This window comes from Myodes glareolus, chromosome 25 (assembly GCF_982192425.1).
Source record: "Myodes glareolus chromosome 25, mMyoGla1.1, whole genome shotgun sequence".
In the NCBI taxonomy this organism is placed as follows: Eukaryota; Metazoa; Chordata; class Mammalia; order Rodentia; family Cricetidae; genus Myodes; species Myodes glareolus.
Window position 1 is genome coordinate 27,256,085 of NC_142050.1, and position 144,179 is coordinate 27,400,263.

At 43.2% G+C, this 144,179-nt stretch overlaps 2 protein-coding genes and 3 pseudogenes across 5 annotated transcripts; 1 reads left to right on the plus strand and 4 right to left on the minus strand.

Annotated features, from left to right (window-relative positions):
• Window positions 1-15,773: 15,773 nt before the first annotated feature.
• Window positions 15,774-25,680, plus strand: Irf5 (interferon regulatory factor 5). Of its 3 annotated transcripts, none has more exons than XM_048451056.3 (9): window positions 15,774-15,893; window positions 19,906-20,111; window positions 22,157-22,346; window positions 22,882-22,940; window positions 23,437-23,470; window positions 23,654-23,911; window positions 24,116-24,508; window positions 24,575-24,713; window positions 24,908-25,680. In XM_048451056.3, exons 2-9 carry the CDS (start codon window positions 19,917-19,919, stop codon window positions 25,263-25,265), a joined length of 1,626 nt encoding a protein of 541 aa, XP_048307013.2. In that variant the 5' UTR covers window positions 15,774-15,893; window positions 19,906-19,916; the 3' UTR covers window positions 25,266-25,680. The 3 variants fall into 3 exon arrangements, with proteins under 3 accessions (XP_048307013.2, XP_048307014.2, XP_048307015.1); XM_048451057.3 differs by lacking the exon at window positions 15,774-15,893 and adding an exon at window positions 17,331-17,350; XM_048451058.3 differs by lacking the exon at window positions 15,774-15,893 and having other exon boundaries at window positions 24,595-24,713.
• Window positions 25,681-27,961: 2,281 nt separating this feature from the next.
• On the minus strand, window positions 27,962-103,570 carry Tnpo3 (transportin 3). Of its 2 annotated transcripts, XM_048451054.3 has the most exons (24): window positions 103,075-103,569; window positions 91,253-91,411; window positions 79,489-79,689; window positions 78,019-78,092; window positions 75,926-76,082; window positions 71,755-71,898; window positions 68,684-68,859; window positions 67,791-67,929; window positions 65,157-65,303; window positions 61,836-61,943; window positions 59,994-60,085; window positions 57,889-58,028; window positions 54,406-54,597; window positions 53,871-53,962; window positions 51,529-51,605; window positions 50,175-50,235; window positions 48,919-49,059; window positions 47,110-47,226; window positions 45,099-45,193; window positions 43,103-43,259; window positions 42,745-42,912; window positions 39,738-39,850; window positions 30,724-30,821; window positions 27,962-29,032 (listed from the first exon to the last, which is right to left on the minus strand). In XM_048451054.3, the coding sequence occupies exons 3-23, from the start codon at window positions 79,609-79,611 to the stop codon at window positions 30,761-30,763; spliced, it is 2,574 nt and encodes an 857-aa protein (XP_048307011.1). In that variant the 5' UTR covers window positions 79,612-79,689; window positions 91,253-91,411; window positions 103,075-103,569; the 3' UTR covers window positions 27,962-29,032; window positions 30,724-30,760. The 2 variants fall into 2 exon arrangements, with proteins under 2 accessions (XP_048307011.1, XP_048307009.1); XM_048451052.3 differs by lacking the exon at window positions 91,253-91,411 and having other exon boundaries at window positions 103,075-103,570.
• Window positions 84,287-85,153, minus strand: LOC125411143 (calcium load-activated calcium channel pseudogene; annotated as a pseudogene).
• LOC148117856 (obg-like ATPase 1 pseudogene) lies at window positions 85,276-85,999 on the minus strand (annotated as a pseudogene).
• A 12,019-nt stretch (window positions 103,571-115,589) lies between the features above and the next one.
• Window positions 115,590-115,970, minus strand: LOC125411082 (large ribosomal subunit protein eL31 pseudogene; annotated as a pseudogene).
• Window positions 115,971-144,179: the final 28,209 nt, after the last annotated feature.

Here is a 144,179-nt window from a genome sequence, read left to right on the forward strand (position 1 = left end):
CATCTTTCATCCCATCCCCTCATATAACTTAATCTTTCTGTAACTTGGCTTTAAGGTTTTTGGTTTTCTTTTTATCTTTCCTTTTCCATTTTAAAAAAACTTCAGTTATTTTGTATTTTACTATACGAAATATTTTCTACTCTAAACTTTTCTCTTTCCCCACCTTTTCTAAAAAGTATAGCCTCATATTATCTCCCTCTCAACCTCTCTTTCTCTACACACACACACACACACACACACACACCACACACACACCACACACACACACACACACAACACACACACACACACAACACACACACCTATGCACTGTTTCTTTGTTATAATTAATTTTGAGATTTACTTACTTTTATTTTGTGTGTAGGGGTGTTTTAACTGCACTTAATGTCTGTACACTATGTGTGCGCCCTGTGATCTCAAAGGCCAGAAGGGGGTGCTGAAACCCTTGGAACTAGAGTTACAGATGCTTGTGGGCTGCCTTATGGGTGTTGGGAATGGAAGAGCAGCCAGTTCTAACGGATGAGCCATCTCTCCAGCCTCTACTGTTTCTTTCTTACTTCATTTCTCAAAGCAAGAGCTGAATCCAAGTTGCACACGTGGTGGCCCATTGTGGCATATTAAGAGCACCTGCCCATTCGCATTATTAAGTTACCAAACTTTTTTTTTTCCCTGATGCAAGTCGTGGGCAAGTCTCCTTATTGCTTGGATTTTTACAGCACCCCCCTTTTTCTTGTCTCCCCCGTGATCTCACAGCATCTGATATACAGAGGACGTTCTACATTCTAGCAAGAGCCTGTGACGATATCAGTGACCTTGATCAGGGAACAGTCTTTGCAAGCAAGAAAAAGCAGAAAAGACAGTGCACAAAGATCCCCAAATCTCTACACATTAACCAGTAGCTGCAGAACTGCAGGCGCACGGGCACAGATTCCCATGTCATCCCAGCTGTTGACGGGTAGGCGCCCGGGTGTCATGGGTACCATTACTCCCTCCTCCTCCAGTGTTGCCGTCGTCCTATAAGTCCCCTTTCATTTCTCATAAGAATCGGTCCTTCAAAACAAATATGGCCTCTCATGGAGCCTACTTACGCCCATTATGTGCTGTGCAGTTCGAGAAATGTTCTAGAATGGCCATCTTTTCATTTCGAATGAATGAATTTATTAAGTATACAGATTGATAGACCAATGGATAGAAAACGCACAGTGGAAATCAGCCAGGGAAGTCCCGTTGAGGCAGTCAGTTGGAGTTCCCAATAGAAAGGGCCCTGGGCAGAGCAGAATGTCCCCTCGGGAACAGAGTGTCCCTTCAGGTGAGGCTCCCAACTGAAACAACAAAGGACAGCAGAATGGCACCGGCTACTCAGACACATCCCAAGGAAACCGCTGGAGAATTTGAGGCCGTCAGCTGACTTTTCTCTTTTGGATGAGCTTCCCATGGCTGAACTATCCTCTTCCCTCCCCAGTCCAGGCTTCGGGGCCACCGGCTTGGACTCTAGGAGCACTGCCAAGCTTCAGGATGTCTGCTGAAGCAGGAAAATCGATCCGCGCCCCTGCAGGTCACTGCTTACAGGACAGTACAGTTAGGACTGTTCCTCTTTATCTCCTAGAACCTGTTGGGATTAGAAGTGTGGTGGGTTTCTGCTTTGTTTTACTTTTGTGAAGTAAAGTGAGGTTATGCTGAAACTCACCTTACAGCCAGCCCTGGTGAGTGGGCACAAACCCTGGGTTCTGAAGCCAGGTCAGTCAGCGGAATGCCTATCCCCAACCAGGGCTTCTGTCTGTCTGTCTGTCATCTCCTCTTTTTAAATAGTTGTCCATTGGTTGGTCGGGACAGGTGTGTACCACAGCATGCACACAGACGTCAGAGAACAACTCCTGGAAATCAGTTCCCTCCTCCCGTCATGTGGGTCTTGGGAATTAAACTCGGGTTGTCAGGCTTGGTGGCGAGTATCCATCTCGCTGTGTTCCCAGTCTCTTCTGACTTGCTTTTCCCAGGGACTGGGAAATCCTGGCCCTGGAGATCCATTGGAGTTTAGATCGTTAACGACTAAGACATGGCTGCCTGTAGAGGTCCTTTTCCCTCCCTCCACTCTCTTCTTCTATTGGCTCAGGCCCTCCGCCTTCTGCATTGCCTCCTAGGGTGGGGGCAGGAGAACTTTTGGTGCTAGGAGATACGACCTGTGTCTGGGCCGTGCAATAGTGCGGCCATGTGACACTTTGGAGTGCCCTTGATAGGCTACCATGCCAAGGGTCTCTATCTTACACTATTATTAAGTTATGACAAATAAATAGCCATATTCATCTAGTGGCACGTATTTTCACCACAAGGCAACTTGTGTGCATTCATAAAATTATCAGGGTAGTTTACAACCTTGGCTTTGCCGCTGTGACTCTCCCCAGCTCTCCAACACCACTTATCTCTGTTGGAGATTTTGGCTCACCCTCTGGCAGTGAGCTGGGTGAACTCCTTAAAGGTCTTTGCCCCTCTGCTCCTCCCTGGATGGGGCCTTTCCTCTCATTGCCCCTAAGCCCAAAGATGAAGTTGGGGACCCTGAAACTCAGTGGTTCCGCTGGTCCCTAACCCGGAGTGACTGGTTGGAGCCTCAGAAGTCAGACCCGAAGGAAGACACGCTCACTGGGGTTTAACAGACTTTTCCAAATAAGTGTAAGTAGTTAGTTGTCTTAGCATTGGCCATATGTTATTAATTGACTCTCAAGTTACATCTCAAATGGTTGCTAAGCCATTTTTCCCCTTCTCCTTCTCTTTTGATGAGAGACACATGAGGAGACTCTAGAGATGCCTTGAGGGAATTATGACCTGATAAAGTAAAGGCAGAAGTCACATGAGTTGTTTGAGGGATTTTGGATATGTCTTTTCCTTGTAAATGAGAGTTTTTGGTGAGGTTCCTAAAGCAATGTAGGCTCTTGAGTGGGAAGGGAGACAACCTCAAGTAGCTGCCAACTGTGTTGGAATTCTTCCGTGCTGCTGGCAGAGACTTCGCCTGGATTGCAGGTTGGGAGTCTTCTTGCCCCTTCTCATTTCCTCCAGGGTTTTCCTAGGCTTCCTATCCTGTCTCATAAACAGTTAGCAGTTCCAGATTCTTTAATGTTTTGTACTTTATACAGATACAGTTGCGTCATCCACAGGCAAGGACAGCTTTCTTTTCCTTCCTGGTTTGTGTGTGTTTTAAGCCCTTTCCTCGTCTTGCCACATTAACCAAGACTTCTAGAACAGAGCTGACAGGAAGTGGAGAAAGTCGACTTCATTGACATCTTAGCAAGAGCTTTTAACTTTCTTAATGAGCTCACTATGGAGACCAGGCTAGACCCTAACTTGCCTCCAGCCTCCTGCCTCTGCCCCCTGAGTTCTAGGGTTATAGCCCTGTACCACCATGACTGCTGGGATTATAGCTTACACCACCATGAATGCTGGGGTTATAGCCTGCACCACCATGAGTGCTGGGGTAGCCTGCACCACCATGCTGGGGTTATAGCCTGCACCACCATGAATGCTGAGGTTATAGCCTGCACCACCATGAATGCTCAGATTATAGGCCTGCTCCACCATGCTGGTGAGTGGAAGGCACTGTGGTCCTGACATGCATAGCCTCAAACCCCTACTTTCTCCAGCTCAAGCCTTGCCCCACCTCTCCACACTGTTCCCTGGAGACCAAGCCTGAAGCATACGTGCTCTGGGGGCACATTTGAGATCCAAGCATATCGGTTATTTTTTCAGTGATCTCCTCAGTGTCTACCCATGGACAGAGCACTATGCTACATTCCTGTCCCCTCTAGGCAAGCTGTCCATAGAGCATACCTAAGGAAGGATGGCCTTGGACCAAAGGGCCCCAGGAAGTGGGACTGAGACACTGAGATGCTCAGGTTAGTACCGCGGGAGCTGTAGCTTTGAGGAGATTTCACAGAGCTTTACAGCTCTAGGATCGTGTGAGTAAGAACAGTGTCAATGCCTTAGAAATACGTGTGTCGGTATCAGCAACGTTACCTGCTCTCCTGTGCCTCAACATGAGCCAGAATGGGCTCCTGAACTGTCCAACAAGGGCCTTAGCACCAACAAGGTTATCTAAGCAGGGCACCTCCTTTCCTGAGCATTTAAAACCCAGTACCTTAGCTGGGACATGCTGAAGGACAGGTGGGGATTGATGGGTAGACCATGGCGTCCCAACATGGGGAACATTGGGATGATGGGGCTCTTGAAGGATCTTAAGGGGTTCTGACTTCTTTATTCATCACGGTCTGTCCTCTAACCCTTACCCAAGCCCCCATCCCTCATTTCAGCAATGCTTGGCTTCCTGGCTTGCTAAATCCAGTAATAAGAGTTGCTACCTGCCAAGGTCTGCTTCAAGGCAGAGGAAGAGGACCCTGAGGAGGAGATCAGACATGGACTGGCCTCCCATTCCATTCCTCACCTCCCTCCCAGTCAGAGGGCTGTCCCTCAGACCTCAAAGTTTTGACACCTTCTGTAGTGAGTCTAGAAGTGTGGCTCGCAAGCTGAGCAGGACGGTGGCCATGTGAAAGGCAGAGAATACTCCTGTACACCTCTGCAGGTGCCTATGGCTCTGCCAGGCCATCTCTGGCCTGCCAGGAGGCAGGAGGCAAGTGTGCCCCACCAACTGCCACAAGCCCTGCCTCCGCGGCAGCCTGAAAATATGTGTGGCCATTCTCGGCTCCTCCCACCAGGAGGCGTGCATGGAGGAATTCAACAGCTGCCTTGCAGATGTGCGCCGTGTGCTAACCACAGACCCTAGTCCTGCGCACAGCTGTCTCTCCCATCTCCTGAGGAACAGACACCTAACTGAGTCCCAGAAAGCCAGCCTGTGTCCCCGAGCAGGCCATATGGAGAAGGCAGTTTTCAGGGACCCATGTCTTGGGGAGGTGTCCGGGAAGGGCTTGCAGGTTCCCCAGAGCCTGGCCGGGGTACCGTGATGGCCCGTCTTCATTGTTAACTTGGCTGGGCTTTGAATCACCAGGAAATATACCTCTGGGTGTTCTTACGGAGGTGTTTTCAGAAAGTCTTAACTAGAGAGGGAAGATCTGTCTCCAGTACGGGCGGCTTCATCCTGTGTGCAGGGATAAATAAAAAGGAGGAGATGGGGTGCTACGTCCTGCCTGTGGATGCCGTGAGATTTCAGCCACTTTGCAGTCTTACCACTACGCCCTCCCCATTGTGGTGCATGAACCCCAAACCATCACATGTTTGGTGATAGCAGCTAAAAAGCAACTAACGCAGACATCTGATCCCACCCAGCCTGACCCCTTCTCGCGTCCACAATATATGTAAGGCCCAGAGTGAGGTCTCAGAAAATTGTCCCTAATATCCCGGAAGGATGGGAGCCCTGGGAAGTTGCTCACTCAGACCCTCCTCACACACCTGCTGCATTTCCATCCACGAGTTCATCATCCACTCAGGACTCCCAGCTGCCCAAAGCTGGCATCTTTGGCTGTTCCTGGGGTGAAGGTTGGGGCAACAATGGGTCCTCAAGTGTTCTCCCCGTGTGGCTTCGGTCTTCCTATCTGCCATCCTGCCCCGTGCCATCCTGCTCTTTTTTCCTGGCTTACTCCTACCCAGACAGAATCTGGCCTACAGTGCCAGATTCCCTGTAGGCTCTGGGTCTGGCTCGTAAGAGACATTTGCTATAGTCAAGAACGTAAGAGAGCAGATCAAATAGAATTTCTTTTCTCTGACCCCATCTGTTGTACCCAACTTCTGAGAGCAGCTTTTCTGAGGGAGGCCTGGCTTTCCACGGATGGGACTTCCAAAATGCCTTTTGTTTCCCTGGCTAAGCCTTGATGGATGTTCCCTTCACAAAACCACCTCTGTTCAACATCACCCATGTCCTTCTGGGACCTCAACTCCCGTGCCTGTGAGCTAAAGCTACTACATGAGGGAAGCTACATGACCTGGGGCTCTGGAGTATCCAGGAGTCCTGTGAATCCTTGGGTGTAGACAAAGCTGACCTTGAACTACTGATCATTTTGTCTTTATCTCACAAATGCTGGGATTACAAGAGTGTGCCATATGGCCTGACAAATTTCTTAATTTTTGTTTTAAGCATTGTAGTTTAGTTGCCATATTTGCCCAGCATGCATGATGACCTAGGATTGATCCCCAGAACCAGGTATGGTGGCACATATCTGTGACGTCAGCACGCACAAGGCAGGTGTTTGAGGCCAGCCTGGTCTACATGGAACCCTGTTTCAATACGTGAACAAGTTTTAGTTCACTTGTAGTCGAATTCACCCTTTGTCGATTACAGTTCTGAGGATTTTTGTTGTTGCTTTTTCAAGACAGGGTTTCTCTGTGTAGCCCTGGCTGTCCTGGAACTCTCTCTGTAGACCAGGCTGGCCTTGAACTCATAGAGATCTACCTGCTTCTCCCTCCTGAGTGCTGAGATTAAAGGTATGCGCCACCACCTGAGCTTTTGTTCTTGGTTTTTTTTTTTTTGTTTTTTTTGTTTTGTTTTGTTTTTTTGCAACAGCACAGCTATGTTAAGACATTGGAACCTGCTGGGCAGTGTTGGTGCACGCCTTTAATCCCATCGCATGGGAGGCAGAGACAGGGTTCTTAGTGAGTTTGAAGCCAGCATGGTCTACAAAGTGAGTTCCAGGACAGCCAGGACTGTTACACAGAGAAACCCTGTCTCAAACGAACAAGACACAGGAACCACGCCCGTCACTTTGGACTCTCCCCTTGAAACCAACCGATCCCATATTCCCTGGGTTTCTTTTTGTTTCTGTGGTTTCTCAAGGGTCTCTTTCTAGCTAAGGCCACTCACTCTCCTGCTTTCCACAGCATCTCAAGGGCTCAAAGCCACCGCTGATGCACAGACCATATTGGATCCCAAATATGGGGAAGGAGGCTCCCTTCCCTCTGCCCTCTCTCTTGCTATATCTGGCTCAGGGAAGGGAAAGGAGAGCAAAAGTTGGGGGCATGTCTCTGGGGCAGCCTGTCATGGGGATCAGGAAGCTCCAGGCTGTCAGAGTGTGGGGAATCCCCTTGGTTTCACCTCCTCTAAGGATATAACCAGTGTGGTAGTTTGAATGAAAATGGTCCCATAGGCCCATGGCGAGTAGCACTATTAGGAGGTGTGGCCTTGTTGGAGGATGTGTGTCACTGGGGGTGGGCTTTGGGGTTTTGGATGCCCAAACCAGGCCCAGTGTTATTTTCTCTTCTCGTTGCCTACTGATCCAGGTGTAGCGCTCTTGGCTCCTTCTCCAGCACTATGTCTGCCTGCATGTGGCCATGCTGCCTGTCCTGAAGACAATGAACTAAACCTCCGAACTGTAAGTCAGCCCCAATCAATTAAAGGTTTTCCTTTATGAGTTGCCATGGCCACAGTGTCCTTTCACAGCAGTAAAACCCATACTAAGGTAGCCAGGATGGGCAGTCCCTAAAGCAGCTGAGAAGCAACGGAATGTAGGACGTGCCCTATGGTGCAGCCGCTCTTCTGTTTATTCCTGTCCCCTGCACCCTGGGCCTGCCTCATCATCGTCCCGAGGGGTGCATTTGGTTGCTGACAGTGTATCGAGTCCACTTTACCAAGGAAAACACTGAGACGGAGAGAGACTGCACGGGAAGCTAAGGCCAAGCATCGCCTGTCTGCCTGGCAGAAGACACGGTGCAGCTGGCGTCAGGTCCCAGTGTCTCGTCCTGTTGCTATTTGCCTTCGGGTAGACCACTTCCTCTTGCTGAGTCTCAGCATCTTCAGGTGAGGAGCAAGCAGGCCCTGCTCGGTGCGTGCGAATGAACTCTGTGGGAACTGCTCTCACAGGCTGAGTTGTACCCCCTTTCCCTGCATCTGGATATCGAAGTTCTACCGTCTAGAGCTTCAGCATGGGACCGTCTCTGAAGCAAGGTCACTGCACATGGAGTTAGTTAAGTTGAAGTCAGTAGAGGCTCCTTACTCCACGACAACGGGCACCTCTATGGAAGGGTACATTTTGGGGGTTGAGGGTTAGCTCAGTGGTGCAGCCCTTGCCTATCATGCACAGCACCTATGTGAGCCCAAGTACTGCAAAGGGGGGCACACTTAGGTGCAGAGGCCTGTCCACAGAGCGGATGCCTTGACGTTGAAGATGAAGGTAAAGGTCTGGGTAACATTCCTACCAACAGTGGGTCATCAGAGACAGTAGTGAGAACACACAGGATGTGGTGGGGGCTTTAGCTCAGCTGTGTAGAGCAAGTCCAGGTCCTGGGTTTTTGTTCCCCAAACTATTTTTAAAAAAGGATAGAAAGTGATGTCAGTAGGTACAAATAATTGCTTGCGTAAGCATGAGGACCTGAAATAGAAATCCCAGCACACACACCTGGGGAGTAAGCCCGAGGACCGGAGTGGGGTGCCTGGAAGTCAGGCTGGAAGGAGAGAACGAGATTCTGAAATAGGTCCTACAAGAGCACCGCATCATGCACTTCCCCGTGTCCACAGCACACACTCACACACTTACACACACATTCATACGTGTACTCACAGACACTCACTCACATACACACTCACACACACTTATACATATTCATATGCATACTCACACACACTCACACCCTTACACACTCACACACACGTACACACATTCATATGCATACTCACACACACTCACACCCTTACACACTCACACACACGTACACACATTCATATGCATACTCACACACTCACTTACACATACGCACATGTTCACATACACATGTTCAACACACGTAACAATAATAGTAAACTTTCAAAATTATTTTAGCTGGGTGCATGCCTTTAATCCCAGCACGAGGGAGACAGAAGCAGGTAAATCTGTGAGTTTGAGACCAGCCTGTTCTACAGAGCAAGTTCCAGGACAGCCAGGGATACACAGAAAAACCCTGTCTCAAAATAAATAAATAAATACATAAATAAATAGTTTTTGTTTTTATTTCTGTTTTGTTTTTCTAGACAAAGTTTCTTTGTATAGCCTTGGCTGTCCTAGAACTTACTCTGTAGAACAGGCTGACCTCAAGCTCACAGAGATCCTCTTGCCTCTGCCTCCTTAGTATTAAAAGTGTGTACCACCACCACTGGGCAATAAAATTTAACCCCCACTCCATACAGAGAGAAGTAAGTTGAGGAGGGTTCCAAAATTCGTGAAGCTAATAGCAAGGAAGGAACTCAGCTCATGGTAAATGGAGGCATAAATAGCATCCACTGTCTAGTGACTGCCTGCAATTAAACAATTAAGATGTCAGCAGGGCTTAACCTATGTAGGGCGTATGTTAAGATCTCATTAGTGTAATCTTATATCTGTCTGACTCCAAAGGGTTAAATGTCACTTGTGGTTTAGTTGACTTCAAACCCAGCATCTGATGTCAGCAGTAGTCCTCGCTCCCCCGGTGAGGATATGGTTGGGAGGAGAGGGGAGGTGGTAGGGTCATCCCTGCTTCCGTGTGGTTTACGATAGGCTGCTGTCCAAAGAGCCCCACTTCCATCCCGTTTCTGGACTCACCCTGAACCTCAGAACTGCATCAGACACCTAGGATCGAGCAAACTCGTCAAGACCCATGGGGATTCGGGATGTTTGCCCTTGCTTCCGTGCCTAGTCTGGGTTCCCCTATAATCTGCCCTCTTGCAGCAAAGCTCTGTAGACTTGGGGAGCTGGTACAGAGGAAGAGGCCTGAGCAGGGGCCTCTTTTCCCCTCCCGTCCTGCATCTCCATCTCCCAGCAATGGTTCCTGGTCAAACCACCCAGGCATGTCAGCACCTCTGTGTCTTTGAAAGAGCTGGTGAGGAAAAGGAGGCGGGACAAACAGGGAAGGAGCCGACCACGTGGGCTGAGGACCTCCCTACTCCCTAGGCCCTTCAGTTCCTTCATGGTCCAGTGTGCCCAGCACCATGGTTTGGCTGGGCATCAGGGTCTTGACTTAGAAAACTGCAAAAAACCCTGAGGAGACAAGACACCAACCGGCCTTCAAAGAGTTCAACTCTAGGTCCACTCTGGTGAGAACTGGACCCTCCTCTTTCCTGTAAGCACCAAAGAAAGGAGAGGGCCCTGACCTGCAAGCTCCCCAGAGCTGTCAGCTCCCAGGTTCCTACTTTCTTCACTCTGAGGAGGTCCTCAGCTGGTTCTGTGGGGCCCACCCATGCTCACTGCAGGAGTCTCAGAAGGCCGACCTCCTCCCTCCCTTTTCCTCCTTGCCAGGTACCTGCTTCATGAGGACATGGTGTGTCCTCTAGACGGGCGGCAACGGGGCGGCCCTGTCCCTTCAATGACAGAGTCCAGCGATGGGGAGGGAAGTTGTTTGGGGCAATGCTTATGCTGAGTTTAGCAGATTCTAAGCCCGAAGTACAGGGAGTCTGGGAGGGGTGGCCATCTAACCCAGTAGAGTCTGGGTGCCTTTCTAAACAGGCCAGAGGTGATGAGGGTGATAACACTTAGTAACCCCAGGAAGAGCAACGGGAGAGAAGTCCCAGAGAAAAATGGCGCCTTTGCCGCAGCCGTTAAACGGAATACTGAGAAGCCCCTGGCTTTAAATAAGAGGTCAGGAAATGCTGGAGCTGGGAAGGGAGCCTTCCTGAAGGCTTAGGGTGGATTTGAGTTGGTAAGCCCAAGGCCCAAGGGATAAAGTCAAAATGGAGTTCATTCAGGACATCAGAGAGAGAAGTGACCAGCAAGGGACAGAAAGGGAAGTACCATTTCTTTTTTTAGTGAGACAGAGGAGCAAAGAGCCAGCCCCTGCCTTGAAGTGGTGCCGGCACAGCTTCCTAGGCCCCAGGTTGTGGAAGAGAGACTGGGTGCGGGTTGGCAAAGGTGAGGACCTAAGGTCTGGAGGGACCCACGTGACAGTTTTGACTGAATGGGGGACTTCCAAGTCACACCTCAGAAGGCTCGGAGGAGGCGGCAGTTAGTAAAAACAGAGAGGAACCTCTGACAGCAATGTCCATAGCACAAGTCGTAAAACCATTGGAAAATTCCAAGCCAGACAGCTGGATTACATCTGCTGCAGCTCTGGGTTCTCCACTGACCCCAAGCAAAGCCACCTCTGTGGTGGCCTTTATCGTTCACCCCAGTCGTCCGACCCAACAGGGGTTGAGTCTAATTGTCTCAGCCCATAGATTAGAAGAAGCTCCCAGACAGAATAGATTTGTTTGCCACTCTATCCCGGCACGAGCAAGGCGCTTGATTGGCAACCTGGCATCCTCTATCTGTGACAGGGATGGAGAGGGGCTTCCAGCAGACGAAGTGTGTCATACAATTCCTGGAGAGTAGATCTAGGATTGGATTCCAGTTGGACTCGGTCTGATGTCTAGTTCACTTTTAGAGGTGTGGTGTGTCTGACAACCAGGCCAGTCTGGAGATCCTGCAAAGCCTAGGCCAGAGAAAATGGGGTCCTGTACAGGAGGTGTTGGGCAGCAAAGGCAGCGGGCACCTCTGAGGCCCTACCTAAAGTGGGCTGCCCTGCAGGTGCTGGACTCCGCTTAGCTTCTCCTTGTGCGTCTGTCTGCCTTCTGTCATTCACACTGTGTTTCTTTCGGTTCCCTCTGGTGGCACGGCTTCCTCTAACCCCCTTGTGCCTCTCCTCATACCACAGCTTTGCCCAAAGCAGACTAACGCACCTCTTCTCACATGCTCAGAGGAAGTGAGTGGTAGGGTCGTGTCACTGGTGGGGAGTCGCCAGGGCGCTTGATAAGCCCCTGGGACTGCAAAGGCCAAGACTCTCTGCACCCTCCTGGGCCCCTGGCTGCACAAAGGGAACTGAGATTAGTTTCAAGCAGAAGATTGGGGCCTCACTTCCCCTTAGCTTGTGATGGTGCAAGAAATCTAGAGGACCCTTCGTCCTTGGAAGAGCTGGAGTTCTGTTCACCGAACAAGCAGCACTACCCTTCCTTCCGACACACATCTCTGGATAGGGGAAGTTTTTGGCTAAGGAGCTCCTTGACAAGAGAAGACAGGAGCTGAATGGAGCAGAGTCTGTTCAGGGCCCTGTTTATCCTCTGGCCTGCTGCCCGTGCTGCGAGACCAGAAAAATCATCTTCCCTTGTGAAGACAAGCAGATGAGACACACCGTGGTGCCTCTGCCACACAGCCCCTGCTGGTTATTGGTGAAATTCAAAAGCTCTAGGGGTGGGGCCTCTGCTGAGAAAAAGAGAGAGTGGATGTGAACTGGATACGGATTGCCTGGAATCTCATGGCCCCCAGGATTGTTTGTGTGTTGGGAACATTTGACAATAAAAAGGCTTTTCTTGGCCATTACCCCAGATACAATTCTAAACCAACAGAATAGTTTTCTATTAAATATAACAGACCAGGGAGGTGGGATACATACAGCCCAGTGGTAGAGCATTTGCCTAGCATGCAGAAAGCCCTGAGTTCCATCCCTACCACAGCAAAATGTAACTGACCTCCAGTAAAAGCAATTCTTATTTTGTGGAGGACATTGTTCAATTCTGTAGAAGTTTCTCTGTCTCTGGACTCTCGGCCATTCTCTTGCTTCAGTCCTCTGTGTACTGGGATTTAAGATAAGTGCCCACCCAGGAAGCCAGCAGTTGGTTTGGTTTTGAGGCAAGGTCTCGTGTAGTTTAAGCTGGCCACCAACTCACTACATAGTCAGGGATGGCGGTGAGCTTCTGACACCCTGTTTCATATTGGGATTACAGGTATAGATCCACCCGCCTGCTAAGACGTTCTCTGGTTCTCTGTTTTATGAAATAAGACCGATGTGGTGGCACCTCTAATCCTAGCATTCTTGAGGCTGAAAAAAGGGGATTGCAAGTTCAACTTGGATTTGGGCTACATTGTAACTCTCTCATTAGGATGAAAGAGGAGGAGCAGTGATCAGAGGAGGCGGGAAGAGGTGGTGTGGTAGGTGGAGAGATGGTTCAGCAGGAAAGCATACTGCTGACCAGACCAAGCCTGACACCTTGATTTTGATCTCTTGGGCCCACATGATGGAAGGAGAGAACCAATTCCTGACAGCTGTCCTCCAACCTCCAACGGTTATGCTGTGGCATTCATGCTTGTGTGCATACACAAATACACACATGAGCATATAAATAAATGCAATAGGGGGCTGGAGAGATGGCTCAGAGGTTAAGAGGACTGACTGCTGTTCCAGAGGTCCTGAGTTCAATTCCCAGCAACCACACGATGACTCACTCCCAACTGTAATGAGATCTGGTGCCCAGAACACCATATACAAAATAAATAAATTTAAATAAATAAATAAATGCAATAAAAGAAAATTTGAAAGAGTGAAATAAAAAAGAAAGAAAACCAACCGTCCACACACACCCCTTTCCGCTATTTATTTACCTCTTGAGAAAAGCTCTCTCTGCAGTCTCTATGCAGACTTGGAACTGGATGTGCGCAGGCCTTCGCTGCCCCAGTGCTGGGTATGTGCCACCACGAATGGATCCACACGTGCTTTAAATTTAAAAATATGAAACAGAAGAAGGTGTGGCTCATTGGTAGAGTGCCTAGCATATGTAAGACAGTGATGTATTCAGCAGATACAAATAATATATATTTCCATTTTATCTTTTTAATTATTTTTATTTTATGCACATTGGTGTTTTTCAACAGGAAATGGGAAGTCACAGAGAATCGTGAGCCTCCATGTGGGTGCTGGGGATAGAACCCAGGTCCTCTGAAATGACAGCAAGTGCTCTTAACCGCTGAGCCATCTCTCCAGCCCCTAGGTTTCCATTTCATATCCAGGCCACAGTGAGATAGATATACAAAGAGAAGGAAAAGCAAAGTGAAGCTACAGGATTCTTTTTTTTTTTTAATGTTTATTTGTTATGTATACATAAGTCTGTTCCTGTGTATGCCTGAAGGCCAGAAGAGGGCACCAGACCTCATTACAGATGGTTGTGAGCCACCATGTGGTTGCTGGGAATTGAACTCAGGACCTTTGGAAGAGCAGGCAATGCTCTTAACTACTGAGCCATCTCTCCACCCCAGCTACAGGATTCTTTTCACTCATTGAAGTTCAATCCAGATATTCCTGAAAGGCAGCAGAGGTGGACAAAGAAGCCAGAATTCTAATTCATCTAAATAACAACACCACTGTGTCTGTTAGCGACCCCAGGCTCTAAATGGAAAGAATAAACAGCGTGTCTAGAATGCATATGTTTTATTTGCAATCTAAAAGTGAATAACGGGGTGGAGGGAGAGGAGTAGCAAGATGGTTAGGTAGGCAAAAGTGATTGCTGACAAGTTTGACAACCTTTGTTCAATCCCTGGGCTCCACATGGTGAAGGAGAGAGCTGACTGACACCCCCCCACACCCCCATACGCCCCACCCCACCCCCCCGCAAGCTGTGCTCTCACCTACTAATGCTCATGCGTACCCACAGATAAGCACACAAAAGAAATTCAGGAACAATTTTAACTTAATAATTAATACAGAGCATTTCTTAATTAATAATATCTTTAGAAAAAAATATCTTTAGAGCAGGAGAGGTGGCTCAGTGTTTAAAAGCCCTTGCTGCTCTTGCAAAGGACCTGGGTTCAGTTCCCATCACCCACTGCTCACAACCGTTGGTCACGCCAGGTTCAGAGGTCCAACTCTGTTTTCTGGGTCTCTGCAGACGCTGCATGTTCATGATGCACATACATGCAGGCAAAATACTCATATATATGCATATATGCATAAAGTAAAAATAAATAAATCATTAAAAAGAATTAAGATGGATACTACACCTGAAAGCTCAGCTACTTCAGGAATCTGAGTCAGGAAGATTGTTTGATTCTAGACCAGCATAGGCAGCAAATCTTTTCCCTAAAAAAAAAAAAACAAAAAAAAAAACACGATAGAGCAGGGCAGGTAGACACTTGCCCAGCATGTGCAAGGTCCAGTATCAGTAACAAACACAAAAATAAAAATTACTATAGATCATGAATGATGCAAGACAGGACTGGTCCCCAATAAGCTGAATTTCACGGAAAATCAGACATTAACATCACAAACCGCGACCTGTGAAATGGATCATCGATTGGATAAAGACACTTGCCAGAGCTAGACAACCTGTGTTCAGTCCCCAGGACCCTGAGAAGCTGTCCCTTGATTTACCCGCTCCAACGGAACAAGTCAACAAATAACACCAAACACAACAAACCAGAAGCTGACTCAAAGAGTAGACCCTTCCGGGAAAACCACCTAGACTCCCAGAATATGCGATGCTGACCCGAAAGTTGAAAAGCAGGAGTCAGCGAGTGAAGAATGTTCCTACACAGAACAGGATGTGTGGAAGTTGAGGCCGGCATCAGCAGGTAGGTCGGTTTATGGAACCGAAAAAAAAAAAAAAAAAGCTCAAATGGCAAACCCACTGTGAAGGTAGGAGAGAAAGAAGAGGCGGGATTGCAGCCACAGAGTGAGTCGGGGTCGGCGAGTAGGTGTATGTATGTTAAGGCTGAAAGGCTGAAGCTAGACAGCGGCCCAGGGTATGTTGAAAGTTGGGTCCCGGTGGGAAGCAGAGGACCAGGGGATTCTCAGTCGCTCGAAATGCCCTGGAGTGTGGCTCCAATGACGCCTGTGCACAGCGGATCTCCAGCTCCAGGCGGGCGCGGACTGGGTGGAGACCGGCTACGGGGTGTCTGGGGACCGGGTGATGGATGACTCTGATTCTCCGGATTCCCGAAGAAGCCGGAGTCTTCGGTGCGGGCCGCCGAGCTGTGTGCGATGTCGGCGAGGCCCTGGGCCTGGCGCCTCGCTCCTCGCGGTGGGCGGTGGCCGGGTCGGTGCAGGGGACCCGGGGTGGTTGCGTGGGACGGGGCGGGGCGCTGCCCGAGGCGGGGGCGGCACGATGCGGAAGTGCGGGGCGGACTAGGCGACCCGCGGGAGGCGCAGCTCGGGGAGGGCTCAGACGGCCGCAGCGCCCGGCCGGGGCTCCTGGCTCCCCGCGGGCGCACCGCAGACAGGTAGGTCCAGGAGCTGTGGGCTGTTCTGGGTCTCGAGCCTGGAGGGTGGTGGGTACCGTCCCCGGCTACTACCAAGTCAACTGCTTCGTCCCACGGCTGCCTGCGCCCCTGGGGACTCCTGCCCAAGAGGGCCGGCGGGGTCTCGATCCCGCTCCTCTGCGGTGGGCGCTCATCGCAGGTAGCGCCCGGCCGACGCCAACGTCTCCAAGGCGCCCCACACCCGGCCAGCTCGGAGTGTTGGGCTCCGGCCGCCATCGTCCCACAGGCGCCGGGAAAGCCCCGACAGGCGAGGGACGAGGAACGAATGACGAGTGAGCATCCTCCTCGCACCTCGCCAGGGTCAAGGATGCCAAGCGCCCTCGCGCGGGGCCGCAGTTTGGCGCCGAGGATCCTTTCCACGCACAGCCCCGTCCTTCCTCCCCGGCCACGCCTCACCTTTTCGAGTAAGAGACTGTTTCAAACAGTCACCCTTCCCAAGGATCTTAAAGCCAAGGACAGGAATTTGTGGAAATACAGTTTGGGGGGGAGATGATGTCAAATAGTGGCTCCGCCCCTTGACTCGTGGCTCAAAAAGGACGCCGATTTTCTTAGCAGTCAAGAAGAATGCGGGGAGCAATGCTTGGTCTGGTTTCTTGACGGCCTGCTCCTAAACTTAAGAGGAAATAATTTAGAATCTGAAAGTGGAGGGAAAGTGTTAGCAGTATGGCCGCAGCGCAGGCCAGGCAGGGAGATGCCCTGGGCTGGCATCCAACCTCTGTGCAAGTGTCTCCCAGAGCCGGTACCTAGGAGCCGGGTTGGAAGTGGAGGCTTTCCTGGCCTCCACTTGGCGAAGCAGAGCGGGGCGTCCCCAGACAGAGGAGTGGTCCAGGAACGGATACTAAACCCAGAACTTTGCGGTGACTTCTGGGGCCCGAACCAGAGAGGGGACCCAGTGTGGGGATAAGTGAACTGGACCAGAAAGGACGTGGGCTGGGCTGACTGAGGAGGCTGGAGAAGCTGGGGGTGGGGCGGCCCAGGTGAGGAGTATCCGTCCCTACTCCTTAAGCTCCTGGTTTAGGACTAGGAAAGAGGTAGGAAACCACCCCTTTTAACTAAAAGCGCTGCTTCGGGGCTTTCCCTTGCACTCTGGCCTTCCCCCAACCTGCCCCTGGGAGGAAGCTGAGAAAAGGTTCTTCCTGCCGCACCTGCTGCCCCAGAAAGTCAGCCTGTCTGCACTCCGAAGGGGCGGGGCCCCGGGTGTGTGGCTCACCTGGAGAGGGCGGGACTTAGGCTCCTGCCTGATTCAGGTAACCCCTTGCAGGTTCCTTGAACTGGGTGTGGGGCTTAGAGCCAGACAGGAGGGGTTTGAAGTTCTGTCTCCTTTACTTCCGTTATGGCAGCATCTCCCCCACCAGCCCTCGTAGCTCTCAGTGATCTGACGACCTAGGTGACCTCTCCTGGGACTTCAGGACCCTGGGGTGAGCTGTGGGAACTCTCCATTGCAGCTGGGATTCACGGACTGCTTCTCAAGACGCTTCTGTGCCTAATTTTATGTGGGATGTTTCCTCGGGTTTTTAGCAGTCTATACCCATTTTGACATTTCTGTGGTTTCTCCTTTACCGGGCTGATAGTCACAGATCTCAGTCTGGGTGTTTCATCCATTTTACTCCAAACCTCCAGACCCAGGAGAAGGCAGTCATGTTTAGACACTGGAATTGGGAACTGGCAGACCCAGGGTCAGACTCAGAGCTCAGCCTTCTCTTGGGGAGAAGGTAGCTTTTGGGGGAGTGGATGCTGAACTTGGTCCTGCTCAAGGGAAAGATCCTGTGGGATCACCTAGCTGCGGGTGAAACCCTCAGTGGCTAAGTGAATATACCCTCTCTTGGCCCTGGTGGTCCAGCTTGCTGTGGGGCTCTTTTCTCTGTCCCTACTCCATGCTTCAGGGTCTGCCATGTCCTAACACCAAGGTCAGAGTAACAATTTCAAAGCCTTTCTCTGAATTAAACATCAGATTGGGACAGAAAGCGGCACTGGTCCCTGGAGCGTGGAGAGAGTCCTGGTCTTCCTTTCAGAGCACCCTGGGCCAGCTACAGGCTGACTGTGTGGGGTCTTCAGGGTAACTCGCCTGTCCTTGTGTCCGCTTTCCTATGAGCAGAAGTGCCGGCTGCTCTAGGATCAAAGCTTCTTGAGAGCTACAAAGAAAGATGCAGGTGGTGGTCAGTAGGTCTGAGAGGAAGGGAATGATCTAGAGGCTGGGGGTTGCAGACTCTCATGATTTTTCTCTATGCCCCCTCCCTCCATCAGCCCACAAGTCAGCCCAATGAGTCAGATTTCTGAGTTGTCCCATCAGGGCAACTTTCATTTCCCTTAGGTCAGGGTGGAGGCTGATGTAGAAAGAGGAACTAAGCCTCTGTCTTCTTAAGCTTGGGGGCAGGGCTGGGAGCCTCTCCACCCTCCCTGTCCAACGCTGGCGCTGGCGTTCCTGTTCACGGGTCACTGACAGCTGAGCTAGGCTCTGCCCTGCAGTCTGCAGAGTGACAGTCTGCTAGTCTGGATGTGGCATGGAGCAGCCACAGCCCAAAAGATACTGGGGTCAATTGCAGGGGAAACGGAGGCTCCATGCTACAAAAGGCAAGCAAGCCTGCTCATTTTGTCCCTTAACTTGCCGAATAAGTGACTCCTTTCTAAGGAGCTGGTGGCACAGTGGCCTCCCTCTTTCCTGCCTCTGCCTCTGGGTCCAAGAGTTCAAGACCGAGGGCGTGGCCAAAGGAAGGAGAGAACTTCCCAGAGTGAGGATGGCTAAGAGGGAGCGTTAGACTGCTGTACATTTCCAGTTCTTTTTAGAGGAGAGTGAGCAGGGAGAGGGGAGGGCACCAGGGTCTCGTGCATCCTGTCACCTGCCTCCAGTGGGGAGCTGTTAGATCTTGGCCTGTACTTCCTGCCACCGTGTGTGTGTGTGTGTGTGTGTGTGTGTGTGTGTGTGTGTGTGTGTGTGTGACACAGGTCTGTAAACACTAGAGAAGTATTTCTCAACCTGTGGGTTATGACCCCTTTGGGGATCAAATGACCCTTTCATAGGGGTCATATATCTGCGTGGCAGATAATTACCTGATAATTTGTAACAGTTGCAAAAGTGTAGTCATGAAGTAGCAACAAAAGTAATTTTATGGTTTGGGGGGGTCACCACCATAGGAAGGGTCCTGGCTTTGGGAAGGTTGAGAACCACTGCCTGAGAGGCTTCCTAGGCACTGAATGAATGCGAGAAAAGGGGTGGGAACTGAAAGCTAGGACCTGATGGCTTCAGAGTGGTGCCATCGAAGTTGGCTGCCCAGTGTCATTTAAGTGGACTCATGGGATTCCTATACAGAGGACAAGGCGGATGAAAGCATCACCCCTGAGAGAAACGGAGGAGGAATAGCAAGCAGTGCAACACGTGATCTTAGCCAAAAGGCCAGAAAGTGACAGAGCCCTGTGGGCTGGGGATGAACTCACCCCACCCCCTCCACATGGTCTGCTTCTGTCTAAAGCTGGCCTCTGTTGGAAGCCTGAGGTTGGATCCTGGTTTAGAGGATTTGGTGGAGACAGGAAGGGCAGTTCAGGGGACGGAGCTGGAGTAAACTGCAGAGGGAAAGGCTGAGCAGGGATGGGAGGGATAAGGCAGGGTGCCAATAGCCAACCCCAGAGAAGCGCCTGTCACCCCTTAGCCTACCTCCATGTAAGGGAGCCAGCTTTGGCTGCAGTGCGACTCTAGTGATGGATGTCCTGACCAGGGACACTGGGACAGTTCTCCACTGAAGCAGCAGCTGGGTACTGAGTGCACCCTCGAAAATGAATGGTCTGTTAGGAAGGGGCCCACAGCACCCACTAGCACAGAAACCACAGGGTGAGCAAGCCTGCGACAAGAAAGCCAAGGAGGCTGGGAAAACAGGCTTGACCTTAGCCTGCACTGAGCCATATCCGCAAGGCTCCACCCACGGCCTTCACGGAGCATCTAGTGTGAATCTGCTGAGGTCTGCTTTGCTTGCTTCTGCAGAGCCCTTTGCCATGAACCAGCCAGCCCCGGGGGTTCCCCCACCACCCCGCCGTGTGAGGCTGAAGCCCTGGTTGGTGGCCCAGGTGAACAGCTGCCAGTACCCAGGACTTCAGTGGGTCAATGGGGAAAGGAAACTCTTCTATATCCCCTGGCGTCATGCCACAAGGCATGGGCCCAGCCAGGATGGGGACAACACCATCTTCAAGGTAAGCCTTAGATAGATAAGGTGCTGTCTAGACCTCTGGGGCAGCCCCTCCCCAGTAGAGATCCACGATCATCTCCTGGAGGTGGTCCGCTCTGCACCTACAGTGCTCAGGGGACCCCATGCCTAGACTCGGGGACACAGGATCACTTCTAAACTGTAGCCTAGAGCAAGGTGGACAAGAAAGGTCTCTGGGAGGCCCCCCTGTAAGTCCTTGTAATGCTTCTAGCTCTTGTCACACAGGAGTCCACATTGAGTACACATGTGCACTAAATGAAGCCAATGACTCAGCGTTCAAACACCACATCTTTTCGTTTTGGTCTGGTTTTTGAGTCAGGGTCTCTCTATATAATACCCAGGTGGCCAGACTCTCAGTTGTAGTCAAGGCTGGCCTTGATCTTGTCCTCCTGCTACCTCAGCCTCCCAGGTGCTGGGTTTATAAGCATGTACCACGAGTCCAACCATCTCTAACCCTGGCGCCGGGCAGGCTCTCCTACAGTAGTTTTACACTAGGCCACGCACTGCAGCGTCTTAAGGCTTCGGTACGGGTAGATAATAGGCAAGATTGGAATCTAGTCACATTTTTAAAATGTTATGATGTGTTTTATTTTGAGATAGGGTCTCATTATGTCGTCTTGGTTGGCCTGGAACTCATTCTGTAGATTAGACTGGACTTAAACGTGTGACAATCCCCCTGCCTCTGCCTCCAGAGTGTTGGGATTACAAGCTTGTATCATAATGCCTAGTTGACTCGTCAAAGAAAGCTTTATGCTGGGGATCAAGACCCGTCTTGCTGACGCTGTGCTCGCTGTCTGCCACTCGGGATAGCCCGCCTCCCCGCCACCATGCGTTATTTATTATTTTACATGTCTTGAAATGCTCTTTACATAGCTCAGGCTGGCCTCAAACTTGCAATGGAGCTGACTCTGGCCTTCTGCCCTCCCCTCTGCAGTGCCCAGATGACAGATGTGTGTCAAAACGGTCAACCCAGACATATGCTTTCATTTTTGCTTATTTGTTTACTTATTTGTGGGGAGTGTGTAGTTACCACAGCGTGTGTGTGGAGGTCAGAGGTCGACTTGCAAGAGCTGACTCTCTCCTTCCAGTGTGGGTCCAGGGATCAGACTCAGTAGTCAGGCGTGACAAACGCAGTGGCAAATGCCTCTCTGTGTGGAACCATTTTGCTGGATAAAGTCATGCTGGTTTATAACCTGCATCTTTTCGCCCAACATCAGGATTAGCTTTCCTTTCCAGCGCACATCTGCCTCACTTCTTGTGACCACTGAGTAGCCGCTGGAAGGATTCTGTATACTGCACCTATACTCAGTGTTTGGACATTTCAGACCGTATTAGGAAGAAAACACAATTCCTCCTGGATTCTACCCTTTGTTATAATGGTCGGTTTAGGTCTGGAGTTCAGAGTTAAAAATTGTTAGACCAAAGAAGAACTGATTGTAAAAACTTTAAAATTATATACATGTATGTATGTATGTATGTATGTATATATATATATATATATATATATATATATATATATATACATCTTAGCTTTTATACTTGATTCTTACCACAATCTGTGTGGATATTTCTATATTCTATATAAGTCTATCAAAACTGTTAGTTTAAAGAGAAGAAACACCTATAATCCCGATGTTACCGGATTGCCATGCAAAATAAGATCGGTTGCAGGTTGAGGGTCAGTGGTAGTGAGAATGGGTTTAGTAAGTGTGAGGGTCTGTGTTCCATCTTTAACACGACAATGACAACGACGGTGATAACTTGGCTGCTGATATAGTGACATGTTCCTTTTAGAGTGTACCTGTTGGCCTTCCTAGCAGCGGCGGATAGCACATAGACTTCACTGAGCTTGTTCCAACTCCAAGGGCTGGACAAGGCTTAGTCCTATTCACCTAACGCAGACAAAGCCTTAGCAAGGCTTAGCCTGGTAGCCAAATTCTCAGCAGTGAAGTCTGTAGGACAAGAGACGTGCTGGGGTCTCAGTGACAGGTACAGTTCCCTGTTATCTGCAGTCTTCTTTTCCTTCCATAGGCCTGGGCTCAAGAGACGGGGAAGTACACGGAGGGGGTGGATGAGGCTGACCCAGCCAAGTGGAAGGCCAACCTGCGCTGTGCCCTTAACAAAAGCCGTGACTTCCGTCTGTACTACGATGGCCCTCGAGACATGCCACCTCAGCCCTTCAAGATCTATGAGGTCTGCTCCAATGGCCCCGCTCCTGCAGGTAGGATGCTTGGCCCTGTGTGACACCGGGAAAGCTGTGACTTCTGAGTACAAGAAAGCCCGAGGACCTTCCAGCCAAGTGCTCCAGTGTGTACCTGTGTGGGCCGTGCCAGGTCATAATCCCAGGGCTCCTACCAGTATCTGGGGAGTGGGGCAAGGGCTCCTGCTGCTTCCTTACCACTGCCCTTGTTATGAGCTCTTGGCTTCAGGGGAGGCCTTGCTCTGTTGCGTCTTGATGCTGGGTCCTTTGACTCAACGACATTTGGCCAGCTTTGTGAATCATGGAACCCCAGAGAATTTTGTTCTTTTAAGAAAGGGCCTCATGTAGCCCAGGCTAGCTGGCAAACTTCCTAACTAGCTGAGGATGACCTTGAACTCTGGATCCACCTGTCTCTACCTCCCAAGTGCTGGTGTCTTAGGCCTGAATCACCAGCCAAACAGCCAACTTCTCTGGTTGTTCAGATGGAGCCACAGCCTGGCCTGGTTCCTGTTTTGTTCCTGACTCCCTGTCTTGCTCTGTCTCCCTCAACATGCAGAGTCCCAGCCCACTGATGATTACACTTTTGGAGAAGAGGAGGAGGAAGAAGAGGAAGAGGTGTGTGGGGTTGAGTGGTGGGCAGAGGGGCTGTACTCACTGGGCTCCTGACAAAGCTGATGAGGCTGGCCCGGGTGGGATCCCTGCTGCCCTGCCCCACTTTAGAATTGAGTGTGGTCCCTTCCTCTGGTGTCCACTCTCCTCCACAGCTCTTCTTTGGGCTGTCCTTTGATGATTCTGAAGGAGAACAGAGTGCCCATCTTGCCCCTCCTACGGCTTTGTTGCTATACAGTGGGTCACATGTTGTTTGCTCAACCTCTACAACAGTTAGGCTTGGTGGGTACTACTGCCTGCAGAATGCACATTTGGAAACGGGGAAACCGATAGTTTTCATGACCTACCGAAGATGGCAGATCTGGGGCCAGCAGCGGGGTCTGGCTGCCACTGGACTGAAACTGGGGGACTGCCCTGTTTGTTGAGCACCATTTTTTGGCATCATACCAATTTAATAACCTGTCCTGCCTTCCTTCCTCCCTTGCCCGTGTCTTCCCTTCAGCTCCAGAGAATGTTGCCGGGCCTGAGCATCACAGGTGGGGGTGGAAGATGGTGTGGTGGTGGTGGGGTTGTCTAGCGTTAAGAAGTGACAAGTGTCCTAGGTAATTGGGAGGGTGCTGAGGAAGGCTGGGGGAAGCAAAGCTGGGGGGTCAGGCCTGGGAGAGTTCTTAGAGGTGGCGAGGTGGCATTCACAGCCATGTTCACCTTATCCTCTACAGAACCCGTGCTACCCGGGCCTCCCATAGCACCCTACTCCTTACCCAAAGACGGCGTCAAGTGGCCACCTGCTCTCCAACCATCTGTAGGGCTGGGTCCCCCTGCCCCAGATCCAAATCTCCTGGTCCCTCCCTCCGGAAATCCTGCAGACTTCCGGCAGCTTCTCCCTGAGGACCTGGATCCTGGACCGCTGGCTCCCAGTCAGCCCCCTACAGAACAGCTGTTACCTGACCTGCTGGTCAGCCCCCACATGCTGCCTTGTAAGGGACTCCTGGTGGGCTGGGCAGAGCAGTAGCAGGGGCGGGGTAGGGTTGACTCAGAAGGAGGACAACGAAGAAAAGCTTTCAGGCCAGTCTTCCTGGGTCAGGGATAAACTGGGGAGGCTGGGGAGGGTGGGCCTACACCTGGCTGACTCAAGATCCATGGGGCTCACAGCCTGGTTGGCATGATGCTCTGTCCTACAGTGACTGACCTGGAGATCAAGTTCCAGTACCGCGGTCGTCCACCCCGTGCCCTCACCATCAGCAACCCCCAGGGCTGTAGGCTCTTCTACAGCCAGCTAGAGGCTACTCAGGAGCAAGTGGAACTCTTCGGCCCTGTGAGCCTGGAGCAAGTGCGCTTCCCTAGCCCAGAGGACATCCCTAGTGACAAGCAGCGTTTCTACACAAACAAGCTGCTAGATGTCCTGGACCGTGGGCTCATCCTCCAGCTGCAGGGCCAGGACCTGTACGCCATCCGTCTGTGTCAGTGCAAAGTGTTCTGGAGTGGGCCCTGTGCCTTAGCCCATGACTCACGCCCCAACCCCATCCAGCGGGAGGTCAAGACAAAGCTCTTTAGCCTGGAGCAGTTTCTCAACGGTGAGGTCCATTCCATGCTCCTCCTGGACGTCCCTCATTCAGGATAGGGTTCTAACCTCTAACTAGAGGCCTTAATCTTGATGCAGAACTCATCCTGTTCCAGAAGGGCCAGACCAACACCCCGCCACCTTTTGAGATCTTCTTCTGCTTTGGAGAAGAATGGCCTGACCTCAAACCCCGAGAGAAGAAGCTCATTACTGTACAGGTGCGCCCCTGGCCAGCTCTGCGTGGGGCTGGACCCTTGACCCAGGATAGAAGTGGGACCCTCTGGGCTATGAGGACTTGGTGGCTAGGGCTGGACCAGATAGTCCACCATCTGCCTCTGGATGTCTTCATGCCCAGCTAGATTGAACAGTCCTGGCACAATTCTCCATGCCCTGTCTTTCCTTTGTTCCCCAGGTGGTACCCGTTGCAGCCCGGTTGCTGCTGGAGATGTTCTCAGGGGAGCTCTCCTGGTCGGCGGACAGCATCCGGCTGCAGATCTCAAACCCAGATCTCAAAGATCACATGGTGGAGCAGTTCAAAGAGCTCCATCACATCTGGCAGTCCCAGCAGCGGATGCAGCCCATGGTCCAGGCCCCTCCTGTGGCAGGCCTTGGTGCTGGCCAAGGGCCCTGGCCCATGCATCATCCAGTTGGCATGCAGTAACAAGACTACAGATAGTGGCTGGCCTGGGTTTCCTGGGGCAACTGTGGAGATTGGCATGGCAATGAAGTGGCCCCAGCAGGCCTGGCTGGCTGCAGGGTTCTACTTCTGAGTCTGTTAAGAAAGAGAGGCCTCAGGTCACAGTCTCCCTAAAATTCTTCCATTTGAGCATTGTCTCCCAGAGATCTGTAATGTTTGGCTCTGAAGAAATGTAGCCAGCAGCTCAGTAGGAGGGAAGGAACATCACTAGCCCGGGACCTAGATACATGGGTCCAGTTATCCCAGGGTAGCCAACTTTTATGGTTACCCCGATTCCTCTAGCAAAAAGTACCAAGGAGTGTTTGTGGCGCTTCTGCAGAGAATGGGCCTGATTTAGGGATTCCCTAGCTTGAGCCTTTCTCATCTGCCTTCTGACAAGAAGGTCACTAGACGCTTGGGGCTGACAGCTGCCTTCCTTCAGAGTCTAAGAAGCTGGGGTACAAAGTAGAATTTAATATATTTTTGGATTAATAAATGTTAAAAGCAGATCTACTCATTCCTTGACCGTTCCCAGGCCCAGAAACTCCTCTGTTCTACTAGACTGTTCAGTTGTCAGCCAACCTTGCCTCAGTGGGGGTGGGGTGCCTGGCACAGGTTGGGGAGACCCTGTCTTCCCGTCAGGAAGTCAGCTGGGCCTTCACAGACATTTACCTGGCTGGCTCTGCTTCAAGGAGAAAGCAGACTGAGGCAGATGTGGAATTTTGAATGTGTGCCATCTTAAAAACTGTCCAAACCTTTCCAAAAGAGTGAAGGAAAAAAAAAAAAAGAAAGAATAATTGGGTGCTAGTCCCCTTCAGACTGTTAGAATCTGGGATCCTTTTCTTTTTCTAATAGCAGGCTGGCCTTAAACTTGTGGTATTAACCAAAGCTGTCTTTGAACCCCTGACCCTGTATCCTTACCTCTATCTCCTAAGTGCTGGAGTAATCTATGAGCTTATCAGCCAGGGATGTAGCTCAGTGGTTGAGTGTTTGCTCAGCAATGCACAAGGCCATGCTTGATTCCTTGTAACACACGTTCAAAATAAAAAAGGCTGACTGGGTGGTGGTGGCGTACGCCTTTAATCCCAGCACTTGGCAGGCAGAGGCAGACAGATCTCTGTGAGTTAGATGTTGGCCTGGTCTACAAGAGGTAGTTCCAGGTCAGGCTACAAAACTACAGAGAAACTCAGTCTTGAAACCCCCCCCCCAAAAAAAAAAGGCCTAGCTGTATAAAAAACCCTTACCGAGCCTGCACTACAGGACCATTTGTGAGTCGGGCAAGGGCCTGGCGATTTAAACACACAAAGACACACAGATAGAGACATAGGTCATCCTTGAAACAGAAATGCCCCAAGAATGCCCCCTTTATTGTGTACCAGAGCCGTTTATATAGGGTTCCTTAACTGATAACCACGCCCCAGTCTAACCCACCAGAAACCACTCTCCTGCCATCAGGAACTCCTGAGGGTCTTGTGCTCAGGGCAGCTGCAGTCTGTCTCACAGCAGAGGAAAACAAGTTGTTTACAAGAAATTCAGGATCTGGGGGTTCACTGCTCCCAACAGCTGGGTGTGGTGCTTATGCCTGTAACCCCAGTTCTGAGGTGAGGTGAAGACAGGAAGCTCAGTAGTTCAAAGTCAGTCTGGGACAGCGTGCCTACAAGAGTGGAATGTGACTAAAAAATAAGTCTTGTTTTCAAGCATGTGCTAATATTAGGATATTACATGTAAACTGGTGGTTAATCACTGGAACCTGGCTCACAGGAATATTATGTAGCCCGCACAATTTTTTTTCATTTCTCATTCCAACTCCCATTTGGTTTCCTACTGTTATTTTGAAGTAAATACAAGAAATAATAGTATAAATATCTAGTGTATTCCAAAGACATTTAGGGGGCACTAAGGATGTGACCTGTCACTGAGCAAGATCTCCAGCTATTAAAGAAAAACATGTGTGCCCTCCACTTCAGACATACACAATTTGAAAAATAAGAACCAAGGCTGGGGATGCAAGCTCGGCTACGGGTATGTGCTTTCCATGGGAGCCTCGAGTGCCAAGAAGTCAAAGCCTTCATTCTCCCCACCAACACTTTAATTCTTTCCTACCCTTTTGGTTTTAGGATGCCACCCAAGATACTGCATTTGGTTGTTAATTTTTTACCTCGGTAGGCCTGTGAGGTTTTTTGTTGCTGTTGTTGAGACAGGCTTTCACTGTGTATCCCTGGCTGTCCTTGAACTCACTCTGTAGACCAGGCTGGCCAGATCTGCCTGCCTTTGTGTGCCTCTCAAGTGCTGGGATTAAAGATGTGTGCCACCACCGCCCAGCCCTATGAGGTTTTGATATCAGTGATTTTAAGTACAGACGGCCACAGAAATGTCCCTCCTCTGGCCTCCATGATGTGTGCCCTCTTCCCATGTACACATATACATATATCACATACACACTAATATGTTCACCATCTTATTAGCTATGGCATAACTTCATAGGTGTATCATGTCAAAGGTGTTTTTAAGCTTCTGGCACGCGTAAGCACAGTTCATGTGTTTGTGACTATATGACATGAACATAGTTCACTCTCACTGAGGCTGCGTGAAAGGTGAGAAGCAGCAGGAGAAGCCACAGGAAGGAAGAACCAGCAGTTTCTTGAAGGGCCTGACTCCGAGGGTGGAACCTGCCTTTTTAAACTCTGCTCAGATGCCCACTAGGCTCCACAAAGGCTGATTGTACAGGTGGACGAGCCAGATTCACTTTGAAGCAGTGAGTTAGTGAATAGAAACAAAAACAAAGACGGGTAAAATTTTAAAAATTGGGTTTTTATTTTTTTTTCTGTCTTTTTTTCTTTCTATTTTTTTTTGGGGGGGTGCTGTTGATTCATCTTGAGATGGCTACACCACAGGACAGAACAGTGCCCCTGTAATCTAATGGCAACACAAGACCACACTCCCTCATTAAGGTCTGTTCTGGGTTTCCCACTTCAGCCCCATGTCCCAAGAAGTCAATTAATTTTCACACTTTTTAAGCAAAATACAAGTAGTCTTGTAAATACATTTCCTCCACAGCCTTTTTTGTTCTTGCCCCTCCTATGTCTGGATGAGTAATTCACTAAGAAAAAGAAATATTTAACACACATTTATATCCCTTCCACCCGCCTCAATTTTGGTTTTTCCCACCAAGGCTGATGACTTAGCTTGTGAACTGGCATGGACTCAGCAACTCAACAGATCAGGGTTGGGCTCTACAGGAATAGCAACTTTGGCCCTGGCTAGTTCTGACTCTCATCCCTGACAGTGACAAAAAGCAGAACAGGCTCCTTGTCTGGGCGTCTCTAAAGGTGGAACGGCTGGGGGTGTGCATGTGATCCTTCTACTCACGTTTAAAGGAAGGACAACAGAGGAGACATGAATGACTCTTTAATTCCAAGTGTAGCCATGTTTCTCATTTGACTTCCACATTTCCCTTAGGGAACGTGCCTGTCTCACTGTTATGTTTCTGTATGTGCACTGCATGCTGGTGTATGTCTATTGTGTGTGCGTCACCTGCTACCAGGTGAATGGTACAGTTCTGCTTTCATCCCAGCTTCCAGGGTTTATTTTTCTTTTTTTTTAATTTCCTTGAATTATTTTTCCTTTTAGAAGTTCACCAGGAACTAGTTCCCTCCCACCACGCCGGACAGGCTGCGGCCACCTTTAAAAACCGTGCTGTTTCTCCCTCACACCCCACACAGGAACTCCTCAGGATGCCTTGGGAGATCGAAGCTTCTCCCTGTCTGGCGGCAGTGAAGATCCCTCTGCCACAACGGAGGTTTCTGATTGTGGAACACAGTCTGGGTTGTTTTCTTCCTGTCTTCTAATAAAAAGACATTCCTGACGAAAGAGAAGAGACAGCTGAGAGCTGGGCTCCAGAAGACAGTGAGCAGGAAGAAGGCCACCGTGAGGCAGCACTGCGCGTTTGCTCAGGCACTCTCTGTGGGCTCTGATACAGAACTCCAGTTAACACGCACGCAAAACCAAAAGTTTGGCTTTTCTCAGCTTGCAATTAATTTCATGGCAACATCAACTTCCCTAAACCACTGCCTGCAGCATGTCTCCAGTGCTGAGCTGCAGGCACTAAGGATGATGTAAAGGTTGGGAGGAAGCCAACAGAATTGAGCCTTCCATGGTAAACCACCAGAAAAGCTCCACTTTGGTCTGTTAAATTTGGGTTTTCATGCAAGATTAGTTTTGAAAGAGGGCTTTGTTTACTAACAATGATTTAAACTCTAAGGCAAGACTGCTGAACAGATGTGCCATCTATTATAATGGCTAAAGTGAGGGCTCTGGTACCAGAATCCTACTCCTGAACTCTGCCTCCCCCAGCTTCTAACTGTAACATTTAGCAAACTGTTAAACATCTTTGACTTTCAATTTTCTTCTTTGTAAAATGAGTACAGTAGCAGAAACCCATAGGAAGATTCTTTTGGCTAATATATTCAACACACAGGAATGGTAGCTGACACTTAGTAAGGGTTTGAGGAAGGTAAGCAGAGAACATCTACAGCTAGCTGCCTACCAGCAACCTTTTGAGGTCTATCAATGCATTGACAACCTCAGACAATGTTATTACTTACTAAAGAACCAACCTTTAGAATAATTTATGGTGTGGTAAGATACTACTGAACATCACTTTGACCTATTAATGCATTCATTACAGAAACAACAAGTAAGTACCAGATTCAAAATATTGCCTATTGGATGGGACAGTAAATGTTCCTTTTTTAAAAAAATATTTATTTATTTATTTATTTATTTATTTATTTATTTATTTATTATGTATACAATATTCTGCCTGCATGTATGCCCGAAGGCCAGAAGAGGGCACCAGACCTCATTACAGATGGTTGTGAGGCACCATGTGGTTGCTGGGAATTGAACTCAGGACCTTTGGAAGAGCAGTCAGTGCTCTTAACCTCTGAGCCATCTCTCCAGCCCCAGTAAATGTTCCTTATGATGTCAAAGTGCGGGCTTACAGAACTGCCTTGCTTAGGTAATGAACTGCTAAGTAAATTTTACCACCTAGTCATTCCTTCCCTTACCCGAGCTTCTCACACATAGAGAAAGTCGACCATCAGGAGATATCTAGAGACTGCTGCTTTCCTACAGCTCCTTGGCATATTTCAATCATAGAAACAATAAGAATAAGCTGCTCACACATTAATTCTGGCAAGCCTGCCTTAGAAGATTGGTGCCAGGAATTACGGTCACCACTGTTCTCAACAAAGGTTAAAAAGTACCAACTTGATTGTTACCACACACTTATTAGGCTAGAAATAGCTATGAGGGAAAAATGTTTTCGGGTGCATCCTGCAATAGTTCCCCTCTATGGAATGGAAAATGGCATCCAGATACACAGTCAATCTGCCTGCTCTGGTTCAAGACAATCAAGGTCCTGAAAAGTCCCAGGCACTGAGATAACTGTACACTAAGTTCTTTCTTGATTTCAGTGTGAGCCTTAAATGTAACTCCATTCTCAAGCCTCCCCACCAGTCCAGAAAGAACCCGAAGCATATACAACTCACCTGGATGACAGGCACAGTGCAGGAGTCTGAGCTTGAGCTACCGAAACAACCTGGTGAAGTCTCGCAAGGCCCAGCAAACTTGCTTACATTCCTCAGCACTAGAAGAGAAAGGGTGGGTGGGTGGGGCTTGACTGCAGACAAGAGAGCCAACAGGCTGGGGAGGAGTGTAATGCCAAGGCACACTGGAGAGGGTTCCAACTCTGCTAGAAGTGACTTCCATCGACTCATGACTGAGATCTTCCCAGTACTCAGGTAAAAATGAACTTCCATAAATGAAGATAATTATAAGCTTGGTGGTTCTCAAGGAATGAACTTTGGAGACAAACTATTTAGGGCTGATTCCTGGCTCTTGTGTTCATGGGCAAGACACCCACCTTTCCCTTGGTTTCCTCATCTATTACTTCATGTTGCTCAGAGAATCAAATTCATTCTTATAAGACATTTATGACAATAGAGCAGCGAGCAAAACCAACTCAATATATGTGAGTTTCTATGACAATACTTGAAGTTCCTGACACAAGGAACCCAGAAATCCTCAAAGGAAGACAGCCAACAGGTTCCCACAAGGCTGGGAGAATTTTAACTCTATGAGCTCTGCTCACGTAGGTCTCCCTTCCCTGTTCTCACTCAAAGACAGATGCTGTTTACAAGGCCTTGTCCAGTAACTAGGACTATGGACTATCAGCCACCGATTATCTTGTGAACAGAATGCTCAGGATTTCCTCTTGGAAGGAGGGGGAGAAAGGAAAGGGTTAATACATGCAGAAAAGGAGAACAGGACTTGGTTCTTGGCAAATGATGAGATGCTCCAGCATTATTATAATATATAAGTCCAATATTCATCTGACTCTTCCCTTTGTCTGACACCCATCTAGAAACCAGCTGAGGCAAATCTCATTCTTCTAGCTATCTCCCCAACAGCTTTGCTAACCGAACCTGGGGCTAAGTCAGAGCAAGGAAAAGGAAGCACTTCCTAACACATCCTCCTGAAGCCCTCTCCTGACTAAGAAACTCAGGCACAGGGATATAGCCTAGAATTCAAGAAGACCTGCCATCCTGTGCTGGTTAAATACCAGAGGAAGTAACTGCTAAGAGCTAGCAACAGAAAAGGTATCAAACACCGATCTACAGGTTCCTTCACCAAGTATAAAGGTCCAAAATAATGATGAAAAAGCTTGATTCAGACTCCAGGAGTTGACAACAGAGTATTTCAGAAATTTTCTTCTGGTTTTTCTCCGGCATAGGCATGTAATGGATCAACAATACCCTATCTGGCATAGTGGGAGATTGAACCCAGGGTCTTCTGCATGCTATGCAAGCAACCTACCACTAAGCTATATCTACATCCCTAACACTTCTACTGATTTAACAAGCTTTACTAACAAAATTTTATTTTTTGGTCTATTTAAAAATCAACAGCATATGCTAAGGAAGCAGCCAAGTGCATGCAAGCTCATGTTATTCATGTCTCCAATATCAGGAGGGAAGGTAAGTAACCTACTAGAGGCTGCTGTGTGTGTTACAACAAACCACTAAAAGAGAGGATACACAAGGACCCCCAAAGTGCTGGAGATTCAAGATTCTTTTATTATCCCATTATCCTATATGTTTAAAACTTTACCCAGTTTTCAATGGAGATCTTTCAATTTAACCCAGACGGAGAAATACCTCTATTTTTAGCTCCTTTTTTGAAAGTGAGAAAAAAGAGCATTAAAATTGAGTGCTGATGGGGCTGGAGAGATGGCTCAGTGGTTAAGAGCATTGCCTGCTCTTCCAAAGGTTCTAAGTTCAATTCCTGGCAACCACATGGGGGCTCACAACCATCTGTAATGAGGTCTGGTGCCCTCTTCTGACCTGTAGGTATACACACAGACAGAATATTGTATACATAATAAATAAGTATTTTAAAAAATTTTTAAAAAAAGAAATTGAGTACTGAGCATGGTGGGTTCCCTTAATCCAGCACTTGCAAGGCAGAGACAGGAGGATCTCTGTGAGTTCCAGACTAACTTGGTTTACAGAGTAAGTCCTAGGCAAGCTATGGCTACATAAGGAGACCTTGTCTCAAAAAACCAAACCAAATTAACTAACCAATCAAATAAACTCCAAATAAATAATGTTTAAAGGCAAGAGAACTGTGGTGAATAGCAAAGTAAGTATGGTGATTTGAGTAAGGCTGGACCCCATAGACTCATATATTTCAATGCTTAGTTACCAGTGAATAGAACTGTTTGAAAGGATTAGAAGGATTAGGAGGCAGGCCTTGTTGGAGCAAGTGTGTCACTGGGGTTTCAAAAGCCTATGTCAGGCCCAGGCCCTTTCTCCCTGCTGCCCGTGGATTAGGGTGTAAAGCTCCCAGCCACAGGGCCATGCTCCCAATGGTGGTTTGATAAGAATGACCCCCACAGGCTCATATATTTGAATGCTTAGTCACCAGGCAGTGGAACTCTTTGAAAGGATGAGAAAAATTAAGAGGTATGGGCTTGTTGGAGGAAATGTGTCACTTGGGGTAGGGTTTTAGGAGTTTTGAAAAGCCCATGCCAAGCCCAGAGCCCATCTGTTTCTCTCTCTGCTTAAGAACCAGGACGCAGACCTCGTGGCTACTTCTCCAGCACCATGTCTGCCTACATGCCATCATGCTCCCCACCAAGATAATCATGGACTGACCTCTAAAACTGTGAGCAAGCCCACAATCAAATGCTTTATTTTTGTAAGAATTGTCTTGACCGTGGTGTCTCTTCACATCAGTACAATAGTGAATAAGAGAGAAGCTGGAGCCAGGTGGTGGTGGCGCACGCCTCTAATCCCAGCACTCTGTGAGTTCGAGGCCAGCCTGGTCTACAAGAGTTAGTTCCAGGACAGGTTCCAAAGCTACAGAGAAACCTTGTATCAAAACAACAACAACAAAAACAAAAAAGACACTTTAAGCAGGGCTTAATGGGCCATCTTGGTAGAAGCATGGAACTGATGATTGCTTATCATGTTTTTTCTTTCTTTCTTTCTTTCTTTCTTTCTTTCTTTAAATATTTATTCATTTATTATGCATACAATATCTGCCTACATGTGTGCCTGCAGCCCAGAGAGGGCACCAGATCTCATTACAGATGGTTGTGAGCAACCATATGGTTACTGGGAATTGAACTCAAGACCTTTGGAAGAGCAGGCAATGTTCTTAACCACTGAGCCATCTCTCCAGCGCCTCCCCTTTTTAAAAAATATTTTTATTAATTAATTAATTTATTTATTATGTATATGCCTGCCGGCCAGAAGAAATCACCAGACCTCATTACAGATGGTTGTGAGCCACCATGTGGTTGCTGGGAATTGAACTCAGGACCTCTGGAAGAACAATCAGTGCTCTTAACCTCTGAGCCATCTCTCTAGCCCTCATGGTTTTTTTTTTTTTCTTCAGGAAAAAAAAAAAGATGTATTCTAGGATGATAAAGTTTAGCTTTCTTCAACTTGACCAAATAAGAAAGTTGGAGAATTCATCACCAATACCATTTGCAGAGCAGGCCAGGACTTGCTACAATGAAGCTGAACCAGTTCACCCTCCCTGCTAGGAGAGCAAACAAAACAGCATGTTGAGGCAAGAGTTAGAGGACCTTAAAACCAAAAGGGAGACTGAGTCATGCACAGGTTCAAGAACAACACACACTAGAGAATTACTAAGAGAAGGTGAGCAATCTCAAACCCCTTTTTAGCTCAAGACCACACACACACACACACACACACACACACACACACACACACACACACGCACGCACGCATCTGCCCCAGCCTGCTCTGAGAGCTGCAGAACTTGCTCAGCAATGAAGGTCAAGGCCACTTGGTTCAGTTGCCTTCTCACTGAGCAAGGACCAAGGATATGGTTATCCACAATACTGCTTTACTGAGAGCCTTTTCTCTAGCCCTTTCACAAACTAGAATGATGTCTGTGACCTTGATCTTAGACTTATTCATTATTCTATCCATTATATATTAGCCCCATCAAAAGCATATGGGCCTGTAGAGACATATTCCAGAATGTGTGGGTGGCTGCAGTAAAGCCGGCAGGAGACATGCCCCAGCTAGTTTTGTAAATAGGCAATGACAGTCTGGCAGTTTCTTTTCCAAACAAAAAGGAGTTAAACTTCATGGACCATCTATTATGTGTGGGAGATTCGGGGTTCCATTTGGCATCTCTTAATGACCTTATAGGGTAGAACTAACCTTATTTAAAGATGAATTAACCAAAATGAAAATAACAGCATAATGACAACAGTCTCTGGAGGATTTCCCCTAGGCTTCCATTTGCTTCAAGGAAATTAGAGCCAACAAATCATGGTTTCTGTTGACCAGCAAGATGGAACAAACAGAAGCAGGGAGAAGCAACTTTCTCCTGAGACCACAGTCATGTGAAATACCACCCGTACTATAAAGTCACAATGAAAGGAAATCAAATCATTTCACAGGGTCACCCCAGGCTATATATGCTTACCTGGTACAAGGGAATCCCTATTTTGGAGAAATGTATCATCAAGACCAGTTACTGTGCTAATTTTCAGCCATGCATATCAGCTGATAGGAACTTAAAATATCAGTTCTAGGGCATAACCTTTAAACACTTAGTAAGCTACAAAATAACAGTTCTCCCCACCCCCTCCAACATTTAGCTAAGACATATAGTTTCAGGTACAGGGTGACCTGAAACTATATAGTTCAGGTTGGCTTTGAACTTACAATGATCCTCCTGCCTCAATGTCCCTATCCCCTTTTAAGACAGTTTCATGTAGCTTAGATTGGCCCTGAACTCCTTATGTGGCTGGGGGTTTATTTTAAATTTAAATTTATCACCTTTGCACTTCCATCTTTCCAGTGCTTGGGCTAGGATTACAGACCTAAGCCACCACACCCAGCTCAGAGACTGAATACTGCTGTCACATCAGCAACCGCCAAAGAAGTTTACAAAACTGCAACAACATTGCAGAAACTCCCATGGAATCTCAAATACTCCAAATGCCCAAGACAGTCTTGAAAAGAGGCAGCAAAATTGGAGGTCTCATAATCCCTGATTTCAAAATTCATGATATCGTTACAGTAATCAAAACAGCATGACCAGCAGTGAGATAGACAGCCTAGAAGCAAATCCTCATGTATATGGTCAAGTATTTCTTGACAAAGGAGCTAAGACCATTAAAAGAGAAGGAATAGTCATTTGAATAAACGTTGTTACAAAAACTGAATAGTTACTAGCAAAAGAAAGACATGCCCTAATATTATATGAAATAAATAAGCTAAATGAAGGAAAGAGGGAGAGAAAGGGGGAGGGACAGAAGGAAGACAGATGAAGTATTATAATTCTTCACAGAAAACCTAGGGGAATTTTTACAATGTTGGATCTGACAATTCTTGGCTAGGATAAGAACACAACAAACAAAAATAAAAATGAATAAATTGAACTACAGTAATATTAAAACCTTTAAGAAATTGGCAAAACAGCTCAACAACAGAATGCTTGTAAGGCGCTCTATCCTTAGCACTGCAAAAAAAAAAAAAAAAAAAAAAAAAAAAAAAAAAAAAAAAAAAAAAAAGCATGTCCTAACTGAACATCAAAGGATACAACCAACAGAGCTAAAAAGCAGCCACAAGATGGGAGAAAAAAAACCTACAAATCATGTATCTAGTAGGGAATTAACAGGCCCAACAGTAGCTAGGAAGATGCCTCCCACTATGATCCTAGCACCAGAGAGGCCAAGATGGGAAGCTCACCATGGGCAGTAAGCTCCATCCAGCCTGTGCTATACAGTAGGGCCTTGTCTCAAGAAAGAAAAAACAAAACAAAACAACAAAACCACCCAAACAAACAAAAATCCCCAAACACAAAAAGGTCATGGGACTTAAAGACTTTTTTCTTTTTAAAAGATACAAATATCCAAAAAGGATACTAGGCTTAAATTGCTAAAGTAGCTGGAGTAAGAGCTGGGAGACAAAGAGAAAAAGAAACCCTGTCCTCAAAAACCATAAACAAACAAACAAACAAATAAATAAAAAATAAAGAGTCCACAATAAAACATTTTGCCAAGTGGTGGTGGCACATACCTTTAGTCCCAGCACTCTGGAGGCAAAGGCAGGCAGATTTCTTAAGTTCCAGACCAGCTTAGGCTACAGAGTGTGTTCCAGGATAGCCAGGGCTACAAAGAGAAACCCTGTCTCAAAAAACAAAGCCAAAAATTCCCCCAAACCAACCCAACAAAATAGCCTGGAGGAGTAGAGGGACAGAAAACTGTAATTAAGACATTACTATGCGATAGGAGAAATCTATTTTCAATAAAAGAAAAAAATACTGGGGGGAGGGGGAGAGCCACTTTGTTATTTAGAACAAGCACTGCATCAGTCCATTAAAAATTAAACAAAAAAACCTTGAAGTCCACTAGCACCTCCAATATCAAAAAGGTTGATAAGGATGTGGAGAAACTGAAACGCTGTACACACCTAGAGGAAATATAAATGATGAAGGTACTCTGGAAAATAATGTGGCTGTTCAAAAAAATTCTTTTTCCTTTCTTTTTTTCCCCCAAGTACAATAGTTTCCAGTCTAGCAATTTCACTGCTGGACATAAACGCAAAAGGAATGAAAGCAAAGTCTCAAAGAGTGTTTGCATATCCATGTTTTAATTTGTTTAATTTATTATTTTTCCAATCGGGCATGGTGGCACATGCCTTTAATAGCATAGGCAGAGGCAGGTAGATAGATCTCTGAGTTCCAGGACAGCCTGGTCTACAGTGAGTTCCAGGATAGCAAAGAGCTACACAGAGAAATCCTGCTCAAAAAATAAAACAAGACTTATTTTTAATATTTGTGTCTGTGTGTGTCTGTCCGTTTATCCAGCGGCCAGAAGAAGGTGCTGGATCCCTTGTGACCAGAGTGATTTTAAGCTGCACAACATGGGTGCTGGGCACTGATCTTGGGTCCTCTACAAGAGCAGCAAGCACTCTGAACTGCTGAACATTCTCTCTTTAGCCCCCAAATTTATCTTTAAATTAATTTATTTGTAGGTGTATGTGATTAGAGGACAACTTGCCTGGAGTTGGTTCTCTCTTTCTACCATGTAGATCCTGGGGATTGAAGTTAGGCTGCTGGGCCCAGACACAAGCCATTTTTCTCTTGTTTTTTTGAGTGAGGGATCACTATGTAGCCCTGGCTGGTCTCAAACATGCTATGTAGACCAGGCTCACAGAGATCCTCCTGTTTCTGGCTTGTGGATACTGGGATTAAAGGTTTGTATCACCATATTGGGCTCACAAATCCATGTTTTAAGAGCTATGTGTAATAACAGTATCCATGTGTGTAAAGGAGTTTCTAAACTGCGTTAACTGAGGAGGGAAAATCCACTCTAAATGTGACTGAGTACAAGAGAAATCCAGCTAACTACTGATCACAAATGAGATGTGCCTCCCGAGCTCCCACACCTTAACTCCCCCCTCCCAGATCCTCCAGAGCTAGAATTACAGATGGGTTGTGAGCTGCCTCTGAAGGATCTGAACTTGCCAGACTCCCAGCACCCATGTATCTTGTCCTGATACTCTTCTGTCTGCCTCTGCTTCCTGGCTACCATAAAACGAGCAGCTTTGCTCTATGTTCTTCCAACATGACATTCCTTTCTCATTATGGCCAAAAATTTTATAAAGTAAAAGCATGTGTCACCATGTCTGACTTGTACGATTTTCATCTATCACATGTACTTCTGTTTTTAGTGACTATTTACTAATGCAGACATATAATGAATTATTTAACCATTCTCTATTGATGGATAATTTTATTTCCAGGTTGTTTTTTTCTTCTGACATTATCAACCTTGCAACAACACTCATTCTTTGGTTTACAAATCATCCCACAAGTGTATGAATAAAAGCCTGTTCTTAATATTTAGCCAAATTTTAAAGGTTCTTCCTATCAGTTACAAAATCCAAATCAAGTTACTGCCATGAATACTATGTAGAGACCATAATGTCTCACAGACTTTGAATCAAGGTTACATTTAGAAAACAACACTGAATTTTAATTTTGAGATTTTAATACTGAAAAACTGAATACCCATTTCCTAACAGGAGCAATAAAAGGGATGAGTACACTTTAATGCCTGTAAGACAGTAACTAGGAACACAGTCACATTACATTTAAATTAAGATATAATGCATTGTAAATGACCCAGGAGCCTAAAACATCTCAGAAATGTTTTATTTCATTTGCACAGTATTAAAACTTTAAAATTTCAAAAGAATCTGAGTGTTTTTAGGTTTGGGCACTGTGGTATTTTGAAAGTAATTGACCCCCATAAGCTCAGAGAGTGACACTCTTAGAAGGTGTGGCTTTGTTGGAGTAGATGTTACCTTGATTAGAAATTATGTCACTGTGGAGGTGAGCTTTGAGGTCTTATATGCCCAAGCCATGCTCACTGTCTCAGTCTACTTCTTGTTGCCTTCTGATCAAGATGAACCCAGCACCATGTCTGCGTGCGCCTCCATGCTCCCCTCCATGATGATAACATGAAGTATAAGCAAGCCAGCCCTAATTAAATGCTTTTCCTCTCTAGGAGTTGCTGTGACCATGTGTCTTTACAGCACTAGAAACCCTAACTAAACAGGCACTCTAGTTGATTAACTGAAGGTCACATCACTCGTACACCATGGTGAAGTTGCCACCCACTGACTTTTATTTATTATTATTATTATTATTATTATTATTATTATTATTATTATTATGTATACAGTGTTCTGTTTGTCTGTATGCTTGGTGGCCAGAAGAGGGCACCAGATCTCATTACAGATGGCTGTGAGTCGCCATGTGGTTGCTGGGAATTGAACTCAGGACCTCTGGAAGAACAGTCAGTGCTCTTAACCTTTGAGCCATCTCTCCAGCCCCCCCACCCACTGACTTTTTATGTCGATTTGTGAAAAGCAAATCTAAGTAGTTATTTTTTTCTACATAACCCAGCCACTCTCTTCCTTTCACAAGGCCCAGCAGCACTCACCTAGTGACTTGTTTGTGGAAATCTGTAAGCTGCTTATGTGTCACTGTGACAGCTCCCACAGTCGTCTCCTTTGGCAAACCTTTCAAGGAATTCTCTAGCCACCGACAGAAGGTCTGTAGAGAGAAATTAGATGCAAGTTTTAAAAGGAATAAGATCACTTATCTGGCACCTACAGATGCTAACCAACCCCAGAGGAGTTCCCTTGAGTCGGGCCAAATAAGATTAACAAAATACTCTATCCTAGGCCTTCAAATGTTCTGGGTTGAACAAAACAAAAGCAGGTCTATCTTCTCTTCAGAGGGACAGAGGGCAGCCATCCTTGTAAGTGAAGTCTCTTCTGGATGAGATTCTTGGTATGTTCCTACCATTAATATATTTATTTTGAAAAATTACTAGGTGTCAGAAAACTCTTAAGATCAAATAACTTAAAGATCAAAATCAATTTAAAATAAACATCTGGAAATCAGAAAGACCAAGGAAGGTGTTGCTAGCATGTTCCTACAGTCTAACTTTGAGAAGACAGAAGCTCAGAAAAGATCAAATCAAATGATGAAGAAATGAAGGAACACCTATAGATATTACAGACAAGCAAGGTATAATTGAAAATATTGATAATGACTGTCCCAAAACAGCTTAATTTTTTATTTTATTTTATTGTATGTGTATGTGGGGTGAGTATACTGCCTGCATAAATATCTGTGTATCACATAGTACAGTGCCTGTGTGTGGGGCCAGAAGAGGGTGCTAACTCTCCTAGAACTGGAATTGCAGATGGTTGAGAGTCACCATGTGGGTAGTGGGAATCAAACCCAGGGCAGGTGAAAAATTAGCCAGTTTTCTTAACTGCTGAGCCATCTCTCCAGTCCACAATGTGTGGCTTACATAGTCAGGTATGGAGACACATGCCTTTAACCCAAGCACTGGGAGATGGATGCAGGTGGACTGAGAATTTCTGACCAGTCTGGAATACGTAGGGAATTCCAGACTAGCTTAGACTATACAGTCAGATCCTGTCTTAATAAAAATAAAAAACAAATCAAACATCAACAAGACATAGACACACACCCTCTCTGTACACACTCACACTGTCTCTTTTTGCTTTGTTTCTGTAATATGAACTAAACACAAACCCTCAGCTAACCTAAAATTCACTATGTAACTAACTAGGCTTGCATCAAACCTGTGGTGATCCTCCTGTCTCTAGCTCCCAAGTGCTGAGATCAGCTGGGATCACAGTGTGTGTCATTATGTTCCTGTATTTTTAAAGTAATAAAGCAGATAGAAAAATAAGGAACTCAGAATTGAGCAAATGAGAATTTTCTTCTTTATAAGTTTTCAAAATAGTACCATGGCCTAAATGGACTTCCTACTCTAGGTATCTATATAAAATTTTTTACTATAATTATGAATTGTGATACTTAATTAGGAACATGCTCAAATTGCAGTTAACTAAACCTGAGTTGCTTAAACCATGTATTTTAAAGGTTCCTTTAAACAATTATCAAACTGGCGGTGATCAAACAAAAACACTTCTTTTTTAACACACACACACACACACACACACACTCGGCACACACAAATGCATGCATCCTTTTTATAATTGTACTGTTATTTCTTGGGGAAAAAGTCAGGAATGTATGGTTTCTGGCTGGGTTGGGTGATACAGAAACCATATCAGAAAGCCTCGAGAATCAGGATTGTAAAATCATCCCGCCCAGGGACTGTATTCAGTTTCCTTGTAATATCTACCTGTGAACTAAACAAATAAATAACTGAACTATAGTACCATTATGCATTTTTACTATTTATTTATTGGTTCTGGAAGATAGTTCATTTAGGCCCTGCTGTGTATTTTCATAACTGGCTTATAAATTAACATTAAAAATTAAAAATCATATTTTTCAAAATAATTTATAGGGTATTATACTATGTCACTATGCTCAAAGTTCTGACATGGTGGTTGGAGCTATGACTCTGATTAAGAATTTGCTTCTCTTGCAGAGGACTATGGTTTGGTTCCCAGCACTCAAGTGACAGCTCACAACTGTCTATTCCTCTAGTTCTAAGAGAAGCAATGCCCTCTTCTGGCCCCTGCAGGTACTAGGCACATGTGTTGTAAACATATACAACAGGCATTCATACACACATAAAATAAAAAATCTTCTATTTCTATATAGTAGGCATACTATCACTTATGATTCCATAGCTAGCACTAAAACCACTCGAGGAAGTGAGGGTCATCTGACTGCAGTACCTGTCACCACTGAGCATGAGGGTCGAAATAACCTGTGCATTATTACACAGCCTTAGAAAATTTCCAAGGCTGTGGTACAGACGAGTTGTGTACCACACCCTTAGCATGGATGAGCATCCCTCCATTCCACGTTGAATGGAAAAAGGACCCAGTCAAATCTAGGTGTATATACCATGGTTTACTTCTAAAACTTGCATCCCTACAGAAGCTCTGGTTAATTTAGCACCAAGGATCAATGTCATCCAGTATAGAGTCCAGAGTGATTGTACATTTCTTGAATAATCTGCATCTGGATATAACTAATATATAAGTATCTCTGCCAGGCAGTGTTGATGGACACATGCCTTTAATTACAGCACTCAGGAGGTAGAGACAGGCCGATCTCTGTGAGTTCAAGGCCAGCCTGGTGTACAATTTCCAGGACAGGCTCCAAAGCTACAGAGAAACCCTGTCTCAAACACCCCCTCCCCAAAAGTATCTCTCATAAATGAATAGATTTCCCATGGACTAGACACAAGCGAATCCAAAGCTTAGTACACACTTCTGATGATATCACAAACCTCAAGAATCCAATAAGGAATTACTAGCTTTCAATGGGCCCCTTTACTTACAAATTAAGCTTAGTGATGTGTCTAAATTTGGTTTCAAGGACATATACAATACAGCTGGTTCAAACTTAGGGCCAGTTTCAAGAAACCAAAGCTTATTAGGTTTGGGGACTGTGAGAACCGGCACCTTACCAAAGAAACTTACCGGTCTGTCAACCTGCATGATCTCCCAGAGCACCTCAGCCACATCTGGTAAGGTGTAAGGGGGCAGACAGAAGCAGCATGTGTGGAGCAGCTGGCTTACAAGCTGCTGTCCAAGCTGGTTCATCACCTGTCCAATCAGTTCCTTACGCAATTCAAAATCCTCTTCATGCTGTAAGACAACAGGAGCAGACACTAGGAACAAGGGTTGTGCAGTATGCAGCACTTAGCACAGACAGCTCACATCTGGAGGTTAGTAACTTGGTCAGTGACTGATCCCCTATGGCACAGGTCAATTAAAACAAACCAAGTACACAAAAGAGACAGAAAAAAACCGCCAAAAAAGGCATGTTTATACTCACATCATTTGCTACTCCTGTGTGGATGAGGTCTCGTAGGAACCTCATGACACTGCAGTTGGCATCTCGGTGGTCCAAGGTGGTGGACGCAATGGCCCACTGTAAGATGGGGATGACTACTTGGCTTCTCAGTAAGGTGACAGGGCTACGTTGAATAAATCTGGTATGTGAGGAGAAGTTAGGTATTAACAAAATTAGGCTACAAAAGCAGCCAAGATAAAGGATAAAAACCATGGAAACAGTAAAGGCCACTGGGTGCTAGGAACTCTAGGGAGGAGGGTTAATACAGAGCACAGAAGACTCCTAGTAAGATCACAGCGGTGACCACTCCTTAGACCTTCTCAGAACCCAGAGTGCACAAATATCAGAAATGAATCCTAATGTCCACTCTAGAGTCTGTGTTTCAAAAACAAATAAGTGTAGGAGAATGGATTTTAGTAAATGGATCATTCTGGAGGAGAACGTTGATAAAAGGGGAGGCGTGTATGCATGCGCACGTGGGGGCAAAAAAGGAACAGGGAAACCATACTTTTCACAAAATTTTGCTGGGAACTTGAAGTTATTCTTTCTTTCCGTTTTTTCTTTCTATTCTTTTCTTTTTTTTTTTTTAAAGAACCTTGGAGACCTTCTGCGGATATGGGCACTGCCCGGCGTGAGAGCTCACTGGATGGCACCCAACGGTGGAACCTCTCTCCAAGTGAACCCATTCCAAGGAGCCCTGCCCTTGAAGTTATTCCTTAAAAACTCTTTATACATACATACATATGTACGTATATAAAAGGGGGAGACCAGTGAACCAGCTATTCTCAATTTCAACTAAAGGAGATCTGGAATTACCTGGGAGACAGGCGTCTGGGAAGGCCTGTGGGGTTATCCTGATAAGGGTAACTGAGGTGGGAAGGCCCACTTGTTTTGGGTTGAGATCTTAAGCTGCATAAAAAGGAAAGTCAGCCTAGCACAGCTGCTTAAGCTCCCACTGCTGTGACTTCCCCACGGTGACGGACTAAAGTATCAGACCATAAGCAAAAGGAAAACCTTTCTTCCTTAAGCTGCCTGACAGGATATTTCATCACAGAAAGAGGAAAATTAATTAGCAGTCAGACGAAGCTGGACATGGTGGTGCACATCTTTAATTCCAGCAGGCAGATTTCAGCCAGGCTAGTCTACATAGTGAGCTTTCAGGACAGTCAGGGACATGAAGGGAGACTCTGTCTATAAAATAAACAAAAACTAGGACTCACTGGTTCTATCTTAAGGATGTTCAGTTGCTTCAAGAAGTGGAGTGAAGCAGAAAACAGCGAGAGCAGCATGAGACAGTAACTCTACTGGGGATCACCTGTGTGTGCTGGTAGTTCATGTCAATTTGGAACAAGCTACAGCCTTCTGAGAAGAGGGAGTCTCAGCTGAGAAAACGCCTCCATAAGATCAGGCTCTAGGCAAGCCCGTAAAGCCTTTTCTTAATTAGTGATTGATATGGGAGGGCCCAGCCTATTGTGGGTGGGTTCTATAGGAAAGCAGGCCGAGCAAGCTAGTAAGCACCCTCCATGGCCTCTACATCAGCCTCCAGGTTCCTGCCCTCACTGCTTTAGATAATAACTGTTATATGGAACTGTGAATGAAATAAACCTTTTCCTCCCAAAGTTGCTTTTGGTCAGTGTTTCATCACAGCAACAGTGACCACAAAGACACTGGGTAAGCACTATTTTTTTTTTTTTTTCATTTGATAGTGGGCACTGAGCTCGGAGTCTCCACTTAGACACATTCCTAGCCTGCCTAAGTACATTTTTATCTTGTGCATATTCCTTCCATGTTCCCACCTAATACCCCCTCACCTCTGCATATGGGGCAGCTCACAAAAAGGCTATGAATCATTAAGCTACTCTTCCTGATGACCTCATTTTATAGAGAAGGAAATAATAAAATGTCAGATGGCAAAATTAAGCAGTGACAAGAGATGAGCAATTAACATTAAAAAGTCTTGTTCTTCAGAAGGACTTACCGGGTGGCTAACCTGAATAGGTCATCTACAGTGTCAGGGTGATTTTGGAGGCCATTCTGCTGTTCTAGGAGCTGAAAAGTGGGAATGCATAGTGCCTAGAACAAAACAGTAATTTTAAAACAAAAGGTTAAACCTAAGTGTCAATATTTAGACTTGCCAAACATCATAGCAAATACAAGTAGAGGAAGCACGTAGGAAATGACAAGATTGTGATAGGCAGAATAGAAAAAGAGAACTCTTGATCAATTCAAAGAACAAGCTTATATGTTTGAGAGAGAGAGAGAGAGAGAAAGAGAGAAGAAGAAGAGGAGGAGGAAGAGGAGGAGGAGGAGGAGGAGGAGGAGAAGGAGAAGAAGAAGAAAAGACCAAAGATCAAAAAGTCACCTATTAGAGACTGAGGAAGGAGTCAGCTCAGTAGGGAAGAACATCTGATATGCTAGTGTGAGGAACTGAGTTTGGATCTCCAGTGCCTGCATAAAGAGCTCGATATGCCTGTAACCTCAGTTTTTTTCCTTTTTTTTGGGGGGGGGGGGGTGGTTAGACAGGCAGATGCTAAAAGCTTACTAGCTAGCTGGTCTTGTGGAAAAAGCTTTGGCTTCAGTGAGAGACCCTATCTCAAGGTAATAGGCAGAAAGCAGGAGAAAGACACCTGGTGCTCTATTCTTGTCTCCAAATGTATACACACACACCTATACACTGATGTGCATATCATACATGCAATACACATAACACACACACAGAAGACATTTAAGGGACAAAAGTACAGAGTTCAGTTGATGCGACGAATTGATTATGTCTCATCCCCACTTAAAATCTATTTACTTTGGAAGATAGTGTCATAGAGCTCCTGAAACTGGGGTCACAGTATACCAAGGTCGGTCTCAAACTCATAGTAATCCTCTTGCTTCAGATTCCTGAATAATGAGAATATAGGCATGCACCATTATATTTGAATTTTTCATGGAATGTTTAAAAACTTATTTGTGTGTTTATGAATGTGGAGGTCAGATGACAACCCTAGATATGGATCCTTTGTTGTTTTTCTGTTCATGTGCCATCCAGGTCTGAGAGCTTCAATTTCCACAGGAACCATGAGATTATAGATGCTTACACTACTGTATCTGATAGGAATTACGGGTTCTGAGAATTCAAACTCAAGTCCCTATGTTTTTGAAGAAAGCACTTTACCTAGTGAGCTTATTCTTCAGCTTCTTGTTGATTTTAGGCCAGGCTGGCCTCGAACTCAAGAGGTCCGCATGTCTCTGGAGTGATGGGATTAAAGGCGTGCACCATCACCACCTGACTCTACTCTTTATATATTTTTGAGATAAGATTTGGTTATGTAGCTCAGACTGGCTTTCAACTCACAAAATACCTATAGTCACAAGATACCATACTTGGCACGGAATTAGAAATTTAAAAACAAATTTTCTTTAAGGACTGTTTTATGTGTAGGAGGAATATTTTGCCTATGTGTTACGTATGTACACCATCTGCATGCCTGGTGTCTTTGGAGGTCAGAGGTGGTATCAGACCCCCTGGAACTGGAGCAATGGAGCTGAAAGACATGGGTGCTGAGAACCAAACCCAGGTCCTCTGCAAGAGCAGCAAGCGCCTAGTCCAGCATTAGAGAAGAATGTTGGACGAGATGCGGTCTAGTCATCAAACCTGGTATCTGAGTTTCATCTTCTGGGCCCACATGATGGAAGGAAAGAATCAACTCCCTAGCTGTCCTCTGACTTCCACACTCTGTGATATGTGTACCCCACACCCCAACAAATGCAGTAAAGAAATTAAAATGCCAGGCATAGTGGTATAAGCTTGTAACCTCAGGACTTGGAAGGTAGAGGCAGGCAGATCTCTGTGAATTTGAGACCAACCTGGTCTACATAGTGAGTTCCAGAGCACATAGTGAGACCCTGTCTAAAATAAATAAATAGAAAAAAAGAAAGACAAAACAAAGGGCCCCAGGCCCATAAAGCCTGGCATATTCTCTCCAGGAAAAACACACCTGGAGCATGTCTAATAATCCCTGCCGACAGCCTTCTTCCATGCCGTACTCATCCACAAGGATACTGCCAAGGTACAGGAAACAGGAATGCTGATGTACACGGTACACATTCACCATCTGCAAGAAGAAACTACCCAGTCAACTCATCCCTCATCCCTCAGAAAGTATCTGGAGTATCAACAATCTATCTGCAGGATGAAAATCAGATGGGTCTTCTCTTTCTTTTTTAAAAGATTTGTTTATTTACTATGTATACAGTATTCTGCCTGCATGTATGCCTGCAAGTCATAGAGGGTGCCAGATCTCATTATAAATGTCTGTGAATCACCATGCAATTGCGGGTGGATTGAACTCAGGAACTCTGGAACAGCTGCCAGTATTCTGAACCTCTGAGCCATCTCTCCAGCCCCTGGGGCTTTTCTCTTTAAGGCAAAGTTTTACAGTGTATTGGCAATACTTTCTGAAACACAAGGCTCAACTTAATTTTAAAGTTTTCTTTTTTTTAAATCTCTCTTAAAGATTTATTTATTTATTGTTACAACAGTGTTCTGTCCTCATGTATACCTGCTGCATGCCAGAAGAGGGCACCAGATCTCATTACTGATGGTTGTGAGCCACCGTGTGGTTGCTGGGAATTGAACTCAGGACCTTTGAAGAGCAACCAGTGCTCTTAACCTGAGTCATCTCTCCAGCCCGCACATTTTCTTTTTAAAGAGTTCTTTCATGCCTTTGACTGGTTTCCTTCTGAAGACAATGTTGAAAGAACTGTCAAATAGTTCGAATTACAAGCAATTTAGTACTTGGGGTAGTATTTCCAAAATATAGTCTCACTGTCTAGGATTAAAGGTCTGCACCACTATGCCCAACCCTCATTTTTCTTTTATTTTGGTTAAGGGACACACAGTAAAAGTGTAGTCTCGTTGGCATAGTCAATATTTTAATTCTAATTTGACAGCATAGCACAAAAATACTCCCCAATATCCCCAAAGTTTAAATGTGCTCTACTGACACAGTAGGCTAACATCAACACAAATTACTTAATGATCTAAGGATAAGTGTTTCATATCTAAATGCTACTACTTCAAATCACACCATCACAATTACCAGTATCAATGATTAAAAGAAAAAAAATTGGGCCCAGGAAGGTGATTCGTGGATGAAAGCACAAGCATTAGGACCAGAGTTCAGATCCCCAGTAGCCATGTAAAAGTTGGGCAGGTACGATGGACACTTGCAATCTGAATACGTGGGAGGCAGACAAGACACACCTAGAGCAAGTTTGCTACCTCGTTAGAACAGCCAGATCTCTAGGTTCAGGGAGAGATCTCACCTCAACAAGAAATTTAGAGTTTAACTGAGGAAGACACTCTGTTAACTCTGGACAGCACTGTCCCTAAACACATGCATGTATACTACCACTTGGGGGAAAAGAAGAGAATCACATTTATTTTTGACAAATAAAAAAGACCTGTGTGAAAAGCAAAATATAGTCAAGATAGAACAAAATCTCTTTGGTTCAAGAAACAGCAAGTTTGACTTGTTTCCTTGTCCCCAAAGACATTAAAAAATGTTTACTGCTGGCACATAAAGGCTGATTACGAGCTCTTCTCTTCACGGGATTTTAGCCAGTCTATTCAGAGTGTTGCCACACAAGCTCTTTCTCTATGGACAACATACTTACTTCATATACTTATTTATTAAAATATATTTTCCTTTCCAAATCAAATCAAAACGGTTTCATTTCATCAACAAAGCTTTTGCGCTGAAGTTATAGTTCTGTCCACAGCATGTCCCTCAAGGAAAACTCACCTGTGTGACTAGTGGCTGTAGAAGGGCTGCAGACCCTTTGCCTACACAACGAACAGCGAAGCGCAGGCACCTGCAACAACGTTCTACAATCCGATTGTCAGCTCGGTGTTTATTTAGAGTCTCAGACAAAACTGGCCAAATCTGAATCAAAAGTTAAAATATGAGAAAGAAAGCATAGCAACTAATAGCTGAGAAAATAATCCTAAATTGGTAATATCTGATTTGTTTTAAACTAAGTAATTATTATTAGCCTTACACCATAGCCCAGATTGGCCTTCAGCTTACTATGTGGCCCAGGCTAGCTTCAAAACTATGCCAATCTTCCTGCATCAGCCACCCGAGTTACTGGGACTACTGCATACATTATTACACCTGTCTGATTTGGATTGGATTTTCTTTATAGTAGTACACACGACCTGATTCAGTCAGTATGTATACAGACGTGCACAGGTTCACATATTACATATTACTAAAACTCAATTTGCTTCTTGAGAGAAAAACAGTGACTCGTTAGAACAAGACCACCAACTCTATAAAAATCAGATACACATGTTCCTAAATTTCAGAATTCCTCAGTGAGAATAAAAAAGAATTACAGAGGAAAAAAATATTTAAAGGTAGTTTTAGGAAAGCAGAAAACACACAAAAGAACTGGGGATATAAAAAGTTATCTGCTACCCTGAAAAATTAAGGATATCTAGTATTTATATAACCTCCAAAGTTTGCAATACACTTTTAGAAACCATGACTTTGGCTGTAGAGATGATTCATCAGTAAAGGCACTTGCCACCAAAACTTATGACCTGAATTAAATCCCTGGGCAACACAGAGTACAAAGAGAGAACCAACTCCTGCAGGTTGTGCTCTGACCTATGTGCCATGCGAGTGCATGTGCACAAATACACAACTTATAAAATAAACAAGAAACTAACAAACAAAAACCCCATATCTCTTGATCCTCATATTATTCTGAGTGGACAAAGTACAAGGGAGTATTATACTAAGGGAAAGCTAATGTCACTTACTTTGTCATAATATTAGGCTAGGACTGATTAAGCCCCTTAGCAATCAGTTAATCTTAGAATTTCTACCTCTTTGAATTTTCAATGCGTTTCCCAACTATTTTATTATCATCAAGTCTAAACCTAAAATCAAACCATGCCAACAAATTAAATCTCACTATGAACATGTGAAAGACAGTGTCTCCTCAACACAACTCCTCAAAGGGGGGGAAAAAAGCATCCATTAGTACTTACTTCCTGTATGACTTTTTGGCACGGATGAGTCTGTCCGTTTTCTACAATAGGATTGGTGTGCCTGGGAAAAGATAAGAGCCCCAAACAGTGAGAGATAAATCTAACTAAGGACCCAGACCTCGCTCTGCTCATAAAATCAGATGGTAGAGTCACTTACTTACACCAACACAGTTTTCTTCTAGCCCATTTCAAGTAAAACAAACATACTTTAAGCCACCTCCCATATGCAAACATCAAACTGCCACTAAGGCAGGTCTACTACATCAAGGAAATTTCATGAGACTCTGGTTATATGGGCTGCAGGGAAGGCTCTATTACTTTATTATTTCTCCTTATAAACCTAAATGTGTTTATTTCCAAATTAATCAAAATACATACAACCTACCCTGAGCATTAGAACACAGAAAGTTCAGTCAGGTGTCATGATTCACACCTTTGGTCCCAGCACTTGGGAGACAGAGGTAGGCAGATCTCTGAGTTCAAGGCCAGCCTGGTCTACAGAGTGAGTTCCAGGACAGCCAGGGCTATATAAAGAAACTCTGCCTTGGTGAAGGGGGGGGGGAGGAGCTATTGTTAGCAGGCCCTCACAGTTATTGAAGGGAAAGTGTTGCATCAAGTCACTCGACAGTAATAGCTAATAAGCAAAAACAATGCCTGGCATTGTTCTAAGCAACTATGCAACTATTACTCTGATATTCTAGTTGCCCATGAGTCTAATGAACTTATAAGCTATACAATTCAGGCAGGATCAAGTTTTGGTCACCATTACTCAAATGTCTTTTTAATCATGGCTCCTCTTGAACGAAAAGGACTTATTTCATCCAGCATTGAAGAGACTCTTAATTTTGTATATATGATATATACCAATGATCCCAAAGAGTACTGTCTCTGTAACAGCAGGAAGAAACAACAGTATCACTTAAGAACTTATGAGAAATGTCAACTGTTTACATCTTACTAAAGATCCAATGAATCAAGATACCTTGGTGGACGGGACCTAACAAACTGTTCTGAAAGAGTTTCGAGGTGATTCTGGTACACACTAAAGCTTGAGAACCACCAAAATAATGACAAAGCGATGGTGATGATGATGGTGGTGGTGTAGCTGATCTATGTGTGTGTGTGTGTGTGTATGTAGCAAGGTAGGGTCAGAGACAGGATCTTCTTATGTAGCCTAGGCTGGCCTCAGCTTGCTGTGTGCATTGTAAGCATGACCTTCAACTTCTTATCTCCCAGCCTCCACCTCCCTAGAACTGGGATTACAGGTTTGTATCATCACTATGGGCTTGCTCATTTTGGTGTTTCATTTGTGCTTTTATTTTAACTCTAGAGGAGACCAGACCTCCCTTCTTACCTAAATATTACTGCCAGGCGATCTAAGAACACAGTGGGATCTGAAGATATGCCATTGCTGGGCTCCTGAGACAACAGCTGAAGAAAAAGACATTAACACACATAGACCTTTAGTGAATACTGCAGTAGACATTCTTTGCCTCAACTTCTGCTTATCTCTTTAAAAAGAGCTGAAAAACTACTCAAACTTTTCTTATTTGCAAACTACTTTCCTCCATCTTGTTGTGTCCTGGATTAGACTGCATATTAGTGTATTTACTATGTAATCACTTGAGAGGATAAAATATCATTTGATTTTTTTCTCTATTAATTTATGATTAAGATGTCTATAATAGAAATTGCACATTGTTATTTTATACTTAATATATATAACATTTATATTTAGTTAAAAAATATTTAAGTTTGAGTAAATATGTGTGTATACTGTGTATAAGCCTGGTGCCCAAGAAGGCCAGAAGGGGGTGCTAAGAACTGAACCCAGGTCTTCTATTAGAACACCAAGTGCTCTTAACTTCTGAGCTATCTCTCCAGTTCTTATATGCAGCTTTTAAAAAAACATTTGCCAGGCAGTGGTGGCACGCGCCTTTAATCCCAGCACTCAGGAGGCAGGAGGCAGGGGCAGGCAGATCTCTGTGAGTTTGAGGCGAGCCTGGACTACAAGAGCTAGTTCCAAGACAGGGGCCGAAGTTACAGAGAAACCCTGTCTCAAAAAACAAACTTAAGTTTGGGGTGGGGAGAGTGTCAAGTGGAGGTCCAGAACAAGAAGTTAGAATCAGTTCTCTGCTTCTACCGTGTGGGTCCTAGGGATCAAATTTAGATCCTCAAGCTTGGTGGCTAGCACCCTGACCCACTGAACCCTCTTCCTAGGTCACTTTTGTTTTAAGTTTTAGACAAAGTCGTCCTATGTATATGTAGCCCAGGTTAGCTTCTGCCTCGGTACTTGACTACTGGGATTATAGGCATGTGTCACCATACCCAACTTATATTTAGTTTTATATGAGATAAAGTGTTAAGATTATTACTTCTTTAAAGATGTTTTAAAAGCAAACAGTCTCCCATTCTCTTTCCTAAAATTCCTTAAATACTGCTAGCAGTATAGATCATTACAGATGAACTTCAGGACCATTATAGCAAGTTCTAAAACTTCCATTAGTAAGTCTATCATTATTGCACTAGAAATACAACTGGAGAAGAGCTGACAGCTTTAAAGTGTTCTTCAACAATATATGGTAGACTAGAGATTTTCTGTTCCTCAAACAGTCTCACTACATAGCTGAGGCTGGCCTTGAACTCAGGATCCTCTCGTCTCAATCTTCCCTACCCAGAGTTGGAATTAAAAGTGTGTGCCAATACTCCTGGTTTCTAGGTTTCTAGAATATGGTTGCTTTTACTTCCTGGACCTGGTTTTCACACTGGACCTTCTAAACTGTTATCACCAATATTGAGAATATACTGTCTCCCACCCACAAAGGGGTTCTCTGTGTATTTGTTGGGACAACAAAGGGTTGTCCTGGAATTTGCTCAGTAAACCAGGTTGGCATTGAACTCAAAGAACCACCTGTCTCTACCTCCTGAGTGCTGGGATTAAAGGCATGAGTCACCATCACCCTGAGAATCTACTAATTTTTAAATAATCATGTGACACACAAACAATGTTTTGGTCAATGAGAGACCACGTGTATAAAGTCACTTTACAAGATTATAATGGATCTGAAAACTTAACACTGATTTCCCAGCTACTCAAGCAGCAGTGTGCAATGTTTACTCCTATATTTATGATGCTTACTATACTATTACTGCTACTTTGGCTTTGTTGGTTTGTTGGTTTGTTTGTTTGTTTGAAGAGTGTGTCACTATTTAGTCTGGGATGCCTGAAATTCACTACATGGCCCAGCTAGTCTCAAAGTCCTGATCTTATTGAATCGGCTTCTCAAGTGCAAGGGATACTATGTCTGGTCTTACCATTATTTTAAAGTGTACACATACTCAGGAAAAAGAAATTGCTATGGTAGCAGCAGCCCTTATATGCCCAGTGTTTGCTATATTTCTTGACTTGCATCAAGAAGTCATTTTAAATGACTGATCTTCTGGGTTTGTTTAATAGTCAAATGTTTAAATACCTACAAAATGCCTAACAATGCTTTTCTCAGACTGTTTCCTTGATGTAAATTAATGTCCAACTGCATATTTTCTAGGATGCAAATATAATTACTAATTTTAATGAATTTTAGTTAATTATCTTGCCTTTAAAACATATGGTAACTAACTTGTAAACAGGAATTGTACTTTCTATTTCTGAACATATGTAAGTATCTATTTGTTTAATTCCTTATTTGGGCTCACCTTTTTCAGTGCCATAACCTGAACAGAACACAGCTCACTAAGACATTCAGTAATCTTATCCAAAGGGAGTCTTGCTAAGACAAGAGCTGTTCCTGAAAAACAAACATGACTCAAATGAAGAGCATAAAGGCTGAATTGAGGTAATTAAATTAGTTGATCTACATTACAAAGATAAACAGAATTCTTTTTAAAAGATCAGTACTGTTTTTAAAATTAAAGCTTTCTTGTGTGTTTGTTTAGAAGAATTCAGACTGATTTTCACATTGATATAACACATCATTCATTTCTTGTTAGCAGCAAACATGGATGTGTTGTCTCTACCCCAAATCTATAACTACACTATACATACTGCAAAGCAGTATGAATTAATTTGATAGGCTTAAGTTTTGCTAAGAAAAGAATGTATGAACACATACTGAAAATTTCCCCTGAACAGAAAATCAACTTTTGCCATCACTAAGAACATTATAACTAAAAAACATCAAAAAAAAATTTAGATACCCCAAGTAAGAGTTGAGAGGAGACTGTTACTAACCTTTTAGCAAACCCACAGCAGCTTCGGGAGACAACATGAAAGAATCAAGGGAGTGGGCAATTTCTAGGAGTCCATTAAAGTGCTGAGCCATATGATCCCGACAAACTGAACAAATGTTATGAATGGCTTTGGCTGCAGCAGAAGCCAGAGGCTTTTCACACAGGCCTTTCATCAAATAGCCCAATACAGGGTCTAAGAAATAAAAGCCAAATACAGATTATACATCATAATCAAGAAAAGTTGTTGCAACAAAGGTTGGTATATTTTTCAAAAGTAACCCATAAATGAAATATAAGTTACCCTTAATCGAAAAAAAAAAATTCAGCAGGTGGTGACACACACCTTTAATCCTAGCACTTGGGAGGCAGAGGCAGGCTGATCTCTGTGAGTGTGAAGCCAGTCTGGAATATGTAACGAATTCCAGACCAGCCAGGGCTACATAGCTCATGAGATCTTGTCTCAAAAAAATCAACAAGGGGGGGCTGGGGAGATGGCTCAGTGGTTAAGAGCACTGACTGCTCTTCCAGAGGACCCGGGTTCAATTCCCAGTCACCACGTGGCAGCTCACAACTGTCTGTAATTCTACTTCCAGGATTCCAGGAGACCCAACACTCATGGCAAAACACCAACGTACATAAAAAATAAATATTTAAAAAAAATCAACAAGGGGCTGGAGATATGCCTAAGTAGTTAAGAGCACTGGCTGCTCTTCCTGAGGACCCAGGTTCAATTCCCAGACAGCTGTAGAACTGTTCAGTTCAAGGGTATCCAATAACCTCACATAGACAAACATAGAAGCAAAATATCAATGCAAATAAAATAAAAGTGTTAAAAGAACCAATAAAACAAAACAACCCACAGATCTGGAGGTGATCTCACTGATGCTGTGTCAGGAAGTCCTGAGTTCTATTCACTTCAGCTTTCAATTTTTCTTCATTGTAGTTAACTGTTCCTTCGAACCCCACAGAATCAGGCAGCAGTTTGAAAACCACTGACTGTGAGCCCAAGGGATGGCTTAGCCATTAGGAGTGTGCACTACTCTTCAAGACCTCAGTTCAGTTTCAGACACCTAGAGTGGCTTACAACTGCCTGTAACTCCAGCTCCAGACGGATCTGATGCCTCTGACCTCCAGACACCTGCACTCCTATGCACACATCCCCACTGTTGCATATACTTTAAAAGAACAACATTTAAATACAACTGTGTATGTGTGCACATGTGTATGAATGTTCACACGTAGCTCCACAGTTGGTGTTAGGTGTTCCTCTATCACTCTCTACTTCATTGATAGAGGCAGGGGCTTGCTGACTGCTGTACTAGCCAGCCTGCCCTGGACACCGTCTCTGTCTCACTAATGCTGGGATTTGTGTAGCCCATTTTACCTGTCCAGTTTCTAAGTGGGCTGAAGGGACCTAGACTCCTGTCCTCAAGCTTGCAGGGCAAGTGCTTTATTCACTAAACCATGTCCCAGATCCCATCGGTAGCACTTCTAAATGAAATAATTGACTACTATGACTTTACTTTACCAAATGTGACTGCTCCAACAACCTTACTGCAAAAGTTATTTCTAGAGTTAATGCTACTCTTCTTATTCCTTTCTTTATAAAATCAGATTTTTTTAAAAGAAAGGAAATATTAAATGTGCTATATGATAAGATCATTTTTATGGTTACCATGAAAAAACAAACAAAACTTAAAGGAATCAAAAGGATACTGTGTCAAAAACCAATTAAAAGAGTTATCTTGAAGTGAGAATGTGGCTCAGTGGTATAATGCTTAGCTAGTATAAATGCCGCCCTGGAATTGATCCTCAGTACTATAAAACTAATTTCTAACACAATCTACCATAGTCTATCCTCTTCCCCAAAGGCCCCAAGACCATTTAGTTAAGATACTCAGAAGATAAAGAACTGGAAATAATAGCCCAAACAACTCCAACATTGTAGGCTTTGACTCTCAAATGACATCAGCAGTTGATTATTTTCAATACAGCAATTTGTTTACTGCTGATGTACAAATCTGAATGAAATACTGCAAGCAGGTATTGACTGAACTTTGCTGATTATTGGACACGACAAACAATGACCCCAGTTTTCTTCCTGGTAGAAGGGTGCACACACCATAGGAATTTTGAAAATATTATGGAATGGCATGCTCCGCTTGCTAAGTAGCTTGGTAATAACTGAGCACACCTATCATAGGATCCACACACAAAAGTGAGAAAAAGAAACATGTACTTATTTTGGTCTGTGTGTGTGTTTGTGTGGATTTTCAAAGCAGGGTTTCTCTGTGTAACAGCCTTGGCTGTCCTGGAACTCTCTCTGTAGATCAGGCTGGCCTTGAACTCAGAGCCCTGCTTGCTTGCCACTGCCTCCCAAATGCTGAGATTAGTGTTCACCACCACACTTAGCTACTGGTTTACTTTTGTGGCAAGTATTTTAGTCATTAAAATCAGATTATTTGCAAACATTCACAAAGTTGGGAATACAAAATTCTCAGAATGAATCGTTTTTAAATATCAGGAATTTGATTACATATTTCTTTGAACAATTCCCCCCCCCCATCTCAGTGCATTCATTTGCAAAATAAGGGTGTTGGGATAAATGATTCCAACTTTAACTCCAACTCTCAAGATTCATTTTATTTTATTTTTTAGGTTTTTCAAGACAGGGTTCAGCATAAGGTTTTGTTTTTGTTTTGAGACAGGCTTTGGAGCCTGTTCTGGAACTAGCTCTTTTTATGTACACAGTATTCTCAGCATTCTGTCTGCATGTATGCCTGCAGGCCAGAAGAGGGCACCAGATTTGATTACAGATGGAAATTGAACTCAGGGCCTCTGGAAGAACAGGCAGAGCCATCTTGCCATCCCTGGAACTAGCTCTTGTAGACCTTTTGAACTCACAGAGATCAGCCTGTCTGTGCCTCCCGAGTGCTGGAATGAAGGCGTGCACCATCATTGCCCGGCTCATTTTAATTTATTTTTATTTTGAATTTAGTTTAGATTAAAAAAAAAACCTACTTATGGGGCTGGAGAGATGGCTCAGTGGTTAAGAGCACTGCCTGCTCTTCCAGAGGCCCTGAGTTCAATTCCCAGCACTCACATGGTGGCTCGCAACCATCTGTAATGAGGTCTGGTGCCCTCTTCTGGACTGCAAGCCAGATAGAACACTGTATACATAATAAATAAATCTTTAAAAAAAATCTTCTTAACAGATAAAACCCCTTTCTTTCCTTTAGTTGGTGTTAGAAGGACAGTCTGATTAGCTCACACATGTCCCAAAGACTATCAGAGACAGAAATGTCTGTGCTTATTAAGAAAAGTATGAAGTAATCCAACCCTCTGAAAGTCTAACAAATTCCAACTAAGCAACTTAACTTAAGCACTCTCATAGTGCTTACTCTATGAGAAGAAAGTAAGTAAACAAGTGCAAAAGAAAAGAGACAGTTCAAGTGATGGCAGCAGAGGCAGAACTCACACTCACCCAGGAACTGAGGGTTTCGGTCAACCACTTCACTCATTTCACCAACCAGCTCAATGCTGGTGTACCGCACAGCCATATGGACAGTCTCTGGGAGACGGACAACTCCCTCTAGTACCTCCACAAGTGTAGGATTGTTCTCCCTGAGGATAGAAAGCAAGTACTTACAGTTATTGTCTATGGGGGCACTATTCTGGCCAAGCAACAGGCAGCAGTGAAACTTCACATTGTAAAGTGAAGACACCAAGTAAATAATAACTATTCAAATAAAAGTGCAGAACATTTTCAAACAAGGACTTTGGTTTCTTGCTTTCTCGAGGTGCTAAGAATGTGCTACCACTGAGGCACATTCTCCAGTCCTGAACATTTCCTAATACTTCAAAAAGTGACAAAAGATAGAAATTAAAGATAACAATATTCCAGAAGAAGTGCACTGCTCCTTCTGAATGACATGAAATTATCTAGATAGAAGCTATAAAGGAATTTGCAATTGGAAAGGCAGCTATCAGCTGATGGTGACAGTCATCTTTTAAAGAACCTAGTTCATTTAGTCCCCTATCTGCAGCACCTAGAACAGTGCCTGGCACATAGTGGGCACTCAGGAATACTGGTTACTACTTAAATGAATGAATGAACAACAATCATAGGCCACTTCTATTAGCTGTTATCCTCCAAAAGATTTCTCATGGCTGGATACTGGAAACTTTGAAAAGAAAGTACAGGTGGACCAGTTCACTAAGTGAAAGAATCCAAGAAAACAGGCTGCAGGGGCCATTAGGATGCTTTGATTTGGAACACGAGGGGAAATTTAAATCAATCAATCACTTTCCAACAGTTCTGTGAATTTACCACCCTCATCCTCCTACTAAACTGGATTTAAAACACAGAATGGAAGATGTTCCCAGTTACAATTTAATCCAGAAATGAAGATGTTTAAAATGAAGGTATCTAGGATTATAGCATGAATATCACCTTCCAATTACTAGGCTTATCACATCCTTTAAATGGACTAAAAAAAAAAAAAAAACGAAACGAAACGAAAAACTGTAATCACATGTTGGCTTGAAGAGAAGATAAACAAGTAATTATTCTCTCACTGATACTTTAGACTGGACACTCTACCAGTTAAGGGAGACTACCTATCCTTTTCCAAATCAATACCTATTGGGTATAATAAGGATTTAAGTAACCCTCAGACCATCAGAGAAGGCTCTAAAAGACACCAAATGGTTTAAGAGCAAATGCTATAGTAAGCAATTAAGAAGCAGAACTTCTATTAGAAAAAAGAAAAATAGGCCTAATCATTTCCTTAAGCATTTCTTAGGTTGAAAACATATCGACGAGCTCGCAGACGAGGCCCAGAAAGGCAGCTAAGAGAAGCACTGCGCCTTTAACAGGCGCCCCTCGATCTGCCTCGGCCGCCTTCCAATCAGTCCTAATAGAGCCAGAGTGTAAGTGCTGATCAAAGTCCCACGTAACTGGACAAAATTATTATATCAGTGTATAAACTCAGGACACAAGCAAACTCTGCTTAAGAACCCTTCCATAAATTTAATTTTCATGCTAAGTAATTAGCAATTGCAACTCAAATTCAAATAATTTAAAATTTTCAATGGCAATAGCAAAAGTAACAACTGTCCTTTAGATTACCTATTCTAAGTAAAATGGTACCAATGCTCTGCCTCTGACACCCATAGATTCCCTAAGACTGAGAAAGAACAATGTAATTAAACAGCTTACCTAAGATCACAAAAACAGGAGACCCAAATTAATGCCTATCCCATTGTTTTTAAGGAAATACCAAACAATGTAACACTCTAACAAACAAACTCCTTGACACATTATCACAAAGGAGCCACTGAAGGGGAAAAAAAAAAAATCAGCATTCTATCCCTAGGATCAATAGTAAAATAAGTTTAACTCTAGGAAATATATTAAAATATGGCATCAGCAATGCAGGTCATCCCGCACTAGATTAAAGCTGTAAGACTAGACAGCAGCATAGAAGTTGTAAGACTTTCCAATAATATACCATACAGAAACATGGTGTAAATCTCCTTTCTTTTGATATTTAAGAGTTCCCAGCAAAAGACTTATTAGACACTCACGGATCAACACTCTTTGCTATAGCAGCCATGATAAAGAGAACCGCTTCTGTCACCTCCCAGGGTGGGTTGCCTTCTTTCAGAGTAGAATACAACTAGAGAAGAAGAGGTGGATTATGGAGCCATTAAAAGAAAACAGAATTCCAAACACAAACAAAACAAAAAATGTTAGTTCAAAGAAATCCGGCTCTTTTTTTTTAAACCCAATTATTCTCAGAGCCGCCCAAGAACAGTACTTCCATATTCAGATCCTCACTGTTTAAAAGAAACTACAATTTTAGTGCCTAAAATAAACAAATTTAGAACCCCAAGAGTTTCCAGAAAAATGAGTATCATGGGGAAAATGTTAAACATTAATCAGTGTCTGGTGGTCTAGACAGCACATCAATAGGTAAACGTTCTTAAAGCACATTCTGCATGTGCATCTGCTTTATACTTTAGTTACTGGCTGCACCAACAGTAGTACAAGGTAAAGTGCTGGAAGGAAACTGCTCAGAAGGCTCTATACAATAGCATATCCAAGCACTTATTTTTTTTTTCTTTTGGTTTTTAAAGCAGGGTTTCTTTGTGGCAGTGTTGGAACTTGCTCTGTAGACCAGGCTGGTCTCTAACTCAGAGATCTACCTGCCTCTGCCTTTTGAGTGCTGGGATTAAAGGTGTGTGCCACCATCATCTGTCAAAAAAAACCACATCTTTTTAAGAAGGCAAGCCTACCAGAATACTTAGTGATGTTCTGGTTCTTAATTTACCAGATCATATATATGTATGGAACATGACTTGCTATTAGGCCAAGTAAAATGTTTACATTCAAAAATAAATAAACAAATCAAATTTCTACAGTCAAAAGAGACACTACCAAGGAAAGCAAAACAAAACAAAAAACCTCTTTCCTTTCATTTTTGCCAAAGAAAGTTTTCTGTACCTGGTGCTCCACAGAACATATCTTGGCAACACTGATAATTTATATAATTTTTAAGCTTAAATCAAAGACAAGAGCCAGTGAGAAGAGTTGAAATCTGAGTATAGGTCATCTGCCCACTAAATCTGCTTCCTAAGAATCTCCAAATCTGTATAGTAGATTCAAAATAATGCTTTGTAATGAAAAGTTGTAATTTACTGAACATTTCCTGGGCAAAATTATATAAAAGTTTAATATACAAAATGGGTGTCAAGCCCTCCTCTCCTCATTTTTTTTTCCTTTGTTGTTGTTAGTTTGGTATTGCTATAACACAGCATCCAAACTGTCACATCAGGGCTCATTAAAGTATGATCCAGCAATACTAACAACACTTGAAACTATCCTATTAAGTGATGTGGAATGATGATAATGATTGCAATCTTACACGGTAAAATGTCACTCAATGATCGCCAGGAAACACAGGACTATGACTTCTTCTACTCAAGTCTATCTACCTCTGGGATAAAGCTGCACAAGAATCTAAATAACTGTGGACCAAGAAAATATGACATAACTATTTAAATAGTTGTTAGGATTAAAGCAGGAAAACCTGCCCTTTTTCCCAGTGGGGTTCAAATCCCTGTAAGTTTCCTGGAGACTTCCATATTTATCAGCTGTACACTGGGAATGGCTCTCATTAGTAAGAATAACAGAGGAAATCATAACTGAATTTATCTATCCACTACAACCGGTTTATCAGACCCTAAATGAACATTGCTACTATATGCCAGGCAATGTGCTAGGCACCTACATTATCTACTATCTCATTTGGCCACCAAGCTTGGGGGAGGGGGGAGATGGAACATTTACAGAAGATATAGAAGCAAGATAAAAACACAATCAATGCAATCAGTAAAACTGACTCAAGAATCTCCAAATGGACTTACCTGGGCAAAACATTCCATAGATCCAATCAAGAAAATCAGGTCCTTTACCAAGTCCGACACTCTCATTCGAAACTCCCCAAAGTCATCAGTCTCTTCAGGAACTCCCTCCTGAAATTCAAAGCCACGTATCATCTGTTTAAAACTCACTGGCTCATCATGCACAAAACTCAAGTCCAAATGGATCAGAGACCTCAACATAAAGGCAGACACACTAAACCTTATAGAAGAGAAAGTACACTATGGCACAGCAGACCACTTCCTAAATATAACCCCAGTAGCACAGACACTGAGAGAAACAATTCATAAATAGGACCTCCTAAAACTGAAAAGATTCTGTAAAGCAAAGGACACGGCCAACAAGACAAAACAACAGCCTACAGAATGGGAAAAGATCTTCACTAACCCCACATCAGACAGAGGTCTGATCTCCAAAATATACAAATCACTCAAAAAATTGGACAGCAAAAGAACACATAATCCAATAAAAAAAAAAAAATTGAGTACAGACCTAAACAGAGAACTCTCAACAGAGGAATCTAAAATGGCTGAAATATTCAACATCCTTAGTCAGAGAAATGCAAATCAAAACAGTTCTGAGATTCCATCTTACACCTGTAAGAATGGCCAAGATCAAAAACACTGATGACAACTTATGCTGGAGAGGTTGTGAGGAAAAGGGAACACTTCTACATTGCTGGTAGGAATGCAAGCTGATACAACCCCTTTGGATGTCAGTGTGGCGATTTCTCAGAAAATTAGGAAACAACCTTCCTCAAGACCCAGTAATACCACTTTTGGGTATATATCCAAAGGATGCTCAATCGTGCCACAAGGACATGTGCTCAACTATGTTCATAGCAGCTTTGTTTGTCATAGCCAGAACCTGGAAACAACCTTAATGCCCCTCGACTGAAGAATGGATAAGGAAAATGTGCTACATTTACACAATGGAGTACTACACAGCAGAAAAACATAACGACAGATTGAATTTTGCAGGAAAATGGATGGAGCTAGAAAACATTATTTTGAGTGAGGTAACCTAGACACAGAAGGACAATTATTACATGTATTCACTCATAGGTGGTTTTTAAACATAAAGCAAAGAAAATCAGCCTACAAACCACAATCCCAAAGAACTTAGACAACAATGAGGACACTAAGAGAGACTTACATAGATTTAATCTACATGGGAAGTAGAAAGTAGAAAAAGACAAGATCTCCTGAGTAAATTGGGGACCTTGGGGGAGGGTTGAAGGGAGGAGGAGAAAGGCAGGGAGGGGAGCAGAGAAAAACATAGAACTCAATAAAAATCAATTTAAAAAAAAAAAACACCTTATACATTCAAATGCCAATGAGCCAAAGTGCGAAATCACAACACTGTGTTACCAGAATAGAAGGTCTCCTCAAGAGCTAGGTATGCTTGAGTCAACACAGTTTATTCTCCACTTTACTATAAGAAACTCTTCTGTTTATGTATGTGACTATGTATGTACCTTTATTTCGTATTTTTAATTAAACATCTTGCTTGTTTACAAGAAAATCACGGGGTGAGAAGTGACTGGAAAGAAGCTGTACAAGGTGCCTATCAAGAGGTCAGCTCTTTATAATACTGAACAAATCTGAGGCTTTCTTTTTCAAAATATTAAACAAAACAAAAAACAACCATCATTACAATAACTTCACAAAGAAAAGTTTAGACTTTAAATCCTTTCTATCCCAGAGCTGGAGAGATGGTTCAGCAGTTAAGAGCACTGACTGCTCTTCCAGAGGTTGAGTTTCAAGCCCCAGCAACCACTATCTGTAATGAGATCTGGTGCCCTCTTTTGGCCTACAGGCAGGATACCGCGTAAGTAAGTAGGTAAATAAATAAATCTTTTTTTTATTTTAAATCCTTCCTATCCCAATGCATTTCTTCAAATAAATGAGTTATCAACTAATTTTGAGAGGTAAAAGGCGCCTTTGAAAACTTTGGGCTATGAACATCATAGAAACACCCTTTAGTACCACCAATAATTGCTCATCTAGTTCAGTCTCCTTGTTTTAGGATAAAGAAACTAAAAAGGAGAAATAATGAGGAAGTGATGGCTTTCCAGATGAAGTAACGTGTAAAACCCTAAAGCACTATAAACTTTCAGGTGTAAAGAACATTTGCAGGGGAAATGATACCACAGAACTGGCACAGAGCACAGAATTCACTGACCAGAACAGCTCATGTGTGGTTACACTTAGGGATCAATCTTCAGTTTAGGAGAATTCAAAGATGAGCATGTCAGATTAATTAAATGTCCTTCAGGGCCTAGACTTAAGCCACCCAACAACCACCCAGAAGGTAAAAAAAAACTGTGGCATAATATGCAAAGACATTAAGCAAAGAAGGCAGTGAAAGAGCTTGCCAATGAAATATTCATGTATCTAGTATATTTTCTTCTAAGCAAATGTATGCATTTTCTGTTAAATTATCAAATGATTATAAGTGATATAAAGAAAATGTAGACACATGTGGAGAGAAATCAAAATTCTCAACTTCCTTAAACAGTTTTTTCACCTTTTTGTATTAATTTTTACCTAACCATATGTCCTACACTATTAAAAACACAGTATAAACCCAATGTGGTGGTGTAAACATGCAATCCCAGCAATCAGGAGGCTGACATAGATGAATTAAGAATTCAAAACTGATCCCAACTACATATCAAAACACTGTCTCAAAAACACCAATAAGGCTAGGTGTGGTGGCACATGCCTTTAATCTCAGCGCTTCAAAGGCAGAGGCAGGTGGACCTCAAGTTGGGGTCAGCCTGGTCTAGATAGTAAGCTCTAGGCTAGCCAGCATATACAGTGGACCCTGTCTCAAAGCAAAGCAAAAAAACCAAACAAGCCACCAAGGAAATGGAATGGAGCTCGGCATGAGCAGTTGCTTAGAATGGTCAAGGCCCTAGATTTGGCCTCTGGCATTACAAGAAAACAAAAAAAGCCCAAACAAACAGTATAGAATTCAACATTTTGATTTCTATCACTTATACTGATAACTATTGCAGAAATTCTCATTTTTAATTGCTACATAGAGGTTCAACAAGCTTCTGAACATAGTCAAACATTTTACACACATAGACGCACAATGCTTTGCACAAAAAAATAGCTTCCTTCTTCTATAACATCATTTAAAGCAAATTCCCACATACTCGATTACTGGCTCAGCAAAAACAATGTGCCTATATAGGTCTAATTTTTAAGCTAAAGTAAAAAAAAAAAAAAACTTGAAGACTGTTAGATCAAGTCAGAACCAAACGGTGGAGAAGATAAGTAGAGAAGGGTACTCACATGGTCTGGTTCCAACTGGCAGTGTCGAGCCAAGGCATGAAGCAGCCTCTGAATGTATGCTTTGAATATGCTGTGTATGACCTCATCGTTGGTTTTATACAAATGTTCTCCTAGTCGGTACCAAAAGTTAAAGGAAATTTCTACTACCTGTTAGATAAGAAAGTTTATTTGTGCATGAAAAGAACAGAGGAAAAAATTAGTTTTTTTCAATACTTACCATAAAGTAAAGAAGACACACTATTCCATATGTATATGCAGTTAGGAAACCACCCTTTCTTTCTGTGGTACGGGTTTGTTGTTACCTCCTAAATATCTTCCCAAATTACACCTCAGTGGTTACTTAGATGACTAGCTTTACACTCTCTATTTATAATTGAGAAAACTTTCCTAAATCACATTAGATTCTATAGAAAACAAAGACATGTAAGTCTTGAAAAGCATAGTTTTAACCAAACTCTGGACCATTTAATCATGCCAACATCACATGTCTTCCAGTAGAGCTAATTGTTATTCCCTTAATACAGATGATTTTTAAACTCACTAAGTAGCTGAGGATGACTCTAAATTTCCTATTCTCCTGCCTCCACCTCCCAAGTCTGGGATTATAGGGATACACAACCATGTCCAGCTCCATTTAGTTGTTTTCATGACCAGGAAGGACAGCAGAAACAGACTGGAACTTCAGGCACAGCTAACCTTCCATGCAATGCTATTTCTGAAGTGACTATCATTGCAAAGGACCATACTGCTCTGGATTTTACCACATCTAGAAATCCTCAGGCGCTCCGTAGACAAGTAAACAGCACTTTTTGTGATAAAGACAAGGTGCTGAGGACACAGGAGTGAGAGTGAGCACAGAAGAGGGCTTGCTGCTCCTTTCCATTAAGGACTCAAAGGAGAGCTGTTCAAAACAATCCCCAACCCAAGAACACTTTTTCTTTAATTTTTTCTTTTAACGTAAACATAACTTACAGATTATTTTTATTATGTTAAGTTGTAGGGGGTGGGGAGAGATATCAGATTCGACTGGAGCTGGAGCTCCAGATGGCTGTAACCCACCACACGTTGAGTGCTAGAAAATGAACTCAGGTCTCTGGAAGAGCAGTATGCTCTCTTAACCACCGAGACATCTCTTCAGTCCCCTTTATATTTCTTTCTTTTTTTTTTTCCAATATTCTTGTTTTATTTTAATAGCTTGTCCATAGGGATATTTTCAATTATTTCTGTGACTTTTAAGTTTTAGCTTTCTTAATTTCAGCTTTTATATTATACTAACATAAAAATCTGATTTAATCTTTTTTTTATTTATTAAAAATTTCCACCTCTTCCCCGTCTCCCTTTTTCCTCTCACTCCTCCCTCTCCCTCCCCCCTTTATATTTCTTAAGAGATAAATAGGAGGTATAATTTCTTAAATAGATGAACTTTCTAACAATCTAGGAAAAACCTAAACTTTTTACTTATCTTTCTATGAATGGGTGTCTATCTACATGTCTGCGCACATGTGAGTGTAGTGCCCACAGAGGTCAGAAAGGGTCTTGGATCGCTTGGGACTGGTTCTAGTAATTTGGGTCTTTGGGAAGAGCAGCCACTTCTCTTAACTACTGAGCATCTCTCCACCCTCTAAAATCTAGGAAATGTATTAGTGGGTATAGTAACAGATGGCTATTGTCTGAACAATGGTGCTACTGAGGGGAAGTGACCATTATGAGGCTGGGTTTAGAAGGAAGTGGGTCACTGGGAAACTTCCCAGGCGGAGTTTTGGGACCTAGACTCTCACTGTTGCCTTTCTGCCTATGTAGCCAGATTGAGGTAAACAGGCTTCCTCTTTAACTGCACTCTTCAAGGCCTGGGTTCAATGGACAAAGACAAAAACATCCAAACATTCAAAACTGTCTGTGAGCTTGGAAAAAACAAAAAACAAATGTATTCTCTCTTTGAGCTGGTTATGTCTGGTACTCAGAAATTTGACGATATGATGTGGGTTTTCATTGTTGCTTTTAGTTGTAAAGTTCTAAAAAAATAAGTGGTACTAGAAAGGAGGCACAGTGGGAGGTAACAGGTTTTCTTCCTGACAGATGCTCTAAGTTGCCTACAACAGTCAACCTTAACAACAGATTAGAAAATAGAAAAGAATGCAAAATGGAAACCCAAACACAGTTCTTTTTTTTTGTTTTGTTTTTCGTGACAGGGTTTCTCTGTAGCTCTTGGAGCCTGTCCTGGAACTAGCTGTTGTAGACCAGGCTGGCCTCAAACTCACAGAGGATTCGCCTGCCTCTGCCTCCCAAGTGCTGGGATTAAAGGCGTGCGCTACCACCGCCCGGCCCCAAACACAATCCTTAAAAGTATCCCAAGTATAGGCCATGTAAGTATGGGCCACTGGTAAGGTACTTGCTGAGCAAGGATGTTCAATTGCTGGAGCCTACATAAAAGTGGGAGGAGAGAACTGTCTGTACTACACCGCTTTGCCTCACACGCACACTACAGTATGTGGACAGCAAACCCCACCCTCATATGCAAATAATGAAATTGAAAAAAAATTGCAACCAGACACAATTTCTAGACCACATTAATAAAATACAAGATTGCAAGTTCTCAACTGGAGAGTAAAAGCCTTACTACAGTATAGATACTACCTCATACTGAGGGTGGCCTGCACAAATAAGAAGCAGTTCCAAAGTTCGAAGATCTCCCAGACCTTGGCCTGGAGTACAAACAATTTTTTCCAGGAAAGTTTCACATAGTTCAGTGAAGATACGGCAGTAATTCAGAACTCTGCAGAAGCGGAATAAGAATACCAAGTCAAGAATCAGGACTTTACATACACAGATACGAGTCAAATGAACAAAAAGTCTCTTTGCCTGAGGGCCATTCAAGTGAATACTCATGATGGGCATCATAACCTCTGTGGCAAAAGCCTTTAACTTAGGTTGCTCACATCTATACAGATAAGCATATGATGGTAAGTCAATTCATATTCTCTATTACAAATCTTTGAATAAAAACTCCAAATTAGGGTGCTGGAGTAATGGCTCATTTGTTGAGAGCACTTGCTTGCTAGAGAGCTTGAGTTCCATTAAACCATGTATCTCTGTCTGGGTGTTTGCATGTGTGAATGCAAGTGCTCATGGAATACAGAAGACAACATAGGATTCCCTGGAGTTGGAGTTACAGGCAGGAGTGAGGGGTCAGACATGGATGCTAAGAACCAAAGTCAGGTCCTATGCAAGAGAAGAGCCCATTCTTAGCTGTTGAGCCATCTCCACAGCTCCTAAACTATGCATTTTAATGTTTATCCCTATTTCTTCAAGTCTTCTCTTTAGTGTAAAACACTAGAACAACCAAGAACTGGTAGTAATCCTCTTTGCTAGATCCAAATTGCTATTCCAGAGGCAGGTACATATCAACTATAGCACATAGTTCACATTTGCAAAGTCATATAGAATCAAAAAACGATGGATGAATAATAAAAATGAGAAAAACTCCAGATTGTAGGTAACCCAGGGCTACTACTTCAATAGTTACTCACTTGTCTAAATCTTCTCGTGCCACAGACATATGATAAGCGGTCTCCAATGTCAGGACCCCCTGAAAAAGTTGCATTGCCAATGGCAAGTTAGTCTCCACATTTTCAATAGCATAGAGAGCTGAGCATACACAGTCTGAAGCAGCTTCATGGAGGTTAGATGAGGTTTTATCCTGCTGCTGAAAGACACAAGCAGAAATCAGGATCATTGTACTCCAGGGAAAACAATTACAACCTTCTTCAGAAAATTGTTTTGTTTGTTGTATGAAACAGGTGTCATGTAATATACATTGGCCTTAAAGTCACTGTGTGGCAGAAACTAGCTCCCTGTTCTTCCTTCCTCTGCCTCCATGTTCTAGGATTACAGAAATGTGCTTCTCTATCTGCCTATCATAGAGTACACTATGAAGAGCCCCTGAGCTGTAGACCTTGCCAAGACAACATCCTCCTTACCCTACTTCTCCAGGCATGCCAAAAAAAAAAAATGAGCTTCTTTATCCATCAGTCAGACTTACATGAACTTTTTTCATTTTATTTACTTTTGTTTCTTTTTCTTTCTTTCTTTCTTTCTTTCTTTCTTTCTTTTGGAGAAAGGGTCTCACTGTGTAGCCTTGGCTGTCTTAAAACTCACTATATAGACGAAGCTGGCCTCAAACTCACAGAGATCAAAGTATCCCTATATAGACCAAGCTGGCCTCAAACTCACAGAGATCAAAGTATTGGGATGAAGGGGGCTATACTTCCACACCAGGTTTCTTCTGTTAGCTTTCTTGGAAACACAGCATTCTGTCTGTCTCAGCCTCCAGAGTTCTGGGATCAGGTGTGAGCCATCACATCTGGCAGTTACCAGATTATCCCCATGTTTCTCTTTATACTATTTCTTCCATAAGAAATGCCATATTTCTGAATGGCATTGAATGGATTTTGAAATCCATTCTCTTTTTAAATACTACTTAAAATGAAAAAGTTTAGCAACACCAAAAGGCTAATTACATACCAAAGTTAAGCAGAGGTTCTTAAAACTTTTGGGGTGGAGAAGCGAGTTAACACAGAAATGGCAAATTCTCCCAATTTCTCATTCACAGTAATACATGCTAGTATATGAGAACACAGACTAAAACTATAGCTACTCAATGTATCAATCAAAAATAAAAACAATATTATTTCTTGCTAGGTATCATACAATACACTTATAATTCAAACACTTTGGGAGGATGAGGCAAGAGGATTACTACAATTCAAGATCAACATGAGATAGACTGAGTTCCAAGGTAGCTTTGACTATAAACCTATAAAACCTTGGTTTAAAAAAGAATTTTTGGAGCTGGTAAAATGGTTCTGTAAGTAAAGGCACTTGTCAAGCTTAGCAACTTGAATTTGATCCCCAAGACCCACATACACAACTCCTCTGTAAATTGTCCTCAGACATTCACACACACATAATAAATTTTTTAAAATGTATTTTAAAAGTTGTGGTGCTTTTAATCCTAGGTCTTGGGAATGAATGGAGGCCAAGGATCAGGAGTACAAGTTCATCCTGGGGTACACAGGGAGTTCAAAGACAAACCGTCTTGAAAAAACAACAAGAACAAAATATTTCTGAGACATTCAAAAACCTTTGAAAGTTTATTCTCTTCATAAATTTTCTTTGGAAAGTACTTGAGTATGTTCAAAAAATAATCGACCCCAAAAAGCAAAGTAAAGGGAAATCTAAGCATCATAACTGGGGAATAAATCAAAAGAACAACTTATAAGAAAGAATAAGAACTTATCAGAGGGCCAACAGTGGAGCCGACATGGTAGCACAAGTTACAATGTCAGCACCCAGTGGTGAGAGCAAAAGGATCTTGAATTTGAAGATAACCTGGGTCACATGGGCAGGTAGCTATGAGCCAGCCTGTTACTTAGTTGAAACTGCCTCAAAACAGTAACAAAAGTACAAGGAGGGAGACTGGAGGCTCTTATTCACTGACGCAGTTAAGAACGTCTGTAAATTCAGTGACGCTGTCACTGCTAAGTCCTTCTCTAATAACAACAATGATAATGATAACAGACACTTAGAATCTCTCTATTAAGGATAAGAGCTATTTACGCTAGGAGAGCTAACAGATGCAAATCATCCCATTGGGTTCTTACCTCTTTTTAAAATATTTTCTTTCTTTATTTGGTTTTTTGAGGCAGAGCTTCTTTGTAACAGTACTGGCTAACCTGAATTCATTCTGTAGACCAGGCTGGCCTTGAATTCACAGAGATTCACCTGCCTCTACCTCTTAAGTGCTGGGATTAAAGGCATGTGCCACCACTGCCCAGCTTTTTGTTCTCCATCCCTGTTTTTTAAAGGAGCAATCCTGGAGACACTTTATTAGCAAAAGGGGGCGGGACAGGTAAATGATTCAGTGTCTGCCACACAAGCCTGAGAAGCTAAATTCAGATCCCCCAGAACTATACAGGAGTACTCTTCTGACAAGATGGGAAAGTCAGACACAGGAGAATCCACAAGAACCTTTCAGGTCAGCTATCCTAGAGAATGCAATACAGCAATAAACAAGGGGAGAGATGATGCCTGAAACTAGATGGAAGGTAAGGACCTATACAGAGGGCTCCAACATCCACATGGGTGCGGTGGCATGTGCATATCTTCATACAGAAAGCACACATATACACAAAATAGATGAATTTTTTTTTTAATTCTTTCAAAAAGAAGTATGCAGGTTTGGGATAAATGTAAGACGTCCAACGGTGTCCATGCCCAGCAGACTGAAACTCCTGCGTTTATGGGTCATCTGAAGGGCAGCACGTGCTCCATTACATGTCAGCCTCAGTGGGCTTTTATCTTCCCCTAAGATAGGGTGCTATTTAGCTCAGATTTGCTTCAAATTTGCTATTTGGCTAAGAGTGAACTTGAATTTCTAATCCTCTGGCCTTTACTAAGATCACAGGTGTGCGCCATCAAGCTCAACGCCTTCTTATGCTATTCTTAAAACTCAGATAAAATTTTTCTCTCAAAACAAACACTGAACTGTCCCAAAAGGTTGGTTATTAAAAGCGGGAATGGCAGTTATAGGTTTACTTACCAAAACCTCAAAAAGCAGCGCTAATAACTTATTATTAGCCATGAAGTTACTGTCCAAAACTCCCAAGTTAAACCAGCTTCCCAAACAGCGGAAAACCTTCATAAGCATCTTCTCATCAGTTCCTGCTTTTTCTACACATGTCATCTAAGTAGAAAATATAGTTTAAGAAAAAAAAATCAACCTTTATACTTTAGTCACTATTATATACTGTCTATAGTGACATTAGCAGCAATCCGTCACGAATGTTTTGTAAGTACCACTGTTCTAAATCCTATTACCACATAATTTCCAGCAAAATACTACAGTACCTATTATCTTCTTTTTAGTGGGGAAACTGAGATACAAAGAGGTGAAACTTACATACTTATGTTTTTATAAGTGCCCTCCAAGCAGGACTAGACTGGTTGTAAAGATGAGAAGTGAAAGTTTAGTATGTCACTATATACCACTTCATTCCCATGGAACGATATTGAAAGAGTAAGGTTTTTTTTGTTTGAGAATAGTATCTTGTTATTTGGCCCAAGCTGGACTCAAACTCATTATCCTCTGCTTTAGCCTCCTGGGATTACAGGTGTGTGCTGTAATCACAAGCAAACACATCCATTTTAAAATCATTTTTTTCCTCTAATATGACAAACAGGAGACAGAAAGGCTAATACAAGTATATAAATGGGTTTGCTTCTATTTTTTAATTTCTCCATGGGTACTGCATTTTAGTCAAAGAAGTAACATATAACTAACAAGTAAGTGACCAGCCATCACATGTACTGAACCCTAGTATGTGCTAAACATGATTTTAATAGCTTTAAATGCATTAATTCAGTCTCCACAAAATGAAATAAGCACTATTACTCTCATATACAGATGATGAAACTGAGACAGAAGAGTTAATTATCTTGTTTAATATGGAGAGCAAAGACTCAAATGTCACAAGTCTTGCTTCAGGACCTATGATCCAGGTTGGAGAGAACTAGCTGTTCTTCCAGGACCCTGGTTATACTCCCAGCACCCAAACAAGCAGCTCACAACTGTCTATAACTCCAGTTCCAGAGATACACAGTGAGATCCTCTCTCAAAAATAAATATATTTTTTTAAAAATTGGATTTTCCTAAAATAAGCTACCTTCACACAAATTACCCTGCAAAAAAAGAAAGCACGCTAAGCACGGAGGAACCCGACTGTCATCACCCTAATCCAGAGGACAATCCTAACACTAAGTACCAATCAGACATTATAATACTGCATAAGATATAACTCTGAGATGGGCAGGATCTAAAACTTAAAAAACCTTTTCTTAAATCCATCAAGTCTCTTACTTTACCTCTAATCAGCATGCTGAAGGAAAATAAATTAAACCCAAAGAAAAGGATCCAAGTGACTACTTTCTCAATTATCCTAAGGATGGAATGTAAGTAGTAACATTATTAATACAGTAGAGAATTTATTACATGCAATGGATACCCTAAGGTATTAGGCTTAATTTTTTTTTAAAAAAAGGTTTATTTATTTATTATGTACACAGTATTCAGCCTCCATGTATGCCCACACAAGAAGAAGGCACCAGATCTCATTACAGATGGTTGTGAGCCACCATGTGGTTGCTGGGAATTGAACTCAGGACCTCTGGAAGAGCAGTCAGTGCTCTTAACCTCTGAGCCATCTCTCCAGCCCCTAGGCTTAATTTCTTTTGAGGAGTCCGACTCAGTAGGGCCGACTCAGATAGACCTTCCAATTAGAAGAAATAAGGAGATTACAAAAACAATCTGAAAAAACAAAGAACGTAATCATAAATGCTAAAGACATTCTCTAAGACAAATGCTCTCTGTGGAAAGACAAAGAGCAAGGGGACTGTGATTGCTAGCCTAAAACAAGACAGGGCTGCAAAGTGGATACTGTTGGTGAACTCTGCTTTCAAGTATTTTAGAACCAACTGGGAGAATGTGAATGTGCTCTAAAAACATGGCATTACATAGGAAATGTTCTAAATGAAAACATAAAGCTAGATGACTGAAACAGGAAACTGTAATCACAGATACATTCACAGGATACATGTTGAAGGGTCAGCGGCAGTCAGTCCAGTGTGCCCAGTCTCAACTACTCAGGAAGCTAACGCAGGAAACTACTTGAGTCCATGCTCTATAAAACCACATCTCACAAACTAAAAGGCTGGAGGGCTGAAGAAAATGCTCAAGCCTGAGGTTAAGAGCACCTGCTGCTCTCCCAAAGAACCAGAGTGCAGACACCAGAGCTCACATCGAGTGGCCTAGGAACTCTAGTTGCAAGAGAACTGAGGTCATCTTCTGACTTCCACTAGCACCTGCATACACATGGCAGACACTGGCACAAAAACATAAAGAAAAATAAAAAAAACTTTAAAAAAAAATTGAGGGACGGGGCTGGAGACATGGCTCAGAGGTTAGGAGCACTGGTTGTTCTTCCAAAGGTCAAGTGTCAGCAACCACATGGTGACTCATAACCATCTTATAATGAGATCTTGTGACCTCTTCTGGAGTGCAGGCACACACGCAGGCAAAACATTGCATACATTATAAATAAATAAATCTTAAAAAATATTGAGGGACAACAGTGGTAGTACACAACTATAATACTGCATTTAGGAGACAGAGTCGGGTGGAAGAGAAAGGGAATCAGGGAATTAAAGGTGCAGGTCATCATCAGCTATGAGGCTGTGAACAAGTTTCATTCATATGAAGCTATAAAACCAGTTTGAAGCCAACTTAGGATGCATGAGACCCTTTTAAAAAATGGCTTGCTCGGTCAGGCAGTGGTGGCACACACCTTTAATCCCAGCACGTGGGAGGCAGAGGGAGGTGGATCTCTGTGAGTTCGAGGTCAGTCTGGTCTACAAGAGCTAGTTCCAGGACTGGCTTCAAAGCTACAGAGAAACCCTGTCTCGAAAAATAAAACAAAACAAAACAACAACAACAACAAATGGCTTGATCTGTGTCTTAAAGATGCATGCTAAGCTGGGTGGCAGTGGTGCACACCTTTAATCCCATCACTTGGGAGGCAGAGGCAGATGGATCTCTCTGAGTTCAAGGCCAGCCTAGTCTACAAAGCAACTTACAGGACAGCCATAGCTACACAGAAAAAGAAAAAAACAAACAAAAAAGATGCATGCTAGAAGACCGATGGCCTGATCCCCGGGACACCCACATGGTAGAAGAAGAAAACCAGTTTGGACAAACTGTCCTCTGACCTCTACACACATCCTAGGATACACAGGTATGTGTGCTCCCCTCCCCACAAAAAATACATGTAATTTTAAAAAATTAAAGCCTAAACATACAAAGAGCACTTCTAGTATTCTAGTATGCATGAGGCCCTCAGTTCAACCTCCAGTACCCCAAATTAAGACAGACACAGAATATGATTTCCAAGTTACTTGAATATAATTGCTTCATTTTTTTCTAATGTTCTACAATACTATCTTCTTTAAAAATAAATGGCCAAAAAAATTTAAACAATGGTCAATTAAAAAAATAAAGATATTTACTTTCCAAATAGGTTTTTAACACCAAATTGAATGTAATTATAATTATACTATTGTTCAATGGCCAAGTAAAATCTTCTATTATCTCTTTATCAAAATGCTAATCTGTCTTTACTTTTTCCTAAAGTTTATATGCACTTCCTTTAGTGTGGTCCTTTATCAGGAAGCAAGAGCTTTTATATATCATAAGAATTGAGTTCGGGGCTGGAGAGATGGCTCAGAGGTTAAGAGCACTGATTGCTCTTCCAGAGGTCCTGAGTTCAATTCCCAGCAACCACATAGTGGCTCAGAGCCATCTGTAATGAGATCTGGTGCCCTCTTCTGGCCAGTAAGCATACAGACAGACAGAACACTGTATACATAATAAATAAATAAATCTTTAAAAAAAAAATTGAGTTCAAATTCCAAGTTAAGAACCAAATATCAGTAAGCCCATTCACATTCACAAGAGATATTACCCTCAAAGCATTACAAAGAAGCTCAAGAAATACAAGTTTTAAAAGTATTTTGTATTATTAAAAACTTCTGTATAAATGCCAAAGCAGTATCAATGCCACATTTGCAAAGAAAACTGCTTCATACCATTGTGACCAGATCACAAAATAATCACTCCACGGTCTCTGTCTTTTATCAACAAATGAATATTTCAAACTTACCAATAAAGATACCACTGTACTAGAATAGAAGGCCAAGTCTTCTATAATTTCTGTGCGCCTATTGGCTCCAATTCGCAAGGAACGACTGTGTACCTCTTCAGGTAACACTGTAAGGATCTCCAGCAAAAAAGGCAAAGAAGTTACATCACTGCTATATCTGGAAAAGAAAGGAGGGAGGATGGATCACGAGTCACTGAGAGGCAGCAAATACAGAATCACAACGCCATCCATCAAAATAGACCACAACAACAGCAGCACTCTCAATAGTAAGAGGAAAAGAGCCAGGAGGTGGTGGCAGATCTCTAGAAGTTCAACGTCAGTCCTGGTCCACAGAGAGAGTTCCAGGACAGTCAGGGCTCTGTCACACAGAAAAACCCTATCTCAAAAAAACCTTAAAAAGAAAACAGAAAAAAGAAAAGAAAAGAAAATGTAATCTTTGATTTATTTATTTGTTTTCAAGACAGCGTTTCTCTGTAGTTTTGTAGACGAATGAAATCTTGTTTTATTGAGATAAGGTTTTATGCATTCCATGCTGGTTTCCAACTAGTTATATAGCTGTAGAAAAAAAAAAAAGGAAAAGGGAAGAAGGAAGGGAGAGTAAATATGGCAATAGAAAGGAAGGTAAGTTAGTTTTAGTTAGATTTATTTTTTTGTAGCCATGCAGTGGTGGAACACGCCTTTAATCTCAGTACTCGGGAGGCAAGAGGCCAGACAGATCTCTGTGTAAGCCTGGTCTACAGAGTAAATTCCAGGACACCCAGGGCTGTTGCACAGGAAAAACCCTGTCTTGAAAGAAAAAAAAATGTATTTTTATTATGTGTGCAGGGGGAGGGGTATGTGCACCTAAATCCAAGTAAGTGTCCACAGATCCCCCTGGAGCTGGTGTTACAAACAGTTGTAAATTGCCTGATCCCGTGCTAGGAATTGAACTCAGGTCCCAGGAAGAGCAGTATGTGCTCTTAACCATCGAGCCACCTTTCCAGTTCCCAGTTTTAGTTAATTTTAAAAATTTACACGCACATACACATATGATGGAATATTTTACTAACTTGGCTAAGTTCTGTATTATCATAGCCTCCAGTTTTCAACACCAGTATCCTCCTGACTTTGCAGGTATAGCCAAGCAATCTTAATGCCTCAATTTTGAAGATAATCAGCAATTTCATGACTCCTATGTCATATATGATTCATAAGTTTATACTATAGAGTATTATTATTATTGCACATATATTTATTTAGAGATAATGTAGCCTTGACAAGCCTGGAGCTCAATATGCAGATCAGGCTAACCTTGAATTCATAGAGATTTGCCTGCCTCTGTCTCCTGACTATTGGGATTAAAGGTATACAACAACCATGCCCAGCCCCCAAATTTACTTTAACAAGAAAGTTAAAAATATAAAATTCAGGGGCCGGTAATACTGCAGTGTATAAAAGTGCTTGTCACCAAGCCTGATGACCTGAGTTCAATACACCCCACATGGTAGCGAGAACCAACTCCTTCAAGCTGTCCCCTGAACTTGACATAAGTGATATGGCAAGCACACCTCCAATAAACAAAAATAATTTTTGAAGAGAAATAAAAATTACATCATTTGGGAATGGAGAAATAGATGGGTCCGTGGTTAAGACCACTCGCTGTTCTTCCAGAGGACCCAAATTCAATTCCCGCAACCCGATCAGGCATCTCACAATCATCTACAACTCCAGGTCCAGAGGAGATTTACCTGGACTCTGTGGGCATTTGCACCCATGTACTTGTGTATCCACAAGTAGATACACATACCTATACATAATTAATTTTTTAAAAAATATTTTTTAAGCCTTTGGTGGTGGCCCACACCTTTAATTCCAGTACTGGGGAGGAAGAGAAAAGCAGATCTATGATTTCAAGGCCAGCCTGGCCTACACAGTGAGTTTCAGGATAGCCAGAACTGTTACAGAAAAACCCTGTTTCAATAGAACAAAAGAAAACTACAACAAAATGTAATTTTACGCCCACAATTTAGAAAACAATCAAATATCTAGTTACTATGACAGATTTCTCTGTGTGACTAATGGAAATCCAAATACTATCAATAAAAATTACTTACTTTTCTACCAATGTTTGTACGCATCCCTTCCAAGAAGGCATCTGTAGGGCAAGGTCTGCTATTGCTAAAGCCAGCTGAATGGGAAGAGAGATAAATAAATGAATAGACCAGATAAACAGAAACCATCAATGCTAACAGAAAAAAAGACCATAATTCTTTCAAACACTATGACAGTGACAGTGAAGACTAGTATCCCCTTTCCTCCTTCCCCATGAATGTATACCTATCCATTCATCTACTTAGCCACAAATTGCTTGGATTTAAAGATCAACCTTAAAAATTAAAGACAAAAAAAAAATCAACAAAACACACTTGAGAGATAGGATACATTTTTTTTTTCCATCGTTGTTTCTGAGACAGCATTTTATCTAGCTCAGACTGGTCTCAAACCCACTAGGTAGCAAAGCTGACCTTGAACTCCTGATTCTCCTTTCTCTACCTCACAAGTGCTACAAAATTAGAGGTTTTTTGTTTTGGTTTGGTTTGGTTTTGGTTTTGGAGACAGGGTTTCTCTGTAGCTTTGGAGCCTGTCCTGGAACTAGCTCTTGTAGATCAGGCTGGCCTAGAACTCAGAGATCCACCTGCCTCTGCCTTCCTGTGCTGGGATTAAAGGCATGTGCCACTACCGCCCGCTTGCAATTACAGGTTTAAACCACTATATTCAATTTAAAAACATCAAAATATGTTTTAAAATATAGATACTTAAGACAGGTTTTCTCTGTGTAACAGCCCTTGTTGTCCTGGAAATCTCTTTGAGGACCAGGCTGGCCCCAAACTCAGAGATCTGCCTGCCTCTGCCTCCTGAGTGCTGGGATTATAGGTGAGTGCCACCACTGTCCAGCCAATACTTACTTTTATTTGGCAATACAATACCATAGAACTTCAGAGACTGATAAATTACAGTTTGTCAAAAGACCAAAGCTACTGACAAAGTTAAGACTTTGGTTCTGTCCTCAGATAACGGTTTGCCATTTCCCTGCTCTTTCCATTTCTCATCTTGAAGCCTCCTCTTCAAGAGCATGTCCACGTCTGGCAAACACATGCATGTACTTTACTTTCTAATGTATTTCCCTGGCTACAAGGAAAGACATTTGCTGTTTCATTTATAAGACTTTTACTGCCAGTCCTTCCAGAAAAGAGTTTATAAATTAATAAAAAGTTACTGCATAGACTTCTAACTCAGAACATTTTATTAGTCATCTGCAATTTTAACATAATCATCTACAATTAACAGTAGGGGAGCACATGCTAGAGAAAACATACATTTACTTCCCCAATTTCAATATTTAATGTCTGAAGCCTAATGAACTCAAAGATTAATACAAATGATTAAACTTTTTATTCTGCTACAGTTGTGAAAATATAGCAACAAAATTAACATTACCTTACACAGCCTACCAATAAAAACCAAAATGAATCATGACGTATCCAAATGACCTTACAAGTTTCCTTAGTGAGTAAAGGATTTACCTGTGTTACAATGACAGGTGACAAATCTTTCAAGTTCTGAATATGAGTTAGCAACGAATCCCTTAAAGAAGCATGAGAGTCTGTGGGGAGCTCATAAAACGAAGTCTGAATCTTCATTTTCATGGTCTGGGCAGCAAAATAGCATGATTCCACATCCTGTCGGATCTGTAACAATTGATCAGAAATCTCCCAGGCATGAACCTGAAAGTAAATAAAAGATATCATAAAGTATATTATTTTTATAAATAATTTTAAAGTTTTATAACTTCAACATATATAGTTAGAATAAATATAATGGAAGAAAGAATTGACAAATTAACTTCAGTTTGTAGGGCCTATTCAACAAAAGTACTCCCTAAGACTTTGTGATTTACTCTAGTAAGACCTAATGGCCAGATCAACTGAATCAAAAGACAGAATCTGAAAGACTAGAATAACCAATTCTATACAGTGGTTATAAAAAAAAAAGTCCCAGAAATTTCTACTAAAACTAAAACATTATTATAAAGTTTCTAATCCTATTTTTAAGTTGAATGTTTCTTCTCTTATTTAAATGTTTTGTTCATTCTGAGACTTAAGTCTGGAAACTTTTCAATATATCTATGAATATGAAAAACATTTCATATTGGTCTAATTGGACATAAAGTTTAAAGTTTAGTACCTCATAAACAACAGGAAATATATCTTGGTCCAAGTGAAATTTTCACATCATTTATTTTCTGATATGCTCTGAAATATGACAGAGTTTAACAATATGACTAAATCGTTTTTTAAAAAATTAACCTGTCTAGGGGGCTGGAGAGATGGCTCAGTGCTCTTCCAAAGGTCCTGAGTTCAATTCCCAGCAAACACATGGTGGCTCACCATCTGTAATGAGGTCTGGTGCCCTTTTCTGGCCTTTGGGCATACACACAGACAGACTATTGTATACATAAATTAACCTGTTTATAGAAATAATAAAAAAGAATAAAATACAACAAATCTGATCACAAATAACTAGCCATAATAAGAGGGAGTCCTATTTTAAAGAGAACTCTTGAAGAAAAAGCATGCAGCACACAGTAGACAACTGATTAATGATTGACAAATTCTAATCCAGCTATGCAAGCTGTCTCTTAACAAACTGGTAATAATACAATGAGAAAAAAAGGATCAGTCTCAATTTTGAGACAGTGTCAATTTCAGAGATTTTTCTTGAGACAGACACATGCATCCGAAGTTATGTAGTGGAGGATCCTGATCCTCCTGTCCCTGGCTCCTGAGAGCTGAAAGTACAGGTATGCAACACCTTTCCCAGTTTAAGTAGTGCTAGAGATTGAAGAGGGCCCTGGGCATGCTAGGCAAGCACTCCAAAAATGAACATCTCCAGCACCATATAAATTGTTCTCATCAATTTCTTCTCTTTTCCTTTTTTTTTTCCCCTTTTCCATCTCTTCTTTGCCATTTCTTCTTTCTTTTCATTTCCTGAAAGGCTGTCTACACAGCCCAGGATAGCCTGAAACTCATTATCTTTCTCCTTCAGGCACATGCCACAGACCCAACCCTCAAATCCATGGCTTTTGTTTGTTTGTTTTTGTTTTGTTTTGGGAGACAGGGCTTGCGGCTTTGGGGCTAGTCCTGGAACTAGCTCTTGTAGACCAGGCTGGCTTCGAACCCACAGATACAGATATCTGCCTGCCTCCGCTCCCGATTGCTGGTACCAAAGGCATGCATCACCAACTCCCAGCAAGTCCATGGCTTCTTAAACTGTGCATCACCCAAGTGAACATGAAGATCCCAAGAAAGACATCGGCAACAATAAAAGGTTTCTGAACACACAGTGACCAAAAATTAATTTAAAACCAAACAATTGGTGAGTCCAAGGTGTTTCGGGTGTGTTGACAAAGACAACTTTACTGCAGCCTTTGTTCTGAGCACAGTGTGCACACAACACTAAGCACACCTTCCCGCCACCCAGTGCCAATGATTGCTGCCTAAAACACCTCAGAGTTCAATGTCCAGGATCCACAATGATAGAGAACCATTTCCACAAGCTGTACTGAACTCCAAATGGTGGTGGTATGGCCCACACTCACACCCATGAACATACATGCAAATTAATTAACTTTAAAAGCCAAGCTTCACATAACAAAATAATAAGAGAGTGAGGCTTCAACATCGGTGGGTAGTCAAAAGAGCAAACAAACATTCAAAGGAAGAAAAGTGGTATGTAACACTCACATTGTCTGACAGTCTGCAGTCTAGCCATCCAAGAATGAGGAAGAAAATAGAGAACATAGAAAAATAAACTTAAATGGGTTATAGGGTTGTGGGTGTGTATCAGAAATGGCAGCCTTATATTTCCTGTGCAAGAGCCTGGATTTGTTTCTCGATCCTCTAAGTAATAACCATAGCTGTCCTCATGTGCATTGACAGTAGTAGCATTGGTACTATTAGTCTAAGGCTATTAAAAGTTAACATAGGATAACAACTGAAAATGGACTATTTTAATTCTACTACCCTCTATGTCTTGTCAACCTAAAATTTAGAACAGAATAAAATACAGATGTAATACAGAACTTCAAATAAAAACCAGGAGTGTAGTTCAGTGGTGAGTATTCAACCCCCAGCACCCTCCTGCCACCAAACAAAAGAGAGGAAAAGAAATATAGATGGCCTAGGGAGATGGCGCTGTCAGTAAAGTGAAGCATGAGGACCAGAGTTCTGTCCCCAGCATCAGGGTCAAAGTTGGGTGTGATGGCACATAGGGAAGCAGAGACGAAAGGATCCCTTCAGAGAAGTATTCTAGCAACTAAAATTTTTAAATGCATATCAGAACAATGGATTTAGCACTGACTTGGCAACATAGTACATTACCAAAAATGAATGGGGAATGCCATTCAAGCCTTTAATCCCAGCACTTGAGAGGCAGAGGCAGGTTAATTTGTGTGAGTTCAGGACAGCCTGGTTTACAAGACAGTCAGGACTGTTACACAGAGAACTCTGTCTCAAAAAAAAAACAAGCAAATGGATGGTGAAAAGAGAACTGTAATTCAATGCTATTTCTAGATTAAAGATCAAATCTATTTTCCCTCTCCTTTAATATGATCTGGCCTTGAGTATTTTGTGTACCTGACAGAACACATCAGGACTGGTGTGGGACTTCAAAAGTTGGGTCAGAGGCAGCTTCAAAATTTCTGCCACCTTTCTCAGCATTATTCTGAGAACCAATTGCCACATGGGAATTCTCAACAACTCTCTTGGTGGGGAAACTCGGAAAGGCCCTGAGACTATACAAAGAACAAGGGGGCCCGGCTAAGTCTAACTTTCTAGCCCTTTCTACATGTGTCTCAAAACTTCCAAACTAGCCCAATGACTAAGTGGACAATTTAGTGAGCATGATTATAAGCCAAGGGGTCCTGCAACAATTCCTGTCTACCAAGTATAAGATACAATAAACTAGGTAACCAGAACAGACAACCAGATATCATGTGCCTCTGGAAGAGCTACACGACCAAAACGACAAAGAGACCAAAATTATTTTTTCTTTTCTATTATCATCATCATCATCATCATCATCATTATTATTTGGTGTTTTCAAGACAAGGTTTCTCTGTAATAGTTCTAGGTGTCCTAGAACTATTTCTGTAGGGCCAGCTGCCTTGAACTCAGAGATCTACCTGCCTTTGCCTCCCAAGTCTGGGATTAATGCTTTGAGTCTAGTCATCTGGACTACTGTAAAACATGCATTATCTATAGATTCAATAAGGAACAAGCAACATAGTCTTCACTATCAAATGTGTCCGGCATGGTGGTATGCATGATGAAGATTAATAAAGTATCATGAAAGTATAATGAAGTATCATGAAACATGGCTATTGAAAAGCTTCTAAAATTTGGAGTAGGATCATAATCATGTGAAAAACAAAGCTGTTCATGTATAGTAACTCAACTTCATTGAAGGTACAAACTATTTTGTAATTTTAAAACAAAAATGTTTGTAGAAGATTCCCATGCCAAACTTTGTCCATTCCATTTTAAGAAACCTTAATTTAAAATAATAATAAAAAAAAAACATTTGCTTTCTGGAAGTTGTATGTTTATCTGAGCAATAACTAAAATGTATTTCTTTTTTGGTTGCTGAGATGTATTAAATTTAAAGAAGATATTTCTAACAGTATAATTTCTGCCTTGTCTTTATTTTACTGCAACCTCGACTGCATTTTTAGAACCTTCCTCTGTTTTCTTTATTTTTGGTAAAAGAACACATGACAAAATTTTATTTTAGCTCTTTAGGATCAATGCTTATCCTTATGTTCAGATTACAGAAAATGTTTTTAAATGTGCACAAAAATCAAACATCTCTGTAAACGAAACAGTTAAAATTATTGAACATAAGGGGCATATGTGGCTTTTTTTAAAAAAAAAAACAACAACAAGTAACTCCAATTAAGTTTTGTTATACAAACTGTTTTTCAACCACTTGCTAAGGCTCATAGACAGTTTGCTTCTATGGTACATGGTACACAACAGGCTTGATCATCAGTCCCATAAAAACACTTAAGTAAAACAAGAAAGATGATATTTGGGGTTACATAAAAATCATCCAAATTTAACAAACAAGTTCACTTAAAAAGTCATCGCCAGGCAGTGGTGGCACACGCCTTTAATCCCAGCAGTCGGGAGGCCAGCCTGGTCTACAAGAGCTAGTTCTAGGATAGGCTCCAAAGCTACAGAGAAACCCTGTCTTAAAAAACAAAACAACAACAAAAACAAAAACAAAAAAAGTCATTGACGACCATAAGCACTATTCCATTAGTTAGATGCCGTTCTCATTCTGATCATAGCCAAAGAGCAGAGAAATAACTCAAAACTAGACTGTAGCCAGATACCTTGCCAGTCTAATGCGGTATCTAAAAAAGTAGGACAGAAAATAAAGAATTCTGTTTTCTCTAAAACTTGCCTCGCTGAAAAAGGTACCGAGCCATGTGGCTAACATATGCTAGAATAATGGGCAAATATAAGTTATAAGAGCTAATACGAAGCCTGAGTTAATGGCTAAATCAGTTTATAACTAAAAAATAAAAATAAAAGGAAACTTTCCAGAAGGAGATTGAGGCATGGGGAGCAAGAATTCCATCAGCCTGGCTGGTGGCAGCTTGTGAAGGGGCAAGGACTACAATCTTCTGGATGTTCTGTCAAATTGACAGTGCAGAGAATACACAGGAAGACCAAAGTGCCATCTCCCAGCAGGTTTTGATGAGACAATCCTTGGATGTAAGAAAAGTAGGGTGAAGGGGAACTTTGCTACGGCTCTATCATCAAATAGTTCCATACATTTTTTGCTATGGCTCTACCATCAAATATTTATACATTTTCATTAAGGCAGCAAAAGCCAACCGCAAACATGGCTTTCATTCCTACCATTGACAGATTTCTATTGTTTAGTTCCTCCTCCTTTCTTCTCTCTCTCTCTCTCTCTCTCTCTCTCTCTCTCTCTCTCTCTGTGTGTGTGTGTGTGTGTGATTGATCAGCAAATTCTGCTAAAGTTTCCTTTTCTAATTTTTTGTTTTTCTGCCTTCAATCTCTCATATTTGCCTACCCTGTAAACCGGGATGCCTCAGTGAGCAACGGTACACATGGAGATAAAAACAATAAGCAGCATGTCTGTAAACATGGTACCCATTCACTGGCCCATCCCTGCACTCCCACCCATCATGAAGGAAGCACTCAGGAGCTAGACAGAGATCTGGATGAGGCTTTACAGGACTGACCCCAGGGGAACACTCATAAACTCCCTTTTTAAAGTCAGGGTACTACTTCCGCTATAATGAACCCCTTTTCAAAACCTGTGTGTATCTTTCCTGCAGCCTGAGAAGCCTTCATTGTTTTCCTGATGGTCCATGCATACATTGCATCTGGGCCTGCAGTAAAAAAAAAGTACTCTAGCTGGCGTGCTGATCTTTGGCAAAGCAGATTGTGTCCTGTTTACTTTCCCACTTCCAGCTACTTGTGTCTCTCCTCGGCAGTCAATTTTTGCAATGTGAGTGTCAAGACCCCACTAAGGAATGAACATAGCAACTGGGTCATGCTTGTCTTGAACTTTATCCTTTATCAACTGTTTTCCTTTTCAACAGTCTTTTTCAGAAAAATTAACCAAGTGGACTATTGATTTTGAAGTAAAAAAATAAGTGTTTATTCAACACTCCAATCTAATCTGTCATTCCAAACATAAAAGAAGCAAACATACTTCTTTTGATCTATAACCCAGAATTTGACTTTGCATATCATATCATCTTCAGGATTCAGTTTTTCTTTTTTCTTTTTTCTAGAGACGGGGTTTCTCTGTGTAACCTTGACTGTCCTGGAACTTGCCCTGAAGACCAGGCTGGTCTCCAGCTCAGAGATCTGACTGCCACTGCCTCTGAGCGCTGGCATTAAAGACATGAGTTACCACTGCCTGACTGAGCTTCAGTTTCTTATCTCCTCTCACAGCCACCTTTTCTAGTTTATCTATAATGGGTTCAATCATTTCCCCATCTTTCAGCAGAAGCTCTTCATGTATTATTTCTGCCTCTCAAGTGGGATCTACACTTCCTTCAACACGCAGAATATCATCCATCATCTTCAAAAGTATGTTAGATTAAATTCCATCACAGGCACTAATACGAGATTAAAAAAAAAAAAAGCATTTACTACGTCCTGCCCATTGTGAGCTCCTTTCACAAGGCCAGCAATATCCACCACATTTAGAAAAGCAGTAATCTTTGCTGGTTTGTGATACTGGTAAAGTGGAACCTTTCATCTGGCACAGGAACTCTACTCTCATTGGAGTGGATGGTACAGAATGGGAAGTTGTCTGCTGAAACCTGACTACTGCTTAGATATTGAAAAAGGTATACTTCCCAACATTTGGCAATTCAACAATACCCACTTTCAGTGAGGTTCCAAATCTTCCGATGATTGGGGATGGTTTAATTCCATCTCCTCTCTTTTATAGCGCATCATGCTGAGGGTGGACAATTGCACGGGGGTCCCAGGATACAGAGACTGATGTCACTGGCAGCTGGAGGTAGGGAGGAAGGTGGGCTGATTTTTGTTTGCTTGTTTGTTTGTTTTTGCTTTTTTGAGCTTGGGCTTGTCTTGAACTCATGGAAATCGATCTGCCTTAGGTGTATAAGCTACTGCATTCAGCTTAATTATATATATTTCTGATTTAACTATCTACTTCTTTAAAAGTAGATATTTAAAAAATATGGTAGTTAAAAGCACTGACTGCTCTTCTAGAGAACCTGGGATTGATTTCTAGCACCCACAATGAAGTTCTGCTGTACTCCAGTCTTGGAAGATCTGATGCCTTCAGGCCTCTGCAGGTACCAGGCACACATGTGATGCAGACATGCAAGCAAGCAAAATACCTATACATAAATTAGCAAACTAAGAGACTGAGGCAAGAGAATGAAACATTCAAGATGGCCTGACAACTTAGTAAGACCTTGTATCAAAATGTAATTTAATAAAGAAAAATCTGAGATCACTTACTAGAATCCACATCAAGACAGAGAACTAACCTTACAAAATTGTCATCTGGTTTCCATACATGCACTGTGTGTGACACACAAATGCATTCACATTCTACACACACACACACACACACACACACACACACAAATAATAAATAAATTAAAAAATAATAAGTGAGATAAAGAGCCCCAGCCTTAATTTTTACAAAATAACAGCAGAAAAGCTCTTTCTAACTAGCATAATAAGTTCTTTTATTTGTACCCTTGACTCTCATGGCTCAACTGTGACCCTCCACACTGGGATTATTCTAACAGGTCATAGCTATCTTCAAAACACAAAAGCAACCTTAATTATCTCTGCATTTCCTCAATGCATAGAGAAATCCTTAGGTCACAATAAGCTTTGTATAAAGTACACATTACATTGTTAGGTATGACAAAAAAAAATCATCTCTTCTGTCTTTTTGTTTTTATTTTTGTTTTTTAAGACAGAGTTCCTCTGTCTAACAGCCCTAGCTGTCCTGGAACTCACTCTATAGACCAGGCTGGCCTCAAACTTACAGAGATCTACCTGCCTCTGCTTCCCAAGTCTAAGATTAAAAGCACGCACAGCTACACCTAGCTTCTATGATACTTCTTAGTTTTCTCAAACATGCAGCACATGCTTTCCTAGATGTGCGAGACACTTATACATTAAGGATAACTATGACACCAGAGTTTAAAACATGCAAATAGAGAAAGGGCAACAGAGCACCAGAAGATGAGAAATTCTTTTCAATCTGATGTGTGTGTGTGTTCATGACTGCAGTGCAGCAGTGCTTTGGTGCCTCTGTGGAAGTCACAGGACTTCAGGTGTGCTCTTCATCTTCTAGGTTGAGACAGGGTTTCTTGCTCATCACTGCACAGCCCAGGCTAGCTGAACCACAAGCTTTGGGGATTCTTGTCTTCACTTCCCATGATGTCACAGAGTTCATTGACTACAGAAGCACACACTGCTTCCAGATCTATGTGGTGCTGGGAATGCAAACTCAGGTCCTCACTCTTGCACACACTTCACCCACTGAGCTGTCCCCAGCCTAGGAGACCCCTATTCTCAGCTGTAGAACTGCAGACTTTGCCGGAATGGATCCTGAATTTTGTTTGATTTTTAGTGATAAGAAGCTTGATATTTTCTCTAGCTAAAATCTCAAAATTTATATGTTTTGTTTCATATACTGAGATACACATCTGTAATTTTAACACCTAGGAGACAGGAACAGGAGGATCAACAGTTCCAAAAATAAAGGGTTTCAAAAAATTTCAGAGACAAGAAGTTTGGAAGAAAAAAAAAATCAAGTGTTCTAAAAGGAGCTTATTTCAAAATATTTTCAGTATTTCTGAAATGTAATAAAAGAAGCAGTATATTCAGATCCAGGCAACTAAAGCAAATAGAAAATCTGTATCTTTTGGCACTTTAATGATGCAGTTGGGAGAATGCTTGCTAAGCATGAATGAGACCCTGGGTTCCAACAGCGCTACAGCAAATACTAGGGACTAGGGGTAGGAGTGTAACACATTCCTAGGAAAATCTTAGCAGCCAGGAAAGAGGCAGAAGGAACAGAAGTTCAGGACATCCTCAGCTACACAGTGAGTTTGAGGCCAGCCTGGGCTACATTAGACCCTCTGAGATGGTGATTCTTCATTGTCAATTTGGTGATTAAGAATCACCATGGAAACAAATCTCTGGGCATGCCTATGAGGAATTATCTAAAGGAGGTTAAATGAGGTGGGAAGACAAACCTAAATGTGAACAGTATTTATCATTCCATGAACTGCAATTCTGGGCTGAATAAAAAGAAAGCAAGCTAAACAGAAATATCGGTAGCTCTCTGCTCCCTGACTGTGGACATGTGATCAGCTGCCTCCTGCTTCTGCTAGCCTAATGTTTCTACCATGACAGCCTATGTTCCCTGGAACTATGGTCAAAACAAACCTTTCCTTTCTTTGTCAGGTATTGCTTTGTCAGGTATTTTGTTATAGCAACAAGATAAATAACTAATATACCCTGTTTCATAAAGAAAAAAAGGGAAATTTGCATCTAATGATTGTGTGATCTAAATGGAGGTTATAGCTTAGAACTGAAAAGTCTCCAAAATTTGTTTGTTGAAGTCACCAATTCATCAATATTTAAAAATGGCATCATTGGTAGGTGATAAGACCATGAAGGTTTTAAATTTCATAAACGGGTTTAATCCACAAATGAATTCAGAACTTAATGTCGGAGTCATTAAGATGACTCATTATGTAAAGGTGCTTACTTACCTCAAACCTCATGACCTGAGAAGACCAACATGGTGGAAACAGAATGACTCCTCTGACCTCTACACATATGGCATACACGTGCCCCTACCTCCACAAAATAAAGAAAATGTAATTTTCAAAAAACATAATGGACTATTGGGAAATAATAGAAATTTTTGGAGGTGGTGCCTGGTTGAAGGAAGCAGAAGGGCAAAGCACACATACTTGAAGGGAATACTTAATCCTAAGGCCCTGTCTTTGCTTCTTCCTATTTCCCAGTGACTATGACATGAGCAGCTTTTTCCACAATTACTACACAGCATGATACTCTGCCTCATCACAATCTGGGAACCACAAACTATGAGACCATGGACAGAAAACTCTGAAATCATGAGTCCAAATAAATTTGGATTCTTTTTGTTTATCTCAAGTATTTGTCACAGATGGTATAAAACTGACTTAGGAAAAAGGATTTGCTTTTTAATTAAACTATAGAGAGCAGCTATAAACATTTCCTAAGACAATTCTATGGGTAAATGACCTTGGGAAATAACCTCCCAGGAGTAAAAGTATTTTACTCCTGTAAAAATACTTGGGAGACAATGGCAGATGGAACTCTGAGTTTGGGGTCAGCCTGATCTATAGAGCAAATTCCAGGACAGTCAGGACAGAAGAGAGAAACTATCTCTAAAAACCAAAAACAAACAAACAAACAAAAAATTCAGGGCAAAACCAAAGGAAAAGATCTATTTTCTAGTTTCAAGTACCTTTTTACTTAATTTTTAAGACACAGAAAGTGTCTCACTTAATAGCCCAGGCTGATCTTAGGCTCCTGATTATCTCCCTGCCTTAGGCTTAGTGCTGGGATTTCAGGTGTAAGCCACCATGCCCATCTAGCATTTAAGTCTTAAAGTTGCTTTGTATACTACTCGACTGTACCTCTCCTTCCTAGTATCTGTCTTTTGGAATAAAACTAATATGAGAATCACATGCAAAATACCTAAGGAAAGTGACAATCAAAGTTACTAACTGCCAAGAATGGTGGTGCATTCCCATACTCCCAGCGCTGAGTAGACAAAAGTAGGGAAGAGAAACAAGATCTTAAGGTCATCCTGGGCTACATAGGAAGTCAGCCTACTCTATGGAGACCATTTCAAAAAACCAAAACACTACTGAGTAAATAGTTAGTTTAAAACAATAAGCCTTCTTGGGCTATACAGAGGCTTTTAAATCTAGCCTGGACAATTTTGAAAGTCTGTCTCAAACTACAAAGTAAGAAAAGATCTGGGGCCCAGTGGTGGTGGTGGTGATGCACGCCTTTAATCCCAGCACTTGGGAGGCAGAGGCAGGTGGATCTCTGTGAGTTCAAGGCCATCCTAATCTAAATAGTGAGTTCCAGGACTGCCAGGGTTACACAGAGAAACCTTGTCTCGAAAAACTAAAAGGAAGAAAAAAAGATCTGGGGATATAGCTCAGTGGTAGAGTTACTTGCCTATGCATGAGGTCCAAGGTTCAATCCCCAGTGCTGGGGTTGGGTAGATGTTAGGGATACAGCTCAGTTGTAGAGCATTTGTCCAGCATGTGTGTATAAGGTCCTGAGTTCAGACTCAGCATCTGGGGCTCGAAAGGTGGCTCAGGGGTTAAGAGTACTGTTCTTCCAGAGGTCCTAAATTCAATTCCCAGCAACCAATGGTGGCTTAAACCCAGCATCTAATCCCTCTCCCCTCAAAACTGCCAACACTAAATGTTAAGAGGCAATAAGTTATCATTTCACTCTTTGCTTCTGCATTTTTGTGGCTGGGAGGGGTTAGGAGCTGTAGCTTTAAAACATTAACAAGTTATCTTGTTTGGGTCACCAAGCCAACCAAATTCTGACTCCATGGATGCTAGAGTACATGGCTCATCATCCCTCCTGTTATGCTGCAGAAAGAAAGATAAAGGAGGATAGAGGACTCTTTACAAGGAGAGAATAAAGCACTTACACTTCAAGGACTTTCTAGCCACAGATGCCAGGTGCTACCCACTGAAATCCAGGCTTGGACTAAGCTCCACATTCTCAAAGGGCCATCTCAACCGAAGCCTGGGGCTCAGAGTCAGCAGGAGGAAGCTGCAGCTCCCACTAGCAGCACATTTCAAAGAGACTGCAACAAGAGAACATGTTCCATTTAAGGTCTAATTCCAATCTCCCTCTTCACACAGCAGCAGCAGAGCAGACCTTTACAGTCTTTTCTTTCAAAGGCTATTTCCATGACTCTGTGACGAATGTGGGGCGGGCTATGGCTCAGCAATCCTTTCACTAGCATGCACCAAGTCCTTCATTAGACTTCACAGCATATCTGCACAGTACTTGTCTCTTTTCTTCTTTATTGTGCACTGCTGTTCCAGGACTCACTGGTATACCAACAGCTCTAAAACTGCCAGATCAACCAAAATCACTCAGCAGGCCTCAACAATGCCAGCACACACCCAGACAGGAGCTAAAGGAGTCATTAGCTGCCACGATTTAGACTCAAATCAGGGCTGTTAATTAATCTTGCACAAAAACAACTTAAACAGAACTACTTGAAATCCTTCAGAGAACCCAAGAGCTCTGACAAACAGAAAATGAGTTTCTGGAAATAAGATATTCAATGAGACACGAAAAGTAACATAAAAGTGTCTGGTTGCTGCATTTTAAAGGAAAACCAATCAATGAATGATAGAATTATTAAATGAGAGTTGCCAGGGAATACAGACCAGATAGTTTAAGCAATCTCAACTTCCTATAATTATTAAGGTCAAAAGAGCTGGGCTAGAAGGAAAGCTCAACAGTCGCGACCACTTGCTGTTCTTCAGAGACTGTCAAGGTAGAAGGAACCATTTGTTGAGAGCATAGTCCAGGGAAGAAGACTTCCTGAAAGCCAAAATATAGAAAACCTATTTACTTTCATTCCTGCCAACCAATGAAATGTATAATAATTCAAATATTAGATGAAACTTTAAAATTTTTATCACATTTTTAATTATTATATGTGTTTACATGCATGTGTGCCATGACACCTGAGTGGAGATCAGAGGTTAACTGGCTGGAATCAGTTTCTTCTTCCTTTAGATCAGGTTCCAGGGATTGAACTCAGGTTATCAGACTTGGCAGCAGGCACATCTCATTAGCAGGAGGGGTTTTTTTTATTTTTTTGAGACCGAATTCCATTGTAGCCCCTAGTATCCGGAACTCACAGCAGAGCCAAAGACTTTGAATTTCTTTCAGAACTTCTTGCCTCCATATACCCAGTGCTGTCACTACACCACATTCGCCTCTACACCTGGTTTCACGTACTGGGATGTAAGCCAGGGCTTCTTTGTGCATGCTAGGCAAGCACTTCATAACTGAGTTATCCCTCCTGCTGAACTCATAAAAGTTTACTTTGCATATTAACCATAATAACAAAATTGAAAATCAAAAATTTTAAACTTATAAAAATAAATGTTGAGGGCATTTCCCACACACCTTCAATTCCAGCACTCAGGAGGCAGAGACAGGCAGATAGATTCCTGTGAGTTCGTGGCCAGCTTGATCTACAGAGTGAGTTCCAGGACAGCTAGGGCTACACAGAGAAACTCAGTCTTGAAAAGCCAAAAATAAATAAAAATGTTTTTAAAATGCGAGATGTGATATTAGGGCACTATTTATGAAATTACTGTGTCTAAAAAGATCTGGGCCCTGCCTGGTAGGATCTTTACTTCCATCACTCAGGAAGCAGGAGCAGGTAGATCTCTGTGAGTTCAAGACTAGCTTTGTCTACATAGCCAGGTCCAGACCAGAAGGAGCTACATAGTGAGATTTTGTCTTAAAATAAATAAATAAATAAGGCTCTGAATTTTCAAAAATGTTTATTTTCAAATTCTCTCATATACTCTCTTGTTTTGGGGATGACTGTTCAAATGTCATTACACTATGAATGAGCACGAGGAATGAGCAGAAAGCACGAGGAAACGATGCGCACACTGAGAACAAGGAGCTGTGCTGCAGGACCAAGGGAGAAAAATAAGTAAGAAACATAAATTCTGCTACCAAAAATCTCATCAAAAGAAAAAGAAAGATTTGTTTCCTAATAGTATACCAGGTGGGAAAAATGTGTAGTGTCTAAAGGGATTCCTGCTGCTACAAACTTGCCCCGTGTAACAGAAATGTGACTTCCCAATAAAGACAAACGAAGTTTCTGTCTGGGCTTCCCCTGGACAACCACAAAGCACTGGTGACTGTCCAGCACTGTGGTGCAAGCTTTGGAAGACGGCAACAAAGTCTGAGTAATGATGTATCAAAACTTCCTATACTGTTATTAAACTCAATTAGAACCAAAGATTCTAAAAACCTAAGATAGTTATCGGGATTAAAAACAAAAACTCATGTGATTTAGCAATTCTACTTCTGAACATATATCCCAAAAGACATAAGCAGGAACTTCATGCATAAGCTCTGAGAACACTATGCTACGTGAGAAATGTCTGTAACACCACAAAATTGTTGATTCCAGACAGCAATTGGTTTCAAAGACATTAGATTGCTGTGGAAAAGGGGAACAGGGACTAGTTCTAATGAACATATCTTAGTTATTTTAGGAAAAATTCTAGAGATGTATGGTAGCAACAGTAACAAAATGTCAGTATACTTAATATCACTGAACTACATACTTAAAAATGACGACAAGGTGGGCTAAGGAGATAGCCCATGTAGGAACGCTTGATGCTCTTCTAAGAACCCAAGTTGGATTCCTAGCACCACAGTGGACAGCAGCTCACAACTGCCTGTAATTTCAGCTCCAGGGAGCTGATGTCCTCTCTGGCCTTTGCAGGTGCCCACATACACACAATTTTGTTTTTTTTTTTTAAACCAGGCAAAAGCCTGTAGTCTAGCAATGGTGGGGCTGAGGAAGAAAGAACATGAATTCAAAGGCAGTCTTTTGCTCCATAGTGGGATTTTGTCCCAAAGCAAAACAACAAAAATAGCTAAAATGGCAAATTATTGTTTTGAATTTTTCCTCACACACACAAAAATATCCACAGTGCTGCATGACTTTAATCTTAGCACTTGGTAGACAGAGAGGAGGATCTCTGTACATTTGGGTCAACCTGATCTACATAGCAACTTTCAGGTCAACCAGATCTACACAGTGAGAGACTGTCTCAAAAAAAAAAAAAACCAAGATAAAATGATGGCTCAATGGTTTAAGACCAAATACTACTCTTATGGAAGTCCAGAATACAGTTCCTAGCAATCATATCTGGTGCTCACAATCACTTGTGAATCTAACACCATCTCCTGGCATCTGTGGGCACCTAAATTCACATGTACCACTCACACAGAAACCCATACAAATAATAAAAGTAAAATAAATATATTTTTTGAGTCAAGGTCTCTTTATGTAGCCTTGGCTGTCCTGGAACCCACTGTGTAGACCAGGCTAATCTCAAATTCTCTGCCTGCCTCTGCCTCCTGAGTGTTGGGATTAAAGGCGTGCACCACCACATCTGGCATAAACAAACATCTAAAAATCCACAAGAGCTCGTCAACCAGACAGTTCAGTGGGTAAGAGCACCGGCTGCACAAGCCTGGCCAGCTAAGTTCTAACTCCCAGTCCATTTAAGGTAAAAACACAGACTCCCAAAAGATGTACACAGACCTATTTGCGTGCCCATACATGCACAATAATAAATATTTTTAAACCCATAAAATACACTTTTCATTTTCCTCATAAACATCAACACAATAAAAGCTGGATAAATACCTGGAAAAGTCTTGAAAAACCTGTGTTGTAATTAGAAAATGTAGCAGTGCTCTGACGATTTTAAGTTCTAGATCAAACTATCAACTGGTCCAAGACCAGGTGGACCGGAAATGAACGAATCCGGGTAAAAATGAATAGTACCAGAAAACAGACAACCACATCCACAAAAACACCATCACAAATTCACACATAGTCCCTAATACTCCAAAACCATGTATACCCTGTCCAATTAATGTAATGGATTTATTTCAGCTTTCACTTCACTTTAAATAGCCATGCCTGGTTAGTGGCTTCCATATGGAATGATCCAGGTAGATCAGTGAGGTAGCCTTTTTCTCTCAGTCTCTTCCAATGAGCATACAATATTCATTCCTATATTCATCATGCTAACTGACCCTCAGAAGTTATATAGAAACAGCTTTCTTTTTTAAAAGGGCTTCATTTCAAAATCAAGTTATGTTTTAAAGGTCACATCACTAGAAGTTACAAACATAAGCACAAAAATAAACACGTAAAAGATAAACTAAATTAGTGACTACAACTGCTAGAACAAACCAAAGGTCTAGGTATGAGAACTAAGTGGAAGAGTCAAAGAATTTCAGGTGGCTTCCTTGTTTGGCTGTGGGGAAATCATCATTCATGTGGGGTGAAGACTTTGCAGGACAGCTGCTTTGGAGTCATCCATAACTCTACAAGGAAACCAAGGCAGAGGAAGCCTAAGGAACGTGGAGAGTGAGTCACATATTTAGTAAGCGGTGAGACTGGGACATGAATCTAGATCATCTGTCTCTGATCTGGTACGTACTCAGTATGATGAGAAGAATTCCTGGAAGAAACACAGCGGGCTAACAAAGGAAAATGAACCATCCAGGGACCTAAAGAAAGAGATTCTGAAAACGTCTGTGTGTGACTGTGCAGGTGACACAGGGCTACTCCACGTATGCAGAAAGACTTGCTTCTTACTATTTTTCCTCCTAAATAAAGTTCCAGAGGGAAAAGCACTGGAAAAGAAACCAGAAGCTGAGAGCCATGTTCCATAACCTTTCTGACACGCTATGGGAGAAAATTTCCACTGACATGTGACAAATCATACACAAAAATACCAAGCGAGTCCATTATGGCATGACTTTGACTTTACTTCATTTTTTAAAATATGCTTTTCATCATCTACTCAGTTTCCAGATAAGAACACAGAGCATACCTTCTCTGGCTTTTGTTTTGTTTTGGTTTGAGATAGGATTTCTCTGTGTAGCCCTGTCTGTCATGGAACTCTCTGTAGACCAGGCTGACTTGAACTCAGAGGGATCTGCCTGCCTCTACCAACCAAGTGCTGGGATTAAAGGTGTGAGTCACCATCACACAGTTGTCTCTGACATTTTTAAGATAGGGTCTCATGCCCAGGCTGCCCTCAAACTCAGTATGTGGCTGTTTTCTCGTCCCCACCTCCTAAGCAGTTAGCATTACAGGCATGACTCACCACACCTGGTTTATGCAGAGCTGTGGATCAAACCCAAGGCTTCATGCATTCTAGAAAAGCACTCCACCAACTGGGCCACATCCTCAGCCTCAACTAGAACTTCAAGATAACTTCTAGCACACAGATTATCTCTGTAAAAGAACCAACTTAAAACAGCTAAGCAGCATAATTACTAGCCCTAGAAAGAGACAGTCTGTGTTCCCCAGAGCTTTTGAAATTGTCTACTTATTCTGTATACACACTAGAGGTGGTTAAAGGAAACCACTGTTTTCAGAACATGCAAACTGCTATTACATAAGGATTCCTTAAGATCTGACTCAAAATAACTTAGTTTCTTTTAAAAACACTTTGGAGTTGTCAGCGATATCTGCTTACCAGAGACGGTAACTATGTCTGAAGAGTTCCAAGGATTTTGGTGAAAAAGTCTGTAGAGTAATGAATAAAGGTTCTTCAGAAAATAACCTATTTTACCTAGACTTGACAGAACACACTGTAATCCCAGCACTTGTCCAGCTGAGGCAGGAGGATAAGGAGCTGCAGAGGTTTCAAGGCCATCCTGAGTTAAAAGAGACATTGTCCAAAAAAGAAGGCAAAATTCCACATGACAAGGACGATGGAAACAGATAACAACAAAACTGTGAAAACTTTTTTGGCAGGGAGGTGCTTTCAAGACAAGAGTTTCACTGCATAGCTCTGGCTGTCCTGGAATTCACTCTGTAGGCGAGGTTTATCCAGGAATCATAGGAACCAGCCTGCCTCTGCCAGGATTAAAGGTGTGTACAACTACAGTCTTCCAATACATAAACTATCTTAATGAACAGACCTAAAAATAGCTGAAATCCGCCTGGGGACAGGATGAGCTCAGATGGGGAAACCCAAAAATGAATCCTGTAGCTCAGAATTATAAACACCAGGTACAACTAAAGGCAGACACCCAGCTCTGTATATGTTCTCCTTGACTCTGAGCAACTGGACTATTATCCTCCTATCCTAAGAGGTTACTCTGCTTTACTCTGGCAGGACTCAAACAGGGACTCTGGATTGCTGAGAAAAGACTCAGGTAAGGACAGGAATATTACCTGAAAATAAAAGAGTAAATGAAAACATTGAACTCCACCACCTGCCCTCATCCCCTACCTAGCAACTGGGACACTGGCAACCAGCTTATAATCTCCAGGCAGAAGACTAGAGGACTCTGCTCAAAGTAAAAGTGGCCCAGGAAAAAAATGAGCAACATGAAGACAGTGAGAGATGCCATGGACAGCAGCCCATCCTGAAGTAAGGCAGAAGAAACTCAAGTTCAAGACTAGCCTAGGACACAAAACAAGATTTACGCCAATCTTGATTATGTAGCAAGATCCTATCCCAACTACTACCCCTAAAAGCAAGTGAGGAAAAGTTATGACAACAGTACAGTGGTGCATTATAATTCTAATAGTCAGAAGACAGAGACAGAAGGATCAAGAATTCAAATACAGCCTGGGCTACAGAGTGAGACTCTGCCCTCCCCTCAAGGTTTTTATTTAAAAAAAAAAAAACTAAAAATAATAAAAATAATTCCTCAGTCAAGGAAGTACTTACCTAAAAAATAAAAAAGAAAAAAAAGAAAAAAAATATATATACACATATATAAGGTTTGAGTTTGAACCCTAGAACCCACAACAAAAATAAATAAATACAAATAAAAAGATAGGCACCAGTTTGCAAATCCAGCACGGGGAAGTTAGGGCTCAGCTGGCTAACCAGTCTAGCACTAATTGGTGAGTTTTATGCCAATGAGACTTTCTCTCAAAGGAGACAGACATCAGTTCCTGAAATGACACCCAAGGTTGCCCTCTGGCCTCCATCTGCATGTACTCACATGCCCCCCTCACACATAAACCTGTACACATAAGAGAAATGGAAGGACAATAAGCAAAAACCTCTTACCTGTGTTAAAGACTCTATAAAGCTAAAAGGCTAATTAGAACTCCTGATCAGCCAGGCGGTGGTGGTACACACCTTTAATCCCAGCACTCGGGAGGCAGAGGCAGGTGAGTCCATGTGAGTTGAGGTCAGCCTGGTCTACAAAAGCTAGGACAGCTAGGACTGTTACACAGGGAAATAACTCCCGATCACAGAAAGTTGGAATGTTGCAGATACAAAGTCAAATTATCTTGGGCTATTTTTAGCCCCCTCAACAGCATTCACTGCCTTCTGACCTTTAAGGTATATTCTTACCAGACCACTAACTTCTACCAATCCAAAGGCTATAAATTAAGAAAGTCATCAGATAGTACCTAAAGCCTACTGTAGAACCAATTGTGGTGGTACATGCCTTTAATCCAAGCATTGGGGAAACAAAGACAGGCAAATCTCCATGAGTTCAAGGCCACTTGGTGAACAGCAAGTTCCAGGCCAAACACAGCAAGACTCTGTCTCAAAACAAAACTACAAAAACCCCTATTAAAAAAAAAACAAAAAAAAACCCAGCAGTTTGTTTCTTTTCTATAACCCGATCATCCAATGCCCAACTAATGTATTCTGTAAATTCTTTGATTTGACATTCCTTGTTCTTTTTATTTATTTCTTAATCTGTCTGTCTGTCTGTCTGTCTGTGTGTGTATGCAAGCAGAAGGGAGCAGCAGATCTCCTGGTGCTTGAGGACAGCCAGTTCTGAGCTGCCAGGCAGGTGCTGGGAAGCTAAGAGTGATCCTCTAGAACAGTGAGCACTCAACCACGGAGACATTATCTGCAGCCCCACTTACTTGTTCTATAACTCATAGTTTCATGCAACCACTTCCATAGTAGAACACATTTCAGGGTACCCTGATTCATGTTTGTGGACCTTGATCATTCAAGAATAAACTCTGTCTTGAACTGAGGGCTATGTTTGGGGTTGAAAGATCTTAGGGCCACAGTCTTCTTCAGCCAACAAAGAAAACAGATTAATATGAAAATATAAAGTGGACATTTTATACTATGGACATTTGGGAACAAATGATTTAGATATATAAAAAACAAAACAAACTTAAAAAAAAAAAGAATACTACTCACCAAGCACAAAAAGCCTTTAAAGTAAAGCTTTTAAATTTCGATAAAAATTGAAATTACTTAAGATTTCAAAAGAGTAAATACTCAAGCATGAGCCAGGCAGTGGTGGCACATGCCCTTAATCTCAGCACATGGGAGGCAGAAGCAGATGGATCTCTGTGAGTTCTAAGTCAGCCTGGTCTACAAAGCAAGTTCCAGGACAGTTAGAGATGTTATACAGAGAAGCCCTGTCTCGAAAAATAAACAAACTAACAAACAAACAAAAGTCATCAAACATGGGGTTACTTAAAATTCTTGAGCCAGGAAAGAGTAAATAACAGATTGTGCTCAGAGAAGACTGTCTGAGTAAGAGATTTGGAGACTGGAGCTTTTGGGAATGACAAGATTCAAAGTACAACTTTGTGGCCTGAAGAAAATAAAAGAATCAAGTTCAAGTGTCACCTGACCTGTCCTTTTAAATGCTCATGTGGGGCAAATGAGACCGGCTTAGCCTTAGCCTATCAGAACACGTGCTGTCAAGCCTGCAGCCTGAGTTAGATCTCTAGAATCCACGAGTCAGAAGAAAACTGACATCCACATACAAACACAATAAATAATTTAAATGCTGAAGTTGCCCAAATGGTGATGTGTAACCGTGTGATATTTTCTTACCCTTTTACTACTATCTTTTCTGCTCCAGGAAGCTGTACTTTTTTTTCCCCTTGAGGCAGTGTCTCTTAATGTGCAGCCCTAGCTGTCCTGGAACTTCAGAGCTAACCTTGAACTCAGAAATTCACCTGCCTCTGCCTCCAAGTGCTGGGATTAAAGGCCTGCATCACTATGCCCGGCTATCAATAGGCTCTCTTGAACTGACTTTTTCAATGTCCCCTGGTTTCTGGTTGGCTTGGTCAATGGGGCATCCCAGAAAAATAGAGTCAGTAAATTCATTCTTCCAGTAGCCCTCACTGCAAGGGACCTCAAGTTTGGTCACCAGAAACTCATCATTCCCACTCGAAGAAACCAAGTAACTCTACTTATCCTGCTTAGTCCTTCCAGCATAAAAATAACAGTTTGTTACGATACTATTTCTTCTGGTAAATTATTCCTGCAACTTTATAAGAAGTACTTTATAACAAACTCTGCTCTGGCGTGGTAAAGGAAAGCAAGTCTTTGTGTCAAAATAAAAAGTAAAAAGGCTAGGGATACAGCTAAGAGATACAAAAACAAAACAAAAATAACAAGAAAAAGCAGAAAAACCTCTCTCTGCTAAGTATTTTGTCAAATGTATCCTGTCTTCCTGTTGAGATTCTATGATGATAACGAAAAGATGCAACAGAGAATAATGGGGGGGAAGAGAAAGGGGATAGCATTTTTTAAAATTATTTATTATGTATACAATATTCTGTCTATGTATATGTTTGCAGGCCAGAAGAGGGCACCAGACCTCATTACAGATGGCTTACAGATGTAAGCCACCATGTGGTTGCTGGGAATTGAACTCAGGACCTTTGGAAGAGCAGGTAATGCTCTTAACCACTGAGCCATCTCTCCAGCCCAGGGGATAGCTTAAGTAAGTGCTAACAGAAGATATATACTGAACTTCTCGTGGCTCTTGTAAGATATTACATTTAATCATCACTGATGATTGTTTTCTTTCCAATTACTAACATCCAAAAGTTGTTTGTCCACTGTAAGCACTCCAGTACTGATTTAAAACACACTTAACAGGTTTATGGGTGAAGCCTTTACTTTAGCAGGTTATTTATATTTAGGAAACTGTATGAAAATCAGAGAACTCTAACTCCTTTCACTACAGAACTAAAAACCACATGAGCCCTACCTACATGGAAGCCGCAATTTAACCTTTTTGGTTTTGGTTACAGGGTTTCTGTGTTGCCCGGGCTGTCCTGGAACTCTCTGTAGACCAGGATGGCCTCGAACTCAAGAGAGCCTCTTGCCTCTGCCTCCAGGGTGCTGGGATTTAAGGTGTGTGCCACCATGCACAACAAAATCTTACTTGTCTTCCCACTATGTAAGCAAGGACTTGGGTCTCCCATTTACACACAATGATCAAAGTTAAAGTGGCAATTTTTTAAAAAAATTATGTACTTGCATCGTCAGGGCTTATACCAGAGAAGAGCACCGTTAAAATCAGTTATGAGTTAGAGTAAACAAAAATGTGCTTGTGGGTATGAAATGCAAAACTAAAGGGAGAGGAGAGCTAGGGATGGAGGTTGGACTGGCTCTCCAGCAACACACACAAAAACAAAAAATAAAGGTTACTGTTTAGTCCATCAGTTTGTATGAGACTCCTCAGTTTTCAAAAAATTTCACAGCTCATACACTAAAACCTATACACTGTCAGCAAAATCTGACATGCCGGGCAGTGGTGGTGCCAGCCTTTAATCCCAGCACTAGCGAGGCAGAGGCGGATCTCTGTGAGTTCAAGGCCAGCCTGGTCTACCAGAGCTAGTTCCAGGACAGGCTCCAAAAGCTACAGAGAAACCCTGTCTCGGAAAAGAAAGAAGAAAAAAAAAATCAGCACCCAGACAAACTCATTAAAATAAAATAAAACTTAGGAAAGCTGAGCGGTGCTGGCGCACACCTTTAATCCCAGCACTTGAGATCTCTTGAGTTTGAGGCCAGCCTGCTCTACAGAGTGAGTACCAAGACAGCCAAGCTACACAGAGAAACCCTGTCTCGAAAACCAAAATACATATATAAAACAAAAGTGAGGGTGAAAATCAAGGGAGAAAATACAAAACGTGAGTCAACAAAGTTACATGAACTAAAAAACTTAAACATGAGGAAATATAATAGATATAACACAAACACTCCACCACCTGCTCACATAATATGGGCTAATTAAAGCAGTTACGATACCCATCTTACAAACAGAAACCTACAGGTGGAGGAAATAAGGTAAGAATCCAATGTACAGCAAAAGAACTCCAAAGATTTCCTGAAACAATGATTAATTTTTCTTTATATTATATTGCACTTTAAAGCAAGGGGGAAAGTCATATGAATATAAATCTAGAAGACTGAGAAATTTCGAGAATAACATGAGTGAAAATCGGCAAGGAACACTGAGGTTTAAGTAAGGCTACCACCGGGAAGAAATTGCCAGATGCATCCCTTGGACAGAGAAGGTGAAGCAAAAGCATCCTTATGTGAAAGATGGGAAAGCATTTGGGGCTCATTTTGGCTAAAGGAAGATAAAACAAACAGAGAGGCACGGCCTATAAAGCAAAAGTGATGGCGGAACTTAAACGGGGGGGGGGGGGGGGCTAGAGCCATGCCACAAGCAAAAAGTACAGAATTACAAATCGGATTCTACGAGATAGCGGAAGGACCAATTCGTGGCCGATCAGGGGCCACCAATTTCTGAAAGGCGGCAGAGATGTGGCTGCTCAGCCCCACCCCACAGCAGCAGCTCCTACAGAAAGAGGTTTTTCCCCGGCCAACCGCCCCGCTCAGGCTCAACTCTAGAGCCCACCCGGCCCCGACCCGGCCCCGCGCCACAGAACGACCACTTCCCGCCCCTCACCGAACGTTGCAGCTCCCCAAGCCAAAACGAGGCGCGCTCCTTTCCGCTGGGATCTGGGTCGTGGTAAAGCGCCTGCACTGCCTGGTACACGAGCTGCAATGTTGGCTTGGCTCCTTCCATGGTGGTGGCGGCGGCGGCGGTGACAGCGACGACTCCGATACTTCTCCGAGGCTTCCCTCCTGCTCCGCCTCTCACGATTCCTCACTGTCTCGGCCACAGCCGCTCCCTGACTGGCGCCATCTCCTCCTTTCTGGCCGTTACCAGGGGAGGGGGAGGGAGGGTTCCTCGTGGAAGTCGCCCCCTCGGAAACAGCGGATATGTCGTCTCAGGTTCCCAGATCCCCTTTTGTCCTGTCTTTCTGCTAGAATCCAGTCTCTAGAGTCCGGACACGGATTTTTATTCCTCACCTCCCGCCTTGATCTCAGAGGCCTATCACCGCATGACACTAACCACGCAGCGAACCTGAAACAGAGCTTTACCAGACCGGAAGCAGCCGCCCATATACCTTAGCACACTTCCGTCTGGTGCACTACAAACTGCCTTCTTCCCGGCACGCCTCCTCTTGTTTCCCGCCTCCTCCCGGAAGTGACCTTGCCGGACCAGGAGAACTGAAGGGAAGGTATACAAGGTAGTTATCTAGGTCTGTAACGTCTTACTTGAGCTTTAAGAACGATTTGTGTCACGTCCCTGACCTAATCTTATCTCCTTGACAATGAATCCAAAGTCTTTCCTCTCGTTTTTCTACGTCCGCGCCCCTCTCCAGGGAGTCAGTCCTTCCTATCTCCGACGGGCACTTAAGGACTATCTGTTCAACTATCTCTAAGGTCCTACTATCTATAGTGTACTGCACAGTCAAAGGTCACTTAAGACACGGTTCCTACTCTGATTCTCTTTAGAATCACACTAGGTACACTTAACCAAATTACTATTTTCACACCTGAAGCATGTGCCGCACTGAATAAATCCAGAATGAGCCTTTTTTTTTTCTACTAAGATCTTAACATTTAAAAGGAATTTCTTGTTCTGTTTCAGGTTCTTATCCACTAGGGTCATTTGCATATTGGATGTTGCTTTTGTAACATACGTTTCTTCTTATATTAAAAAGTCAATACCATGTTGGTTTGTATGAAGGGGGCCTGTAATCTCAGATCTTGGATGACAGACCATCAGGAGGAGTTCACGACCAACTTTCGCTACAGGAAACCATGTCTTTAAGCAGCTCAATGGTGGTGGTGCATGCCTTTAATCTCAGCACTCTGGAGGCAAAAGCAGATAGGTAGATCTCTAAGTTTAAGACCAGCCTGGTCTACAGAGCGAGTTCCTATAGCAATATTTCATTTGTATTTTAATAAATGACGTTTACCTGAAGATCAGAATGCAAAACAGCCAAACTAGTCAGCCATACAGGCTAGGCTTTGGTGGCACACATCTTTAATCCCAGCATTCACACTAGTTAGCCATAGAGGCAGGGTGGTGATTGTGCACACCTTTAATCCCAGCACTAGAGAGGAATATAAAGTGGATGAGACAGGAACTCGTGTTCTTTCAATCTGAAGATCTCATAGAGGTAAGAGCTCTCTCGTGGCTCGACTGCTTTGCTTTTCTGATCCTCAGGTTGAACCCCAGTATCTGTATCTGGGTTTTTATTATTTATGCTACAAGTTCTAAGTCAGCCAGGGCTACGCAGAGAAGCCTTGTCTTGGAAAAAAATAATTTAATTTAAAAATAAACAAAAAGCAAATCAATAGTCTAACAATTCTCAGTTCACACACAAAGAAGTTTCCCAATATTGCTGCTGCCCTAAAAATAACCGTTACTATCTGATTAATGTTGACGGTCTGTAAACCATTATAATTACAGATTAATAGCCTTCCAAGAGAAATCCTTTTTCATGGAAACCTTTCAAAGGTTTATGTTTCTGTGTATGAGGGCTGTGCCTGCATTTGTGTTTATGTGCACTGCGATGCTGTTTGGCACTGGGGGAGTTACAGACAGTTGTGAGCTAACATATAGGTTCAGGGAACTGAATCTGGATCCTCTACAAGAGCAAGTCTGTCAACTCTCCAACCCTTAAAACTTTGCTTTTGGTTTATTGGTTTTCAAGAAAGGGTTTCTCTCTGTAGTCCAGGCTATCCTGGAACTAGCTCTGTAGACCAGGTTAGCCTCAAACTCTAACTCTACCTGCCTCTGTCTTCGGATTGCTGGGATTATAGGCATGCATCACCACCACCACCCTGGTAAAACCACATTTTAAAAGATGAGAATTTAAGGCCGTTCATGCTGGCTCACACGTGTAATCCCAGAGTTTGGGAACCAGAGGTATGAGGATGGCTTCAAGTTTGAAGCCAGCCTGTTTTTCATGTTGAGTTTCAGGCAAGTCTGTGCTACATATTGACACTTTGTCTCAGAAAAAGAAAGAAATTAATTAAAGGAGAGCATGGAGGTAATTTAGTTTGCCCAGGGTCACAAGGTCCTTAAATGAAAATGAGAATTTGATTCCAGATCAGATTTGCTGCAAAACCTTTCAAATAGTAGAACGTCACATTCCTTTGTGGTAGTGCACTTCCAAATTGTTTTTGTCGAGAAACTTTAAATTGCCAACGTGTGGGGAAAAAAAACCTTAGCATCCTTGATATAATTGTTAGCAAAGAAAAGAAACTTAGTATTTCAGCTATCTAATTTGTCCATGAAGAAAAGATTTAGTAGAGCCATCTTGGTCTCTACTCTCATTGAACTTTACAGTGAAATTGCAAACAAACAAAAAGCCAAGCAATTCAATAGAGTAAGAAAGTTCGATGACTCAGAAAGTTCTATGACTATAGTTAAGCAAAAGAGTTGTGGTGTGTTGGTTTGAATGAGAATGGCTCCCATGGGCTTCTATATATGAATACTTTGTCACCGCAGAGTGGAATCCTTTCATAGGATTAGAAGGATTAGGAGGTGTTGCCTTGTTAGAGGAAGTGTGTCTGTCACTAGGGATGGACTTTGAGGTTTTCAGAAGCCCACACCAGGGCCAATGTTTCTCTCTTCCTCTCTCTACAAGATGTTGCTCTCAGCTATTGCTCCATTACCATGAGTACTATCATGCTCTGCTGTTATGATAATGAACTTATAATTAAACTGTAAGCAAGCCCCCAATTAAATGCTTTCTTTTATAAATTGCCTTCGTTGTGATGTCTTTTAACAGCCATAGAGTGCCTTCAATACAGTGGACATCTGTCTCTACTTTAAAAAGATTATAAGTCTTAAATGTAAGAGTTAAAACTCTTAAATGAAAACAGGTGTATGGTCGGGCGGTGATGGTGCATGCCTTTAATCCCAGCACTTAGGGAGGCAGAGGCAGGCAGATTTCTGTGAGTTCAAGGCCAGCCTGATCTACAAGAGCTAGCTCCAGGACAGGCACCAAAGCCACAGAAAAACCCTGTCTTGAAAAACCAAAAAAAAGAAGAAGAAGAAGCCGGGCGGTAGTGGCGCACGCCTTTAATCCCAGCACTTGGGAGGCAGAGGCAGGTGGATCTTTGTGAGTTCGAGACCAGCCTGGTCTACAAGAGCTAGTTCCAGGACAGGCTCCAAAGCCACAGAAAAACCCCGTCTCAACCGCCCCCCCCAAAAAAAAAAGAAAGAAAGAAAAGAAAAGAAAACAGGTAAAACAGGTGTTACTTCATGACCTTGGGTTATACAATGGCTTCTTAGCTATACTACCAAAACCAGTCAAAAACTCAGAGACTAGAGAGATGACTCAGTGGTTAAGAGTACTAGTTGCTCTTCCAGAGGACCCAAAGGTTCAATTCCTAACATGCACATGGCAGCTTACAACTGTAACTCCAGTTCCAGGGGATTGAGAGCTTCATACCAATGCACATAAAGTTAAATAAATTTAAAAAGAAAAAGTTCACTGTACTTGATCAAAAGTAAAAACCTTAAGGGTTGGAGACAAGGCTAGGCAGTTCAGAGCTTGTGTTGCTCTTGCAGAGGACCTAAGTTTGGTTCCAGCACCCACATGGTGGTGCACAAGCATCTGTAACTGTAATTGTAGCACCCTCTTCTGACCTCAGGCACCAGGCATGAACATGGTACGTGTACATACACGCAAGAAAAACACTCATACATATAAAGTAAACTGAATCGTGGACTAGAGGATTAGCTCAGTTGGTAGAGAACTCTCTAGCATGAACAAAGCTCTGGGTTTGATCCCCCACACCACCTAACGCAAAGTGTGGTGTCACACACCTGTAATCCCAGCACTTGAGAGTTAGAGACAAGAAGATCAGAAGTTCAAGGTCATTCTTGGATACTTAGTAAATTTGAGGCCAATCTGAAATTTATGAGATCCTGTCATTAGAAAAACAGAGAGAGACAGAGAGAAAAAACACTCTAAATTGAAAGGCCTGGGATGATCACCTAAAAATATTTTAAATTAAGACCAGACTGATAGATGTCTAAGAAACTAACATATTATTCCAGGCAAAGGCAGCAACTGTTAAAGTCTGTAGGAAAAAGGGGAAAGCATATTCTATAGAGTCTATAGACTGAGAGAAGTCCACACCAGCTGGAGAAAAGACTTGATGTTTAGCAAAAACAACACCCCACACATCTTTGTGTCCTCAAGAGATTGCCTAACATATGGTAGTGTGCAGAAACTGTTTTAAGTGGCTGTCTTTTAGCTCCTTAGAGACTTCTCTTAAATCATTCCGGCTTGCAACACTGAATGACTTGGGCAAGGACAGAAATAATAAACTGTTGCAGTAATCCTGGTGAGGAGCAATAGAGGCCTAGTGTAGGCATTAGAGATGGAGATGTAAAATAAAGTTGGGAGAACGGATTTAGATGTGGTTGTAGCTGTGATTACAGGATGCAGAGAAGAAAGGGGACCCAGCTTTCTGAAACACAGACCACAGAAACAGTTACTTTTGTGGCAGAGGAGAAGGAGAGTGTCAGATATGTACTCCAGTTCCCTGAGGTGCTGTCACGGAGATTGTCAGAAAGCTTAGATCTGTCCCAGGATGGCACACGTGACTTTCAATGAACCTCAAGTTAAATAGCAAGCTAAGCTGTGGCTCCACTGAGTCCTGTGTCATGAGTGAGTTATGCCACTAACAGAGACTGACACACTGTGTTTTTACACAGTGTCAGATTGTACAAAATGTCAAAAGACTTTGAGAACTATCAGTTCTCAAGTGGGTGCCCCTAATTTCACCCAGAATTGTGGCCATGGCAATTGAAAAAGAAATTAATTTTAGTACAATCTTAATTACTAATATAAGTTTCAAATTATGCATCATGCTTCATAATTTATAAATAGGTTCTAGAGAGCTGAGAGGTGTAGAGTTAAAGAGCCAATGCAAAGAGTCAGTACAGATGCAAAGAGCCCCTGCAGGCAGTCAATTATTTTGTTAACTAACCAGTTCCGGAGCTGGCCAGACAAAGGGACCACAGTGTGAAGTGGCCAAGTATCCGAAGTAGGGGACATATGCTGAGGTGGGGACAATGAGAAACATCTGGGTGATGTCCAGAGCAGAGACGCAAGCGGTATGCTACACTAGCCTGTAACAGTGACAGGCCAGCAAACCTTGCTATAGTCTGAGATGTCTGCCCTTTTTTGTGTCTCCGATGAAGTGGTTGCATCGTCTCTTCGTTTGGTGTGTCTGAAGGGTTAATTACCTAAAAGCCTGGACTGAGAAGTCTAAATGGGAAAGTTGGCATGATAGATAACACCTCGACGCTTCTGACTGGGCACTCCACATATCAACACTGGTGTCTACTACTCCCAGACTATAGGGGAGCTTTTGTTAAAAACCAAAAATGTTTTTATAAAACAATATGTATGAATAAGAATGTTTGCCCTACTGTGATTGCCCTAGTGAAAACATAGACACAGCCTCAATGCCCATCAACAGGTAACTGATTGAGACTGATCTAGATTGACTACATTTGAATTTTACAAAACCCAAGTGGTTGGTTACACCTGTGAGAGATATCTCTTATTGAATCAATTAATGTGGGGGGGCACACCTTTAATCCAGATCTTTAGAGGTGGTAAGATCCACCTTTAATCTGGCTTCACCTGCTGACAGCCTGTACAGAGGACATGGAAGAGCCTTTACTCTTTGCTTGTTCGCCCTCACTCTTGCTGGCAAGTCAATTCCTTCGCTGGTGTAAGAGCCTACTTCTCCTAATCCCACCAGTTGAGAATAAGACCATTACCACAATTTTTGAGCCAAATTTGAAGTAAGTTTTAGCTAAAATATTGGACAGAATGATGGACTCTGTATAGGTCCATTCTGGGGTTCCCAGAAAATTGCAGTGACTCCCATTTTGCAAAGGCTTATAAAGGCAAACCCAAAAGGTTACGTATTTCCCACCCAGGTCCAATAGGGAAAATATACATCTTGACATACTTTCTTTTTTGCTTTTTTTTTTCCTTTTGGTTTTTTAGAAAGGGTTTCTCTGTGTAACGGCCTGAGCTTCCCTGGAACTCACTCTGTAGACCAGGCTGTCCTCAAACTCACTGAGATCCACCTGCCTCTGCCTCCCAAATTCTGGGATTAAAGGTGTGCACCACCCCTGATATACTTTTTACCTGCACACCTCTGACCTACATCCAATCAGGGCAAGCATATATCCTGACATATTTCTTGCCTATGCATCTCTCTCCCTTCTACATGTGGTAAAGCACATCCGGTAGAGTTGGGTCAAACAAATTAAGAAGTGAAAACCTGTGACATAAACAGTAGTCTTGAGGATCTGTCCTTTGATGAGGGGCTTACAGGTTAGAGGCGTTTTTGTTTTATGGACCTCTTAGGCACAATAATTAAAGCTTAAAATGTAACTTTGAGTCTCACACTTCTTCAGGACTCCAGTATATATGGAAGACCAGATGAGACACTAGTCTCATTGACTGAACAACTACTGGATTCTTGGACATTCTCTGGGTAGACAGTTATAGATAGTTATTGTTGGACTATCTGGACCACAGCCTGTAAGCCACTCTAATAAATCATATTATTATATTATATGTTTGATATTATCCCATTTCCAAGCCTGTGCTGGAGACTGAATACTAGGGCAAAATGTCCCACAAAATAACCTGGGGTGGGAGTAGCCTTTGATAAGGACTTCTAATACAAAGGGCCCCTGGAACAGAGACTGTCTCTGCTCTGGAAATGAACGGACTTGCCCTGGCACAACCACGGCTGAGCAAGGAATCCCGAGGGTACTGGACTCAGAAAAATGGACCTGATACCTCCTTAGATAGGGGCTGGGAAATGGGTGACTTGCTCCAAGTCAAAAGTGGATCATGTCTGGCGGAGAGAAAGATAAAAGGAGAGGAGTACCCCCTGCCATGTGGCTGGAGGACCTGGTCCACTGGTTAGAAGAGCTCAACTCCTCCTGGGTTTCAGCACCAAGATAATAGTTCTGCCACTCCACTCCCATAATAGGTTTCTCCACCAATGCAGTAAGCTAGATCAAGTTGAATTGAAAAAGTAGAACAAGAAGTTTATTTGAGCAATGCAACTCCCAATGGGTTTTCCAGTGCCAGAAAATCCACATGCACAAACTAACAGGGAGCTTATATAGGTTGTAGGTGAGGGGTGATGGCATGTCCACCACGAACTGGGTTTGTACCCAAGTATAGTCAAAAGCTGAATGCTTTAGGTGGGGACTTGGGCACAGCATGCGGAACTGGGCGCTTTGGTGCCTTCTCTTTGTTCAGAGATTCTCTGAGTAGGATGGGTTTGAAGAGACAGGAATGGGGCTTTCTGGATCATACAGGAGTGAGGTGGAGTTTCCAAGCAAACAATATGTATATATGCATATGTACAATATATACATATACAACATGTATATATACAATATATGCATATGCAATATGTATATATGCATATCTTTAGCTATAATCAGTTCTGTTACTCTAGAGAACCCTGACTGATACAAGAGCAGAAAGAAAAAGAGAATCAAGAGGAAAGACTGTTCTTTGATTTTGTGATGTTCAATAATATGTGGTTCTGTATCTCATTTACCGATGTGTTCCATTCATGTAAGATGATGTGTAATAAAGAGTATGCTGTGTCCTTGTCCCAAGGTGTTGGTTTAGTGCTTCAAAACTCTTGGGATCTCCAAAGTGAGCAACATCTTGGTTGTGGCAATGAAGTGGCTCAAGAAAAAGCCTAGATAGCTTCAGGTTGGAAGCTGGTCGTTAGGGAAGACCAGTCCCGGGACGGAAGGACTGGAACTTCGGAGTATCGTTCCAAGTAGAATGCAAAAGGATTTCTGAGAGGAGATGGAACTTCATTCAGTCTCATGGCATGCATCATTATGCCAGTATCAATTGTACCTTTGTTATGAAAGTCCTGGCAGAAACTTTGGGTTCCAGGGCTCTGATATCAGGGAGTGATACTCCCTGATTCCGTGAGAACTCGTGGAAGCGCTGCCTTCCTCCCAGGCCTTGTACAGTGTGAATCCTTCAAAGTAAGGTTTGATCATAAGTGTCTCATTTTTGGGTTTCAGTCCCCCCCTGCCCCCCAACGTCTGCCTCCCTTCCTGATGTCCTGCCTCTACTTGGGATTCCAGGCTTGTATCACTGTGTTCAACCATCCCACCCCATGTTTGACATTTGACTAGGTTGGCAAGAAATATTTGTTGAGTAAATTAATGTTTTTCATTTTGATTTTTTTAAACCAAAACAACAAAAGAGGTATTATATTCTTCAGATAATGACGCTAGACACTATAAACTTTAGGTTATATCTGCCAAGAGCCAGTGTTGACTGAATCTTGGTGGTCGTAGCCAAGAAAAGTCATATATTAGGACTGGAGAGATGGCTCAGCATTTACTGGCACTTGTTGCTCTTGTAGAACCCATGTGCCAGCTCATGACTATTGGTAATTCCATTTCCAGGGTCTCTGAGCACCTTTTCTGACCCCCTAGGGCACCAATGTGAGGACCTGACTTTGCAAACTCCATTTTAAACAAGTGGCTTTATCGCTTAAGATGAATATAATGAGCAGGGGCCGATCTCGGCTCCAGAAATGTGCTGCCATAGCAGAATTTGAACAGATACCCTGAAAATAGCCAATTAAGAAGTTAGGGAGCAGGGCTATAAAATTTAACAAGGTTAAATGTTCTTGGGAGGCATCCTGTCCTTGAAGATAACTTATCGTTATTAATGGCTTTTTGTTAGGCTTTTGCACCCAAAAACTGACCAACGGTTTCAGAAACTATCTTATCCTATGCCCTTCTTACCCAATCCCAAGGCGACAGGACGTGAACTCCCCTGATTACGATGTTTCCTCTTTGAAAGTTCTACCTTTCCAGGGCTCATGGTCACACTTTCCACACCCACCATGCTGGGGTGCTGGAAAGGTGTTACGCAAGCTTGACTTTGAATATTAAAAACCCTTGTGTAATTTGCATCAGAAATCTGGCTCTGTGAATTCATTTGGGGACCAGAAACTTGGGCATAGCACCATGCTAACATATGGTGCAACAGGGCAAGGCAGTGCACAGCACAGGTTCCTCCATCTTATATTCCTGCTGAGGCCATTTCAGATTTCACTAAAATTTGATTTCTTTGATGGAGAATCCCATGAAAAATTACCCAACTCTATCTATCCTAGGAACCCAAGTCCAGATAACCCTAGATAACTTATCTTAGCTTTTTGTGTAGAACCCACCTCCAGTTAACTGTTTGTCTTAGCTTCTGTTAAACTTCCTGCTTGTGCAAACAACACCCCCCACCTCCACCGCCCACTCACACCCCTAGCAGAGAGAGATGATAGGATGTTGCTTTTGACTTTAAAGGCCTCTTGATCTAAATGCTCAGGGCTATACTTAGGACCCAGATTCCTAAATTTAGTCCCTCCAAATGTATTAAAGACTTCCTTTTTTATTTATGTATTACTTGTTTGTTTGTTTTTGACAGAGTCTCACTGTATAACCTTGGCTGTCCTGGAACTCATTCTGAAGACCAGGCTGGCCTGGAACTCACAAATATCTGATTGTCTCTGCCTCCTGAATCCTGGGATTAAATGTGTGTACAACCATACCCAGTGGAGTAAAGACTTTCAGTTAGCCATAAACTGTGTCTGAGTGGTTGTCTTTGGTGGTCTCCCCATAACAGTGGTACATGTACATATATGCAGGCAAAACATTCATACATATAAAATAAAAATAAATCCTTTTTTATTTCCCAAGACAAGGTTTCTCTTTGTAACCCTAGTTGTCCTGGAACTCCCTCTATAGACCAGACTGGCTACAAACTCGGAGATCCACCTGCCTCTGCATCCTGAGTGCTGGAACTAAAGGTGTCACTACCACCCTGTTTAGATAAATCCTTTTCTGAAAGAAGAAAGCCCTGTAGCTTCATCTTCTTGACCAACATCTCCTAGCTAATCAGCCCTCAGGGCACGACAAGTGCTTTAGACTGAATTCCTCCAGCCTGAGGCACCGCAAACCCAACATTTTCTCCCCTCAGCTGAACCATCTGTGGAGGCTAAGGACACTGACTGACAACAGATGGCGTCTGCCTTTGGCTTTCCAACTCCTAGGTACCCTGAGCCACAGCCCCCTTTTCTCATATTTCCTTGCAAAGTAAATTGACGCTGATGGGAGGAGCTAGAGTCGGGGATGGCAAACAAGAATATTGTGTCTCTAAGATGGTGAGAGCCCAGAGCTCAGCCCGTCAGTGAGAGCCAGCTGTGCTGAGGGGTAGCTTTGTGAAATGCTGACTAGAGAAGCACCAGGTGGGCTAGTGTCTTTTCACTATGAACTAAATGAAATTCATTTCAGAACAAAATGAAACAAAACAAAACCACTGCAAAATACCCCGGGGAAATAGAGAAAAAACATGCGAAGTTTGGGGACTGGTCCCTGACTTCTCCTCGTCCCTTGGATTCTTCAATTCCCCGTTGAGCTTTTTCTCTCTGGGAGATTGACAGAGGAAAGGGGAGGGCAGTTTTCTCTCAACAAGATTCATTGTTTATTTTTGTGGTGTGTATGAACTGAACCCAGGATTTCATGCATGTTAGGAAAGCACTCTAACGCTGAGCTACACACTCCTCTCTAGATGAATTTGTATAATTCACATTACGCTCGATGTCCTCACCCTTCACCTAGTTTACTTCAGGGTGATAAGGGTCAAACTGTAGCCCAAACTGTAAGGATAGTGAATGAAAAAGCTTTGCTCATGGCCGGGACAGGGTATACCTTATGTTTCTCTCAAATGCAGGGTGGACCTGGTGATCTGACAGCGTTGGCACCAACCCTCACACTGCTTTCTTCCAAACACATAGTCTAGTCCAGTTTTGAGTTACTTTTGAGACAGAATCTTGCTCTTGAAATCCTCCCGCCTCAGCCTCTCAAGTAACCGAGATTACAATGTATTTAATGAGAAAAGGAAGCAGGAAACCAAACAATGCTTTGACTACACCAGGCTCAGACAATCACTTCAGACAATCACAGTCACATAGCCTTGCACACAGCTGGCATTTCCCTGCTTCCCAGCAGGGACTTCTTCCTGAGAAGTGGGCACTTAGTCATCTAAGTGGAGATGACTCCCCTGTGGAGTGGACTCCCCTCTCCCCTGCCCCTCTGCCTGGTCTGCACTTAGGGTATACCTGTCCTAGTTCCGTGTTGTGGATCTAGACCTTTGACTCAGCCACTGCCTTTCTTATTGTCCCCTAATCTTTAGACTGCTCTACAGACAGACTTTCTAACTTCTCTTCTCCCAAGGCCTAAATACATCACTCGGCTAGGACTCGAACTTCCATGACTGATACTTTGTTTCTTTCTTTCTTTTCTTTCTTTTCAAGATAGGATTTCTCTGTGTAGCTTTGGAGCCTGTCCTAGAACTAGTTCTGTAGAACAGGCTGGCCTTGAACTCACAGAGACCCACCAGCCTCCGCCTCTCCGCCTCTGCCTCCATCGCTAGGCCGCCTGACCCTTTAGATGTTGTTCTGTTATCCATTGCCGCAGATGGGGGGTGGACTTCTTGCTCATCTGCTTTTCAAGCTCCATTAAATCCAGGACTCCAGGGCAAGGTCTAGAGTGCACGTCTATGTCAAGCTCTGAAGTCATCGCAAGTACAGCAACTACACATGGAATGACAGCCACACCTTCATTTTGCTACTGAAGTTTCCTAGTGGGACAGTTACTGGCGTTTAGAGCAGAATGCTCGCTCATCATACAAGTCTACTGTAAAACCATAGGCCCAACGAGCAGCAGGAAGCCCAGCGGTAACAACAGGGAAAATGCACACTCAGCAAGAACAGGAACTGAGACAGGACTGGCAGGCTCTCCCACAGTGTCTTGACCAGTGATTCTCAAACCTGGGCGTGGGGCACTGTCACCTAGCAGGCTTCTCTATTGTTTGGTTTGCTCTGGAAGGCTTGGGGGAGAAATGGCAACAGTGTGTCACTCTGTAACATCAACTGGTCTGGAACTCACTGCTTAGCCCAAAATGTTTTGTTGTTTTTTTTTTCTCCGTTGTTCTCCAACTTTATTTGAGAGTCAGTCGGTTAGTTCTCATCCACATTGACTGTCTGTAGAGTTTTGAATGTGGTAACAAGCACGTAAGTTACCAATGTGTAGAGTTTGTTTGGTGAGTCCTCATCCTCATTACGTTTTCTGGACAAACGTACCCAGCTACGGTATGGAACATTCCTTATTCCTTTGGCCCAGATGGCTTTATTGTGCCTGGTATCAATCCGCAGATCTGGAGTCCCCATCTCCTTCATGACAAATTTCCTTATTTCTTTGAGTGCCCTAGGGGCACGCTTCTTGAAGCCCACGCCATGGATGCGCTTGTGAATGTTGGTGGTGGATTCTTGGATCCCCACCTCGTTGATGGCAGAACGGCCCTTCTTCTCGCCACCCTTCTTTGCGGGAGCCATTCTGCCGGGCCCAAGCTGGAAAAGACTGGTGCAAGGGATTGTATGTCCTCCAATTCAAGGTGATTCTCCTGCCCCTGCCTCCTCAGTGCAGACATTACAGGCATGAGCCAGTATGTCTTGCTTAGAGCTTTTTAAAAAAGCATAGGCTGCTGAGTTGCAGCCCTAGAATTTTAGATTTTGTAGGCATGTTGTGTGGCCCAAAGATGATTCCCTTTTTCTTTTCCTATTTATTTGTTTATTTTAAAAACTATCTTTTCTCATTTTTACATACCAATACAAGTTCTCTCTCCCTCCCTTCCTCCTGCTCCCCCCCACCCCCCATTCACCTCTCAGAGAGGAGAAGACTTCCCATGGGAAGTCAACAAAGTCTGATTCATCACTTTGAGGCAGAACCAAGACCTTCCCCATTGTATCTAGGCTGAGCAAGGTATCACTCCAAAGAGAGTGGGTTCCAGAAGGCACTAGGGATAAATTCTGGTCTCGCTGCCAGTGACCCCACAGTCTGTCCCAGCCATACAATTGTCATCCACATTCAGAGGGTCTAGTTTGGTCCTATGCTGGTTCCCTTGCTGCGAGGCTGGAGTTGGTGAGCTCCCATTAACTCAGGTCAGCTGTTTCAGTGGGTGTCCCCATCGTGGTCTTGACCCCTTTGCTCATATTATTGTTCCTCCCTCTCTTCGACTGGACTTTGGGAGCTCAGCCCAGTGCTTCACTGTGGGTCTCTGCCTCTACTTACATCAGTTGCTGGATGTAGGTTCTATGATGACATTTAAGGCAGTCATCAATCTGACTGCAGGGCAAGGTTAGTTCAGGCCCCCTCTCCCCAATTGCTTAGAGTCTTACTGGGGTCATCTTTGTGGATTCCTAGGAATCTCTGTAGGGAATCTCTGTAGTGCCAAGTTTCTTATTAGCCCCATAATGGCCCCTCAATCAAGTTATCTGTCTTTTCCTTCCGCTTTAGCTTGTCACCAGCATCATCATCATCATTTTGCGTGTGTGTGTATGTGTGTGTGTGTGTGTGTGTGTGTGTGTGTGTGTGTGTGTACGCGCGTGCGCATACAAGCACGTGCATACCATCAGCTCAGGTGTGGAAGTCAGCAAGGTTGGTTCTAGTCAGGCCTGGACAGCAGGCGCTTTTACTGACGAGTCATCTTGCCAGCACACATTTACTTTCCTCAGGCACCCCAGGCATGTGACAGTAAACTTTAAAAAACAAATATTTTTAATTTTAGTGAAGTCTGGCTTGTCTTTTGTTTGTTTGTTTTTACTAGTCCTGTTTTTTGCTGTAAGTTAGGCACATTACTACAGTGGATCGGGCTTTGAGGGCCTTCAAAGACCTAGCAGGTCCAGTCCCTGACCTTTGCAAGTTTGTATCTTTTCATTTGGTTGGTTTTTTTTTTTTTTTTTAAACAAGATAGTCTGTGTATCCCTGGATGGCCTGGTGCTATTCACATAGTTCTGGTGCTTGGGAGGTCAGCCTGGGCTCCATAGTGAGGCTCTATCCATTTCAGTGAGAGAGGGAGGGAGGGAGACACACACATGTGTGCGTGCGCACACACACACACACACACACACACACACACACACACACACAGAGGGAGGGGAGAGAGGAGGAGGAAGGAAGAGGAAAAGGAGGAAGGAAGGGAGGGAAAAACAAACAAACAAAAAGAAGGGGCCAGTGTGATTGTTAATTTTATGTCAACTTGACACAAGCTAGTGTGGGGATATTTAATCACACTGTGAACCCTGAGTTAGTATTTATGTTAATTAAATAAAATTAACCTTGGATCAGGAGGCTGAGTTAGCAACTAGTTCCAGAAAGTGATCATAGAGCATAAGAGGGCATCCGGGAGAGATAGAGAGATGCACTAGAGGAAGTAGGGAGGGATATTTTTCGTTTTCTGTTTTGGTGGAGTAGAAGGACAGGCCTTTTGGGGAGCTGCCAGCTAGGAAAGGTTAGCTAGTTGCTACTCAACCTCTCTGAGCCGGCAGGTTTTCACCCAGCCTTTAAATCTTGAGTCTTATTTATAAAGAAAACAATAGAGATTTAGTTAAAGTGGCCTGCAGCAGCCGCAGGAGGGCCAGTGCCTACAGGAACAGAATTTCTGCCAGGCTGTGGTCTGAGCAGCCAGGCCAACGCCAGAGAAGCAGGCCAGTAACTGTGGTGTTGCAATTGCCGGCTGAAATACCAGTAGATTAAGATGCAACCACTATGTCGAAGATAAAGCAAGTTAGAGTTGTCAGAGAAGAGGGAGTCTCGATTGAGAAAATGCCTCTGTGAGAGAGGGCTATACACAGTCTTAGTCTGCAGGAAAGTTCTTAATTGTGGTCCCTGGGGAGGACCCAGCCCATTGTAGATGAGGCCATCCTGAGCTGGTAGTCCTGGGTTCTTTTTGTTTCTTTGTTTGTTGTTTTGTTTTGTTTTGTTTTTCAAGACTGGTTTCTCTGTGTAGCTCTAGCTGTCCTGGAACTCACTCTATAAACCAGGCTGGCCTCAAAACTCACAGAGATCCACCTGCTTTGGCCTCACCGAGTGCTAGGATTAAAGAAATGAGCCACCACCGCCTAGCAGTCCTGGGTTCTATAAGAAAGCAGGCTGAAAAAGCTATGGGAGGCAAGCCAGTGAGCAGCACTCCTCCATGGTCTCTGCATCAGCTCTGCCTCCGGGTTCCTGTCCTGACCTCCTTTGATGATGAACAGCAATATGGAAGTGTATGCCAAATAAACCCTTTCCTCCCTGCTGTGGGGTAATGCTTTTCTACACTGTAAAGATTTGTCACTCATATTGGTTTAATAAAACGCTGGTTGGCCAATAGCAGGCAGGAAGTATAGGCAGGGCAACCAGACTAGGAGAATTCTGTGAAGAGGAAAGGCAGAGATGCAGTCGTCATACAGAAACAGAGGAAGCAAGATGAGAATGCCTTACTGAGAAAAGGTACCAAGCCACATGGCTAAACATAGATAAGAATTATGAGTTAATTTACATTGTAAGAGGCAGTTAGTAAAAGCCTGAACAATAGGCCAAACAATTTATAATCAATACAAACTTCTGTGTGTTTATTTGGGACTGAATGCTGTGGGATGGGGTGGGACAGAAACTTCCGTCTATACCTCTCCAACTTGCTTTTTGGTCATGGTGTTTCATCACAACAACACAAACCCTAAGACAGCCAATAAGATGGCTCAGCAGATAAAGGCACTTTGTCACCAAACCTGAAAACCTAGGTTGGAACTGATTCCTGAAATCTGTTCTTTTACATATGCATATCCTTGCATGTGTATAGAGACTATCTCTCTCTCTCTGTCTCTCTGTCTCTCTGTCTATCTATCTATCTACCTGTCTCTCTCTCTCTCTCTCTCACACACACACACACACACAAATGATAATTAGTTGTTCAAGAACATGAATATGCTTAACACTTCTAAGCTATATACTCAGTAAACAGTATACTGAAGTGAACTGTAGTAAAGATACTAAATTTATGTTACTTTTCCCTTATTTTTGGTGGTGCTGGGCATTGAACTCAGGGCCTCAAGCCTACTAGGGAAGCCCTTTACCAGTAAGCTACACCTCTAGCCTTCAGAATTTTTTTGGGGAGGGGGGTGGTTCAAGACAAGGTTTTGTTGTGTAACAGTGCTAGCTGTCTTGGAACTAGCTCTGTAGACCAGGCTGGCCTCAAACTCACAGAAATCTGCCTGTCTCTGCCTCCCAAGTGCTGAAATTAAAGGCAGGCACGACCACTTCCCGGCTAGCATTTTTGATGAACCTATTTAATTCTTATTATACATACGCTTAAAAAAATTTTGAGACAATGTCTCACACTCTGTAACTGAGGTGGGCAAAGAATTCATTATGTGGCCCTTGCCGGCTTCAAACTTAAGACTTTAGCCTTTCAGTATTATAGGTATGAGCCACCATGCCAGGCTCTAATTTACATTTTGAAGAAGATGTTCACTATTGCTCAGGGTGACCTAAAACTCCTAGTTTCAAAAATTGAAACAAACAAATAAACAACAAAATATCAACTGGCACAGGCATCAGCTACAGTTTTGAAGGCCCTTCTGACAATAAATGCCTAAAATTTGAAACTTTGTAACCATTAAGTAATAATCTTCCTTTTTTCTTCCAGTACTGGGAAGTAAACCCAGGGCATTCACGTGAGGCAAGTTTTACTGAGCTAAAACTCCAACCTACCTCATAAATAAATGATCCAGATCTGGTTTTAATTTATTTAAATCCTCGGTGTTTGACACAATATGTACATACAATGCACGATAGGAATATCAAATCTAAAGTTAAGTCATGAACATACTAGCACCTGAAATGTAGAGGTAGCAGATGAAGGCGGCAAGAATCTCGACTAACCAAAACTGCTCTGCACGCTTGTTAATCCCACAGACGTGAGGAGAAAGGCCACCAACCCAAATCATGGCCATACTAATTAAAGCAAGCAGTTAAGTAAAACAAGCTTTTAAAATTGTGTACATGGGCTGTCTCTCCTTAAAGGTGGGGATTCAAGAGATCAGCCTTGCACCTGGGTGAGACAAGGGTTTTTATAGTTCAAGTTCAAGAGTAAGGGGGTTTCCAGATGGAGAATTTGACAGGAAAATAGGCAGGTTACAGAAACGGAACCTAAGTATGGCAAGGTGGTCATAACATTCTCTTGAAACAAAGACATGCTTGCAATGTGGTCATAACAAAGCCTGCTTTCCAACCGGAGCATTCCTGGGTGAATGCCGTGACTTTGGGCCACCCTCTGGTTTGCCACGTGATCCCCCTCAGGGAGAGCCTCTTGGGAAAACTGCTGATGCGTGTTGAGTTACTGCCTGAATGAGAATCTGGGACTGTTAGGAGGGATGGCTTAAGATAATCATTATAAGAATATTGGGGTCCTGGCAGGGCATGTCCCCAGTTAGAGGAAATGGTGGAAGTGCCTTGATCTAAGAGCGCCTGCTTCCTTAGAGTTTGGGTAGGAAAAGGGAAAGGGAAAATCCATAAGCTGTTTCATAAGGAGCCCAGATAAGAGGAGATTCTTCCCAAATTAGACAAGGTGGGTTATGCCAGTTTACGTTATAGAGAAGAAAGGGTCCCTGAACCCTTAAATTTAGAGATCATGTTAGTCTGGGAATGTGAGGTTCCAAAAATTTAGTAGTTGATTTCTAAAAGCCACAGGAAGGAAGGTAAAGTGTTCATATTATCCATATATCTTCATTACTACTCTTTTGCTGTGAGGAGACACCTTGACCAAGGCGACTCATAAAAGAACTCACTTAACTGGAGGCTTACTTACAAGGTCATAGGATGGCTGGGCTTGGTATGGGCTTTTGATGATTCAGAGCCCACCTCTTATGACACACCTACTCCAACAAGGCTGCTCCTCCTAATAACTTCCCAAACAGTTCATCAACTGGGAACTAACCATGTAAATATAGGAGCCTCTGGGGGGCTGTTCTCATTCAAACCACCACAGCATGCCAGCATTGACCTGACAGATGGGAGGATTTGTCTTGCTCTGGGAAGAGTCTAATTTGCTCAGTTTCACGACCCAGTTATCCTGTCATGAGAGTCTTTTACTAGCGGATGCTCTAATGACTTTTAATTGTCTAACCTGTGCCCACTGATTGGCAGGCAAGACAAGTTTTAAAGACAGGAGAAGCAGTCAAGCAATGGTCGTACACAGAGAGGTCCCCATTTTGGAAGGCAATCTATTTCCTGACTGGATAAAAGTAGGCTATTTTCACCTTTAATTTGTGTTTCTTTCCCTTTTAATCACCTGCCTGACTCCATAGGCAAGTTGTGAACCTACTCAAGCAAAGCCCCAGAACAAGCAAGAAATTGTGTTCTTTGTGTTTGAATTTCAGGGCTAGACACCCGTAACTCAGACACATGTTAAATTAAAAGAAAACAAGACTCAAAAGGGAGAGAAAAACATTTAAAATTCAGATAGCAGCGGAGTTAGACTCTGATTTAGAGAGCAGGAACAATCCAAGGGCAAGACGTAGCAACATTCCTTCCGATTCCCGTGAGACTGGATGGAAAACGGAGGAGAAATGGAAAGGGGGAGTGGAAAAGAGATTCTTTTCTTTTTTTCTCCAGCAGCTGCAAGAGTGAGTTTGATCTACAGACTCAAAGCAACAGGAGGAAGGAGGGGGATTGCAAGGGATTTTACCTTGTTCGTGGCTGGCGAGGGCACCTGCTTCTCTTTTCGCCTTGCCGTCATTTCCATCCCGGGCAAAGCAGCATCTGCATCGATCCGATCCACTTTCCCCCGGGGAACTGAGACCCCACATCCATCAGCCTCGCCTGTGTAACCTCTGCTATCCACGGGCCAGGCACTGTGGGTCCAGCTGTAGACCAATGGCCCTCTGATCACACTGACGAGCTCAGCTGGCCGTCAGCTAGAGACATCAGGATGAAAAGAATAGAAAGTAGTGATGGGACTTTTAGCAGTTAGCGGGGGAAACAGATTTTCTCATATTATCCTGGCTGGCCCTGACGTCAGGGGTCAGTCAGGGTCAAGGTGGAATGTTTCCAGGTTTTTGGCCTCTTCTCCAAAGAGATGAAAACAAGCCTCACACAGATTGACAAAAGTCGCAAGAAAATTTCTCTGTAGCACAGCGATAGTACAGATTGTAGAGGGATGTGCTACCAAGATTGACAGTGGGCTACATAAGGGCCCAGCTATGATTTGAGTCTTCCTTTTATAGGTTTCAAGAAAAGGATGAGTTTGGTTTCTAAGGGGCATAATGAAGGTAGTTCTTTGATCTGACAGAAATATAATGGTATATATGACATATAATGATGTTCCTAACAGTTCGTGCCCATTCCCTTAATACATCTGATTTGAGTGGATGCTTTCCCAATATGCATATGCATGGGATGGGCAAATAGGGGAGTCCCCCGAAAGCTCACTTTGTAGACACAGCTTTGCCTTACTGAGCTTGCAATCCAAGTCAGTTCAGGTCAGAACAGCCTTTCTGCTCTTCATACCTGGCTGTATTGGGAACATATGTGTGATGGTTATTAGTGGCAGAGAAAACTGCACTACCATTCAGAGAGGGGTATTCATGTGACCCTGTGCAGGCAGGGACCCAGCATTGCTAGGCACATTGTTCTGAGAGGGGTCTGCTCACCTTGTAATGCAGCTAAAGGAGGATTACTGGGGCGGAGGGGTAACCCCAGACCAGATAGGTTTGCCAACCACTGATTCCTTTTATTTGCCGGAGCAGAGACATTTTCCACCATGACTGGGGTTGTTCTTACAGGACCCTGTAGGCATGTTAAAACTCTTAAGACTAACACGTTTTAAAGGTGGCAACATCACTGTGTGTTCGCGTATAAAACAAGAATTGTAGGGCTGTTCTTCAAGAGGAATACAGAGAGAGCACCTTCTCGAGAAGGATGCAGGAGACCCCAAAGCCCTGGTTTCCTTTAAGGAATGATGACTCTGGAATGAGGGATAGAGACAGCCTCTTTCAGGGTTAGACACAGCCCTGTTTAGATGTTTTAGTATACATATATATTACCTTCTTTTCCTGCAGAAAGAAGTGTTTAGATACTACCACACACAGAGGGATGCTGGGCTTGCCCAGTTGTGTTCTGACCACCCCAGTTCCGTCCCTGTCGTTACCCTTGACATCTAAACAAAGAGTGCTAGTGAGACAGAGCGCCCCCACGTGTTCACAGTGATTGCTTCTGAGTCGGGGGGGATTTAGGGACAGTCTGGGTTTCTTCGTCCTGTTTTCCTGTGTATGTATTTTAGTTCCACAAATATAACTTTTGTGTAGAGTCTTCAAACAGTCACGTTCATGATGGAAAGAAAGCACGGTGCATGGAACTCAAAAGCTCACAGAGGATGAAGATGCTTCAAACGCCCTTCACGTGCTATAAACTCTTTATCTGATGTTGCAGACGCAGGATGCTCTGCCTCTTGAAACATTTCTGAGGCTTGGGGAGATGGCCGAGTCAGTGAAGTACCTGCCACCACAACACAAGGACTTAAGTTTGGATTTGCAGCACCCACATAAATTGGGGCACTATGGTACATGTCTGCAGCTCTAGTGGAGGGGAGGCCGTGGAGGGATGCACAGATGTCTGGAGCACACGGCCAGCCAGCCAAACACACTGTCGAACTCTGAGCTCAGAGAAAGACCCTATCTTGAAATATCAGTTGGAGAACGATTGTGGGAAATGCCTCCACACATCCATGCAGGTATGTGCAAACACATACAATCACATGCATACCACAGAGACACACAGACAGACATTTTGGACACGTGGGAGGCTGAGGCAGGAGGATCGCTGTGAGCTTGAAGTCAACACGGGCTACTAAATAAGTTAGTTCTAGCCTTGCCTGAACTACAGAATAATACAATGTCTGAAAAACAAACAAACAAACAAACAAACCGCCAAACTAAATCAAACCCAAAGCATTGGATTGGAAGTTACAGGTAAGTGACAGCTTTGGTGGCCACCACTACACTGCTTCATGTTCAGCTCTGCATGCCACATGCTGTCATTAAATCAGGACCAACCAGAGAAAGATGTGTCTTTGTTGGTACCAAACTGCAAGGCAAGCGAGGGGCTCTCACTATGTCCTCGTCTTTGTGCTTCAGAGGCTTGGGTTTGGGTTGGGTGCAGAGCACTTGTCTGCCTAGCATGCAGGGGCCACAGGGTTTGCTCTCCAGCACTTCCCGAGGGTGGGGTGGGAGCGCAGGTCAGAAAGGTAGTCTGGCCGTAGCACGACTTACCTCCAGGAATCTCACACTATCCTCCGCAGGTTCTCGAAGAATTACAGTACAAGGAAATATAGCTAATACTAACATCCTCCTCAGCTTATTCTCAAAGCCAGCTGCCAATCAATGAAGATAGGAGACACTCCCTCGGAGCTTAGCCACTGTCCAGGACCAGGCCTTGTGCTCTGAAGGACAAAGGCCACATCCAGAGGAAGGCTAGACTTGCTAGAACAAGAGAACGACCCTGAGGGCAGCTTCGGGATGGGGAGTCACTGACAGTGACAGTTGGACTGGCCTCAGGGAAGATCCCTCCTTCAGCAACACTTTCTCTCCTGTTGGTCTGTAACCACAGAATGAAAAAGCTGGCTGACAAAGAGGCGTGGAAAGCAACAGAGCAGGTCAGTGAAGTCGATATTCAGTGTAAGAGGGCAGCTGCTAGCTGAGGTCAGCCAAGGCAAGGAGAGGGGGTGTAGCAGCAAACCCCCACCTTCCCACCTTTCACGACAAACAGCTTTGCTGGGACCACGGATGGAGATTTCATTCCTCTCGGAGAGAGTATAGAAGGTCTTGCCCATGTCTGCCTCTGTAGTAATATTCCATTTGTATTTTAATAAATAAAGTATGACTGAAGTTCAGAGAGTTAAACAGCCCCACTGGTCAGCCTTACAGACCAGGTAGTGGTGACACACACTTTTAATCCCAGTAGCCACACTAGTTGCCATAGAAACTGGGCAGTGCATGCCTTTAATCCCAGTGATGAGTGCCTTTAATCCCAGCCCTAGAGAGGATTATAAAACGGGAGGAAACAGTTCTCAGACACAGTCTCATTCTGAGATCCCGGGAGGCAGGATCGCCGTTTCGGACTGAGGTAGAAGAGCCAGTGGCTGGCTGTTTTACTTTTCTGACCTTCAGGTTAAACCCCACTTTCTGTCTCTGAGTTTTTATTAATCATACTACATACCTCTTTCCTACAAGAATCCTTTTCCAAGGATCCAGGCTAAGTAATGCCCCTTCTCGCAAATAGGTTTGTTTTTATTCAGACCTTTTCATTATCAACACAATATAAAAGTCAGTCTCTTTTCATTCTGTTCTAATTAAAACGTATTGATCTCGCTGTGTTAATTCCCCATGAGCTTCTGGTTGACATGACTTTGACACAAATTAGAGTCATCTGGGAAGAGCAACCTAGCTGAGAAATTGGTTCCATCAGATTGGCCAACAACTAAGTCTGTGGGACCATTTTCTTGGCGAACGGTTGATGTGGGTTCCTGCCTCCAAATTCTTCCTTGAATTTCTTCCTTGGCTTCCCTCAGTGCACTGTGGTCCAGGATACATAAGCTAAATTAATCCTTTCCTCCCCAAGTTGGTTTTGGTCATGGCGTTTTATCACAGCAATAGAGAGCAAGCTGAGGCTGGCTGACTCTCCAAAGAAAACTGACTCCCCCTCCCCCAGCAGCCAGCAGCTGCTGACAGCTCCTGTGCTAGCAGTGGGGCATCATGAGACCCTCCCACATCCCTGCTGGAATTTTTGTCACACTTGATCTTGCACACGCAGAAACAACCACCGTGAGTTCCTGTGTACAATGGCCCTGTCGTGTCCCACACAAAGTGCTCCCCTGCAGTCACCCACGCCCTGTGACAATAAGGAAGGCCCTTGCTGGAGAGTCCAGCTGGATTCCTGACACTGTGCTTAGTGTCTGCTTTGGGAATTTTATAAGAGAAAGAAATACGTTTGAGACTTGTTTGTTTGTTTGGTTGGTTTTCGTTTGCTTGTTTTTTGAGACAGACTTTTTCTGTGTAACAGCCTTAGCTGTCCTGGAACTCATTTTGTAGACCAGGCTGGCCTCGAACTCTCAGAGATCCTCCTGCCTCTACCTCTCAAGTGTTGGGATTAAAATTGTGTGCCACCGCTGCCCAGATTCTTCAGACTTTCTTAAGGGCTTTCATCGTTTTTCTTTTAATGCCAAATTTAATCCAAACTAATATTCAGATACTTTTACTTTCCTTTATTTTGAAATTCTTGTAACCCCAAAGTCTAATAGTCTATTTGAGATTTTGAGCTTTGGACTCCATGTTTCGAGCTTCCTAAAGCACTGATGATTTGGAAAAAAGTGAGTTAACCAACTTCTGAGCAGACGGCGACCCGGGAAGAGCAGCTCTCAGACACGGAGAATACACGGTCTTTCCTGGGCTCACTTAACAAAGGTTCAATGGCTCAGAGCACATCCCAGTTCTATGTGAACTGCCCTGCACAGCTTTTGAATCTCCTCTTAGCAACAGGCTGGTCAAGTTCTCAGTATCCACAGGTGCCATGGAAAGAAATGCACAGCAAGGGGAAGAAAACCATGAAGCAGAAGAAGGGTCAAAGGCCAGCAGCGATAGGTTTTATGACAAAGAGGAAGCTTCTGGAGCTGTTTCCTGAATGCTCCAAAGCTTTCACTCATGCACATACACACACACCTACACACACGCACGCACGTGCGTGCGCACCACTTTCCTGATTTTTGGCAAATCCTTACTTTTGCTCCAAAAATAAATAACAGGACATACCTGTGCTTACAAAAAGAGCTGATCCAATTGATCAATTGGGCCTCGCTCTCTCTCTCTCTCCCCACCACACACACACTCTCTCTCTGGAGTGTTTGTGTTGGTGTTGTTCCTGACACTGCTCCTGTCCAAGCAACTGCCTTCTTGCAGAGTTCAGTTGCGCCCCCTTGCAAACGGATTAAGTCAGCTTTCTTGTTGGCTGCTTACATCCCCTGAGCCTCCAGCCACGCACTACCATTTGTGTCGAACTCTTAGCTGCATGTGGCTTCTGGCAGGGACTGTACCAGACAGGTCAGGAAGACTAGGGGCGGGGGAAGCCCTCATCTCAGCTGCGCAAAGGCTTTCCAGGTATGACGTGTTGTGGGGAGCACGCCCCCCCCCCCCCGCGCTGTAGATAACCCCTCACTCTGTAAGGGTTCGTGATAAACTCATGCTTCCCCAGAATGAAATTTGGAGGAATCTTGTCTCAATTTGCCTCTGAGACTTTAAGGGAATGCTAAAATTCCATCTAGCGGTGGATGCTAAGATGCTGCTTGTATTCTCCTGGGAGGGAATTTTAACAGCTGACCGGACTTGTCATCTCACACATTCTGAGCTGGCACCAGATCACTGACCTTATCCCCCCGCAGCTGTTTTTATCTCATCTGGTTTTTATACCTACTCTGGGAGGTGAGCATTACCATAATGCCCGTTTTACAGATTGGGAAACCGAGGTGTGACAAAGTTAATGAGCAACTGAAAAATTAGCGCTGGGACAAAGCGGTCTTGGTCAAGTTGGGTGGTGAAAGTCAGGCTCAAAGCCACTGCATGCGAAGAACACACTTGCCAGTGGGCAGTGGTGTGCACGCTCTTAATACACCAGCACTCAGGAGGCAGAGGCAGGCAGAGTTTGAAGTCAGCCTGGTCTACAGAGTGAGTTCCAGGACACCCAGGGCGACACAGAGAAACCCTGTCTCAAAAACCAAACCAAAAAGCCGGGCGGTGGTGGCGCACGCCTTTAATCCTAGCCCTCAGGAGACAGAGGCAGGCAGAGCTCTGTGAGTTCGAGGCCAGCCTGGTGTACAAGAGCCAGGCTCCAAAGCTACAGAGGAAACCCTGTCCCGAAAAACAAACAAACAAAAACCAACAACAAAATCAAAGCAAAACAAAGCAAAAACCCTGAATTAAGACACTAGCCAGGAAGATGGCTCCTGAAGAGCATGCTGGCTTTGTGAACGTGGTGCCTGGAGGTTGAACTGAGGCCCAGAGCTCACATTAAAACCTTCTGGGTGCGACCGCTTCTTCCTTCCCTTCCTCACGCTGCAGAGGTAAGACAGCAGAGTCCCGGGCATCTAGCTGATTCTGTGAGCCCCTCCCCCCAGTTCATCAAAAATTCTGCCTCAGGGCTGGAGAGATGGTTTGGTGACTAAGAGAGCTAACTGTTCTTCCACAGGACCTAGGTCCTATTTCCAGCATCCACATGACAGCCCACAACCAGCTACTTATAGTGTTTGGAAACACTTTCATTTTGTTTTCCACAGTGGTTATACTAATATACATTTCCACTAACTGTGTATAAAGGGTTCCTCTTTCTCCACATCCTTAATAATATTTGAAATCTGTTTCTTTTATGTGAGACATGTCTCTTTTAGCCCCACTGGCCTTGAACTTCCTCATACCTCTTCCTTCTGAGTTCTGGGGTTACATGTGTGTATGCACAGCTACAATTGGTTTTTGATAGAAGTTTGAATTTTCATAAAGTCTAACTTTCTACATTTATCACATTTAGCAATCAGATTTCAACATCATACCTAAGAAATCTTTTTAATACCACAAGATTTTTTTTCATCTAGAAGTTTTATACTTTTATATTTCACAGTTATGTCTATGATTAATGGTATCTTAGTTTATACTTATGGGTAGAAGTTCATTTCTTTCTCCACATGGCTATTTAATTGTCAGAGCCTCACTAATTAAAATTATTCATTAAAAAACCTTATGTCAGGGCTGGAGAGTTGGCAAGGGGGTTAAGAGCACTTGTTGCTTCTTACAGAGAAACCCAGGTTCAATTCCCAGCACCCATATGGTGACTTACAACTATCTGTTGCTGTGGGAGAATCCTGTACACTGTGAATATTTATTGCTCTCATTGCTTATTGAGAGCATAGTAAAGCTGATTTGGCCTATAGCAAGGCAGAATAAGGCCAGGCAGGAAAACCAAACTGAAAATACAGGAAGGAAGAAGGGCGAGGTCGAGTGAGAGATGCAAGCCACTACTGGGGAAGCAAGATGCTAGAGGGCAGGTAAAGCCATGAGCCATATGGCAAAATATAGGTGAATAGAAATAGGTTCATTTAAGTTGTAAGAGCTAGTTAGTAAGAAGTCTGAGCTATCAGCTGAGCATTCTGTAATTAACATAAGCTTCTGTGTGATTATTTGGGACCTGGTGGTCAGGACAAAAGAAAGCTCCACCTCCACTTACAATCTGTAACTCCAGCCCTAGGATTTCTGACACCCTCTTCAGACTGTGGTGGGGGCCAGACACACACATGGTACATATACATACATATAGCCCAAATACCCATACAGATAAAATAATAAAATATATCTGATAAAAAGAAATTATATGACATTCCTAATTGCCTTTAGGTTTTAAATTTTTTGAGGCATGTGGGAGCTTCTATTTCATCTTTATTTTTATTTTACTTTATGTATATGGGTGGTTTGCCATCCTAAATGTCTGTGCATGCAGTGCCCACAGAGGCCAGAAGAGGGCGTCTGATTTCCCCTGGAACTGGAGTTACACACAGCTGTGAGCTGCCCCATAGCTTCTGGGAATTGAACCTGGGTCCTCTGGAAGAGCAAGCGGTATACTTAATTACAGAGCTATCTCTCCAGACCCTTAATGGTGGAACTTCTGTGGTGATCTGAATATTAGAGATGACAGATGACAATTGGCAAAGACAGCCCTGATTCACACTATCAGAATTATAAATATTAACAATTCTTTTTCTTTTAGACAAATCCTTCTATAACCAAAGTCTTACAGAATCCCTGAAGTACCTGTTAAAACTCTGATCTAGACTTAGCGATAAGAAATGGAGAGCAGAAACTTAATGATGTGGGGTCAAGGGGTCAGGGTCTTGATTTATGTCACAGGCTGCTGTCAACTAGCTGGGTAATCTTGGACAAGTCACTTGACCTTTGAGTTGTGTTTCTTCCCATACAATCTGAGGATGCCTAACCTAAAAGAACTTCTCACTGTCATGTTCACCAGGGTATGATGGAGGAGGGGCGCCTTCTTTACAGTTTTCTCCCCTTCCTCTCAGTGGTTCTGAGAGTGGTTCTGGGGTAGGGATGTGGTGGTCTGCCTTCCAGCAAGCACCCAGCTGAATCTGACCCTGGCAATGCTCGGACATTCTGTGAGAAACCAGGGAACAAATGGTCCTTTATGTCCGGCTATCGACGGCTCATGACTCGGATGGAGCTGGTGAAGAGAGCTGGTGGGATGCCTGGGGAAGAAAAAGAATCACAATGCAGTAAAGGGAATGATGGTTCGGGTTGTGGGTAACTGTGTGTCTCCCACAGCGGGTTTATGTGCTGTTGGGCACTCGAGCCAGGGCTCTGTGTGTGCTAACATCACGCACGCTGCCAACTGAGCTATGACCACAGCCCACTGTTGTGTTCATTGTTTTAAGACAGCTCTTGCTATGTAGGCCAGACTGGCCTAGAACTTTCTATCTGTAGGAACCAGCCATGATAAGCTAAATATGAACAGATCATCCAAAGGAAGTTCTTTACTTCCAACCATTATCACCTGCCAGTGTAGGACTCAGCCATGGATAAGTTTAATAGAGGCCTGGGTCTCAGTAGTTTACCCTGAAGCAATACCTGGTTGCAGGAAGGACCACAAACTAAGATTACCTGAGCACCACCCAAAAGCAGACCATCCAAAGGAAATGCCCAACATTCCAACCGCTGTAGATAGGATCACCTGCCAGCACACACGCACTAGCACACCCCTAGACAAATGTCAGTCAATCAGAGGTCCTGAACCTCAGAAACCCCTCACCCCCACCTTTACTACTATAAAAACCGAACTCTCACTGAGCTCGGGGCTCTCCGCTTATTTCAATACGTTGGATATACAGAGAGACCAAATTTGCAAATTTGCAAAAAATAAAGTCTCTTTTTACATACAGGACTGGGTCTCCTTGTTGGCTTTTGGTTTGGGGGACTTTTCGGATGTGGGCATAACACTGTCCTCTGCTCTAGTCCCTAAGTATCTAATTACAGGCATCGGCCAACATACAGAGGCTAAGGCAGTGTTAACGGGAATCCTCTTTTTTTTTTTTTTCCCCTGGAACTCACTACGTAGAGTGGGCAGACCTTGAACCCACAGAGATCCACCCACCTCTGCCTCCCGAGTGCTGGGATTAAAGGTGTGTACCACCATGCCCGCTGGAAAATCTTTTTTAAAAGCCCACTATGTGACTGGGTATGGTCTCACACACCCGTAATCCCATATAGAAGAGGCAAAGGAAGAAATTCAAGATCATCCTCAACAACTTACCCTCAAGACCAGTCTTAGTCCTCCCTACTCAAACAAACCAACTCCCCAAAACACCCTACTCAGTCAATATTCTCCCGTTTGGAAGCCTCCACAAGCAACAGACACATTTGTGAGGCTCATAGAACAACGCACTCCTAAACTCCCTAGTCCATATCTCTCAGTTCAACGCATTATAGATACAAAAGACCTCCCCTGCCTGCACCAGGGTTTCTCTCCCTCCCTCCCTCCCTCCCTCTCTCTCTCTCTCTCTCTCTCTCTCTCTCTCTCTCTCTCTCTCTCTCTCTCTCTTTCTCTCTGCTAGTGGTGGGAGGAGACAAAGGAGTGTGTGGGCGGGAGACCGACTCTCAAGGCTAAAGGGATTAAGGCTTCTCAATTGCTTCCACCCCAGTCGAAGTCCCTGTTGCCAATCCAGCGCCGTGGTGCCATACCGCCCTCTTGTGAACAAAGCAGGTACTACACCTAAAGACAAGCACAAACAGCTCGGTGAAAGCTGGCTCTTGCCTGTGAGTTGGAAGCGCTTCCTGGATCCAATGTGGATGAGGAGAGATTTCACCAGAGAGATTTGCTGTCTTGTTCTTCTTTCACTTCTTTTTGGACACACGGTCTCACGTATCCCAGTCTGGCCTCAAACTCACGCAGGTATGTAGCTGAGGATGACTCTTGCTGAAATTAAAGGCATGTGCCACCATAGATGGTTTATCATTCCTTTCAGCTCTCCAAAGCCTGTCTTTTTGTGCATCTCTAACCTCTGCTTTGCAACGTGAAAACATTTTACAGTGTTTGCGCAATCTCATGTGAGTCCCTCCTTATTCCCCTGGGTTTTAACAGTCTTCCCCCCTCAGGACTAGGGCAGCTGAAAAATAGCCTATATAAATGCCTTTCTAGCATGTTGCATAAGGGTATATCCGACTATGCCTGTCATCACTTCATTTGTCAGTGGGACTCACCTGGGAAGAGGGGACCTCACCTGAGAACACCTCCATGGGACTGGGCCTATGTCTCTGAGGCATTTTCTGAATTGTAAATGGATATAGCAGGGCCCAGCTTACTATGGATGATACCATCCCTCGGCAGGTGTGCCTGGGCTGTATAAAGAAGGTAGCTGAGGGACCAGAAAGTGATTCAGAGTACTTAATGCTCTTCTGGAGGTCCCGAGCTCAGTTCCCAGAACCCACATGGTGGCTCACAACCATCTGCCACTCTAGTTCCAGGAGATCCTATGGCCTTTTCTGACCTCCTAGGTTCCTCTATGCACATGCTACACATACACACACACACACACACACACACACACACACACACACACACACACACACAACCAGGGGGTGGGTAGTTGAGCAAGGAGTGGGAAGCACGGGAAGCAGAGCTCCTCCACAGTCTTGAGCTCCTGCCCAGGTTTTCCTCTGTGAAGGACTGTAGCCTGTAGCCAAATAAACCTTCTCCTCAAGTTGTTTTGGTTCATGTTTTATCAGACTTCATAAAAAGCAAATTATACAACATCCTTGATCTTGAGTCTTGGGACCTGTCATTTTATCATGAGATGGCCCCTTAGCTTTGCTCTGTTCTATCACAAACAGAGCCTTAAGTGTGGCAGGGTTTGGGTTTGTTCTTAAAAAGGACCTAAGCCACACAAGCTTAGGGAAGCATCTTTTTCTTTTCCTCTCTCTCTTTCTCTGTTCCGAGGGTCACACTGCTCAGCCCTGACTGGCCAAGCACTTACTATGTAGACAGGTGGGCCTTCAGCTCTCCTGCGTTCTAGGATTGCCGGTATGTTTTATTGTTTAAGGATTTAATTGAACCATATAATAAAAAAACTGCACACGTGTCCACCCATGTACTTTTCACAAAGTGAGCTTCCCCATGGAACTGGCACCCAGACTAAGAAGTAGAACCTGGCAACTCTCTCTTGAGAAGCTGAAGTCACTCCAGGACATAGGCTCTTGTCCTCTTACCCCTTTCTCTCGATTTAATTTTCTTTTCTTTTCGTTTTTTTTAAAAAATATTTATTTATTTATTAGTATACAATAGTCTGTCTGTGTGTACGTCTGCAGGCCAGAAGAGGGCACCAGGCCTCATTACAGATGGTTGTGAGCCACCATGTGGTTGCCGGGAATTAAACTCAGGACCTTTGGAAAAGCAGGCAATGCTCTTAACCACTGAGCCATCTCTCCAGCCCTCGATTTACTTTTCAATGTGAGTATGTGTGTATGCATGTGTGCATGTGTGTGCGCATGTGTGTGCGTATATGTATGATGGAGAGTGTGTCTGTGCATGTGTGAGTGCAGGTGCGCTGAGAGCCCAGAGAGTCATCTCTATATCCCAGTAGTTTAAATAATCTATTTTAACCTTGTCCCTGAGAACTTAGGATGTGTGTACAATGTTGATCACATCCGCCTTCTTTTTTTTCCCCCTCTAGCTCTTCCCATCTCCCCTCCACTGTACCCCCACACTTTTTTTGAGAACTATAACCTTAGGTCTTAACTGTCTTATTACTTATCCTTAATAAAAGGAGAAAATAAAGTGTGAACCCACAAAAGTCTATTTAACAATTTATGAAGTGTTGTAATGGAAAAACAAACTCACAAACACAGACCCAGTTAGATGCTGCTGATCCAGCTGCCCCTGTCTCATCGTTCTCCCAAGAGTCCTTATAACAGTTTGGTTATGTAGTTCAAACAGATTTATAAAGTTGACAGATGCCTTTTACCTGCTCAAACACAGAACAGAAAATCATCTTCAGCTGATTTGTGCACACCACACATTCCATACTTGTGTTAATGCAGATATATATGTTGCCCTTAAGAGTTTTTGTGTCTTTAGAACAAAGGAAATAAATATCAAAGAAGACAAGACAAATAGCCCAGGTGATCCACTCTCACAGAATGCCTCTGTTGCCATTTCCTCAAACGTCTGCATTCAAGACAACTCAAAGCAGTTGGCTAAGATGGTCCAGCTGCACAGACTTCTCCAGCCAGTACTTCAGTTAAGACCTGCACTTTCCTGTCACATGATAGCTAGACAAATGATGCAGCTATCTCTCCCAGGTCCTGACCATCACCCCAATTTTCTCAGAGTCCCCTAAAGATGCTGCCACCCTGAGACAACTGGAACAACTTTAAGGACATGATGCCTACATTCCCATGAAGTGAGGTGCGTGGTATTGGTCATTTGGTGGGTTATGGATATTTATTGTTGTTTAGAAGGTTTGGTTACAAATTGTTATTGACCGTGGTCAAGGAGGAAACTAAACAAAGGAAGTTAAGATTGAGGGATTTCTTTCCTCTATCCCCCTTCTTTAGACAAAAAGGAAGATGAGGGATGAAAAAAGGGGGGATATAGGAATGATAGGATAAAAGGGTAAATTATTGAATCTACTTTTAAACTAAAAAGCAACTACTAGTCTCAAATATTTTACATTGATATATATTTTTGTATATTGATACAAATTTAAGATTATTTTTGTTTCAACATATTGTATACATGTTTCTACTCTTGCAACTAATTTAAAAATGTAATATAAAGTTCTAGTCCTTGAAAGCTGCTATTACAAACTGTTTAGGATAATTAAGAAATACAAGTTAGTAGTAGTAGCTAGCAGTTATTAACAATCAAACTTGTGATCATGTTAGGTATGTTTTCAAAGTCAAACAGATGTATTTTTAGATAGGTAGATGGTCTTCAAACACTTCAGAGATCTACAGAAGATGGCATGTAAGATGTTTTAATAACAAGGTTTTTTGTGACAGTAAGATATGTCTACTCCTAGAAGCACCCACCAATGTACTTCAACGAAGATGAGGAGCTTTGAAGAACCTCTACATGGAGTTTGCTTTAAATGTGGCAAAGCTAGCAACTGGGGGCGAAAAAACTACCCTTGCCTTGAAAGCTGACAGGATACTGTCCAAACTGGATAAATAGAGCACAAAGGAAGTTGACTACTGAACTTTTCTAAGACAAGGTAGGTCAGTCCTTTAAAATTCCTGACTCATAGAAAAGTTTGCCAGATATTCTGGGCCTCTAGTCTAAAGATGGATGCTCCAACCTTGGATGACTGCCCAGGCAGCAAGCTGTCTCTGTCATTTCTATAGTTTTGAAAGTTGATTACTCTGAATTTTCTGTTTGCTCAGGTAATAGTTTATTCTTCTCAGGTCTCCGATTTATTGATGTTAGAGAAAGAGCCTTTTATTGAACTAAAGGGGGAGATTTTGGGATAATGGTTTTGTCCACTGTGTGAAGATGTGTCTCTGTCTTTCCTCACCTACCTAAGGCAACTTCTGATTGGTTTAATAAAGAGCTGAATGGCCAATAACTAGGCAGAGAAGGTAGGTGATAATTCCAGGCAGAGATAGGAACTCTTGAAAAAAAATCTAAGCATGGAGATTTTCCAGCCAGACTCCACTGAGGAGAGGTAATGAGCCATGTGGCAGAATGTAGATTAGTATAAACAAATTAATTTAAGCTTTAAGAGCTCTGGGAATAAGTCTAAACTAAGGTCAAGCTTTCATAATTAATAAAATGTCTCCATGTCATTATTCAAGAACTGGCAGTCCAAAGAAAAACCTGTTACAGTTGTTAACAGGCATGCTGGTGTTAGACACCGAACCCAGGTCCTCTGGATGAGCAACCCCTCTTAATCACTGAACCATACTTGATCCCCTATTGTTAGGATTTTGAAAACAACTTTTTGAAAGAAGCCATTTGAGTGTAATGAAAACCTAAGAAATCAGTTCTGAAATCTAAATATCTTAAATTAGGCAGATGAAAACTTAGGAAGTTATATGAAAACTTAAAGAAGTTAGGCTTGTTTGTTTGTTTGTTTGTTTTTGTTTTTTAGGGTTTCTCTGTAGCTTTGGAGCTTGTCCTGGAACTAATTCTTGTAGACCAGGCTGGCCTCAAACTCACAGAGATTCCCCCTTCCTCTGCCTCCCGAGTGCTGGGATTAAAGGCAAGAAGTTCGTTTTGAAACACAAGATTTATGTATCTTAAAGTTTGGACGGAAGGCAACTTTAGAAGTTTAGAAGCGAGTTCAGGCCTTAAAGTAACAGTACAGGGCACAGATTATATGATATAGATTACATCACCTAAACAGGTCACATGGCGGGCATGCGGCACCCACAGAAGACAAGTTATTTACAGGGTAGCAGCCTCCTGAACATCCTGTTTAGGATCTGGTTGAAAGCGACTGACTTTTAGACAGAGCTTCACCGTGGAGAGGGAGATGGAGAAGGGAGGTGGGGGACCTTCACAAATGTCAACACTGGCTCTCGAACTGAAGTTTCTAAAACCAAAAACCAAATAGCAACTTCAACAACTACTTCTTTTTTGCTGCATGCTGGAGACGCATGGGCACCCAAGGCTTCACATACAGTAGGAAACCCTTTATTTCTGAGTCACAGCCTTGACTCCTACAAGTGTGGGGTGTGTGTGTGTGTGTGTGTGTGTGTGTGCGTGCATGTGTGTGTATTTGCACACACACATGAGAAACAGAGAGAATTTGTTTTGCTACTGTTTTGAGATAGTTTCTCACTCTATAGCCCAAGCTGGCCTGGAACTTATTATGTAGTTCAGTAGTCCAAGTTGGCGGCAAACACAAGGCAGTCCTCCTGCCTCAGGCCCTGAAGTGCTGGGATTATAGATTTAAATCACTACATCTGACTTAAATGCATAAAAGACTAGGTTAGTACACTCACAGGCAGCCAGAGAGAAAGGGGCACTGATAGATAGAAAAGATAGCAATCTTCTGGGCTCTTCCTCACTCTCCTGACTGGAGGCAATGTTCTGGAGGGCTTTTACTACTGACAGTAGCCCACCATCTCCTCCCTCCTCCCCAGCTCCCCATCTTCCTCCAACCTCCCTTCCCACCCCCAGCTCCCTGCTGCCAAGTTTGAAGTGGTCAGATATGTTTAAGAGCAGTACCCAACGTGTTTACTCAAAGCTATGGGCCAATCAGACCTCCTTACTATGTCCAAGTAGACCAAACTCAAAACTTGGGACAGGGACCTACCCTGTGCCAGCATGAATGCATGAACCTGAAGCTACGACCCTATCAGCTCCCCTTTTGCTGTCTAAATTAGTCAACCTAAAATTAGGGGAAGGAAACCCACCCCAGCCACCAGAACCTCTTAAATCCCTGAGCCATAGTGGTGGTGGTGGGGATTCCCTCTCGGCCTTTCTCTTGTGAACTTTGCTGCGTGCCTGCTTCTTCACCTGTAATAAAGTTCACTGCCTGTTACTTCCTGCTGTGTCTGAGGATCCTCCTGACTTTTTTTCTCCAACTAGCAGGACCCCTAGAACGGTGGTTCTCAAGCTTCCCAATGCTGCGACCCTTTAATACAGTTCCTCATGTTGTGGTGACCCGACCATAAAATGATTTCATTACTCCTTCATAACTGTAATTTTGCTACTGCTATGATTGTAATGTAAATGTCTGACATGTGACCACTAAGGAAGGGTCGTTCCAGACTCAACTCACAGGTTGAGAGCCGCTGCCCTAGATGGCAACATTTACATTTGGGAGCATAGCTCCGTTACAAGTGCTTTGTCATGCTAACGGAAACTAAACTGCAATAATGCCATCTGTTAACTTTATCTGCTTTCACATTTCATGTAGGAGTCAAACAATATATAGACTCATGTGTGCGGCTTTTGCTGAACGTTGTAACATTCATCTGAGTTCTTTGTTTGCTGTTCCCTTTGTCTTTTCTTTATTTTAGCCAGGATCTCTCCATGCAGGCCTGGCTGTCCTAGAGCTCTGTGTAGCCAAGCTAGCCTTGAACTCACAGAGATCCTCTTCCACCTGCTTCTGCTTTCTGGGATCAAAGCTGTGCACCACCATGCCCATGTGGACATCTGTGTTTCTTTAATGACGTTACATTAGTATGCCACTGCAGAAATGTACCACAGTTTGCCTGTTTATTGTTTGTAGACACTTGGACTATTTCAAATTTGGGACTATCATTGGAGGACTTCTTGTAATGCCTTTGAAAAATATTGGTATATATTTCATTGATTGATGCATGGTTCTGAGCCCTAAACCCCAGGGCCTACGCTAGACAAGTACTCCCCACTACCTTCCCACCCCTCCATCTCCCCACCCTCCCACCCCCCACTCCCCTCTACCCCCTGCTGAGCTGCACCTCCAGCACCTACACGCACATTCTGCGGCTTCAGAAGTCAAGAACAGAGCTACTCCGACAACTTTCCACGGTGTCGGTTTATACTGGTTCACATTCCCATCGGCCATGTATGAAAGTTTCCATTGTTCCATACAAAGCATGTTAGTTTTATTTTAGCCGTCCTGGTGGGCGGGCAATGGTGTTTCCTTAGAGTGTTTCCCTGATGACTAAGTTACCTTTCCCAGAGCTTACCAGCCGTTTGGCATGAATATCCTCTCTTGTCAAGTGCCTGTTCAAGGCAAGCTTTTAGGCCAGCTATTCAAAGCCCACGCCTACCCAGAGAGAACACTAAGAGTATTGCTAAGTTTAATCACAAACAATGTGATCAAATAATAATGTAGCAAGGCTCTTTAAGAGATAATCCTTAGCGTCTAGGGCTTTCTCTGCTCTCACAATACATATTCTGAGAAGCCGAAGCTGGGGGTGTTGCTTATCTTACAGAGGAAGGGATCTTGGAGAGATGTTTGTTTTGATGAGGTGAGAACCTAGGGCCTCTGCGCTGCATAAGGCAAGTGCTTTACTGCTGAGCCACACCCGCTAGCCCCTAGGAGGCTTAAAATAAGCAACAGAGCCACAACTCTCAACTGAGGTTTTCCAGCTGCTGCCCAAGCACTCATTCCACCCCCATGCTTCCCCTCTGTGTTTAGCACCCTTATATTATGTAAAAAGCTTGCGGCCACATCCATCCCTCACTTATAAAATATAATTCATGATTTCAAAAGACAATCAATGCAATGTTTCTGTGTTAAAATGAAAATAACTGGACAGTAGTTTATAACCTGGGACTGGAGGGATGGCTCAGGGGTTACGAGCACCTGTTATTATCCCAGAAGACCCACGTTTGATTCTCCGCACCACAGAGTGGCTCACAACCACCCATGTAATTCCAGTCCCTAAAGATCCAATGCCCTCTTCTGGTCTCTACGGGCACCAGGCATGCACACACGACACAGACACACATGCAGGCAAAAGACTCATGGACATAAAATAAAATGTAAAAAAAGTTTAAATAATAATAAATAATTAATTATTGTGGTTACAACCCTCAATATAAAACACAGCTTTCACATTGAGGAAAGTAAGAGCCGGTTTATTCTTGAACCAAATAGGGTATCATTATGTACCCCAAGATGACCTTGAACTCACAAACCTCCATCCTCAGCCTCCTTAATGCTGAGGTTACAGGTGTTTGTGACCACGCCCAGATTCTAGGTAAAATTTTGAACAAAACAAACTACAGACATGCTTTAACCTGCACGACAGCTGGATTCCAGTGAAATGAACTATGCTGTTAAACAATTTGAAAAAATTCCTCTGCTTGTATACAAAGGTGCTCAATTTTAGGCTTATGAACAATCCTGTTCTCCCAGTGTGGATTTCTGAGGACGCATTCCAAAGCAGGATCATCACAGCCATTGTAAGACCCCTTAGCAACCATCACTGGCAGCAGTGTTTCCCAGTCATTACGACCAATGGCACTCATTGCGACAGTACTCCTACTAAGGACACTGTAGAGTACAGTCCCTGGTTAAAATGTGATATGCAAAGGAAATGACCGAGTTAGGAAGGAGATGCGTATGATCAAAATACATTATATACATGTATGAAACAGTCAAAACATAAAAACAAGAAATAGGGAATTAAGCAAAAGCTCAGGGCTTTGGACTAGGAAAGATTCTGGTTTGTAACCCACTTTCTGAGAGACCCCAAGGAACTCGCTGAACGTACGTGAGCCTCAGTGTCCAAAGCTATGAGAATGGCTCCACACTCAGTGGTGACAGCCGCAGCCGCTATGTGTCACCGTGCCTGTGACAAGCATCAGGGCACAGCCTTCATCCTTCACACACATCTCTCGGCTCCCAAGTTGTGGCCCACCCTGCCCTGCCCTGGTTTGGCAGGAGTTGCAGACATTATCAGTTAGTTACTCCTACACAGCGCTCTTTTGAGCGTCCATTCCCTGTTGGTAAATTTGCTCAGTAGTAGACAGTATGGAAGACATTAGTTTGGGCTATCAGGAAAGAAATGGCAAGGGCTTATCTATTGCCTCAACAAAAACCTGCTCCATGAAGTTCTGGGAGAGTAACCAAGTGGTAGAGCACTTACTGGACATTCATAAAGCCATGGGTTCAATTCCCAGCACTAGAAAGAAAATCAGTCTGTAGCATGAGGGCCGGCTTGTTGGGGTTTCTGTCCCGCCCAGTACCCCAACAAGCCAGCAAGTCCCAAGGAAAATCACACGGAGTCTACATTAGGTTATAAACTGATTGGCCCTTAGCTCTGGCTACTTATTAGCTCTTATAACATATATTACCCCATTATCCTTATCTATGTTAGCCACACAGCTCAGTGCCTTTTTCAGCTGGGCAGGTTACATGCTGCCTCTTCGGTGGTCTGCACAGGAATGGCTGAGGGAGCTTCTGCTTCCAGAATATTCCCAGTCTCTTTGCTCCACCCCTACTTCCTGTCTGGCTTTCCCGCCTATACTGCCTGCCTGGCCAATCAGCGTTTTATTAAAATATGATTGACAGACACATGATTGAAGACACAGCACGCTCTCTGATGCTGGGAAGTCTCAGTGAAGTTGCCGTCAGATAAGCAACTTCTCACTGGACCCCAAGTGCAGGTCTTAACAGCGTGTGCTTTTCTGCAACTTGTGCTAATTGGCTGCCCGGATTAAGTTAGCAAGTAATAGCAAAGCGGGTTTAAAATTACGAGCCCAGGTTGGGGAGGTAGCCCAGGGGTAGAGCGCTTACCTAGCAAGTGCAAGGCCCTAGGTTTCAGTCTCTTGTACTGAAGATAAAAGAAAACAGTTTTATTAGAGCTGACATTAACAGGTGCAGGGAACAGATTATAAGCATATCGTTGCCAAAGTTAGCTCTTAAAAATCAGCAATCTTGCCAGGCGGTGGTGGCGCACGCCTTTAATCCCAGCACTCAGGAGGCAGAGGCAGGCGGATCTCTGTGAGTTCCAGGACAGTCAGGGCTACACAGTGAAACCCTGTTTCAAAAAACCAAAAACCAAACCAAACCAAAACAAACAAAAAAAAAGAATCAGCAATATGGAATTTACACAAACAAACTTAGCAAAAATCATTTATTATCAAGACAAAGGAACCAAACTATATTAATATATTATTACAACTAATTCAAATGGGGCTTTGATTTACGAAGATCTGTATTCCTTCTTGGAAATCTCTGTCTCACGCACACATACATAGACATTAAATTATTTATGTATATGTGCCTTCATGAGTTTGTATACACCATGTGTGCAGATGCCAGAGGGGTCCAGAAGGCATCAGATCCCTGGGACTGGAATTACAGGTGGTTGCTAGCCTCCTGATGTGGGTGCTGAAAACTAAACTTGAGTCTCCTGCAAGAAGAGTAAACACTCCTAACCATTGAGCCGTGGTAGGTGGAACTTTCCATCAGGACCATGGACCAGCTCCCAAACAACCACACAGAAACTTAATATTAATTATAAATGTTCAGCAGGCAGTGCCACCCCAAGCAGGTGGTATTGCGCTGTACAAAAAAACAACTGAACAAGCCAGCGGGAACGAGACAGTAAACATCGCTCCTCCACGGTCTTTGCTTCACTTCCTGCCTTGGGTTCCTGCCTTGAGGCCCCTCAATGGACTGTGACCAAAGCTAGGTAATCCAAATAAACCTTTTCCTCCCACGGTTGTTTTTTAAATATATGTATTATGTGTATTTCTTATATATAATTATTCTATAGAACATTTTGTTATTTATTGATACAATTTCTGTGTAGGTGTGTGTCCCGCGAGTGTGTGCCATATGAGGGGGGAGTGATGGCAGAGGCCAGAGGAAGTGGGATCACCCATCCCAGGTGGAGTTATGGGAGGGCGTGAACCACCTGAAGTGGCTGCTGGGAGTTAAATTCAGGCCCTCTGGAAGATCAGCAGGCCGGTGCTGTTAACCACTGAGCTCTCCTTTTGCCCCCAGTTGCTTTAGGTCACGGTGTTTTATCACAGCAACAGATACCCACCAATCCCTATCTCAAGCCTCCGAGCAAATCCTCCTAAACAAAATGACATCTAATCAGACCCACACTGAGGTGCTGTGTGGTGGGGACCAGAAGGCCATTTTGGCCTAAACCTTGGCAACTCATTCATTACTCGAGAAAATCCTGGCTGAGCCTCTGCTGGGTGTAGCGTAAGGCCTCTGGCTAGGCAGGAGAAAAGTAAGAACCCTAGTCCCGTCTTTCAGGAGCTTCCAACCCAGGTGATGGAGAGGCAGAGGAAGCTGCGTAGAAGCAAAGAGGAGGAAAAGAATCCCAGAGAAAAGGACAGCAGGAGAGAAGGTGCCAAGACTGGACACAGAAGCTGAGCCCCTGCTGGAGACTTTAGTAGGAAGATGTGGGTGGAGCGAGGGGTGCAGAGGAAGTGAGCCAGGGAGAGGGAAGAGAAACGGATTAAACTGCATGCTGGTCTTCATTAGGTCCTTCGTTTCCTAAGTATTGATTAATTCCTGTGCACCCAATATCGAGTCATTCACATCTAATCCAAATAGAACATAATAAGAAATGATGCCATCTCATGGGAGGGGAGCAAATGCTTGGAGTAGAGCGAGAGAAGTAGAAAGGAGAGGCGTGCTTCAGTGCCGAGCAGCACTCACGGAGCAAACTGCTCACGGAGGCGCGAGAGGAGGGGAGGTCTCAGTGAGGGTTTCTCAAAGGAGATATGATTAGTAGCATGTCTCTGGATATGTTTGAAGTAGAAAATAAGAGGAATTAGAGAATTATATTCACGGTTTCTTATATTTCTATATTCTACGCTGAAGAGTTTGTGTTTGTAGCCTGGCATAGTGGCACACACTTTTAATCGCAGCTCTTGAAAGCAGAGGCAGGCTTTCAAGTATGGTGTGGGGTTGATGTTGGTGGTCATTTTCCTTTGGTAGAGGAGACTACAATTCAGACTGAAGGTTTTTCTGTTGTCTTTACTTAGTCTGCAGAGCTTGAATACCTTTAGGGTTTTGTTTTGTTTTGTTTTTGAAACAAACTCTCATTGTATGCCCAGATTGGCCTTGAACTCATGAACTTCCAGCCTCTCCCTTCTGACTGCTGGAATTACAAACAGGTAACATTATGCCTGGCCTTAAAGACTTTTAATAATGCTGGCTCCATGTTTGATTTTTTTTTTCCCAGCATCTTATATAAAACCTAGCTAGCTGCCTTTCATTG

What these genes read in the sequence shown, in the direction of transcription:
- Irf5 (XM_048451056.3), top strand. Translation starts at nt 19,917, where the DNA reads ATGAACCAGCCAGCCCCGGGGGTTCCCCCACCACCCCGCCGTGTGAGG. An exon ending in CAGCCCCCACATGCTGCCTT is followed by an intron (nt 23,912 to 24,115) that starts GTAAGGGACTCC and finishes TCTGTCCTACAG; the next exon opens with TGACTGACCTGGAGATCAAG. An exon ending in CCTGGAGCAGTTTCTCAACG is followed by an intron (nt 24,509 to 24,574) that starts GTGAGGTCCATT and finishes ACCTCTAACTAG; the next exon opens with AGGCCTTAATCTTGATGCAG.
- Tnpo3 (XM_048451052.3), bottom strand. Translation starts at nt 103,194, where the DNA reads ATGGAAGGAGCCAAGCCAACATTGCAGCTCGTGTACCAGGCAGTGCAG. An exon ending in GCACGAGAAGATTTAGACAA is followed by an intron (nt 67,930 to 68,683) that starts GTGAGTAACTAT and finishes CCGCTTCTGCAG; the next exon opens with AGTTCTGAATTACTGCCGTA. An exon ending in ACACAGGAGTAGCAAATGAT is followed by an intron (nt 42,913 to 43,102) that starts GTGAGTATAAAC and finishes GTTGTCTTACAG; the next exon opens with CATGAAGAGGATTTTGAATT.